This window comes from Gymnoscopelus microlampas (genome assembly GCF_963454915.1).
Source record: "Gymnoscopelus microlampas genome assembly, chromosome: 10".
Taxonomy (NCBI): domain Eukaryota; kingdom Metazoa; phylum Chordata; class Actinopteri; order Myctophiformes; family Myctophidae; genus Gymnoscopelus; species Gymnoscopelus microlampas.
In genome coordinates, this window is record NC_139947.1 from 30,090,073 (window position 1) to 30,220,670 (window position 130,598).

General features: G+C 40.9%; 2 protein-coding genes and 1 long non-coding RNA gene across 4 annotated transcripts in view; 2 read left to right on the plus strand and 1 right to left on the minus strand.

The window, feature by feature from the left end:
- Window positions 1–13,303, plus strand: part of acot7 (acyl-CoA thioesterase 7) — a 62,707-nt gene extending 49,404 nt beyond the window's left edge. For both annotated transcript variants that reach the window (XM_084070490.1, XM_084070489.1), the window contains exons 8-9: window positions 848–1,032; window positions 12,743–13,303. In XM_084070490.1, coding sequence (XP_083926616.1) covers window positions 848–1,032; window positions 12,743–12,859 — 302 coding nt within the window. In that variant the 3' untranslated portion in view covers window positions 12,860–13,303. The remainder of the gene's footprint in view (window positions 1–847; window positions 1,033–12,742) is intronic.
- Window positions 13,304–20,168: 6,865 nt separating this feature from the next.
- Window positions 20,169–73,223, plus strand: gpr153 (G protein-coupled receptor 153). Its single transcript, XM_084070278.1, has 6 exons — window positions 20,169–20,637; window positions 37,844–38,494; window positions 42,665–43,094; window positions 64,013–64,202; window positions 66,732–66,916; window positions 70,524–73,223. Exons 2-6 carry the CDS (start codon window positions 38,121–38,123, stop codon window positions 71,367–71,369), a joined length of 2,025 nt encoding a protein of 674 aa, XP_083926404.1. The 5' UTR covers window positions 20,169–20,637; window positions 37,844–38,120; the 3' UTR covers window positions 71,370–73,223.
- Window positions 73,224–91,298: 18,075 nt separating this feature from the next.
- On the minus strand, window positions 91,299–94,008 carry LOC311054005. The gene is made up of 3 exons (XR_014601706.1): window positions 93,512–94,008; window positions 92,170–92,396; window positions 91,299–91,948 (listed from the first exon to the last, which is right to left on the minus strand). It is a non-coding gene; the product is annotated as an uncharacterized lncRNA (long non-coding RNA).
- Window positions 94,009–130,598: the final 36,590 nt, after the last annotated feature.

A 130,598-nucleotide genomic window follows, 5' to 3' on the forward strand; every position in this document is an offset into this window, starting at 1 on the left:
ACATAGGTTATTATTTAGTACTTAAAGGATGTCATGCTGCATCTCTCGAGAGCTGTCAAAGATCGCTGGGATTGCGCCTTCTCTCCTCGTTTCTATGGCAACCAGGAAGTATAATGCAGTTTATGAACATCAAGGAGGAAATAGATCACCCTACTGTATCCAGTACTCCTAGTATGTTTTTCACCTTCAATGGATGCTTTACATATTAACCCATCTACCCAACTATTTAGAATTTTCAATGATTTCTAGGCATTGTGTCATACTGTCTTGAAATCAGTTTTTTTTTGTATTATGGCCAGTTGGTTGGTCATAGCTTAGCATTACCAGACTACAGTACATCACTGCAAGCTATTTCTTTTTTTCTTGCTTTTTTTTTTTTTGCTCTGGCATTTTCGCCTGGTTCCCAGGCTAGGTCAGTCGGTCGGTCTGTTAAAACGTTTGGAGAGCAAACTGAGAGTTGGTTGCGTCTTATCACAGATTACGTGCTTTCATTATAGTCAATGGTGCATAGAGCTGGGATTTATCTAAATTTGGAAACTTACTTGTTGCCTATTTACATTTTCCACCCTAGAGCCATGAGTAATTCCTAAAAGTAAGAATACCAGAATGCATTTTATCCTTCATGACTGGCAGAAGAGATGAAGTGCTACTACTTACATCTAGAACTAGGCGTTGATGAACTGAAATTCGCAAATGAAGAAAATCAAAGGCACTTTTTCTCTTTTGTTTGCTGAAAACTGATAGAAACGTTTTTTAACAACACACCAACAGGGACATGAAATGAAATATAATATAACAGCATTATAGCATAACATTAATTACATTTCTTCCTGTTTTCCCATTCCAGGCAGTGTGGTGACGGTAACAGGAAGGATGATGTTCAACAGTAACAAGTCCATGGAGATTGAAGTGTTTGTAGATGCTGCGTCAGTCATGGAACCCGACCATGGGAAATATCGCGCAGTCAGCGCGGTCTTCACCTATATTTCCTTAGACAAGCACCACAAGCCTCTACTGGTCCCTCCTCTGAAGGTAGGTTGCAACCAGGCCTTACTTTGTCAAAGCCCTGCTTTGTGGCATAGTTGCTGTTGGCCACAGGCTCCTCTTCTGCATTAAATATGCATTATTTAATGTGTGTGCATTAAATTTGCATATTTTCTGGGAATGGCAGCGGGAATGACCCCGCAAGCACCAAGCTCCTCTATATTACAGACTATATAATATAGAGGAGCACTTACTGTCTGCAGAATGGGATTACATTAAATGGGTATTGTTACAAAAATGCCAGTGTGAAAGATTATCAAATATGGTATGTTTTTAGTGTATGATAAGGCTATGCTTTTTTTTATTTTATGAACCCAAACCAGAAGAACTTTATAAAGCATTTAAAACATATATTGAAAGGCATGACAGGAACAGTGAGGAAACTAGAACCCAGGTTGAAAAACAAAAACAAGACTAGTCAAGTCTAGTTAAGCTGCGCACCTATGGCACTTACTGGCATAGGTGCAAAGTGATGGAGGCTTTAAGGGGAGCTTTAGTAAGTGTACATTTATAAAAAAAAAACACTATTACACATACCGCAAAATACCAGCAATTACTTTATGCCTGTTAAGGTTAGCCCCAGCCAACAGAACATTTATTGTATGGACGACTGCTCTGTGATTGGTTAGTTGTTAGGCCAACTGGCTGACCAATGCTGTAACTTCATCAGTCACCCAGCCAGTCAGTCATACATCGACATTGACTGGAGATGAACAGCTGTCTGCAATGGTCTAAGATGATTTTGACTCATCAGGAAGATTAGATCCGATCAGGCATTGGTAAAATCCAAAATGTTTCACCTGATCTTAAAAAAAGAGGTCTGAAAACTAGAAAGAAGAGTGGATACTAAACAGTGTGGCATTCACCTGTGATCCTAGAACAAAGACTCTATGTCCTCATGGCGTTATAAGTAACACAAGCATGAAATGGGAACTTTATAAAAATAAAGAGAGGCATGCTTGTCAGTTTGAATAAGGGGTGAAGTGTGGAAATGGGTTGGGGTGCAGTACTCTGCTGTGCTGTCATGTCACCAAGTTCTATGTTGGTCTGTTTCACTGTCAACACTGTAGACATGCGCGCTCAGGCACATGCACACACGCACACACACACGCACACACATGCATGCACACGCACCAGTTTGTCTCGCTCTTGCTCTCTCTCTCACACACGCACGCACGCACGCACACGCACGCACAAGCACTCTCACACACTCTCACACACACACTCTCACAAGTGTACATTCCCTCTCTCGCAGACACTGATGCACCTCAAGGATGCTACATAACACCTTACATCCGTGACAGGTTCATTAGGAAGCAGACACCCACACAAACTAGCCAACTCTGAAAATGTGCATCTCTGCTAACTGCCCCTTTGAAAAATATCAGTTCCTCCCGTTACCATTTCAGACAAACCCTTCACTCTCTGCCATTGTCTCTTTCTTTCTGGATTCATCACCTTCTTTTCGATTTCCATTACACAGTATGCACGCATGCATGTTGGCCTTTGTTTCTGTGGGAGTGAATTGGATTGATGATTCCAATCATTGTGAATTCTAGGTGACAAGAAAAGCCCAGAAGAAAAAGAGGAAAAAAAGGAACGCTCCTTGTGTTTTTTAATAATTCATTCTCAACTCTATAAATAGAAATCTAAATGGCAAGCTGGATGTCAGGGCTCTGCTGTAGCATGTCAGATAAACAAGAGAGAGAGAGAGAGAGAGAGAGAGAGAGAGAGAGGGAGAGAGAGAGAGAGAGTGTGTGTGTGTGTGTGTGTGTGTGTGTGTGTGTGTGTGTGTGTGCGCGCGTGCGCGTATGTATACACTTGAAAGGGATATATAGAGAGAAAAGATTTGGTACGATATAGTATATTGTGCAAGATAGAGATGAAATACCGTAAATAGTCAGTAATAGGACTTGTGTTGAGTTGAATGTTTGTTTCTAGTACAGCGCATGTACAGTATTTATTTAGTTGAGGTGTGTGTGTGTGTGTGTGTGTGTGTGTGTGTGTGTGTGTGTGTGTGTGTGTGTGTGTGTGTGTGTGTGTGTGTGTGTGTGCGTGCGTGCGTGCGTGCGTGCGTGCGTGCGTGCCTATATGAGCTTGCATGCATTGTGATTTCATTTATGTGTGGGAGGGAGAGAGGATGACTCCATCAAGGCTATTTCTGACTTTGACTATTTACGGAACGCTTGATTAAAGCTACATTCAGCGATACACTGTATATGTGTTTTCAATGAGAAATAATGCTATTGATCAATGGTGCATGTGCGAACTTTCCATGTTACTTTTTCCTCTATATATTTCTATGTTTGCTTCTTTCATTCTATATTGTCAAAACTGGCAGTAATTGTCTCACTTTGGCTACCGTAGTCTGTGTTGGGTGTGTTCTCCATTTTTAGAGAGATGTGTGATATGGGTAGGTTCCACATATCACACAATGTACAGTAGCTTTATGGCCTGAATGTAAACAAGCTACAGCCCATCCCCACATGAGAGCAAAGTTGACAGCCCCTTGGTGTATATATAACAGGTAGTGCCCAAACGATGGCAGATGTTTGGGTTCAATGCCGATCCCAATTTTGGAGAGTCCTAGCCCGATATTTTGTTAGGAGTGCAACATTTTCTAATTCATTTGAAAAACTTACATTTGATGAATGTTTCTATTTGAGAACATTTAACTTAATGAAACAAATGAATACAAATATGCATTTTTTGATGATTGATGATAATCCTTTTATTTATTAAGTATACTAGACCGGTGCGGACGGTTCTCGAGATACAGACATACATACGTACAGAGATTTTGCGCATTCATTGTAAGATATTAAACTTCACCATATGAAAATAATATTTAATTTTAGACAATGAACAAGCACAAATCCACAAACAGAATTTTATTTTATTTAACCACTTAAGCCCTGTTCAAAAAAAATATTTTAAGTAGTCATGTTACCATGCAATGTAATCATAGTTTGACTTCCAACTAGGAGTCGCGTCATGATTCAAGGAATCCTGGGGATTTCAAGACTTATAGACCAAAGAGGTTATGGTATAATGGCACCATGAGGCCGATTGGAAAAATTGAGGGTGGAGGTTCTTCCTTGGGCTACTGGGAGTGTGCGTGTAATGTTTCATGCAAAGCGTATGCTGCACTCAGAATTTGTGCCATTTTGTGCAAAATGTTCCCCTTAAAAGCCGTAGGCAAATGGAATCTGAAAAATCTGACTATCTTGATCACTTGAGTCCAGAGATAAAGGAGTTGTAGCAAAACATGTGTTTTGCAGAAAATGCAGAATGGGCATGGCCTGTACACATTACGGTAAATGGAAAAGAAACCCCTTTGTTTTTGCCTCTTGGGGCACCACCTCCTTTCTTGTGTACAAACAGGAACTCATTTTGGCTCCTCCACTTTCTTAGTCCACTTCCTCCTGGGTGCTTCTGTGTTTATTCCTATTATGAATGTCAAACATGGACGAAACTCAGCCGCCAAATACGGTTGCTGCTGATGGTTTGGCAGAATTCCTGGCTAAGGAGACACAAGTTTATCCAGATGCAAAGGAACCTACTGACAAAGTAGCAACGTCCATGTTCTGAACAAAGCTCTCCACACATTGTCATTCAAGGTGTGAATTTACAGTATATAAGGACACATCTTTCGGTACTGAACTATGGGCAATTTAAACAGCAAGAGCAGAATTTCTCCAGCCAAAAATAAAATAACACCCACACACATATTTTCAAGTGTAGTATTGGCTTGCAGTACCATGCATTATAAAATGATGAATATGAAAACTGTATGAACAAATGTCAACCAATCCCCTGTGTAATTTGTTTCTGGCCGATTGTGCTCTCATTCGGTGCTATATATAGCCTTATCAAAAGGACAGTGGCTGCTATTTTTTATTTCAGGTGCTTTATTGCCTTTCTCTTACTCTCACTCTCTCTCTCTCTCTCTCTCTCTCTCTCTCTCTCTCTCTCTCTCTCTCTCTCTCTCTCTCTCTCTCTCTCTCTCTCTCTCTCTCTCTCTCTCTCTCCCTCCCTCTCTGTGTCTGTCTGTCTGTCTCTCTCAACCTCGCTCGCTCGCTCTCTCATGAAACATCTGTGGTTGCTATTTTTAGACTTTTAGCTGTGCTCTGGGTTACTGTGTGTGTGTGCGTGTCTGTGTGCATGTGCATGTACTGAAGGAGAAATAGATGGGGGAAAAAATAGAAGAAAGAAAACAGTGGGATGTCCCTCCTCTCCACAGCATCATCCTTGGACAATATCAGACTGGGACACCATTGAAAAATGATGATGATGATGATGAGGATAATGATGAATCTAACCCCCCTTTAGCAATCACTGTGTTTGTGACATCTGTGGTATGTACAGTATACAGTAAGTGTTACGGTGCTATAGCGGACTTGTAATCAATTGTCTGGTGGTTTGAAATGAATCCATGGACTGGTCATTAAATGGGGGCAGGCAAATTAAATGAGATATGCTCAACTGTGCGGTTGCCACTGGTCGGAGATTGTGCTGATGAGAACACGTTTAAAGGAGAAGCAGGTTGTTGTCTTGGATAAATGAGGTTAGAGATTCTGTGGGCACTGACTCGGGTGGTGCAGGGGTAAAGCTCCTGCAGCGAATCTTTGTGCATTGTTGTATTTTTATGTATGTATGGATTTATATATAATCTCAGATCCACTGTCCCGCCGTTCAACCAAAACAAACTCCATATTTGTGAGAGACTGTTAATATGATGTCATCATTATGACGTCAGAGATCAACTAGGACGCCATGCTCTTGATTTTAGTCTATGGTGCATGCATTCATTTCAGATGAATAGTATAGACTGGAGGAACGATTATATAATTATATAATGTACACTGTGGAGGCGTTCCACTGTGCATACACACCATCCCATCACTCTCTTTTTCTCTCTCTACTTCTTCCTTATTTGTTCTCTCCATCCATTCTTTCTCTCTCTCTCTCTCTCTCTCGCTCTCTATCTCACTTGCTTCCCAACCCCCCTTCCCTCCTGCTCTCTCCCTCTCTCCTTCCCTGTGTCTCTCTATTCCTCCCATGCCTACTTTCCTCTCCCTCCTCATCTCATCCCTCAGTCCCTCTCTCCTTCTTCCCTCCTATAATAATCCCTCCATCCCACCCACTTTGTCTCAACATGTTCCCCTTCCTCCTTCTGTATGTATATATTCATACACCTCCTCCTCCACCACCACCTCCTCCTCCTCCTCCTCTTCCAGCTCTCTTTTCATCCTCCTACTTTTTTCTTTCAATTATTCCTCCCTCGTTCCTTCGCTTCTCGTTTCTCTACCCATTGATTCCTCTCCCTCTACTCCTCCCTCCATCCCTCCCCCTCTATCCATTCTTTTCAACTCTATCATTTAATCTTTCTTTCTTATATCTCCCTTTCTCAACCCTCCTCTCCGTCCATCCATCACTTTCTTTGTCCCTCTGTTCCTCTCTCCCTCTCTTAGCAGGCAGAGACTCAGCTGGCCTCCATTGACATGAAAACAAGCTAGGTTGTCATGGCGATTTATTTTTAGATATCTCCTCATTTACGACAATGAGCAACGGGTTAACTCGTGCCTTGGTGGCAGATATTTCTTCTTTCCCGCAAAAATCATACATTCTTTTAACCACTTTAACCCCAGCATCTATGTTCTGGGGGGAACATCGGCCAAAATCTACAAGCTCGCAACACATCGCGTTGAGACACGTTGTAAATTCCCCAAAGACTGTGAGATTTCTACATCAGCTGTCCAGTTTACCAATGTCCTAATTTAGTGTTTCTACAACGAGCTAACAACACGTTGTTGATGGGGTTAGAGTTAGCATATTTTCCGTCTACAAATCAAACTCTTTCAGAATGTTTGTGAATAATAATACATGTATGTTCAAAACAATCCTGTTTGGGCCTTTTGCATAAATGTATTTATTTGTCCCATGCTGCAGGTTCTCATTGCACCATGTGCCATTCATTGTGGATATTAAGACATACAGTAGTTGCTCATAATGTCCTAGATTGATAAACAGATTTGAATTACAGCCATGATTGGCTGAGTGCCAAGTTGATCTTATGAAGAGATACATTAGTTTGTTATTACAAGTCTGTTATATAAGCTACTGATTTCATAGACCAGTGCTTCTCAAACTTTTCATGCCAAGGACCCCCAAAATAACGTATTTGGCCACAGACCCCCATCTGAAAATATGGTGTGCCAGGGAACCCCAGAAGATACGATTTGTATAAAAAAGAATCTAAATTATTCAAAAATGACCACACATTTTCAAGACTTTTCAGAAATAGCAGATGTACAAGCTCATAGTGTGAGCTTGTATATCTGCTAATTCTGAATAGCCAAAGTATAAAATATAGTGGTTAGACATAGACTATCTCAATTTACTGAAGCATTATGACTTATGACATCATGCATGATTCCAACATGGAAATCCTCATTGATTGATTCTATCTGTAATTCAGCTGAAGCCTAGAGGGGCAACAAACTGTCACCAGAGCAGAAAGTATGAGTTTATTCCTCTCAAATCTTTTATTTAAGGGACAGTGATGGAAATACTTTGATAAGGTTTCAGAAGAGTATCAGATAAAAACACCTTTTAGTATTGTCTGAAATGTCATTATTGTAACAATTCAACACGTTATATGAGCTTGTAGATCAGCTATGTTCAGCATAGGACACCAGCATGCAACAAAGTATAAATCAGGTTTCACTCTCCAGTGAGGCCCCACACAGTCCCACAGATGGCTAGCCTATTATTTTTGTTGAGCTGGTTACTTTCTGCTTAGCGCTACTGTTGAGACATGACATTTGGCACCACCTCGTTTGCCCCATGCCCACTCTAATAACAGGCTGTGCTAACACAAAAGAACCCTGTTGACATTTTGCTGGCATCTTCTGAGCAAGTCCCCTGTACCAGTAATGTTGCCAGGCCAAGTTTGCACCATTTGTGTTTTTTCACTCAACCTCCATTGGTGTTTCTCCTGGTTACCAGGAATGACCAGCTGAAGCATAACGAAGCATTACGTTCTAAGTCTTGTCTTAGCTTTACATCTTATGAAGTTACCTGACTATTCTTATCCAGAGTTACCTAACCTCCATGATGCGCTCACTCCACCATAACCCTCCCTCCTCCCAAAATACTGTACTGAATGTGACTAGACATCAGGGTCGAGTTAAGGAACTTTCTCTTTTGAAGACACTCTCCTGAAGTCCACAGGATTCATCCGCATAAACAACTAATTTGTCCATTAAAAGTTGTGTGTCTTGTTGAAGTGTCCTTGAGCAAATATTGAACTGGAAAGGCATGCGCTAATGTCACCCGGGTGAAAATACATATATATATATATATTATATATATATATATATATATATATATATCCCGTCCCTGGCTTTCGGCCTGGCAGTGAATTTATGACAGTGCAGTCATAAAAGCCCAATGCAAATCTCTAATGAAGTCATCCTGACTAAAATGAGGCCACTTTGTGTCTGACACTTGGCTGTATCACAGAGATTTGTCAGCCTAATGTGCAGGGTTTCTCATTCAGTATTACTGACACAACCCCTGAGCTCTTAATTTATGACCTGAGCCAGAAACTCAATGAAATTATTTGAACTTTAGAAACTTTCAAATGGAGGAAAAGAAGACTATAAAACTACTTAGAAATTATAGCCGCACGGCAGAAATGTTTTCAAGTTCGCCAATGATTACTCAATCAAGCCCACACTTTCATAATATTGTGACATTGAAGAATTGACCAGTAAATCACCCTAAATCAAAGCTCCAGGTCAGGGTGCTCGGCTGGCACAGTGGTAAAAGTCCCTGCCCACCACCACGGAGGTTTTGGGTTCGAATCCACCGTTGTGCATCCGGTTTGTCGAGCGTCTACACAAACACAATTGGCTCGTGTTCAGGGGAGGGAAGGCGGGCAGGGAGGGTGGTATCGGTCATTGCACGTACTCCTACGGGCTGGGGCGGCACCCGTCAGCGGGGAGTGTTGGGCGGGAGGAGTAGGACAAAGGCTCTACGGCCTCCTGGTGGGGCTCCTCACTGGCAGGTGAATCAGTAGGATACAACAGCAATGACAACACAGAAATGTGTGTGGGGAGGAATCAATTGGCATAACGACTAAATTGGGGAGAAAAAGGGGTAAAAAATGATTGGCTACTCTTTAAAGAAAAAAGAAAGCTCCAGGTCAGGGACATGGGCTCACACTAATGTCTACTACCTTGTGTAAAATAACACACAATCTAATTTATGAGAGAAGACAAGAGAAAACTAATTCATGCAAAAATAGAAAGGTAGCCCTCAGCCCATGATACACAGGCTCTGAAAAAAGGAGGGCTATTTAAATATTTAAAAACTGTGAGCCATTTGTCTTTACCTATAAAAAATTGTATTGATCTAAATAGATCCATGTGTGTCAGTATTTCTCTCTCCGAACCAAATGTTGTTATTGGCTTTGTTATTGGCTTAACTTTTAGAGACATGCAAAGCACAGAATGAGGCTAATGTTGCTCATCCTGATTCCATCATTGACCTTCACTTAATAAGGTGTAAAAAAGGCTCCTGTCTAGTGGGGATTATAAAAAGTGATGGTAATGGAGAAATTCATGTTGCGTTTCATGCTGAGTACCTTTACGTCATCAGCACTTTATTCTCTGCATGAAACAGTAATGCTTTTTTTAGCATAAAATAGTAATGCTTGTTTTATAGTTGGCTGTCCACCTGTGTTGCACACCTAAGATAGCAGATCTAAAAGCTAACAACGCTACATACCGCTATGTGTTGTGAGATTGTAGATCGGCTATTTTTGGCGTGCGCCACCCGTGTGCAACTAAGTATAACTAAGGCCTTTGACACTGTGAAGTTGATCAACCTGCATAATTATAGTTATTAGGACAAGGCACACCAATTATACAGGGACACCAGAAGGATATTTTGAGCCTAGCACAAAATTGTCTGATTTAGTTATGCAAATATGTGTCTCATGAGCGTGTATTCACGTACTGTACACATGCACCCTTACACTAACTAAGCAGATGCCTGTATGAGGGCTTCCCACAGTCATGATGATTCTTTTATTCTGTGCAGTGCTTTTTCTGACAGTTTTGCTCCTCTTATATCCTGGAGTCTGGAGAGCAATGTTTGTTTACTAATACTTCTGAAGTTATAAAGGATCTTTGCTGTAAAGGAATTGTGTGTGCGGTAACTTGGTAGGAATGATCAGGAGGCTACCCTGAAGAGCTTCCCTGAGTTGAAAAGGTCAAATGACAAGGTCATGGACAAAATGACATAATTAGATGGTAGAAAGATTTAAAAGGTTTCTCAAACTCGGGGAGCCTCCACGGTGCCCTGAGTTTACTTGTTTCCTCCAAATGTGCAACTAAACAATAAAATCCTCAGTGTTCATTTATTAATTGTAACTCAGTGAGTGTACAAATGTAACCAAATGGACCCGTGATGGTCCATTTGGTTACATTTACACTTAAATTAACACATTTTACCGTGTATAAGAGATTTATGGCACAGCATAATTGTATACACACTACACAGTGTGATTTTACAATGTTTTCTATACCAGTAATACATCATCTTTGAAATTCATATCAGTGAATATTAATGATTTATTTTTGTGAGGTTTTGTCATCGTTGGCAACACTCTCCTCTTTTCCGAAAAGTTCAGGTCCCATCTGTTAGCTGTGAAGCCTGAATGGTAGGTGGCCATGAAATGTGCCAACCACCTGGTGTCCACTGTGTAATAATAATACATCCTGACAAGTCATTTAGTTGTGAGTACTAAAGTGCCATTTCTCTTAACCGCTTGAACCCTAGCATCCCTATTCCAGGCTTGTCATAATAATCGGACATTAAATGTGTGAAAATAGGCAAACATTCTGTGAAAATATCAGATCTACAAGCTCACAACACGCCACAAAGTGCTGCGTTGTGAGCTTGTAGATTGGCTATATTTGTGGAAAAGGGAGGCGACCAAAGTGGGGGACACTTGTCAACAACTTAAGTGGTTATGGCCTCAATCAGTGATACAAAATGTGAAACCTTAACAAATGTTTAGGTCCACCACCAAAAATGACAAAGATATCAGTGGATTGTCTCAGCACTTGATAGAAGGGCTTTAAACAATATGTGTTTGTTTGTTTACATTGATAATGTTTCTAAACATTGTAGTATTTAGATTTATGATGGTATAAGAAAGTTCTAAATAGAATATTTTACATCTACAGATCCTACAGTATGTAGATGTATCTCTGGCTATTTGTATTTTCTTTCATTATCTTTATTGTATTTATCCTCAATAGTGAGGAATAATTTAACTGCCTGCAATGTTGCTACACCCAGCTATATTAGTCATCCATGTGACAATAAACACCTTGAACTCTTGAACATGTGAATATAACCCTAAATTATAGACATATGCATGTCAAACGACAAACGAAAAACTACAACAATTTTCCCCTTGATAACAGATGTGTCCGATTGACTGTGATAGTAAAATGACATTATAAAATTAGAACTTATTTTTAGACACATGTTTTGTGGGTACTGGGTACACTGTGCAGAGATGCAGAGATGCATGAGCAGAAAAGCAGGCAGCGCCATAAAAGTAGGTGTTGTCATTGACATGGCAGTGGTTGTATTTAAGTCATGAGGTTGCCTGGAAGTCTGATTAAACTGTGCTGGCTAGCAAGTACGCCCTCCCATGGCTATGTGTCCGAACCCAGCTGAATGAGTCAGAGGGAGGAAGATGTGTGCTCCGAAATAGTGCATAATGTAGAAACATACCAAGTGTGTATGACTGCAGTCATTTAGTCAATTTGCAAGGGATAAGCACCAAGGTCAGAGATAAATGTGTAAGGTGCAAGCTGAGCGTTCACACGCTCGTGTGCGTGTGTGTTTGTGTGTGCGCGCCATAGACTGTATAAATGAGATGGACAAACCCCCTCCGCTGCTTTCTACAGACCGAAAATGAATCCTTTGCTGCAGACTGTGGCTCCGCCATCTTTCACTACGCGTCAGAATGAGTTCAGACCATTATTGGTTGGGTAACTTGTCAATCAAGAGCGGGGGGCGGGGAATGAATGCTATTGGTTGTGTAGCGTGTCAATCAAATCATCCCGCCCCTCCTAGAGAATAGCCTACTTTATCGTCAATTTTATAATAAATAGAACCATAATTTAGCAAAACGCATATCCTGATGATTGAAAGGAGACTTTAAACTAGCGACTGGAAGCATATAGAATTTATGACAATTTTTATTACAGTAAGAAAATCGAGTCTGAAAGTTGGTAAAAACCCATCGGCTTGCGTTAAAATAAATTCTTTCTGAACTCACAGGTCGGCACGGGTGAAACAGCGCCTCTCGCTGGACATTTACTAAACATCCGGGTTGGCCTCATAGTAAATATCTCAGCCTTGCCCCTTGGTGCGCGCGCATGCGAGTGAGGGAGAGAGAGAGAGTGAGAGAGAGAGAGAGAAACATACAAACAGGTGTATTCATCATGGGGAGTCTGTGTAAGTTTGTGCGTACGTGTGTGCGTGCGTGTAGACGCGTGTGTACAGTATACACACCTTTTGTACATGAATTGTGTGTGAGTGACACGTAATTGTCACTCACACACAATTCACACACGTCGTTTTGCCTGTTTTTTCCCCCCCTCAGGTTCAAGGAGAGGACGAGGAGAAGCGCTTCAAGGAGGGTGAAGCACGCTATCTCCAGAACAAGGCCAAAAGAGTGGCAGCTAAGGATGTTGAGCTCGCGGCTCAGCGGCATTGTTGAAGGCCTCCGACTGCAGTGAAACTATCCCACACAGCAAATGTCTTGTCTCCCGTCCCCCCCATCAGCACACTACTTGAACCATAGAACCGTAGCCTAACGCGTTCATGTAACATCTGACCATAGTGCTGAAATGGGTACAATCAGGAATGACTCATTCAGTATTAGGCATACTGTATAAGCATCGCTGATGGGGAATGCAAACTAGCGTATATCTACCCATAGTAACCGTACGCTTTCAGTCTGATGCATACCTAGGCCAGTAAGAATTTACTTCTTCCGATCTCTCTCTTGCACCATAATATATAATTACGGGTATCTCTAACTTTATGTACAGCAGCCTATTTCTAGAATGTATGATCAAGGTTCCCTCTAGTACTTGTGACATGTCATTACTGATAACAAGTGATGTAATAAAGCTGCTGTGCTGATGTAAGAAATATGAAATGGTTCATGTCATTAATTCTGATGAGACATGTCAGTGTAAGAAAATATTCACCCCCCCTTTAATTTATGTCCTGCACCACCTAGTGAAGATGTGCATGCTTTTGTTTATTTGTCTAGGCCTAGGGGTATGTTCATTTTATTCATTTAGCTTTGTTTAGTGGTCAAAGTCCTTTTATGTATTGACCATGGTTTGCCCTGAACACAGTCATACTTTTAGATCTGTGCCTACAAAATTATTGTCATGAGGTAAAAAATAATCCCATTGAAAAATATTTCCATATTTCCTTTACCCTCTCCCCCAAGCCTCCAGAATGGTTCTTGCCCTACTGTAGATGGTTAGGGTTTTGGTATGTTGTACAGGTAAGGTTTTGTACACAGATGACACTCTTATGGGCTTGTTTTTAAAGATGTGGTCTAATAACTTCCCTGTGGATCTCTTTCATGGTGTCATATTGATGACACCAGTCTTGCCCAGATGAGAGGTGGCCAGTGGATCTGAGAAAATGAATTCACAAAATGTGAAACATTCTCACACACAAAACATTATTCCCAATAGGCCTGCGTGAAAAGCATTACCTCCTTGTCCAACTGGCAGTGTGTACAAGACATTTGGTGCTGATCGGTTCAGTTGTTTGCGAGATTAGACACAGACAGGAACACTCTTCTAGACAGCTCACTCCCTAGGTGCCACACCATAAAAAGAGATGGAGCAGGGGAGAGGAAGAGGAAGAGAAAGAGAAAGTGAAGAATGGCAGGGAATAAGAAGAAAAACAGAAACACATAGACAGTAGTTGTTTACATCTTGCTGGTTATCATCATTATGCGCTATTGTCTCCATAGGTAAAATAATGTAGTCTGTAGCCAAATAGCCAAAACCCACAAGAATTCTACACTTAAGTTTCAGTAATGGGCTCCTACTGTAAGAGTGTTCTGCATTTATATAATAGAGTAGATATCTTTATTTTATCCAGAAGTTATTTTTATTTCATGAATGATGGTCTAAGTAAATGGAAGACAATGATTAAGTGATAAGCGAGTCAAAGGCGTTTTTCAGAGCCATGTCTGCTTGTTTTCCGACGATGTCATTGCATTGAACATGCCTTGGCAGAGGGTCTTTTCAGCACTGTCTTTCACAGAGAGAATCGGGGGGGCGGGGGGCTTGAGGGCTCTGACTCAACTTGCAACATCTCTCCCACGCCCTCGCTCCCTTCCATCCTCTCTCTCTCTTCCTCCTTTCCTCCTGCATTCTGTCGTCTCTCTCTTCACTCTCAACTCATCTGTCGTCACTCTCTGTCCATCTTCAGTTTCTTGCCATGTCACTTTCTTGTTTTGTCACAGTCACTAACTATCTGTTTGTCCGGCTCCCTCTTTTCGCAATGATTCTCTCTCCTCACTTGTTTCTCTTTTTGTGAATGAAATTGAAAAATTCTCACAGAAGCCTGATGAGAATTTTGTATGTTTTGCATGTTATGCATATGACGTGTGTGTGTGTGTGTGTGTGTGTGTGTGTGTCTGTGTGTGTGTGTGTGTGTGTGTGTGTGCGTGCGTGCGTGCGTGCGTGCGTGCGTGCGTGCGTGCGTGCGTGCGTGCGTTAAGTGAGTGAATGGATCCATTCAAGACAGCTGACAACCAACCTTTCCCCAGAGATGAGGTTACAGATGGCAGTCAGTTAGGAATCAATAAATGGCCATACCAGAACCTGAGAGACTGTGGTTGCTAAGTTAAAGGGGGTGTGATATGTTCTGTTAAAAAAAAGGTTTTGTTAAAAGGTTAAAGCTATATTCTGATGTAACCATTGCTATAGAATGTTTGTTCAGCAACAGTCTCCGCATCTCCAGTTTTTTTTTTTTTCAGGTTGGGATACACATTTTATCCAATCAGGAGAGAGACCTCATAATTATAGGGTACAGGATAAACAAGTGAAATTGGAAGTGATGAAACAAAAAAAATAAGCAGACAAAACTGGGACTGGAACACTATAAAATTGAATGTGATAAACGATCTTTGTGGCATTCTCTCTCCTGATTGGATAAAATTGTTATCCGACCTAAAAGTGTACATTTTCACCCCCACAACAACTAAAGAGCACTACTAAATTATTCTGATTCTTATTCTTATTATGAGTTATGAGTCTGGTTCGCCAGGTGAAGGTAAGCTGCAATCCATGCAACAGATGGTGAGGGCAAATCTAAGTGAAACTAAATAACAGCCAGTAAAGGCAAAAGACGGGTATTTATGTGGAAACTGAAAGCCATACAGGTCTAAACCAAAGCAAATGTTCTTTCCTCTGAATCCGTAACACCCACTTCTGTTTTTTCCTTCAACGGACAGCACTAGATTTATCATTGACTCTTGAAGGTTATTGTTTATCCTACAGTCCCCCTGGCAGCACAATATGTGTGCTTTTCATTTTCTCCATTGAAAATAAAGTAAGTCCCGAGTGGCACCATTGGGGGCTGTGTCTATTTTTATCCCCAGCAATGACCAGGCCTCTAGTGGGAGAAAGACGACAGGACGGAAGAAGGAAGGAGGCATGGAATCTTTCTTTGATGGACAAACGAATATAGTGTATCTTTCCTGTGGATCTCTGACATCCTGTTGATGACATCATTTTTATAACATCAGCATTTCCCAAATGGAGGGACAGCATTTTAATGTGAGATTATGAATTCACGAAATGTCAAATATATTTGGGGATTGACTTCCTTGGCCTACTGGCAGTGTGCACTACATTCTGTAATGGTTTGTGAGAATAGCTGCATGGATGGACACACACAAACATTTTGGGGACATACAGACAAACACTCTTCTAGACAGCTTGAGCTACCATGCCATAAAAATCCCTAATGTACATCGTCAGCACAAGCCATGCCTGACTGCCCCTGCACAGGAAAATCCAGAGTGTTAATTTAACCCCTATGGGTCCAATTTACACTTTTTAGATAAATGTACACTGGATTTTTATTGTGGGTGGACTATAGGAGTACTGCTTTCTGGACATTCACAGCACAGTTGCTTAAAGTCTTTGACCAGTTGAGCTGCTTGTTGCTATAGTAGTTTCTAGACATTATGGTAACCATGGTTACTTATGTCAAAGAATAGAATTGGAAAATAGAAGACATTCACAAATAGATTTCTCCCGACACGAGAGCTCAAATTAGTTTTATAAATTAGTGTTGGCCTTGTTTGTCCTGATTTGTATTTACTAGTGCTAGTTACTGTATCTTTAAAAAAAAAACTTTTGTTTATGAAGGGAGGAGGTCTGCATTGAATGGAAAGATTTGCGATGCCTAGTGTCTCCAGGAATTGTTCCTTAGCTTAACGGTTTTCTCATTTTTGATAACTATTTCCTCTAAACTACAGTGTATCATCTGAATGAATCCATGGTAATTGGAAACCTTAGCTGTGTCTTCATACTACGGTGTATCATCTGCATGCCAATCACTGCTGAATCCCATCAGTCTAGTCAACATTTCATTCATATGCCCATACGCTGCATTATTGCAGAAATTTAGCTAATCAAGAGTTATTATGCTGACCAACAGCCTACCACCTATCCACTGATAAACACTTGATAACTCTAATGAAACAATCACTGCACTGTCAATCTGGATACGAGAGTTTTCTAAATGCATAAATTGGGATTAAACAAATGCAAACCCCTCATCTGATTTCTCTCATGGCTTTGAGATATGAATTAGAGAGATGCTTGCAGCTTGCCGCCTGCTCACCATTGTAACCCAATTCGGAGCCACTGACAAGACTGTTTAGAAGATGAATGATCCTTGAGGGTAGGAGGAAAGCCATTAGGCCCTCTGAAGGGGGGATGAATGACCCAGCGAGGCGGCGGGACACAGCTCTGCTTTCATTACTAAGTGACTTGCGTGGCATTTGTGGCTTGTTGTGGACCCTTGTCAGTCATTTTCTGATGGTAGAAGAAGGCTACATTTCTAGGCAGGAGAGACGACAGCACAGAAACATAAACATTCAGTTTCTGTACTTATAAACACAGACTATATCTGTAGACTATAACTATATACCACCGCATTCAGACAGAGAGCAGATTAAGTGACTCATGTGAACAAATGCATTAAATAAAACACAACAGCTATGCCACCTCCTCTAATACCTCCACAAATCTCTTACCTTTTGCCAAAATATTGACTACTCATCGCTTCTCCACGACTCAAAACACAACTCAATATGTCTGTGTGGAAGCAGTCTTATCATTTTGCCTCTGTTCACTGGAACTCCCACGTTTTAGTTGTTCAGACGTTTTATTCCCACATTCGCTCCTCTTCTGTTATCTGGGCTTGGGGCCAACAGGGCTTTCCGTACAGAAAAGTGGGTGATGTACAGTATACCATGCTTTGTCTGGCCTGGAAACACCCTATTCTACACCACAGGGGACTCTGCTGGCAGCTGTAGTAAACGAGACTGTCACCGACTAGGAGGCCCCCTGGGCACAGTGGAGCACAAAGGCTTGTCTGCCCCTAGCAAGGTGACGATCCTTCCAGGAGAGAGGAAAATAGAGGCTTAAAAGCAGGACATTCAAACTGGTGAGCATGTTTAAGAAGAGGTGTGTGTGTGTGTGTGTGTGTGTGTGTGTGTGTGTGTGTGTGTGTGTGTGTGTGTGCGCGCGCGCACGCACGCGCCCTACCAGAGGAGCCAGTATGCCTTCTGCTGCGCTTTACTTCCAGGTCACCTGCCACCGCACAGGTTTTCACTAACTTGAGTCTTTAGAGCTGCAACATAATGATGAATAAAATGTCTTTGTTTTGTGGGTGACACCTGTGTGTCACCCACTTAATATTTAGATCAGAAAGCGAGATTTGTTTCCAGAGTCCGGTTTGGAAAATTGTCAGCAGGTAGTCTAAGTTCTCAATGGGTTAGATAGGCTACCCAAGAATGCATATCAAAGGGAAAAGGAGTAAGGTGTGCCAAACATGAGTCACGACCATTGACCAGAAGGGAAACTGTCAGTGTCCATGATGTGAGTGCTGCATTAATACTTTCTGTGATATATAACCAGCCTCAAGGTGGCCTAAAATGTAAATTGCCCATCTAAAGGTGAAAATATTGTATTTTATCTTATGCTCTCATATCTAAAACGATGTGTTTATCTCCTGTTCTCATGAAACATCCTGTTTTTCAGGACATCAGGGTAGTTTAATGAGTATGTTTGCAGGTTCAGAACCTTAAACTATTTGGATAATTCTGGTGACTATACAGCAACTAGGCCTACTAATTATGCACTCCTCCTTAATTGATTTAGTTGAGCCATAGGCATATGCCAACATAATAGGCCTGCTGCTGGTATGCCTAGTGCAGGGCAGGCTACTTGCTATGCATGAGAAAGCTAGCATTTAACATGCATGCTCAGCATCCATCCATCTTTGTAAAAAAAAGGGTGTTGTCTTGAGATGACGTGACTGGATCCTTAATGGTAACTACTACAATCACGTGTCACTCTCGCTGTGTGTGGGCTTATTAGTTTTCTTGCTGGGTACATAAGCCCCAAGGGACGATCAGCCTCTCTTGCAGAATCACTGAGGAAGAAGTCTTGGTCGGTTGGGACTTGGGAGTTACATAAGGAGATGAATAATGTCAATGAAAGGGGGGGCATTTGAAGTACCATGAATAACACGAGAAAACGTGACCACAGAATAATCGCAATTGATAAATATGAAAGAACATTCCTCACACGACTGCGGCGCGTTCTAGACTAGAGAGACTATGGGTCCGCAGCGTCCGCTGTGGTTTCACTGAATTAACATTATCTACCTATCTGTTCAGTGCTAATTGGAGACTGTCGCTCAAAAGTGCTGCACGTAAGCCTACTGCATTATCCATGAGCTGGTCCGTTATACATTATACTTCAGCATTTACGGCATAAAATGAATAGGCCAGTTTAATTAACTAGGTAAAATGTAACCTTTTAATGAGCAAGAAGACTATCATATGTGTATTTTATCGAGTCTGACTTTTACTTTCGTATCTACGATAGTCTTGGCTAGCAGCCCCCACTGCGTCCTGCACTTTCACCAGTAAAGCCCTGGTCCCCTTATTACGAACCTCTCACTCCGCTATAGCTGTATAGCGGAGTGAGAGTGAGAGGTTCGTAATGGGGCCAGTAAAGCCCGTACTTCTTCGTACATGTACAAATAAAAATATATACGGTGTTTACCCTGTTGCCCCAAATGTTAACTCACGCTTCGGAGTCTTTGTGCAATGTATTAGTCCATATTTTTTAAATAGATATGTGTTTTAATCCCGTCTGTGGCCGAACGCCATCCCCCCCCTTTTTACTTCCTGTTTACATTGAGTGTAATTCCAGTTTTCACTGGATGCGCCCCGTCACTACCGGCCATTGCGGCACAGGGAACTTCCGACAGAATCCGACACAGGCGGGATTAAAACACTTCTTTATTGAACAATATGGACTAATACATCGCACAAAGACTCCGAAGCGCGAGTTAACATTTGGGGCAACAGAGTAAGCACCTTGTATATATTTTTTTTACATGTACGGAGAAGTACGGTACGGGCTTTACTGGTGAAAGTGCAGGGCACACTGGGGGTGCTGGCCAAGACCATCGTAGATGAAAAATGAAAAATGTCAATCGATAAAATACATCTATGATAGTTTTGATCCAAGGCTAGGTGTATAACATGTATCAGGACAATTTGAAGTTCCAGTTTTTTTTTAAATAATGCAAATAAGTAGAAACTAGGAACATTTTCGCAATACCAAATGAAGACTTCGTTTGAATGATTCCTCGCTGCAGTAACAGTTAACTCCCACCACCAGAGAAACAAGTGGGCATGAGGAGCGTCTTCCAGTGGATGAGCACGAGTCGAGTGAGGATGTGTGCACGCGCAGCGCAGTCATGCCCCTCTCATTCGTCGCTGTCGCTCCGATCAGCCTCCGGGTCGGAAAATCCAGAAATCCCGCTCTAAAACTAATTTGATGAACGCTTTATTTATCTCTTTGTCGATATCTTGCGAGTGGCGTTTTTTTTTAATGGATCAAAGTGAAAGATTTACCCGAGCGCATCGAAATTAGCCACGCTTTACCCAACGAGACAAAGAGGAGATGGAAGTACCGCTCCAGCTGTGGTGATGATGTGGTGGTGTTCCAGGTCACTCCATTATGGTGATGTTTACACCGCTCACAAGTAACAACGCTATTCACTTTCGGAATGCACTGACTGGAGGAAGCGACTTTTGGGGACCACAACCGATGTGACGCACCGCAAATCAAATATATTTATTATATTTGGGAACAACAGAGCCACAATAACCACCAGATAGATGTGCACGTCTTTTGAAAGGTAAGGACTCGTTCAATTATTCAACAACCATTAAAGCCTGTTCTGAGTAAAGCAGTTAAATAAAATAATAACGTTTGGTTTCTCCCCACACTGGTGATGAAAACCCACGGTATACAGTACGTGTTGTCTATTCGATGTTTTTTTTTTCTTTTCTTTTTTTCAAAACAAAAGTGATTTTTGAGTCGTTGAATGAATAATGCACATGATGTCAACCTGTCACGCACATTCCACACAATTGGATGATTAGCCTACAGTAGGCTATAGTGATGAATACATACTTGGGCAAAAATTTATTAAAATATCCATGACACACTGAACTTACTCTAGGCTAATAGCCTACTCTAAGGAATTATCAATCGTAAAATCAGCTGATGTGATCTTTATTAGGCCTTTATAGAGACGACAGACGGGCAACGGTTTCCGCTTCATGGGCAAAGTGTAGCTAGAATATGAATTTGTAGACATAAGTAGCTGTTGGTTGCCAAGCTACTACCATTTCAGAGATGTAAATAAACAACTAATTGAGTGGATTTGAGTTGAGTTTGAACGGTTGTCTCTAGGCTATATAAGTAATTAAGACATTTTAACATGTATTAATATTGTTTTCATTTGGAAAATATTAGAGGACCTTCATGTGCAGTCAAATCATTCTGGACTTTGAAATGAGTATGTTAGACTCTAACATATCCTGAACTGATCCTCTAACAGTTAGAGGATCAGCCTCAGAACCAGGCCTGGTGGCCCAACTGTTACCTAATTGCTGTATAAGCTATGCAAGCCTTGCCATTGGGGCTCTATGTAAGCAACACATAATGAGGTAACATTTGGGTCAACCGTTTTGTAACATGAACAAAGTAAGTTAGTTGCTGAATATTCATTTGTGAGTTAGCCTATTTACAGTATTTAGGCAGCTCATCCCTGTGTACTGTAATACAGTAAATACTCATCCCTTATCTCATAATTCAAGTCACCAATTATTCTAGAGTTTAATAAAAGAGTGCATTATGTTAATTGTGAACTATATCTTTCAGTGTTACTTTAGGTGTGCCAGTGTCATAGAATGACCAGTAAAGATTGCTTTATAGATGTATAACAGTATCACTCGGTAGTCATTCTATCTGATAGTACTTTATCGATGTGTCCATTTGATACATGACACCAAGCTTGTTATCTTACACTGGAAAGTGAGTAGTTGTTTGTATTTTGAGGAGATTATACTGTACATAACAGACAAAGTTGCAGGTTAATGACTACATTCCATCCACAGAGAGCAATTCAGTTTAGATAAATTGAGATAAATAACATAGTGTATCAATAGTTATTGATACCCATGAGAAATTCGGTAGATCAAAATGTTTCCCAGAGTCAAAAACGCACTTTAAATGGTCATGATATAGTGTGACATTTTGGCTGTCATGTTTGGTCCAATTATACAGTTTTTACCTTGTGAACCATAGTCAAGTTTGAGGTCTTCAAGCTGAGTTGCACTTGCAGTCATTAAGTTGATACTCAATTTCGGCAGAGTTTAACACACTCTGAGCACAAAAAGTGGCCTCTGGCATGTGCCGTGGCATATGCCATTTTGCCGTGGCATAGGGGGTTCTGACCAACCCCCTATCCGATGGACTCGACACCGGGCATGACACTCCCTCTGGAAGGGCACCGGCATACTTGGAAACTATGCAAGTCGGGAACAAGGCAAGTTGGAAACGCGTGCCCCACCCGGTTATGCATTTCCCGTTGTACGCGTTGTCAGAGTACACGTTGCATCCGTCTGTCTGTCTGTGTCTCTTTTATGCCCACATATGGCGCCCGTATCAAGCATGCACAAAATGTCTAGTCAGGCCAGTCTATGATCGATTTGCAGTTCTATTGATGTTTTTTGGATATCCGCTGATCCGACCAACTTCCCACTTGGCGCATCATGCCCTTGTGTCGCACAGCGTGTTTGAAGTCGTCAGCATGCCCATATATGGGACCAGCGGTCGGATTGGCCGTTCTGGACTACCTCCATATATGCCTATATATGGACGTGCCGGCCGGTTCTGGACAACCGCCGATCCAACCGACTCAACACTGGGCACAGCACTCCCCTGGGTTGTCAGTGACGCAGAGGGTCTGAATCCCAAGTCAGCATGACTGGGGTTCTGTGGTTGGTCCGTGGTTGGTCTAAGGAGGTCTGTGGGTGGTCAGTTCATACTGTATATGTCACACTTTTATTTTCTTAGGGGGCAGTCCTTAACTTTTCAATAGCTGTGACCCAGACGTTAGATATGTATCTAATCATTTACTGTGACACTAGAGGCCTATAAGCTCAACATCTAAATGTGATTAGAAGTATTAAAGAAAAATTCATATAGTGTTATTCCGCCAACTTATACCCCTGTACTGCTATTTCAAAAGCTATATATGGCAGGAGATACTCAGTCCATGGATGGGAGAGCAGATGGTGCTGGCACTGGTGATTGGGGGAACAATGCGAGGCACTAATTCCTCTGGTTGATGTAATCTGTTATGAAAGACACGCTGTTCATTGAGTTGGATACTAATAAATCATAGTACCAGTAATATGGGCATTATGGATGCACAGGTATGATTTCGTTTCTGAGTCCGATACTGATATCTGATTATTTCTCATCCATATCAGCTGATGCAAATACAGACTGTTACAGGAATTGTAGCCTATATACAGGCACACAATTGGTTAAACCTTTCAGACATGTGTGTCTTGAGATAGGCCTAATCATTTAGTATAATTAGTTTAGGGGAGATAGACATACAGCATGTCACGACTTGGTTTAATACCATAAAACAAGTGTTGCTTCCAAAAAACATGGGTCATAAACAATCAGCTTCAAACATTGGCCATAAATATCGACTGTGCTATTTAAAGCACAAATCAGCTGAGGGGTTATAGATAATAATACTATGGCAGTGTGTGTGTTGAGGATCTTTATGGCATGACTGTAAAAAATAATAATAATCAGCTTTAGTGTAAAGGCAAATTATACACGTCAAGTGTCACTACATCTGTCGTTCGAAAACAAGTGATGTCAAAAGGACACAATTCACAATTCAGGAGATCTCAGACTGTGTCACACCCTGTAAGATTATTGGTTGGTATGACCAAGTGGATTTCATTGCAGTCCATTGCCATGGAAATGAGTACTCCCTTCTTCACAAAGTTTGTCAAAGTGCATCTCAACTGCATATCTGCAGCTGGCAGATACCTCAGATACTGTACATCTACATAAAATTGTAGTAGTTGCCAAATCCGCTTTTTGTCAACGTCAGATGTCACTTAGCTCAGTATAGGGCTCAAGCACAGACTTTATGTGGCACTAAACATGAATTATCATTAACTTGCCAGTGAAAAGTCATACACACCATGAAAGAGCATTAAATTAACAATTTGTTTTGTCAGACTAAAAACATCCCTGTCTACCAAAACAAACAGAGAAAACACCAAAATACAGCGAGAGGGCAGTGTGTTTCTGCAGGTTAACACCACCACACTACTCCAGTGGCGTCTGACTGCTGGTATAGAGGGAAATGATAGGTACAAAATGTATGTTGTTTTGTCATGTAATCACAGGGCAAAGTTACATGCCGTCAAGTTGATGTGTCGAGATATCCCAGATATCTCTTGGGCATGAATGAGGAGACATTACAGGAGGAACATTCTGACCAGCAACAGCCACAACGGGTGGTCCACCTCTTGTTTCCATTTGATGTTTCGGTGAGCGGAGCGTTTTGCTTCCCCGTTTCCTTCATCGCATCATTAATGCTGCTCCTGTAGATGCTCGCTTTCTCTCACTTTGCGCACGAGCAGATCTGTTTCCTCGGCAGAAAATCGTTCGCATCTCCTCCAACTAGCTGAATCCATCATTGAACTAACAACGTGCCATGATGCAGGGGCATATAGCTACTCTGATTGGTCTAATTTATGTTATGCCCAAAACACACGCATGACCAATTCAGAGATTAAATACAACCCATTTGCACCTTGGGCCTTAGTTTGCGACCAGATTGTTAATTTCCCAAATCATAATTCAATATAGAGATGTCGAATAAAACGTCTGAAAGCAGGGTAAATGTCATGAAGTCAACATTAGAGGCTTTTATCCTTAGACAAACTATCAATACTTATCTGCATCCACGCACGCAACACATCCCCAAATAGTAGACGACGTTTTAAGATTTGTTCTGTTTGGAAAACTAGGTCAACAATTAAGCTCCTCAGCAGCACTGCTGAGAGAAACACACACACACACACACACACACACACACACACACACACACGCACACACGCACACACGCACACACGCACACACGCACACACACACACACACACACACACACACACACACACACACACACACACACACACAGAGAGAGAGAGAGCGAGAGAGCAAAAGAGAGAGAGAGAGAGAGAGAGAGAGAGAGAGAGAGAAAGACAAATAAATCAAGAATGAAAATAAAACATTTCGATCAGTTCCTACTTGCCATCAGACCCTGGTGTCTAACAGGTGGGCTGTGGCTGTGGGACATCATCGGTGGTAAATTCAAATAACATTACACCCTTTTGTTTTAATTGATGCAATGCAAGAACAATGGCTTCTATTTCAGTGTGCTAATTTTCCAGAAAGAGAAACGTTATTCCACAGTTCCACTCCTATGCCCAGGGTGAGTGTTATATATAGGAGTAGCGAGAGGGTCGGTCCCTGAACAACCATCAGAGACAGACCATCCTCGCTACTTCTACTCGTCTGTGAGCACTCATCCTGGGCATAGAAGTGGAACTGTGGAATAATGTCCTTAACCCATTTAGACCTGAGGCCAATTCTAAAAACGCCTTCTAAAACCTAAACATTGTTTTCTGAAAACGTTCAAATTCTTACTAAAAATCAAAAATCAAAAATGATGTTACTATATTATAGCAACAACTAATGAGACACAGAGGTGGCATTCGGATTGAAAGGTATAACAACGTACAGGTAGCAACAGGTCTCAATGGGTAGGACGACTTCACCCATTTTCATCTTCATTTAATTGGTCCTCGCGCTTTTTTTCAAACAAGATTTCAAATTTTTAATTAAGACTTTTATTAACGCGAGAACTATGTCTTCCATTATAGCATGCAAAATGTCCGGTAATAGAAAGCCTGCAGTTTCTATTAGCTTGGATTCCCCATCAATGATGTCACTGGTAGTTCCAGTTTCTGAACTGTCCCTCCTCTGAGACACAAACCAAGTAGAATTTTTTCTTACCATATTATGATGAACATTAGTGAGGATTGAGGACCAATTATATGAAGATAGGTAGAAAATGGGTGAAGCCGTCCTTTAACTAATGACGTATTACACTTGGTTAAGTCATAGTTACTTTACCATTAGTTAATGGTGAGGACCAGGACAGGAATTAACGATTTCATGAGTTCATGATAAATTATGATGAATTAATGTAGGAGTTAATTAAGTGTTAATTACATGTATGAAACTGTCCACCATGACAGTCATGGAGCCCAGAGTTCCTGGTTTTTGATTTTTTGACATTGACAACTCTCACATGTACATAAACGGTCAGGTTTCAAATATAAAGTGCTTACCCAAGTGCCACGGATGTTACTACTAGGCGATCCGTACCGCGATAAGTACCCGTATCTCCCATATTGTTCAATAAAAAGCATTTTTAATCCGAGCGACGGAGATATTTTCCTTGTTAGTCGCCATCTTTTTTCCATTTCCCCCAACCGCACAACAGTGGCCTCTATCGGTTGTCGCGTGCATGACCAAAGGTCTTTTAGTGCAGAACATTTCAGAGTGCAATACGCCACCCAACCAATATAGGGCGGCGCTGTGGCGCAGTATATAGTAAGTTGAGATCATCATTGGGTGAAATGCAGGAAAAGAAGGAAAACAGGCTACTGCCAACAGGAACTAAAGCTGAACACATTACACTAATTCTCAGATCTCTTCAACAGCTTCCAGTGAGTCATATAATTGATTTTACAATACCGTTGCTCATCTTTAAGTCACTCAGTGGTTTAGGGCCAGGATACATGACAGACTTGCTTTTAAATTATGAACACTCAAGAAGTCTCAGGTGACAGGTCATCTGGGACTGGTCTTCTGTTACCCTAGTTAGAACAAAACATGGTGAGATAGTGTTTAGTTATGCCTCATATAGTTCTAGACTATATGACTTATATGAACAAACTTAATCAACAATTGTTTCTTCTGATGCAAAATGATGACCTTTATGTCTGCTATGGCTCTATTTGAATCATTTTATGTCCCCCTGCCGTGTGTGAGTGCGTTCAATCACAAAATGATTCGCACGCACGCACACACGTACGCACGCACGCACGCACACGCACACACACACACACACACACACACACACACACACACACACACACACACACACACACACACACACACACACACACTGTGGCCGACAATCATCTGTAGCTTTTGCAGTGTGTCCTGTGCCATTGCTGGTAATTGGCCATTAGTGGGGTCCGATCTCCTGACTGTAATCAGCAGCAGAGATCATCAGACAGGGAGGTGTTTAGCTGTTCACCCTGAGCAAATCAGAGATCTGCTACTTGTATCAGATTGATGGCAGGAGATGTAGTACAGCATTGAACATTTACTTGTATGTTTTCCCTTCTGTTCTGTAGTAAATGTGTGCATGCAACAGAAATGAGCTCCAATCTCCTATTTGGAAAATACTGGCCAACAGTTTACATGATGCAGATAGATAAGGTAGACAATCAGACAGTTGCCTATTAATTGATAAGGTAGATAGACATATCAATATGGTAGATGGATAGGCAGACAGACATTCAGATATGTCATTCAGTTTGACCTTTGTTTTAGGGGGTTTGTCATTTACTTGTCCGAGGACTTCACAGATTAATTTGTGATTAGGTCACCCTTTCAAATCCCTGGACCAGTGAGGAAAATGTGGTTAAATGAAAAACGCTGTTACTGTATCTCTTTAACAACTGCTTCTGGAACTGCTAACCACTGATTAGCCTACCCAAGTAAAAGTGCTCAGTAGCCACCAGCAGAAGACTGTGGCTGTACCAGACAGGCATTGCCAACAAGTTGTGAACATTTAACTGTGGTTGAGTTTTGTTTTTGTCAACAGTTACTGGAGTGTGAAAACACAGAGGCCAACTGGGTGCTCAAAGGATATAAAGTAGTCTGAAAAGTATATTGAAGGTGCTTCTAGGATCAGCAGGAATGCAAGCTTAAAAAGAAGAGGCGATTCGAGCACTCCAGTTACTGGAGTGTACTGTACACTCTTCTCAAAAGTTCAACAAATTACACTAGGCTTTTACAATGCAGCTGACATTGCTGGCAAACACGTTTGTTTATACTATAATTTGTTTATACTATAATCAGACAAATGACCTATTCAACAAGAGTGATTTGACAGATACTGCATTATGTTCATAACTCAAACATGCATGCTGTGCCAAGAAATCTGATGAGTAGAGTAAAAGATTTTACTCATCAGAGATAATTTGCAAGTCGCAAAATTCCATACCTGAATTTGAATATGAATAGTTTGTAGGATATTCGTAGTGAGTTTTTGGCGAAACTTCTCAATTGATCATGAGAAAGCAAGTGTCAGATTTGGTTGTATTATGTGTTGTATGACAATAGAATGTCTTGTAGGTTTATCAAACAGGCATGACTGACTGGATCTTAGGGGAAAATTCAGCCCTGTTTAATACCACTAGACATCACTTAGAAAGCTCTTATTGCTTTTTTCCGTAGCATTGTCTTTGCTAGGGCTTAACTTCATCTCTTTAGTTTACACCTTGTCTTCCTGAGCTCGGCTCTTCCTGCATTACCAAGACAAATGAGACAAGCAGTCCCATTCAGCTTGCGTAGATATATTGTCTTGTCATTCTGGAACATATTATTATAGCATTCAGCACCACAGCAGCAGACTTTTCTCTCTCGCACCCAGCCAGGGTCTCTCTCGCACCCAGCCAGAGAGCACTTGTATATATAATGATACTATCCAAAAGTGTCCAATTGTGTTTGGCCTGCTCATGTGATTCTGTCATACATTTTTATAGAGACACTGACAGATTAGATTAGATTAGATCAGAGGGCTGCTGGTGCAATGAAACTCCACCACATACAATCTTTTAATAATAATAATAATAATAATAATAATAAAGTATTGCTATTATTTTAACCACCTTAACCCTGGCATCCCTATTTTGGGAATGTCATTATAGGCAAGAAGCTAAAAATGTTAAAAGAATTTCATAAGTTTCCAAGAAAGCAAAAATAGCAGATTTACAAACTCACAAGCACAACGTGTCGCATTGCAATGCGTGAACTTGTAGACTGTCTATTTTCTCTTTTCTTTGTACAACAAAGACAGGTTGAAAGACAGGTCTGTGGAGAAGGGGCCACAAAGAGTAAACAGATCTGTGCTGATTTCCCCACTTTAAATGACTTGAGTTTGTGCTGGCAAGCCCTGGGGACAGTGATACTGATTCCAGCCAGCCCTCTATGGTTAGAGAGAAAGTGCCTGTCCATCAAGACTAAAGAGCCTTCTCCCCAGTACAGAGTTCACCTTAAACAAAATGTCACTTTGACTTCACACACTGAAAGGCCATTTATTTGGAATTGTTGCTTTGGGCTGGAACATTTCCCCCTGTCATTACTTCTGACACCCATGACACAATTCTCCTTTCTCATGATGCTTATTCTCAATAGTAAGATCTTTTGGATCAGAAATGGTCTGTTCTATATCTGGGCATCGTTGGAGTACAATGCCATTTTTCAATTTTTGGTCGAGACCTAAGTTGTTCCTGTTCCTATATTATTGCATTGAGTTTGTCTATAACCATAGAGGAATCAAATAAGATAGTTTTTGATGGTAAATCTGTGATGTTAAGTTTCAAACACCGGTTTCGATGTCACACATTATAAGCACCCTCAGAAAGTGCTGCTGACATTTCGCTTTTTGGATGAGAATGTCTCTGCTGTTAAAGGACTAAAATACTTTTTCAGGGAACAATTTAATCTTACCATGGACGCATCTGAGAAAGGTGTTTACACCAGTGAAAATACAGATGGTCACTGTGTCATAACTCATAACCATATAATCATACCATACAGAATCGGCTAATGCAACAAATTGACTTGCAAAACAGAATTAGAGAATATAATACAATTTGATGAGCATGGCTGACCTCAAAATACAAATGGGCCTAGTAGAACACCTTGGAACACCTTGGCAGTAGCACCATCTGCCCCCGCCCCCACCCCACCTTTTTCTGTAAATATACCTTTTGCTGCTACTGGAGATTTTGGCATATTGAGGGGGTCACTATAGTGCGCACCTCCAAAACCACTTTCGCTTCTTCCCATACACCACAAATGCGAACAGTTGCACCATCTGACGTACAAACTCGTATTTCCCCCGCAGCTTCCTCGTGTCCTGACGGCTGATCTTTTCTAGTAATATAATTGGCATGACTTGACTTTTGGCAAAAGAGCACTGTAGTTCAAACAGGGTTTCAGCATTCTCTTAACAACCATAGCTTCAACCAGTGGTTGCCCAAACCATCTGTTTAGTGATAAAAAGAGGACACATACTGTAAGTGTACTTGTCTTTGGGTAAAATAACATATCGGCCCATCTAGATTGAGGGCAGAAAGTGCTCTCATAAACAGGAGTTCCTTGTTTGCATGGAACTGGATGTAGACATTACTAGACAACAGTGAAAATGATGTCTGTAACATTAAGAAATTATAAATGATATTATTCATACTAAAGCAAATAATGAGGATGACATTTTGTGAGTTCAGTATGACTTAACTGTGCCGACAGCAGGATGTACTTTATGACTGATAAACAGATGAGCACTTGATCAGTGAGCAACATGCCTGTAAGCGGCCAGCTCTATCCTGAAGCTGCCCGTTATCTTGGGTACTTTAACTTATCTCATGTACAAATGCAGAGCAGGGCAGTATAGCCTTCCGTGCCTAGTACTGTATATTGTTCACTAACTGTTGAAAGTAGAATCTAGAAATAAAATGATACTGCTAATGCATATGCAGCACTTTAGTGCACTCTGATGCTAATGTTTTTCCTTGATGTGGTTTGATGAGGTAGTGCCCCATGACACTGGCTCACACTCTTGAACGAATCTCAGCCTGGCACACACATAGAGTTATAATATATCTAGAGGACGGACTGCTATTCATTTCAATGAAAGTTGCTCACCAGGGTTTGAAGCACTGAAAAAAACGCTCTGCTTCGGCATTTTTCTTGATTTGAGTTGAGGAAGACTTGAGCACTGAGCAGGCGCACTAGGGTTTCCAACGGTAGGAATATGCGCGGTGGCGTTTTAAATGCGAAAGTATTGCAATCCCAGATTTGACCACCAGGCGACTGTAGCTTCACTGTTTTACCATGGTTCTGGGGGCTTGGGCACACACCCCACTGAATGAATCTCATGGAGCAGTAGTATGCATAAACAGGATGAGATAGTGGAATAGTCTGAATATTGCAGATGGTGATAACCTTCCTGTCATCAACTCTTTTTTGACTCAATTTGACTGGCCTATTGAAGAAATTACATGAAAGACTAAATCTTGACTCCTATTTCTTGTGTACTCAGCCGTTTATTCTTATTGTTATTAGTGCTAGACCAAGTTACATTTGCATTACTCTGAACATTGAAATACAGATTATTTTTTATAAAAAAAACACAGGGGGGGTATAATCTGAACTAGAGAGGTATTACTTAATACGGTATTACTAAAATAATTATGATGTTTTTGTGAACTTATAGATTGTGATTTAACAGATTTTGCTAATATTAAAGTAACCAACAAATTGTATTAGGGGATTGGATAAACAGTATTTCTGAAGATTATTTGATATTTCACGGTACCAAGTATTGTAACAATGCTGAGAGTGGATTTTTTTTTGTTTAACGCAAGTATTGTGACCTTGCAAGAATGAATGGTCGGCATTTTGAGAAAATACCACTCATTTGTCTTTTCCAAACCCTCTGCCTCAAGCTGTCGGACGGGACAGTGTGTGCCTGTCGCCTGTCAGCATCCTGGAATAACCCTGTTAACCCTTGTTGCAATTTCTTCTCGTATTTAATTGAAAGCTTTCATAGTCCCTCAGGTGCTGCCTGAGTCACAACCACTCAGAAGGGCTGAACTGTTACCTTCAGCAACAGAGGTCATGTTTTCACTCTTGTTTGACTGTCTTTTTGTGAACAAATTATATTTACAAAAAATATTTGTTATTTGATCTTTGCTGGAGAAGTCACTTGTCACAAGGAAGAAATTATTACTTTTTGGTGGTAATGGACGGATGTATGATTTTCCCCCCCCCACACTTTTTATGTCAAGTGAAGTCACCACAGCATAGGGGGAGGTTCAGCAGAAAGGTCTTTCAAAGCGGCATCTTATCTTATAGCTTCAGTAGGCTAGTGCCTTTTCCCATAGACACCAAGATATAGGCTACTACTTAAATCATGCAATAGGATATGGTCCTGTGTCCTTAAATGTTGAAGTGTCAGCTTTATAAACAAAACGTTTTGTATATATTTTTTCTGTAAAATGTATTATTGAAATTCATTTGATGCATACTGTATGTGCAGCCTCAGGGGCGGGATGGTGTGGGGCTCAGTGCACGGTGGTTCTTCCAGTTCAGCCTGCCTTGCCACTTGAGCTGCGCTGATTGGTCTGCTGCCATATACACCCTGGGGTAAATACAGCTGTAGCACGAAACATCCTACATAGTTCTGGTCAACAGTTTAATCACCATTCCAAATGCTCATGATATGTACTGTATGCTACATTGCAGTGGCGTTCCCAGGAATTACGTTTAGGGCAGGCGAGAGGGGGGGACTCGGGGAAAAATCGCGGGCGAAACAAGTTAACAACAACACTACACTGACTACAAAACTGAAAAACGCTAATACCCATGAAGACAATTGCATCACTATAGGCGAGGTTCGCTCTGCTGAATTGATAGTGTATTGGCTGTCTGGCGGGCTAATAGTTTTCTGTTTGGATTTTTTTTCACTGCCTGTTTCTCAGTCAGTTTTACTTTATTTTCTAGGGGAGGCGAGATTTTAGTTTGGCAGGCGGCCGTCTGCCCTGCCTCTATGATGGGTACGCCACTGCTACATTATACCTTTGCTTAACATTGCCTCCCCCAGTTGTGAAAGAGACTAGAGCATGGGTGTTCAACAGAGGGTCTGGGACCCGTAGGGGGTCCTCAGAGTTACTACAGTGGGTCGCCTAATCTTAGTGTGATATGAGCTTTTATTTTAAATTTTACATTAACCACTTGAACCCTAGCATCCCTATTCTGGGGGTGGGCATTTTGCAGAATATAGCCAATCTACAAGCTCACAACACATCGCAGAGCGTTGCGAGCAGGGCCAGTGTTGTAGTGCTGATTTTAAAGCTGGGCATACGCTATTTTAATGACGTCACGTGCACGAATATGTGCACGCACGTGCGCGCATGGCGCACAATCGCAAATGCGCACAGGCACTCCTGCCAGGCCATTTTTTGTTTGATGTTAGATTCATTTTAGTTAGGTTTTACGAGTTTGTTAGAAATATAAAATGTTTTGTTTAGTTTTTATTTTCTTAGGCTTTGTAACCTATACAAAGGCAGGATAATAGAGTATAATGTATGTTAACAGTGAAAAAACTAAAACGACAATAGTACATGCAATTCATTGAGGTGTACTGTGTGTGTATCAACTGTGTGTGTATTAATTGCTGCGACTTGGGGTCAGCTTAGATCTTGTCATATAATAGTATCATATCCATTAGAAAGTTCTGGCAGAAAACATGTATGTATTTAGTAAAAACTTTTCCAGGAGATTCACACGGACAAAATTCTCTCTAGCCAACAGGATGTTTGGGGGGCCATAGCTAGAGGAACAAAAGGTCCCATTTTCTATTATTATTATTATTATGAAATTACCAGCAGAATGAAATACTCACTAAGCATCCTTAAATGAGCACATATGTTATGCGTTGCACCTGCACCGTTGGTCCAGGGTGAATGTAATCACACCAATGCAGTACATAATGTATATGGAATATCAGCCATTCGAGGGTTATGCTGGCCCCTGCACATCGCTCTGGCTATTGATTATTGTCAAATATTTATTTGAAAGCTCAGAGGCAGGTAGAAGTGGGAGTTGGAAGCAGGACTGTACAGATCTTAGAAATAATTAATGCATTATATGGCACTTTTATGACGCTCTGCACAGGCGCAGTGAGAAAAAAGCACAGACTCTGGGGAATCGACACGTACTGTAAGTCTGCTTCAACTGTGCAAGAGATGATGGCACGTGACCAAAATGATCAGAAATTCATCAGAACGTCTTACTGCTGGTCGGGACCAGTAAATCGCAACACTGTAAGCCTGAAGGAGCTGAAGTTCCATGATCCCTCTCTAAAAATGTGTCGTTGTGTAGTGTAACGACACAAATCGTACAGTGTATGCCCAGCTTAATAATGACAAATCTTAGTCTACTGTATACACAACATGGCATACCGTATATGTTTGGTTTAAGTAGACATGCACTTATGCATGCACTTATGCTATTCATATTTATCACATTCATAAGAAATGTCGCATTCTTTAAAAGACACCGACAACAAGAACATTCTAAACCAGCCACAATTAGAAAATAAACGTCGACTTTTGAGGCCCAAACCAGTGAACAAGAAGTAATGGAAAAAGAACGTACTTTTGATTTTGTAAAGATAATCTCTAAACTACAACCGCAGCAGTCACTCTGCTGATGTCATGAGTCTGTTCTCCATTCCAGGAGTTCCAGTTCATCGCCCACTCAGATCTAGCTATCAGAGCGGGTCATTGGCTCCCTCAGACAGCCATTTATTATACTTTTGATCAAGTGTCATGATCTCACCTAGTTTTAGGCTGCAGACCTAGAGCACAGGCCTCGCCAGTTCCACGACCCAGACCGAAATTACCATATTAAGCTGAATTAAGCTTCTAAGTCAAAACCATCTATTCTTCTGTATAGTACAACAAAAATGGTTTCTCTTAACATTTTGATTCTGATGACAACAGAAGCAGTGCCCTGTGAGGCACGCCTGAGCGATGTGCAAGCTGAGCGAGAGCCCGCCCGTACTGAGCGGTGCGATGGCCATGCGTATGTTGTCGACTCAGCGCTGCACAAGTTGCATACTGATGAGATGCAAATCAGTTAATCTATTTCAAAATTGTACAGAAGTAGACTGTGAAAGTAAATGAGACTACTTTTGTATCTAGAAATCCTATTATAATCCCACTATAAAATGGGGACGGACAACTGTCGGTGCTTCTGTCAGTCTGTCAGTCCTCAACCATATTGGAAGAAAGGCCCCTTGGGCTTTTTGTGTTATCCTTTTTGCATAACCTTTGACTGTACTTTTGATTTGTACTTTGAATCAGAATCATCTTTATTGTCACACCACAGGTTTACAGAAGTAAAAAAGTGTGTGAAATTCGTTTTCGTGCATAGTTCCCATTGTATCCTTATTTCCATCGAAAAAAAAGAAAGGGAAGAAGAAGGAGGGGGGGGGGGGGGAGATCAAACAAGAGAACAAAAAAAACAAAACAAGTTATCTACACATTTACACATGGTGGTACCTGAGATAAGAAGGTGTGTGAGCATAGCAGCAGACGTATACTGTGCATGATATACTTATGGACGTTAGTTAAGATGCTAGAATGAGGGGAGTGAGTCATGGAGCAGTACCAGTGTTAATTGATCGGCACGTGTTTCCAATTGTGTGCTGTGCTCTTTATAGTAGCATGCTGGCCTATCCTCAGGGCTATACACACACACACGATGTCAGAGAGAACGCCAGCGGATAGCTCAGTCCTGGCTCATAAGCAGCAGACCCAGCAAGGCTGGGCTATATACTTGGCGCACCAATATGATAATTTTGTGTTCATGTACGTGTTTATAGTCAGTAAAGCGTAGAAGATTGAATTGCGACACGGTCTCATCAATTGTGTCAGCAAGAACCCACAGTTTCACTCAGTGTGCTACAGTGACATAACCAATCGGTGGATGGGGACATTTATACAGTGGCAAAATGCTAATGAACAGCTTAAATGTATGTGGCTGTTCACATGCATCTTTTTCCTTAGAGAGTTGGTTAAATCGATCTGAAATTGCACATCGGCACTGACCATTGGCATATGCAGAGAGTGATGAATCAGATTTCTACAGGCTATGGGATTTGTAGTCATGGTGGCGGTCCCAAATCTGCATGTACAGTAGTTGGGGTGCATGCATCCATGAAAATGGAGTAGTGTTGACATGTAACATTATTTCTGCTCATGAATATTGTAAACTAGAGCCCGACCAGTATATTTATTCTGTTTGGCCCATATATCGGCCATTATTTGACTTTTTTCTTATGACATCGGTATCGGCAATTATGTAGCCGATGTGTCCCGATTTTTTACCTTCAAAATTAGCCGATCTACAATCTCACAATACAGCAGCATGATGCGAAGCGTTGTGAGCTTGTAGATAAGCTATTTATGAATTAAGTTTATATGTCCCAAATCTATGGGGGGCTTTTTTTCAAATTGATATCAAGATTTTGTACCTTTTTCTTACAAAATATGTACCTTTTTTTTACAAAATAATTAACAAACTTAAACTCTATCCACTCTATCCATTGGGAAATTAATCAATATTGAGCAGTTGCTTGGCCTATGCCTAAAACATTATCAGTAACTATTTTCTTGTAACACAGACGTCAGGGTCAGCAGGGTCGTGAAACTACCAGGGCTGTACTTATAATATTGCCTGGGCTCCAGGTCTGCAGCCTCCCCTTTACTCTCACCTCCATCTCTTGCAGTCAGATTACATCTGAAATACACTCTGGAGACCCTTCCCCCCAGACACAATCAAGCATTGGAGCATATTTATATCTAAAGCTGGTGTTATTGCACTAGCGGGACTCCTCTTGAATTGTAGCTTTGGTACCGTGGGAGGGATGAGAGAGACAGATGAGCGAGTGGAATAATGTGGCTCTTGTGATTTTCACTATCCCTCCTGGGGGTCAGTCATCTATGGACGAGCCCACAGACAGGAAATAGATGTGACATCATGGACCAGCTGCGCCAAGCATTTTACGCTCTACATATTCTCCAGCCTGAGCTGTGTAGAAAATAGCCCATAAAAGTATATCCTGAGTGTATAATAGTATAGATAATGTATATCCTGAGTGTAACGATTTATTTTCCGAGGGCTGCTTACACCATTTTTTTGATTAGATGTCATTTTGTTTTATAAATCTTTTAATGTGGTCAGTATAAACGGTTAAATACTGCATTTGAGGTCCAGCTTGATTTGACTGCTCTCCTATTTTAAATAATGTAACCAACTAGAAGTTCGGGCCGCTATGCGGCCCGAACGTCTAGCGTGACGCGTCGTTCACTTTGCAGTGCCACCTTACAGGCACCTCACAGTGTGAGAGAGAGTTTTGTGCTCTCCTAAATCCACGGCAGGCTTTGAAAGTACCCACTTCAGAAAGAGGTGACGTGCATCACCTCTCCAATGACCAAAACCCACTATGGAAGCCGTCGAACTGGTGCGATCTGACGGCATCCTAGAATTTATAGGTAGGATGTGATGTCATGCGTGATGTCATGCTGTCGTGAGATTACGTCACACTGGCGTTGTGTCCATATTCGGAGTGATGCAACGTACATACAACGTACATACTGACGTACATACTGACAACCGACATGGCGCAGGATTCAAATTGTATATATATAGATAGCATTGCACAGCAGCATGTCAATTTTTTTTTAATTACTCACATTTCCACTTTTCAGTGTTTTTATTGGTAGTTTATTTAGAGTAGAAAACAAAATACATAACATCACTTTCTCAACATACTGCAAGGACTGAATTACATAGCTCTCAGCAGCAATCTCTCTTAACATCTTAGGACTGATGGCTTTCAGTAGCAGTAACAGTTTATCTTTGGCATATTTCACTGTGGTGGTGTATAGTTGAATCGGGTTGACTAATGTAATTCTTCCATCCTTGCTTCTCACACCCCTCCCCTCTGTTTCTGGTCTCTGTGAATCCCTTCTCTCTGTCCCCTCCCCTTCCTTTCTCTCTCTTCCCAACAGTAACTGAAGTGGCTCGGCTCTACTGCTGCCGTGCGGCATTCCTACCAATGCTGTTTCCCTGCTGTGCCCGACCCATGGAGGAAAATCCCCACCCACCCAGATAGGATGCCTGCTCTGCCTGACTCCCTGCACCCCCTCCTGCCCACCACCACCACCACCACCACCACCACCACCACCTCAGCAGCCGCCACCTTCTCCTCCTCCTCATATCTGCCCACTCTCGCTGACAGCTCCGTCCACCTCTGGCCGCCTGGGCTCCGCCCCGTCCCGCTCCGCCATGGTGGATGAGCGTCCGGCCATGAAGGATGAGGTCCTTACGGCCAACACGATGGCTTGGCTGGTCTGCTCGTGCGTGTCCATCCTGGCCAACGCCTGGGGCATCTTGAGTGTCAGTGCCAAGCAGAAGAAGTGGAAGCCCCTGGAGTTCCTTATCTGCACGCTGGCGGGCACGCACATCCTCAACATGGCCATCCCCATCACCATGTTCTGCGTCATCACCCTGCGACGCCAGCACTCCACCTACGAGTGGAACGAGGGCTTGTGCAAGGTGTTCGTCTCCACCTTCTACACGCTGACGCTGGTCACGTGCTTCTCCGTCACCTCGCTGTCCTACCACCGCATGTGGATGGTGCGCTGGCCCGTGAATTACAGGTAAAAGGGCATGCTATTCTATGTCTTGCTCGTCAGTTGTCAGACCTTGCACACAGTGGAGTGCTTATGCAGTCTTGTTTAGGTCAAAAGCGGTTGTGTTTTCCGTGTGTCTAGTTTGTTGAACATTCAAACAAAAAATAACGCACATCCTCCGTTTCTTGGTGCTGAGCCAAACGGCAAAAACAGAATCATGAATTCAGCAAACTGATTTATGTCGCTGCAGTGCCCACATTCAGCACATACTGTAGTTGTCGACTCTACCGGACAAAGCTTTGACAGGGACTTAGTGTAGAATTGGTAATGCAAAGATTCTTGAGAAATAGATAAATTAATTAATTAATTAAATGTTCATGTTGGGTTCATTCTATAATATTGACTCTATTCAACCTACTATTGGCCAAACCATGATATCAGCAAGTCCCTAACTGTTATTTGTGGTAACACAATGTTCTGGTCACCAAGCCCAGAACAATGATATGTAGATGAATACATTTCTAGAGCAGAAACCATGGCAAATCGCAACCCAAAGCAATTTTTATTTTGCAGAAACCAAACAAGCCAGTTGAAGAGTGGCTTAATGGCACTGGTTACAAAATTCACTGTCTTCCTCCTCCGCTGAAGAATCAAGGCTGAATGTGTTTCCTACGGTCTGACCCACAGACATCCACATGAAAGTCATGACCACTTTTTCTGCCTCCACGACACACCATTAAAAAATACCTGCTACGCTGCTAGCATTCTTAAAGGACGACTTCAGCCATTTTCAACCGGTCTTCATATAATTGGTCCTCACTAATGCTCATGATAATATGGCACCGTTTTTGTCTATTCAGTCTGTGTCTCAGAGGAGGGCTGTGGACAGTTCAGAAATCCGTCTACCAGTGACATCATCGATGGGGAATCCAAGCTAATAGAAACTACAGGGTTTCTATTCCTGGAAGGTTAGCATGCTATAATGAAAGCCATTGTCGAAATAAATAGTTTAAACATCGAAGAGAAAAAAAACGTCTTAACGATGATGTCACTGGTAGACTGGTTTCTGAAGTGTCCACAGCCCTCCTATGAGACACAGAGTAGAAAAAAATGACACAATTTTAATAGGAGCATTAGTGAGGATGTATTATTTGAAGATAGGTTGAAAATGAATGAATATGAATCTCTTTTTAACCAACCAATAAGGTGCAACATAAATAAATATCTGTATTCATCTTTCATATCAACTATTCCACGTTTCCACACAATCGTGGTCTCCTCTACTTTATGTGACACTAACATGTACAGAGAACGTAAATTATGAATTCCACTCTTGTGCCTCAGCATCTGTTCTCATTATCCAGTGCTCTCAATCTCGTTAAGACCCTTTCCCCACTGCATTGCTCTCTTATTGATAATATATTCAGCTCTCAGTGATGTAAGCATCCCCCTTACACGCACCCCAGACACATTCGGGAAAGACTGGCATTATTACTCACAGCATGACGCCTACGTCTTTTCCCACAAAGGCAGGTGCAGAGGTCATTGCTTCTCACTCTTTGGATGACTTCCATTGTGTTCAGCCATGTAACCTAAAGTGTTATTTGTTAGATATTTTTTGAGTGCCTGGTATGGTGGAAGACCACTTCCCTTCTGAGTCACACATGGCCTTGCTGTCCTGATTGAATCCTGCTTAAAGATTTCATCCGGTCCTTCTCATTTCCCACTCAGCTTTCCTACTCCTTGTCTAAAGAAAAACTCAGAAATATTAGATTTAGAGAATATTAGAATTTACAGAATTTGTGTGCATGTGTATATATATCTAAAATGCACTCTACCGTAGCCATTAATTCAGTGCTACAAAATATTTGGAGACAGTCAGTATCAAGGCCAGTGATTCTACAGAGGAGGGGGCTGAAGACATTAGGTGACTGATAGCATGTGTTCTGGTTCTCTTGAGGGAGACAGGCTCGTTCGGCCTGCCAAAATCGCTCCAGGACATCTGACACTGAACATGGAACTTGGGTCACCTCAACACAAATGAAGAATCGTAGAGGATCTAGTTAACTAAACTAAACCACAAATGTCTGCCAGCACATCCCTTGACATCGCACCTAGTTTTTCATATAGGTCAGCACAAGTAGATGCCAAATAGATAGAATTGGCCATTAGATTCAAAGAGTTTTTGTAATGTTGCCATGTGGGCCTACCTATTGGATATTCTATAAGTGTTCTTCATTTGTGTATGTATTATGATTGATTGTTTTTATTCTAACTCGCACCATGCGTTTTTTGGCGAACCATCACAAAGTTTTTTCAGTGCAGAGTCGCAGACATTGTGAAAAACCATTGTGCCACACCAGCCAAGGGCGTAAACACATTGCAAATTGCTTGGCTGTAATAATTAATTTGGAGGTGAGAGGAAATAGAAAATCCCTATGCACTGAAATAGACATAGATGAGGACCATGAAAAGCAATCTTTCACCATCAGTAAACCATTGATTCCCTGCCTTTTCAACCCCAGTTTATTGGAATAATTAAACTTTTTCGGGGAATGTGCCAAAAGGGTTTATTGATTTCACCATGAACTTTTTGTCAAATTTTTCATGTTCAAGTCTCCCAATTTTATGCCATTTTAGAGTACTACAGACATCAATACTTTCTGGTATGAGTGGGATGGTGATAAGGACACCACTTAACCACGTTGGTCTGGACCTTGTAGTAAAGTCATGGGTTAGATTAGAATCTGGCTATTGATCTATGTGTGTATGTCACCTCGCTCCCCCATCATCCCTTTTCTCTATCTTTTCTTTTCATGTATATCTTTCCACTGTGCTTTGTAGTGAAGCCGGCTTGGAAAGATCTTTAAAGAGTATTGTGATTTCATAATGGGTTCTTGTATATGCACGGGCGGCCTTAAGGATCTGGGGGCCCGTTTCAAGAGCTAATGTGGGGCTGCCGTCGGGGAATAGGTGAAAAGAAATTGTTGCGGAATGACGTTGCTTTGCGAACTAAATGAGTTAGGCTATATGCACTTCCACCATGGACAGCTATAGATTGCAAACAGCTTAAACAATTTACTCACATTAAATTAACAAAAGTAATATTGTTTCGCCATTGTCAGCAATCTCTTTATTTTTTCCGTTCACTCATCATGCGTTGAACTCAGCATGCAGCTCCGACATTATTTGGTTCTCATGTAGGGTGTAATTATGGCCACGGAAGGCAAGGTTTCATTCTACAAGACGACAGACTACCTAGCGTATTATCTTTGAATATTTGCATCGTAGCCTTAACCTGACTCCGCCAGATGGGGGCGGTATTGACTTCACAATGTGACTCAAGCTTCTTCCATCTGGCGGAGTCAGGTTATGTAGCCTACCATCCATGGCATTGTTCTCAAGCACTTTTTCATCTTGTGCCAGCTATCCAAGTTGGCACGGTGCACACTTGACACCAGTCTGCGTTACATGAGTCACTTTCTTTCGAAATAAGCAGGTGATTCATTTAGATGAGCCCTGATTTAATCTGATCGTTAATGTCCACGGTCCACCTTTATGAATAACGAGCCTCTTCAGGAAACTTTTGATTTTGCTATTTTGTCTCATCTGTTTAAAAAAAATAGGTAGCTGATATATTGCACTTTTACCTTAGCGGTAGGTATACTCTTGGTTGCTTGTTTTTGCAGAAAATGCACTTGAGACTTCTGGTAATTAGTAGTTTTCGTTCCCTACCTATGTTGAATGCACTTATTGTAAGTCGCTTTGGGTAAAAGCGTCTGCTAAATGACTGTAATGTAATGTAGCGAGCATCACCCTCTCGTTTAAAAGTGTCTGTGGCATATTTTAACTCGTGTTGATACAATTTGTTTTGACTGTTCAATACCGCACTCCCGGGCTGAGGGCGGGGCCCGTTTCAATTGAAACGGTTGAAACATAGCTAAGGCCGCTACTGCGTGTATATGTTTAGCTCTCACACACATGTTCTGCTCAACCACATGTGCAGCAAAAGACTCATCAATGTGGCATTGGAGGATCTTATAGCTGGTGTAGAATCATCTTTTCAATTACAATGGGAATAAAATGTAAGGCCCCTTTCATCTGGTTGCTATACACTGTGAAGTTTATTTTAATTTGGTTGGATTGAGTTTAGTTTTATTCATTTAAATTGAATGTCTGCCTGCCTCTTGTTTCCAGGCTGAGTAACACCAAGAAGCAAGCGGTGCACACGGTTATGGGCATCTGGATGGTGTCCTTCATTCTGTCCACGCTGCCCGCTGTGGGCTGGCACGACACCATCGACCGCTTCTACACCTCAGACTGCCGTTTCATTGTCACGGAAATCGGCCTGGGCTTCGGCGTGTGCTTCCTGCTGCTGATTGGTGGCAGTGTGGCTATGGGTGTCATTTGCATTGGCATTGCCCTCTTCCAAACCTTCGCCATCCAGGCGGGCCACAACGCCAACAAGAACAAGTTCAATGTGCCCACCATCGTGGTAGAGGATGCCCAAGGGAAGCGCCGGTCGTCCATCGATGGGTCGGAGCCACTCAAGACCTCACTGCAGATAACTTACCTGATCAGTGGCATTGTGTTCATCTATGACTTTCTGACCGGCTTCCCCATCCTGGTGAGTTCACTGTATGAGATACACTGCCATATTACAAGGTGACTGAAACTCACTAGCTCTAGTGGCCTACATTAGAGAGAGCGCGCATGCATGCGCGCGCGCGCACACACACACACACACACACACACACACACACACACACACACACACACACACACACACACACACACACACACACACACACACACACACACACACACACACACACACACACACACACCTAAAGTCATAGAGCTATGTATATAGTAATCAACAGTCCTATTGAAAGCTATTGAAAGCGTCACTGGTATGCCCAGGTTTAAACAGAATGTCGTAGGATTATGATTGTAGTCAAGCATGACAAACTACTGTTGTCTGGTAGTGGAGTCTTTCTCGCTCCATGTCTTGTTCTGACCTTTGTTTACTTACACCACTTGGAATTGGCTGGTCTACGGCACCAAACTTAATTTTTCATGCTCTGTGTGTGTGTGTGTGTGTGTGTGTGTGTGTGTGTGTGTGTGTGTGTGTGTGTGTGTGTGTGTGTGTGTGTGTGTGTGTGTGTGTGTGTGTGTGTGTGTGTGTGTGTGTGTGTGTGCACGCGCGCGCGTGCATCTTGCTTTGCCCTTTGTTTGCTTATATCACTTGTATTGGCTGGTCTACATCACTTCACTTCATTTTTCATGCTGTGTGTGTGTGTGTGTGGGTGTGTGTGCGCACACGCTCGCACGTTTGCATGTGTGTGTGTGCCTGCTGGTATGTGTGAGAGAGTGTGTCACAATCACACATATACTGTAGTGCAGGAACAAATGAGCCATTCACACTTAACTTTATATACAGTATACATATATATTCTATACTTTAATTGAAGCCAGGCCCCAGCCAGCCCGTATGTGTGCGGACTACAAACTCATAGCACAGTAGTTGTCCAATTGTCTTCGAACTTACCACAAAAATCGCTCATGGCTCTGGCATAACAACCATTTACTTTTACACCTTTACAGTTGTCTCCAGTCTCCACTTTTCTCCCACATTTAGCCCTGTAGGCGGCGCACGTGCGCAAACAGGTTTTCATTTAGCCACCGAGGCAATAAACTCACGCCTTCTACTGCGCATGCGCTGGACTTGCACGGCGCACAGAACAAACACCACTCAGCCATAGTAGCTGCACAAAGTCGGCACACTACCTCCTCTCTTCTACTGTTACTAGGGTTACATGCGAGCCATTGTGTGTGTGTGCGAGCCTACAATATGGAAGTTGTTATTGGCTACCATTCCCACCGAGCCCAAAGCAGCCGTGGGATATAAAACATATGACGAATTTGTCAAAAGCACGCTGCGCGTGTCGCGTGTTACACTGCATTTGGTTATCGAATTCTGTTTATGTCCGTTGCGTCCTGCCATCACTGCAATGATGGCGGGTCACAGAATCGGACGTCTAACACATGCGATGTAACAGAGTACCATGTCCGCGGCCATGACAAAATAAAGTATACTGGACTGCATTTTCTTGCTATAACAGGACCTGGGCATACAAAATAAAAGAGATGAAAAGATGTAGCTGCCTGGATATAATGGAAAACCTTTTTTTTCCATCAGCTCAGAGTTACAGCTGACTACTGCAATCCATGCGCAGGGTCTTTAACCAACTTGCCATTGAGTGTGACTGCCTAAACAAATGGACTTTGAATACATTATAAAGGAATATGACTTAACTACGTGCACGCCTTTGTGGAGCTCGCTGTGTGTGTGTGTGTGTGTGTGTGGGTGTGTGTGTGTGTGTGTGTGTGTGTGTGTGTGTGTGTGTGTGTGTGTGTGTGTGGGTGTGGGTGGGTGGGTGGGTGGGGGTGTGTGTGTGTGCATGCATGCGTGACTGCATTGTGCACATGTAGCCTACATTTGTTTTACAAACAAGGAGCCAAATACATACAATTATTCTTCTTTATTAATTACTGTACATTTATTTCAACATGTATTTCTTTTTTTTACAAAAACTCTCTCATACATTGAAGACTTCAGTATGATATCTCTCCCTGTCCCTCTCAAAAGATCATACCAGTAGATTCAGTAGCCATTTTGATGACCTCCTCACCGCTCCCTGTGGTTCAGGTTCTAGAGAGGTGAGTGAGGGTAAACTAAAGGGTCCTTGAGTCAGCACACCACAGAGCATGCTCAGTGTGAACCCATGTAGAAATGAGGTGGAAAGTGAAACCTACTTCCCCACAGAAGGTCCCATAGTGCTGCTTTATTATTTAAATTAACTTTAATGTTTCAGCTCATCTGAGGCCATAAGTAGGTCATACAACGTGTGTGTGTGTGTGTGTGTGTGTGTGTGTGTGTGTGTGTGTGTGTGTGTGTGTGTGTGTGTGTGTGTGTGTGTGTGTGTGTGTGTGTGTGTGTGTGTGTGTGTGTGTGTGTGTGTGTGTGTGTGTGTGTGTGTGTGTGTGTGTGTGTGTGTGTGTGTGTGTGTGTGTGTGTGTGTGTGTGTGTGTGTGTGTGTGTGTGTGTGCGTGCGCGCGCTAGACTTCTGCCCTAGCTCTCTTATACCCAGGGGAGTACAGAATGCACGCACACACACACACGCAAGTTTGTCAGGATTTGGGGACACTTTTGCTTACTGTACTTTCTCTCTCTTGGCCATGATGATGGAAATATTCTCAATAGAACAGTCAAGGCATGGCAAGGATCCAAATACTCCATTATCAAACCACTATCATTGCTACGCACACCACAGTCGATAGCAACTTGATTTCAAACATTGTATGATTGATTTGATGCAGATGACTTTGTATAAAAAACACTTTGGTTAGACCTACATGATTATTTTTGACTAATATACTAGATGTTGTAATTTTGTATTACGTAGATGCACTGTGGCTAGACAGGAGGGTGTGGAGGGCAGCGATTCAGGAATCCCGAGTTGGTGTTGTCTAGACGCCTAGACCGCACTCTCGCATCGCATTGTTTTAATTATGATTATTAGACTTAATAATTTGGTGAACAAAATTATAATATTATTCTCCAATATTTTGCTAGCTGATGCATCATATACAGTATGAGCATCGTCGAGGGTGTGTGCAAAGATGTGAATATGGAGCGTGGGATTTGCGATTCTATCGATATTTTTTGGAGATCTGCTGAACCGACCAACTTCCCACTTGTCGCATTATTCCCCCGGATCCTCGCCGATAGATTTAGCGCATTTATTGTAGGATAGAAATGAATGTATAGAAAGAAGGACGTTTCTTTTCATAGCTTCCATGTTAAACAGAGAAGAGGAAGTAATCAATCCATGGTGTTCTCTGTGACACCTTTGTTCAATAAGAAGATGCATTCATGCATGGTATCTATAGCAGTGAGTTTCATCGGGTACCCGAGCAGAGTACGTGAAGTAGGGCACATATGACCTATCTATGCTTTTATGTTCCGCAACTGAGAGGAGGAGGAGATAAATAATACCAATCGTCTTGCCTGGCTGGTTTCAAACTTCCAGAAGCTCATGGCTGTTGAGGAGACCAGAGAATGACCTACCGTATTCTAAATTTCCCAACAGAATGGCAAATAATCACCAACAGCCAGAGTCCAATTTTAGCAGGGACTTTGATCTAATAAAGAGGTAGCAGACACTGCCCATCTCTCCCAGGTGCCTTTTAGCTCTAGGACCAACTTTGCTCCATGGCCTCAGAATGAGACAATATGTCTGATGCTAATGTAACTTCAGGGAATCCAGGGTGGGCAAAGGCTGGTGTGAATCCTCCTCTTCCCAGAAGAACATCAAGCTTTTGATGTGAATAATCACTGGGGTTTAAGCAAGTTCCATGCTGTATTTGGCTTTGCTGGTTCTGCCATCAGGCTCTCATCCACTTTTCCAGCGATTCATGCAGATTCGGTATTAGAGAGTGAGTATGTCGGTATTAGAGAGGGAGTATGTGTGTAATTGCTTTCTCATCATTTTGAATAAGTTGGGAAGATTACCGTTTTTATACTTTTTTGTTTTCTTTCTTCTAAATATTCATCACAATGGTCTCTGAAGCCAAAGCTAAGTATACTAAATATGATTCACTTAAAGTAAGATGAATAGAAATCCAGACTTGTTGTAAGTGCTGTCCACACTAGCTCATTATATTCAAAGAGCCACGTTTTCTACAGCATTTAATGTTCTGATACTCTGAAAACGAGTCTAGTTGTTTTTCAGGTTTCATACTACACAAATAAATGTACTTTGCATAATAAATTAATGTCTGTACTGTTACTTTAAGAGGTCACGGTTGGTATTATGTCATTGCGGATTGTAATGTTTTTTGTTGTTGTTGTTTTGCCGTTAAAGACCTGCTCTGACATTATCTCACCACTGACTGATTACCAGCAAAGTAATATCCTTTGAGCTCAATACTCAATTAACAGGCCAGTAAAACATGATTGATCCCACCATGAGCTGGAATAGATAATAGCGTTATGCCGTATTGGCTCACAGCGCAAATCAGTTTTGGTGCCAGATGGTTGATTTGCGTTTGTGCTTCATACAGAGATTCAGTGAAACCCATCATTAATTCTGCCTTGATATACAGTACTGTACAGGGGAATTATTTAACCAAGATTAGTTTGCAAAACCATGATTAGTAGTCTTCAGGGGATCACAGCTGCTGGAGGTTAGTCAGATTAAGAAAAGAAACAAAATTAATTGTCATTTGTTAAGCTTGTTGCTAGAGAAATCAAGAGAGACTGTCAAAAAGTCCTTAATGACAATACCCTTCTCTCTGGATACTTTTGCCTTTGTTATGTGAGGGGCTGGTGCTGTTGTGGTGGCTCTGTGCATGTGACTCGAGGCAGAGCTGCAGTTTGTAAGGTTTGTCAACATCATCAACCCTGCCCTGTCTGTATTAAGATGAATGTGTTTCTACCTGCTCGGAAAGGTCTGTCCTCATTCCACTTTGCCCTGGATTCATTTATTAACTTGCTTAAAGTAAGATTGAAAGTTCAGAGCTAGCGAAACATGGAGAGAAGAAAACTGAAAGTAAGAGGCAAGGTGAAGACATAGAAGACAGAAATGGTGTTGATGTGAGTGAAGGAGTTGCATGATTGTGTCAATTCCTGCTGAATCAATAAGAGAGAGCAGATTCTTCACTATGACCTATTGATTTATTTCCCCTGGCTGTAGGTTTCTGAAAGTTTGTTTTACGCTCCTCACTGTGTTGACCTTGATTCAAAAGCCTGCTAGCATTATGCCTTAACAAGTAGCCGGATTGTTGGAACTCTTATTCTATATGAAGTCTTACAGTATATGAATCTCTACCTGTGCCATATGCTCTTATCTGTGTGGATGAATCATGCACACTGACACGTAGGATACACATACTGTACGTGCAGATGCCCACATACAAATATTCCTATACATATTAAACAGTCAAAATAGACAGAAGCATACAGTTAGTGGTTGGTTGGTACTAATAACGCTCTCACACATGAGCACACGCACGTGTACACACGTGTGTACATACACGTACACGTACACGTACACACACACACACACACACACACACACACACACACACACACACACACACACACACACACACACACACACACACACACACACACACACACACACACACACACACACACACACACACACAATATAAGACGTAGGTGGCTACAGGTCCATTTATACGCTGTGAGTTAAATTAATGGTTGCTGTAGTTGGAAGTGGCTCTGTGCCAACTGAATACTTAAAAATAAAACAATTTGTTTTACAAGAGTTAGTGTACTGTTATGCACCGTAGCATACCACAGAGGATTTTGCTCCAAAGTTGATCAAAGAGGTAATCGAGAAGAGTTTTGGGCGTTCCTTGTAGCACACGCCAACCTTTTTCATCTTGAAAATTGAAATATGAGTGTGAGAGAGAGAGAGAGTATAGTGCAGTAGAGATGAAAGCCCATCACATTTCCAGTGCTGTGACTACAGAAACAGTTCTACTCTTTTTGATGGCCTGGTGTAATGAGCTATTTAAATGCATGGCCAGCAACAACATACCGGTACATACACAGAGCTGGCACGTACGCTCGCACATACTCACACTCACACACACGCACACGCACACACGCACGCACTCACGCACACACACACACACACACACACACACACACACACACACACACACACACACACACACACACACACACACACACACACACACACACACACACACACACACACACACACACACACACACACGCGTATTAACATGTATTAACTTACAACTACTGGGATGTACACTAGTATCATACTATCATAGTCTGAGGCCTGCTTAGGTTAACTGCTGTAAAGGTTTCACTGTATATTGCTCATTATATTCACTGTAGTCTGACTGTACATATTTATGCTTATCCCCACTGTATAGCTAGCTACTTGTCAAAGTACACATAAGATTTGATTTGATTTGATTTTATTCGATAATTTCTGGTACAAATTACAGTACAGTATATATATCAGGATATCACAAAAAGTCCAAGGACTTATTTCCGTTGAGGTCCCACATAAATGATTACATCATGGTTTCTAACTATCAACACATTTGTCATTTTACCTTAACTAAAATAAAATCATTGCAACAAGCACTCAACAACAGACATTCTTCCATAACCAATAAAATAAATAATTAGAACATTACATTTATCACATCCAATACCAGTCATACAACAAACAACAAAAGACCAATGCTGACCAACAGGGGTCCCTGGCTCTAATTTAACTTGCCCATCAGCCAATGTTTCAACGTCTTTTTAAAACTGTTTAGTGACTGTGCAAATTTTATTTCGTGTGGGACTTTTATTCCACTCCTCCGCCCCTGTGTATTGGAATGAGCTTTTTCCTACCTTTTTTTTTAATTTTGGTGGTTTAAGATCTGCTACACTGGCCCTTGTATTCACACTATGGTAATCACTAACGCTCTGAAAATAACTTTTTTAATAATTTGGACATTGGTCTTTTAAAATGTTATAGACCATTATAAGTCTTAGTTGTTTTATTCTGTCTTCTACGGGGAGCCAATTTAATTCTTTAAACTGGTTTTGGCCAATGTGGCTTCTTGGGGAGAGATAAAGGACTACCCTCATTAATTTATTTTGTGCCGTCTGTAGTTTGTCTTTTGTTTTTTTAGATATGCCACTGTACCATGTTAGGCAGGTGTAATCAAAATGGCATTGGACTAATGCTGATGCCAGTGTCCTCATGGTGGATTTATCAAGGAATTTAGCTATCCTAGCTAGGAACTTAGTCCTTGCATGGATCTTTCCAATAACTGAAAGAGCCATTGACTCACCACTTATACTCTGTTCCAATATACAGCCCAGATAGGTAACTGAAGTTTTCTCCTGTAATTGTACTCCGTTACATCCGACTGAAAAGTTGGACACCTCCCTTAACTTGTGCTTTGATGCAAAGATGATACATTCCGATTTACCTAAGTGCAGGGATAACTTGTTATCACTTAACCATCTGTTTACTTTTTTTTTAACTTGTTTTCAAGCGAGAGACTGACTGCTTCTAGGCACTCTCCTGTCACCAGTAATGCGGAATCATCAGCATACAAAAATAAAGGACATGAGCATGCTGCCTCCATGTCGTTAATGTACAACAAAAATAATAAAGGACCTATTATGCTTCCTTGAGGAACTCCGCAGGTGAGTTTTTTTTGGCTCGGAGAGCAAACCCCCTGTTTCGACCATCTGAAATCTATCTGAAAGATAAGACTGTATCAATGACAGCGCCTCCCTTTTAAAACCTATGGCCTTTAATTTATATAATAAAATCTGGTGATTCACTGTGTCAAAGGCCTTCTGGAGGTCAAGCATGGCCATTCCACAGTACCTGCCTCCGTCAACTTCCTTTTTGATCAGGTCGGTCAGGTATAATAGACAGGACTCAGTAGAGTGCGACTGTCTAAATCCCGACTGTAAATCATAAAAAATATTAAGCTGGTTAACATAACTTAAAATTTGCTCATGAATAACTCTTTCAAATATTTTACTAAGAATGCTTAAAATAGATACTGGCCTGTAATTACTTACTTCATCCCTCCTGCCTTTTTTATATAGGGCATTGACTCTAGCCTTTTTAAAGTCGTGTGGCACCTTTGCTTGGGAGATTGAGAGATTTATAATGTGTGTTACATATGGAGCTATCACCTCTGCTGCATCCTGCAAATATTTTAAGCCAGTGGCTTTATCAGTATTTAGTCCTCTAAGTATCTTTAAAATTGATTCCTCTGATATTTGTGAAAAAGAGAACTGTTCTTTCCCAATCCCTTTGGCCTCATAATAATTATTGACTTGTGATTCACCATATTCACCAGTACTGACAGGAAGTTTCTGGACTAAGTCATTTGCAATAGTGGTGAAAAACTCATTAAAGTTCTCTGCAACACTAGCCTTATCAAAGGTTAAGGACCCATTTACCATAAGACCTATCTTATCATTTTTTGTTTTGGGCGTTCCTGTGGTCCCTAATGACTTCAGGGTTGCCCAAAGCTTTTTAGAGTCACTTTTATGTTCATCAATTTTATTCTTAAAAAAATGTCTCTTGGCTTCATCTACCATTCTTTGTACTTTATTTCTAAGATTTTTATATTTACTATATAGATCTGTTACCTTGGTTCTCTTAAAGTCCTTCAATACTTTATCTCTTAAGTAGATAGTATCTAAAATGGTTTTATTTATCCATGGCTCTGTTCTTTGTTTTATTCTAACCTTCTTAATTGGAGCGATTTTATCTAAAACATTAAGAAATGTACTCTGAAAGTGCGACCCTGCAAAGTCGGCATCGGTGCTCATGAGGATACGAGACCAGTCTGTTCTCTTGAGCATTTCTATGAAGCTATCTTTATTATACTTGCTGCGTGATCTACACGTAATGGTTTTGTGGCTGTTTATGGTGGACCTCCTTATTTTCCTTGTACAGAAGGTAATAAAATGGTCACTTATTCCATATACAATTACACCACTTTGAGAAATGTTGCTTTTATCAGAAACCATTATTAAATCTAATACAGTCTGACTATGCTCTGTGATTCTTGTGGGTTCTGTTATCAACTGGACCAGGCCATTTGTTTTTAAAAATTGTACCAGTGCATTATAATGCTGCCCTTTTACATTTAAAATGTCAACATTTATGTCTCCCATTAATATTAATTCCTTACTTAAAATATCCAGGTTGTTGGCCAATACATTTTCCAAGGATTCAATAAAATTTCTCTGCTCCGGGGGTCTATATAGTGCCCCAATTAAAATAGGCTTGCTTTTGATAGGAAGGATAACTAGCCAAACTGCTTCAATGTTATCAACATTTAATTCTGTTCTAACATTAAAATTTAAATCAGACCTTACATATATACATACACCACCCCCCTGTCTATTTCTGTCCCTGCGGATAATTACATAATTATCTATTTCTACTTCAGTGTCACTAATAGAAGGATCTAACCATGTTTCTGTGAAGCATAGAATACTAATCTTCCCTTTGTTTGCAAGAACACGTATTTGACTCATCTTCGGATATAAACTACGAACATTTAGGTGCAGACAGTGAAGGCCTTTACATGAAAACACCAGTGTCTCTTCCCCCTCTGTGTCCCGGTTGAAAGAGGGACTAGCTAAGGTGTCGTGGGGTAGGGGAACAGGAGACACTGGGGCAGGGGGACAGACAGGGGCTGAGACAAGGAGGGACAGGGGATGTGATACCAAAATAGGGGTAGAGGGGTCACTATTGGGTCCTGTCCTCCTGGCCCATCATGAGCTATTTAGCTGGGATTTTATGTTAAATGCAAGTAAACTAATCCCCTTGTTATTTAGATGGAGGTTGTCTGGCTTGTACAGGTCTCTTCTGGTCCAGAAGGAGTCGAAGTTGCTTATGAAACCATGACCCGTTGCTGGACAAAAACTAGTGAGCCAACAGTGCAAAGCATAGAGGCGGCTGAAATTTTCACTATTTTTTCTAAGTGTGGGAATTGGGCCAGAAAATATTCCGTTTTTTTCCCAAGCTCTCAATTGTTGCTAATAATAATTCTATGTCATGGTGAAGTTTGGTAGATTGTCTGAGCCTAATATCGTTGGTTCCGGCGTGAATGATGATGGTGTGAGCAGTTGGGTGGTGGTTGATGAGAGATGGAATAAGTTCAAGCAGGTCCATAACTTTTGCACCGGATAAACAATAAGTTATTCCATTTGGGAGCTCTAAAAACCTTACCAATGAGTCTCCTATCAGTAGGAACTGAGGTTCCTTACAGCCTCCGTTGTACACGGCCAGTTTAGCCGGTGCACCGCTGAGACGGACCGGGTTGACTGTGGCACCATCCGTCATAACAGACAAAGTTGGAGCAGAGGCAGGCGAAGGACTCGCGCTATGCTGGGCAGGTGAAACTTCAGTTTCGCTGGTTGCTGACTTGGAGGGTGTGGATGCCGGTGGATGGAACCTGGGGCGTTTGCTATCGGGTGAAGCGGGGATGGAGGTCGTTGAGGCTAAAAAGGAGTTTCCTGAAGTATCTGAGTCAGGAATTGGACGCTTCCCGGCGCGTTGCGCTGATGGCATGCTATCCGCTACTTCAGCTAGCTCGGTGAGTGGCCCGAAGGAGTTGGTGAGAGGCAGGACATCGGCCGAGACGCCTGGATCAAAAAGTGGAAGGGGGGCCCGTCTACGACCTCTCTTAACAACTGTGGTCCAAGCTTCAACAGCGTTTGGGATCGAGGCCGCGCCGTCAGCGTGGACGTCCAGGTCGGAGGGTCCCAGGGCAGCTAGGCGGTCGCTGAGCTGCAGGCGTCGGCGCTGGAGATCATTCATCAGACTCTCAATGTTTTGGAGTTCAGCCTTCAAACTCGCTAGCTCCGCTGCAGCCATGGTAGGTTCAGGCTTTCCAGTGGAAGATCCACGGCTAAGGATAGCAGCCATGGTTGTCTCAGTCTCTCTAGTGGATAAACCACGACTGAGAAGGGAGTCCAGAGGTAGCAGGGCCGACCTAGTCGCCAGGTTAAAGACGAGCCTTGCTAGGCCGGCAGCAGTTAACTTTAGACTCCGTAATCTGTGATCTTGGTTTTGATTGATTGATGTACTTTATTTAGTAAGACATGAGAACAGTACATGACAGTACATAACAGTACATGGAAGTACAAATTCGCAATACAAGGTCTACTAAACTGGATAGCTCAGTTAAGCACGTAGCTTGTTTAAGATGAGATCCCCACGCACACAAATCATGATGACATATAAGAGACAGACAGATATACACACTACTATACAGAATGTCATACAATCAGTTTACAGGTTACTGGTATGAAGGGTGAAAAATATGTACAAAAAAAGAAAGAGAGAGGGGGGGGGGTAGGTTAGGTTAGGACATGGGGTAGGTTAGGACTTGGACAGGGGCCATTTTTGAATTGCAGCCTCCTGAAGGTGTATCTTTAGGGCATTTTTGAAAGTGAGTAGGGTTTTACACTCCTTTACTCCTTTTGGTAGGGCATTCCACATTTTAGATGAATAGCATGAGAAAGAGTTCATTCCCTTTGTTGTGCCAAATCTGGGTTGAACATGGTTTGTGGAGCTGCCTCTGGTGTTATGATCATGGACTTGATTAACATTTTGGAAGTATTTTGACAAATACAGGGGGATCCCAATGTTGTGGTGTATCTTGAAGACCAGGCCCATAGCAAGTTGCTGTACTCTGTCCTCAACCCTAAGCCATCCAATCCTAGCAAAATGGGCATGGGTTAGATGGGTTTTGTAATTGAGGCCAAGAAGTAGCCTTACAAGTTTGTTTTGGGATGTTTGGAGCCTTGTTTTTAGGGCCTTGGAGGTGTTGTGATACCATGAAGTGCATGCATAATCATAATGACCTTGTATGAGGGCCCCTACAAGAATCTTCAGAGTATTCTTACTGACTTTACGAACAAGCCTCCACATCCTCCGTGTTATTTTGTGGACCTTTTTGATCGTCTTTTCAGCGTTTTTGTCACCTGAGAGGTTTGCCTCCAAGATGGAACCCAGGTAGGTAATTTCCTCCTTTCTTGTGATAACATTTTCACCCACTTTGATCGTGAAACTCTCAGCCTTTCTAAGGTTAGGGTTGGACCCAAAGAGGATGGATTCAGTTTTACCCAGGTGTAATGAGAGTTTGTTGTCGGAGAGCCAGATGCAGATCTTGTTGAGTTCAGTGCTGAGAGTTTTCTCAACCTGCAGCCTGTCCCTGTCCGAGACCAGCAGAGCCGAGTCATCTGCGAACAGGAACAGTTTGCAGTCGCAAGCTGAAGACATATCATTCACATATATCAGGAACAGTAGTGGTCCTAGTATGCTTCCTTGAGGAACACCACAAGTCACTGGGAGGGGAGGGGACTGGGTGCCGTTTACTTCCACCACTTGCTCCCTCCCTTCCAGGTAGGATCTCATCCATTTCACCGACGTGTCATCAAAGCCTATTGCTTTGAGCTTATTGATCATAATTGGGTGATTAACGGTGTCAAAAGCCTTCTGGAGGTCCAGCATGACCATGCCGCAATATTTGCCCTTGTCGACATCTTGTTTGATAGAGTCGTTCAAATAGAGAAGGCATGTGTCAGTGGAGTGGTTTGTTCTGAAACCAGATTGGAATTCGTAAATTAGATTTTTTTCGGCAAGGTACTTATCAACCTGTTCGAGACTATTTTTTCCATGACTTTCGAGATGGAGCTAAGAATAGAAATAGGGCGGTAGTTGCCAGGGTCTAATTGGTTTCCTTTTTTGTACAGAGGGGTCACTCTTGCTTTTTTGAAGTCGTTAGGGACCCGTCCCTGTATGATGGAGAGGTTTATTATGTGGGTAATGATTGGAGCAATGGAGGTGGCTGAGTCTTTTAGAAATTTAGCGGGGATGTTGTCGGGACCTGTGGCTCTGTGTTGTTGGAGTGCACTCTGCAATCTGTTGACACAGGGGAGAGTTTAAAATCATCTTTGCGTACACCCTGTTTATCGTAAAATGAATCAACATACTCTCCACCATGACTCCCAGAGTGAGGGGGTAGTTTTTCAACTAACTCTGAGGCCACGGTCGTGAAGAATATGTTGAGGATTTTACTCACTTCCCGTTTGGATGAAATGAGAGTGTCATTCACCTTGAGGTTTATGTTTGTAAACCTGGTTTTCAATTTCTTGCTGCAGCCTAGTAGGTTGTTGAATAGCTTCCAGAGCTCACGTGGTTTGTTTTGATTTCCCTCAATTTTGCCATCGAGGTAGCTTTTTTATGCTAACAACAGCATGCCATTAACCTTGTTTCTTAGCATGTTTTTCTCTTTTTTGAGTTTCGCTACGTGGGATTCGAGACCTTTGTTGAAGCTTTTGGCAAGTTTGATCCTACTTTTATGATAGTCAGAACACTTTTTGTCTCTGACTTTCATGGTAGTAAGGATATCCGAATTCATCCATGGAACCGAGCGGGTTTTGACCCTGATGGTTTTCATGGGAGCCACACTGTCCAAAATTTGAATGAATTTGGTTTTGAAACCAAGCCAAGATTCATCTACCTGTGTGCTGTTTAGTACGTCGGACCAATCCTGTTTATCTAGTCTGTGATCCAAGTCCTCACTCTTGTAGTTTTTGAGGTCTCTGATCGTGACTGTTTGGTGGTAACCGGTCTTAGGTTTACGTTTCTTTCTGGTGCAGAAGATCATGTTATGATCAGATATGCCACAGGTAGAAACACCACTATTGAGGATTTTGTCCTTGTCCGTTGTTAGAATGAGATCTATGATAGTTTGAGTGGAAACACACAGCCTTGTGGGCTGAGTGATCAGCTGGTGGAGTGAGTGCCGATTACAAAACCCCCTGAATGACTTAAACACTGACGCTTCCTTACGGAGCATGTCAGTGTTAAAGTCACCAAGAAGTACTGTCTCCTCATTGTCCACTTTAGCTAAACATTCATCAAGTCTATCATAGAAATCAGTCTGGTTAGGAGGTCTGTATATGGTACCGACTAGCACTTGGTAGAGTGGAGCAACAGGAGTCTTTTAAACAGGTAGGTGCCCTGAATTAAAAGTTTTAAAATATGTAGTACTAGAGTTTCGGGGGGCTACGCCCCCCTCAACCCCAGCCGCGCACGGGGCCCAGGCGTGTGTATATAGGGGGACCCAAATCGCCGGAGTGAAACTGTGGAAAAGTTGTTTTTAAAAAGGAAAAAATTTGAAGAAATAATATTTCTTATGTTTCAGGGGGTCCACAGGGGGTCCGCGGACCCCCTGATGGTCCACTGACCCCCTGTGGAGTGTTGGGACGCGCGGGGACACCCCTGGAACATTGCGGACCATTTCGGTGTTTTTTTTTTTTTCATGAAGGTGGTTGCTTGTTTCTGGCGCAGGCTGTGCAAACCTGGCAACCCAGCGCATGCTGCCGCACGTTTAAGTGGCGTAGCGTCATGAGGGTCAGTGGGGCCGTGGCTCGGTCAGTGAAGACCCTGTAGTGCGGATGATATGTGGCATAGAGGGGCAGATTGTAAATCCACAGAGGAGACATCCGTGGGCTACCATTGGTTCAGCGATGTGTGCGGTCGCCCTGCGGCCCCTCCTCCTCCACCAATGTGCAGTATTGAGAGCCCTGACGTCACAACAATTGGAGCGATGGGCACTGCACTGTGGTTGGTTAGGGTACACCTAGGGCCCAGGTAGAACCCAGTTAAAGCCTGCATGGGCAAACCCAGTTAGGACCCGCCTTGGTCCCACATAAACATGGCTAGTTGGGGCCCACCTAAGGGCCAGGTAGAAGCTACTTATAGCCTGCATGGGCATCGCAGTTGGGACTGAAGTGGATGCCGCTGACATTGCTGACATGGGGTCCATATGGTTTAGCCCACCTTGAAACCATATGGGAACTACGCTGGCATGCTGGCTGTAATGCAAACGCTGCATCATACCTGCAGTGTGTAGTTTGATGTTGTGTGTGTAGCAGATATACCTGCAGTGTGTAGATCAATGTCCATAGGAAAGTCAATGCCCAGCAGTGTTTTTTTTCCCCAGCAGAGTTTCTAGTGTCTCTGTGTCTCTCTGGAAGAGGTTGCACATGAACTCTGCAGCCGCACTGAGGCGCTCCAACACAAACACTCAGACATTAAGCTGCTTCACACAACAAACATCAGCACCACGCTGCTGTTTGTCCAAAAGACACAATATCTGCTCTCCCACCGACGTCATGTGTTCATTTATCGACAGCCGTACAGACTCCTTTTGACACATTTTACGTCGTTTATCCAGCTCTCACTGACTCTCCACATCGGGCTGTTATTTTGCTGCGATCAAGTCAACGATGTGAGAGATTAGCTATCACAGACGGACGGACAGGGGGTGAAACATAGTCTTGCGCCATGCCTTTCGGCCTGGCGGAGACAATAAAAAACCGAAAGTAAAGGAAATGGCCATTTCTGCAACAGAAGTAGTCAATAAACTATGCTATGAAAACATGGGCCACATTGGCAAAGAATGTAAGAAAGAGGCAATCATGTAGAAAATAGCCGATCTCCAAGCTTACAAAGCCTCTGAACGTGAGGCGTTTCGAGCTTGTAGATCGGCTATTTTCACAATATTTACTTGTGGAACGGAGTCAAACAGAATGGGGGGGTCCCAGATCAAGTACGTGTATTTGGGGGGGGGGGGGGGGGGGGGGGGGGGGGGCGGCGTGAAAGGGTTGATAAACACTGCTGTAATCGGAGCGAAATTATCTGAAATTACTACATGACCATAATGCAGGCTAACATGCGTTGCACGGGGCGGTCCTGCCATTACGTTAGTTACTGTAGTTGCTGTGGAGCTACATAGTTCTCCAGAAGACACACACAAACATACACCATCTACAATGGACGAACTGAGCAGCAATATAGACATTCACCACACGAACGTGCATTGTTGACAAAGTGATTGCACAGCCGCTGCAGGCATGACAACCAGGTTAGCGTTAGCGACATGGCAGCTATCACAGCGCCCTGTCCGTCGTGCTGCAACTGCCTGTGATGGCTACAGCAGTAACAGCAAGCTGTCTGCGATGCCATTGTCTGGAGACTGCTCTTAGCGTGACACGACCAATGAGAGTGAGCGCTGTAGTTGTTGCTAAGATACGGTGGCGTCTCTGCCCCATAGCTTGTAGATCTCTCACACATGATTGGCGTAGGCTGCGTTGCCAGGTCTGACTTTGGGTCTAAGCAATGGTCGGCTGATTTTTGCGCGCCTTTGGGCTCGTTTGCATTGTGCGCACGGCAGCGCTTGTTTAGCGTACGTCAGCGCGACGTGGCAACGGACGTGGCAACGTGAAAGGTGATTGGCTGGTGAAAAGAAACACCCGACGTTACACCAGAAATGGTGCCTGGAGAAAATGGTGACCAAAAAAAAAGTTTGGAAAAAAAGGAAAAAATCCCCGCAGCGGCTGCGTGCTGTTGTGGTGATGAGGTCGTGCGCACGGTAAACGGTACGAAGCTGCCTCCCCTTCCGTTTTGTCCGACATTTGGTGAGAAGAATTAATTATGTTGCGCGGTGGAAAAGGTGTATTGAGCAGTGAGATGTCCCCTACGCGAGGCGTAAATTCAGCGCGGCCGGCGTGGCGAGTCAGTTGGCGACATGTGGTCTGGCGGTGCGTTGTTTAGTCGATAACAGAGCTGTGGGGTGTGGACACCGAGGGTGCGGAAGTTGGTCGCCATTTATATAGTTAGATATAGGCTCAGTATGTTGAAAACTCACTCCTGTCTCTCTCCTGAGAGGTGTCGACACATGAGTATAGTATAGTATAGTATATATATTCACATTCATCTACGATAGATGTATGCTTATGTTACTGGTGATAGATTGTACATGACACTTATGCCTATAGTTCAATACATTAAGCTAACCCGGTCAGTCCAAGTGCAGATGGTCAGGTCAGACTTTAATCTAATATTTATATATTTTTTAGCTGTATCTCTCTACTCTTACCTGTATCTGTCCTGTGTTTCATGCCTACTGCGGTGCTGCTATGACAGTTGAATTTTCCCCCAGGGATTACTCAAAAGGTGTTCCCCAATAAGTAGGTTCTTTCTCCCACCTAATACTGACATAGTTAAACATTTACTACAACCAGATTCCATATTGCAATGCAAAGTAGCTAGACTTTAACACTTAGAAAAGGACTGTGATTGATTTGCAGAGAAAAAGGATACCCCCATTAAGTAAACATTAAAAAGAAAAAATAATTTAGTAGTGTGGCAAAATGTCACCTGCTGTTTGAGTGACTGACACAATGTTATATAGCACATGTTTAATGTGCTATTCTAAGTAGAGATTTATCATACCAGTTGTCCAGAAGAGGGTAATTTGTCCATTTGAAACGTAAGTTGTTTTAGCCACGATGAAGACCTGTGGTTGAAACCAGTTAGTTATCGTGGATGTGCTACCAAAATAAAGGTATTTTTAGCGGAGATTATAGCAGTAATCATTCATTCTTGCAGTGACATTGGTTGGTATAAGAGGTTTCGGGTAACAGCTGATAAAAGAAAATCTATATCCAATGCAGACATACAGTATGAACTTCATCAAGTCACTCACAGATGTATGTCAATATGTGGTTGTCACAAGGGGATATGGAGGAAGGTGACCTCCAAGATGATGACTCGGATTTGATCAGCGTCATGCTGTTGACCCAGTGTGAACAAGCTATAACACATAAGCCCTGTAGGATATTCTGCAGCATTAGAAATTAAGAGAGAGGAGATGATATAGCCCACTTTAAATATCAGATAATAATCTCTGTTGAATTCCTGTGGTCGTGTTTATAATAGCTCTGACAGTTGACGTTTAAAGGGCAACTTTAACAGCGTTGAAGCGTTGTTGTGTTGTAATATTTGCTGGTGGAGATGGGGGGCAAGCTCTCAACTCATAGAACACACTGGGTGTGTTTTATGGCAGATTGTTAAGTCCTCCTCACAACAGAACAGGCGGGAATCTTCCGGTCTGAAAATGTAAGCCAGTGGGAAGTGTCTTACACCTGCTTTCTATCTAATGGCCAGTAAGACTCTACTGGCTGCAAAAAGAGTTCTGGTTCTATGTAAGTAAATGGGAAAATGACCCTGCTTATCACTTTCCCTATTACTTAAGTAAACATCTTCCTAATGAGTTTTATGTTTTCAATCGGTTGTTTCAATGTGTTCTTCAATACATAGTAGCAGCATGTTCATTTATTAGATTATGTTCCCATTTAGAGTCAAAAAGACGATAAACGAGTATATGCATTGGGGAGTGGCTACATTGTGATTGACAGGTCGCTACCATATCTACCACAGCGATAAGGATAGAGTCAGGTGGAGCAAAGCACCCTTTTCTCCAAATATGGCTGCCTGGTGGCTCAGACTACATACAGTAGCTGCAAAGTTGTGGGTTTGATCCTGGTCAGAGTTGTGTTTCATGTATTCCCTCCTCCCTACCTTAGTGAAGGTTTAGAGAGATATGTGGGACATTAGGGCATTTAGAGTAAGGCTTGATGTATAGGTTGCATGCTGGTGTTGCGTTCCGAAAATAGCCGTTCTACAAGTTCGCAGTGCGTTTTATTATTATTCATTTATTAAACGATGCACTTTTATGTGGAAGGGGTGTACAACATGCCATTTGTTATTCCAGATTGTTCAAAAGTAATTGATACCTGCTTTAAGAGTTCTTTTTTTTTATCATAACGGCCATTACCAGTAGTTTTAACTTTATTTTTATTTCATTACTATGAAATTGTATATTGTTGTTCTGTTGTATTATTGTGTTAGCACAGTATGTGTGGAACATTTTGCTGCTTGTACCTGTATGAGTGAGTGACAAATAAACCCATCGTGATTCTTGATTCTCTGGGATATACAATTGCTTGGCTGGTACACACTGCAAGACCTTAAAGTGGTCGGGGGGTCATCTGATCGTTAAGCATAACACACTGCAGGAGTTTATTTCTTGAAATCGGCTGTCATAATATCGTTGTGGTCTTCACAACACGATTGATCCCCGACAAGGGCTGACACACTGTAGGATAGTTCACTAGGATGCTATCTCCAGAGTCAGACCCAATACATACATTTGTGTTTATTCCAATTCATTTTAATCGACGTATCCCGTGATATGCCTCTCTCCCTCTCCCTCTCCCCCCGGGCCCTCTCTCTCTCCCCCCCCCCCTCTCTCTCTCGCTCGCTCGTCAAGAGCGCAGAAGCGGTCAGTGCCATGTCTGCTTATTATAAGCGACTTTGGGATTGTTTTTCTGTAAAGTTGCTTGAAAGTGTAGTTGTTTTTTTGGCCTTGTTTCCTAATGTTGTTTGAACCAGTTGTTCTCAAACATTTTCATGGCAAGGACCCCCCAAATTAATAATAATAATTAATTGTCCACAGAGGCTCAGACCTCCCCCTTCTGAAAACATGTTGTGCCATAGACCTCCATTCAAGATCTGTGTGGATTTTGTAAATATCCCCCCCCCCCCCCCCAAAAAAAATGTCTTCTTTAAAAATAGCCTATCTACAACGTGAGCTTGTAGATCGTCTATTTTCAAGTATCCAATGTATTTGTATATAGGCTTAAAGTGCTCATAGTCGCTTTTGTTGGGCTTGTTTTCACAAACCTGGCTGCTTATTTCTCTCGCAAAATCTGGCAACACAGACAACGACACACACACACACACACACACACACACACACACACACACACACACACACACACACACACACACACACACACACACACACACAGAGAGAGAGAGCGCTCGCTCTCTGTCTCTCTCTCTCTCTCTCCCCCCCTCTCTCTCTCTGTACAATTCCTCTAAAATAAACAGCCCACCAGGCTCGCTCACTTTCTCATTTTGTTTTATAATGTTAACTTATTAGAGGACTGGACGGTAATATTGCGGTAGGGACTGTTTGTTGTGGTCAGGTCCAGCGACGCTCCCCACTGTGGCTGTAATGTGCTATCATTGGCTGTAGCGTGCATCTCCTCGCAAGGTGCTCGCAGCCCCGTTCATAGTGTATGATATCGTCTGTTGTCCTGTCCCAGACAGAGATGAATATCTAACAATTTAGATATCTGAAAACGGTCGGAAAGCCGTCGCAGAGCGGAGAATCGGGAGGTTTTGTCGGCGAGAGCCAAAAAATGTCGGCGACAGCAATATCGGACCTAATGTCTTGCAGTGTGTACCAGCCCTAAAATATCTCACAGTGAAAACTTCCCTCCTGCTGTCCCCACTGTCATTTGTTTAGATATGAATACTTCTCAGGAAGTTTCCGTTCATTATTAGTCATCATTATAAGAATAAATGGATTCATTTAAATGTTGTCTCTGGCAATACTGATAAGTGATAACATATTGTGCCAATTATAAATTGTGTTGCTAGATTGATTACTTCGGCTTAGATAACAGCATAGCCCTTGGGAAGCAGAGCCATTGTTAGCAAAGTCTGAACACTTGTAATTGCCAAATCTCAGGCAGTAGCTTTAAAGCTGCAATCTGAATCTTTAACCAATCTATATGGTAGAGTATGTTATTGTTAATACAATACTAGTACAACTGCAGTGGTTTACTTGAAGGTGGTCTACCTACTCTTTCATATAACCTGGTGTTGGCTAGGACACTGCTGGTTCACTAGCAGCCCTGCCTGACACTTATAAGTCCAATATCTCCCCTATCCAAGGGCGGATTCCCCCTTGTTGAGCAACTGAGGGTAAAGTCAGAAAGCACCAGCTCTGACCTCATCTAAAATGTAGCACAGTCCCCCAGCACAGTATTTCCCTTTGACTCGATTATCCATCTTCCCTCTTTCACTCCATCCGCTCTTTTCTGCCTCTTTCTAATATGGTGGCACGTCAAGCAGAGGTGTGAAATACACACAGAGAAAAAGTGCTACACAAATATTTAATGACTACCATCACCCCCACCCCTCTTTTGCCCTTCTCCAGGTGGTGAGCTTTGCCAGCCTGAAGTACGATCGCTCCTACAACTGGATGGTGCTCTGCGTGCTGTGGTGCTCCATCATCCAGTCCATCCTCCTGCCGATGTTCCTGTGGGCGTGCGACCGCTACCGGGCGGATGTCCGCATGGTGTGGGAGAAATGCGTGGCCATCATGTCCAACGACGACATAGATGAGGGTAAAGTCCAGCTGAAGCTTTGACGCACAACATTTTCGCTGACCAAATATAACAGATTTTCACGATGCTAATTTAAAAATCTGTTATTTGTGGCGAGTGACAACTTTGTGCAGCGAAGTATAGGGTTAAGCCTCTGATGAATGTTTACCTGCAGTGTCCCCTCCTACTCCTCCTGTCCAGCCTTGCATGGAACTGTGGCTCGTGATTCCTTTTCCCTAAGACAGTTCAATTTGTGGATTATTGGGTATGGCTATCTCCTTAATTGAGAGAAGTGAGAGCGAGAGAGGGAGTGGAGAATGTCCTGCCTTCTTTGAGGACATGAGGATTTACAGCTCCATTAAGTATCTATTAGCAAAGAAGGGTATAGTCTTTGTGATAGTAAGTCTTCCCGGCATGAATTTATATTTTGGTATTATGTTCAATGATTCCAAACTTACCCTACAACATATAGAAAACAATATAATTTGGTGTACTACTGTAGAAAGTTGAACAAACATAATTCCCAGAGTGCACAAAAAAACCACTTCATTAGTAGACAGGTGGAGCAAGTTACAGGCTACGCTTCTGAATCACAGATTAGAGCTCTGCTCTCTGAGCTTCTTGCCTTGGGAGGGGGAGAGTTGCTCATGTTGTGGGAGGTGACCTCCGAGTATTCACTGGACTGTCTTAGGCTACTGGAATTACATGGAGTTTAATTGTCTAGCATTCTCTTGGCAAGATACGGTACTCTTCATTATTCCCTTGGGGGCATTTGGGGAAATTGTTACCTCTCTGTCCAGGGATTGGCTGTACAGAGGAGAATGAAGCTAGCAGCAGCTAGAGTTAGGCAAAAACTGTATGATATGGGGATTTAAGGCTGTGGTCCAAAGCCTAGTTTTTAGACTGATGTTTAGGATAGAAATCAGAACATATCGCTTTTTCGAAACAGTTGTATTGTTTACATTATGTTGTTAGTGCAGTTTTGGGTTTTGGATGAAGTGGTCAAATGTTATCATGTGACCTATAATGTGACCTTTTTCTTCAGGAGATGAAACTGAAGTAAGAAGTGTCTGTTAATAAAAGTCATAATAAGTCATACATTAGAATATACTGTATTTATACCCTATTCTGTCCTAGTGGTGTGCACATTTCCAAATGCTTTGCTGTACAATGCTGATATAATAAAAACAAAAAAGGGGGAAATAAGAAACTGCTTTGGATGATATCACTGGAAAAAGGACACTTTCTAGCAAGCCTTTTTCTACTTTCTTTTCTTTTATCTTTTTAAAAATCTTTATTTTCTTTAAACTGTTTTCCCCCACTTCATTGTGTTCAAACTGGGACATCTTTCTCTAGAATGGCATGGATGGCGAGGGTGCTAAAATAAATGAGGAAGACTTTAAAACCCAAGGTGGACAATTTAACTTAAGCTGGAAAGCACTTTCTAGTAATCATGATGGTCATATTTCCCTCTAGTCACAAGGGGACATTCAGGGTTTTCAGGTCATACAGTATAACATGAAAATATACTGTATGTATAGTCCCAAAATGTAGCTCTTTAATCAAAGAAGTGAGGGGGAAAAACATTTCCAAGGGGTCCAGAATGAAAAAATTACTCAAAGAATCACAGACACTTCAACATAGTTTGGTCCAACAATTAGGTCACATGATAATCATTAGGGGTGTTATGGACTGGAATAATTTGGAATAGTAGACAACTGGCATTTGCCATCACACCAATTGTTGATTAATTCATGTAAATCAATGGATATTGTATTTTAACTGCTATTCTTTTTCTCTAATGCTACTGTTTAAACTCAACCCCAGATCCTGTCCCTCCTGTTTGTTTTAACATGCCAAACCTGTTGACCCCCTCCCTCTGAACGCTTGCTCCCTGCTACTGTACCTGCTCCTTGTTTAGCCGGCAGCATATAAAACAACATAGGGCAGCTGACATTCTGTGTGATAATTAACACTGCCAGTTCTCTGTTTCTTTCCAGAGGGCTTTCCATGTATAACCCAGCACAGTTGTATGTATCAGGGTTGTTTCTTTCTTTTTATTTCCAAAGACACCTACTTGCATGCCAAGCTGCCTGTGCAATTGCCACTGTCATGCTCCATTCCTTTATGGCAAACAACTATGCTTTAAAATCGGCATTTTACACCCACCTCCAATTGACTTATTATATGAAAGCAATTGTTTTGGAAAGTAAATATGACCAGTGAGTGTATTTGTAATAATAATTAACCTTTACATTACTTTATATGATTTAATACTTATTGTCAGGGTTTCGTAAACCAGAACCATCTATTTTGGCAATTTTTCCAATCTGAATATCCAGATTCCTAGTGACAACCCCCTTTTTTAATTCCTAAAGTCTCACCAAAAATTACTGATTGGGCCCATTAATGTAAAAAGAAATATCAAACAGAGAACAATCAATTGAACTTGTCTCTCTTATCTACTCGTCTGTCTGTCTGTCTTGTCTTGTGTTATTTTGAGTCCGTTGCTCTCTAATCCTGACGCGTATGCTTTTCTGCACTTTGCAGAAAACAGCCAAGACGGAGGAATTCATGCCGACTTAATATATGACAGACCATATGACTATAGCTCGCCGCCTGAAATCATGACGGTAGACCGTATTGCCAAGTACGAATTCTCAACCTTAGAAAGGGGGGTTCCGCAAGGTTATCCATTGAGGGAACTACAGGAAGATAGAATGCAGTATTTGCAGGTATATTTCTATTGATTTCTTTCATTTTTTTCATGGTCGATTGATCTATTAATATTTTTTGTCCAGTGACACTACATTGCTAATGTGCATGATGAAAAGGGCCTCTGTGGACCTATTACAGTAATATCTGGTCTTGCTTGATATTTTCAAGAATCATTTGACGTTTTGTGATGTTTTGACGTGAGTCTAAAATATACTCTGGCTGACTAATGTTTGGCAAATATGACCATCAGTAGATCTACCAACATATTAAATGTGCTTTATTCATTCAACCAGCATTTACTTGCCATGGACGATCAACATTATTGGCAACCTATTTATTCAAAGAGGGTAAGAGATTAGTAACTGACGTACCTTCTACTTTCAGGGACCCTTCGACTTTTCACGGAAAGCGACACAAAAGTCTGCTCATGTTCTGAACTAAAGCATTGGGTCCATTGGATCCAGTCAGTTGCAGAGCTGTGAAATGCTTCTCTTTAGCTTGCATTGACCCAACAGCTTGTTTCCAACATGCAATCTTCTAGGGTGATTCCTAAAGCCTCTTTGTTAATTTGAAAGTACTACAAACACTGCAAACTATTCCTCAAAACACAGCAGTGAATGGCATGTTTTTAAAGACTCGCTGCCATCTCTTTGCACTAAAGAGAAACTACTATCACTTACTTGGACTTGCCCTGGAAGACTGGATGCGGAGATGTGACTTTAGGGTTAAGCCACACATCACTTGACTTATACTCGTCCCCTGAAAAACATCTTACCACTGTGTCATCTTTGTCACAGACCCAAACCCAAATTGAGTTTCAGTTTCCCTACAGTTTGAATACTTTTACTTTTACTAGAATAATGTGCAATACAATAGCCTACAGTTACAGAAGGTATTGCATATATACTGTATACATATATTTCTGTGTATTGATATACTGTAGGTCTAGATATTATTGAATTATAATATCTTATTCTAAGGATAGGTTTATGTAGGTTGTCTTTGTTAAAGACTACAGGATATTAAACTAAACCAATTATTTTAATTGATTTGATAGAGCAAGATAAGCTTCCAGTCATACAACACTGCAATTGCTGTGATGTTTGTCAGCAGGAACAATCCAACCTCTGTGTAGGATCCCAACCCATGTGACCTTTTAAGAAGCCTTGAAACAGAGATGTATACAGTAGCAGTCACAGTATCGTGTGAGGCCATCACTTCATTCACCATGCCTCGTCAACCATGCAAATCACCATAATACTATTATTGTAATATGTGTGTACATCTTCATTGCATAGTTGTAACAGTAAAACAAATGTGACTTTTTTTATTTTTGGTAATGGGATGGTTGTCTGAACTATGATCCAATTACATATGCCACCAATGCATGGTGTTAAAATCCTCAGACTGTGAATCATCAAATCACTTACAGTAAACATGAAGTAACGCCTCCATTTAAGAATTGCTGTGGCACTTCTCAAGTGGCTTGATTGCAGAATAATGAAGCCTCATATCAATTGAGTTATTGTTACTGCTTCTCTACCATCTTCCTGCCCGCATCTGAAATCATTCTAATGCTTTTGCTGCCCTCTGCTGTTCAGCCCTTGCACTCACCTTGCTACTGTATCGTCTGCTGTCCTTTTTGTTTGTTTGTTGCATTCACCGAAAGCCACCACAGGGAGGCAGTCTGATATTAGTCTTGTGCTTCTTGACTCCACCTTGACAAATTCTACATTTCTTATATAGTGCTCAGAACAATGTGGAATGTGAGTATATCAATTTGGGGATTATATAAACATATAGCCAATTAGATTTACCAATTAGATTGATGATATAATATTTTATAGAGAATAAGCAAATGGGACAACAACAAAAAAAGAAAAAGATTAGGCAACCAAACAAAATCAGCTGTGTAATCATTAAAAAACAGCACTCAACAACTTGGTTATCAGACTTAATTCTGCTACATGTAGGATTTAAAAAAATATGTATATATAATTTTATTGGTCCATTACAATTCGACCACTGCTAACATTGTAGCCCCATGTTACATGCTTTGCCTTAGGAGCAACGCATGTTTCTGCTTACTGCATATTTAGATAACTTAGGTAATGGCCTACACACTGCCTGACATTTGAAATGGTCGGCGAGTGAACAGATCGTTAAGCATTTCTCATTGCACGAGTTTCTCTCTTGAAATCGGGCTAAATATATCGTTGTGATTCTCGCACGATTGATTGGTCGGCGACAGGGGTTCACTGATTGCAAGGTATTTCACCACGATGTGATCTCGACCCAAATACATACATTTGTTTTTATTCCAAACGTCTCACGAAAACGTGAAAGGCTCCCGTGATATATGCGCGAGACAGGACGCTAATGATTGACCTTAAATAATTCTCAATTTCTCTGTATTTTTCTCTCTCTCCCTCTCTGAAACAAACGTTTCAAAAGTCAACCAGGGTGCAATTCAGATCAGAAGCAGTGTTGCCGTGTCCGCTTATTATAAGCGAGTTGCTTGTAAAAAATATTGGTGGTTGCGTTTCTTTTTAGCTTATTTCCAAAGTGTAGTTGCTTATTTGGCTTTATTTCTTAATGTTTTTTTCTTTGAAAATAGCTGCGACGCGTTGTGAACATGAGCACTTGAGGTTTAAAGTGCTCATGCAGCCTATAGTCGCTTTTGTTGGGCTTGTTTTCATAGACCTGGTTGCTTTTTTCTCTCGCAAAACCTGGCAATACTGTTCAGAGATACATACGTGCGTCACACACACACACACTCACACACACACACACACACACACACACACACACACACACAGCTCTCTTTCTGTCTGCAAGCCCTATTCCTCTCTAATATTAAACAGCCCCATCGTCGAGCAGGCTCGCTCACTCTATCAATCTGTTTCATCATGTTTAACTTAATACAAGACTGGACTGTCTGGACGGTAATATTGCGGTTCTATGCGGGAGGACTAGCCACGGTGCGTGGCTATAATGTGCTCTCCTTGGCTGTAGCGTGGGCCGATAGACCCAAATATCAATAATAATAATAACAAGTTTGAATTATGAAAGTTGTCGGGAACACCTCGCCGACTGTACTTTATCGGGGTGTTTCTTCTCGGAGTACCTTACACACTGCGCGATCAACACCTCGCCGAGGAACGCCCAATCTTGACTCATATCGGTGGTTTTGTCGGCGATCACCAAAAAAGCTCCCCGACAGACAAATCGTGTCAAATATCGTACAGTGTGTAGGGGTCTTAACTCAACACACTGCTAGAGGAAGAGGCCTTCAGTGGAAACCTGAAATCTCAGGAAAAAATTACACAAATGATTGCACAAAGTGAGTCATTGGGGCTATAGTTTGTTGATGTGAAATATTACATTTTCCGGCTAAACTTACATGCTATCACTGATGATTTGGCAGCAACATAGCAATGAAGGAATCCTACACGTAGTAACCTGATTATTCATTTGAATTAGATGTTAGATATTGCAGTGCCACATTGCAGACAAACCTTTTTCATTGGTGTAGTAGAATTAGTGCATGAATGTCAATATAAAAATATGAAAAAGTAGCCTAACCCATAGACTGAAGGTATTGGTTCTGTGTGTTGCGAGCAGGTGCCCCCTACAAGAAGATACTCCCACGACGAAACCGACATGTGGACCAACGACCAGATCCCCTCCTACCTTCACCGCTGGGGCTCTACAGAGGACATGATGCCGACGGCCCACTACAGCTCCAGCTTTCCGCGCCACGAGAGACGGAGGAACAGCCTGGTCTCCTACCACGAGGAGAGCCAGCTGCACCACCACCACCACCACCACCCGCATCGCAAGCGTCGGCGCTCCGAGGATAGTGTGCACCACTCCCTCCGCCACCTGCCCCGTGTGGTCTGTGGTGGCTACGAAGAAGAGCTGCGATGCTTCAGCCGTGACGAGGTGATAAACTTTATAGACGAAACGCCACTGCCCAGCCCCAGGAAAAGCCCACGCCGTGCCTCCGCCATCTCTCTCATCCCCAATGTTTACGAACAGCACAACGTGCTCCTGCCACACTTCCTGCTCACAGACTTTGAGTGTGAGCCACAGGCGCTCCGTCGCCTCTCGGAGCACAAGAGGAGCGGAAGCCGAGGCAGTTCTCCCAACAGTTCGCCCAGACCGGACAGGCCATACACCGGGGAGCAGAGTCCCAGGGATTGTGGCTCTAATGGCTGCCGGGAGGGGAAACAGAAAGGTGAGCCGGCTTCCCCTGGGCAAAGCCAGACTGGAGGGTACTCGATTCACAGGCCCAACTCCAGGACAGGCCTTGGAGTCAAGGTTGGGGCTGTGGCAGACTGGGGCCACCAAAAGCACCTGAACAAGGCAGAGAGCAAAGGAAGCACAAATAGTTTTGTGAGCACACCTTCGCCGTCGTCTTCGGGATACATAACATTTCACTCAGATTCTGTAGGCTCCACCTCTTAAAACAAAAGTTATTACCTATTCATATAGCTGTTATTATTGAAGTTATTATCATTACAATTACCACTGGAATATTAGTGTTTGTGGTAATATGAGATACTGGATTATTTGGCCTTTTTAACTTTGCCATTAATTTATTTTAGTATATACCACTCGAAAGGGACCAACCTTCCTATAACATACAATATCAAAGGCCTTGGAAGATTTTGCATTTATTGAAGCGGCCTGACATTTAAGTAGCCTAAGGTTGGCAAAATAATCATGCAGGATCCTGGGATTCCATCATCAACTATCCAGCAAGAACATTTCTTTCCAGCACCAACACAAATAACTGATTTGTTTTTTCAACTGAGTGAACATTCCCACACCTTCTTTTTGCCGTTTGATGTTATTCCCTATCAAATGTTCAAAGATTTTGAAGGGAAGGTTGGTAAATGTGTGGCGGGGGGTAGGGGGGAGGTGTGACACCAATTCAGAGATTCATATTGTAAGAGGTGTTTTTCTCCAATGGGTGCGTGTTTTGTTGTATGAACACTTTTTTTAAAAGAACAATCTCTGACCACAGGTATAGAAGGCTAACACTGCCCTTGTTCCTCTTTGGGATATTTCTATGTTTCATTTTATTTTATTTTTTACAAAAGGACAATGGCCATTTAACTTTTTTTGTGGCAGACAGTAAGAAATGTGAGGGAGATAGCATAGGGACAGTAGCACAGAAGCACATTGATGGAATTTAATGCACGTGACACAAGTGGGTTCAGAGACAGGAGTCTTAAACACTGGACATGGTTAAAGAAGAAGAAGAAGAATTTTTACTTTGATCACAATATTTCATATGAAATAGAACGTGTATTATCAATATTAATCACAACACCTGAAATATTTAGGAACACAAAACGTGTACAAACATCTTGTGTATAAACAGGAGGGTATAGCTGAACACTAATTCCCCAATGCTTAAAACATTATATTAGCTTTATGACAAATTCCGATTCCACATGAAGAGCCTTAAACTCTGCAGAGCAAAGTCAGTGTTATTATTATTATTTAAATGTATTAGTTTTGGTGTCCTCTTTTTGCTTAACAAGACTTTGATTTGACCATTCCTACCCGGTTCTTATACACAATTGTCATTGAAATACGTTTAGAAGTCATCACCAGCCATATACTGACACACAAAGTTTGTCATACATTAACCGCATGAACCCTAGCATTCTGAGCATTCATGTCTTAATAGGTGGACATTCTGAGAAAATAGGGTAACATTCACAGAAAATAGCACATCTACAAGCTCACAACACGGCGCATTGTGATGCATTTATTTTCTACAATGACAGTTTTTGGTGTAGAGGGAAAAGGAGGGGAACAAGTATAGATTAGACCCCAGGGGGACCCCCGTCAACAGAGTATAGGGTTTAAGTGGTTAAGTTACAGTGGCAGCTGTGCCCACGATCATCTTGCATCACCCTGTATTACTGTACACTTTAGGGCTGCACAATAATAGCCAAAATGATATTCCAGTTTTTATCACTAGATATTGTGATCACAATTATTAAACACTGTCTTGCAGTTTTTGCAAGACAAGTTATTTTATCAACAGAAAACAGACAAAGAGCAACCACACAAAACAGCAGGCAAGCATTCTGTTTGAAATTAGAACGGACAATATTGCCAGTATATCAGAATTCAATAATTAAAGTTTATCTGCAGTCATGCAGTCCTGTCAACATCAGCTCTGCTAAGTTGAACAGACACCATGGAATTTTGTTTTATTGGAAATACAGTGATGGGTTTAGTTTTACATTTCAATGAGCTTATTATGTAGCATCAAACGCCCCTGTACAATGAGTCCCTTTTAGTTAAAGGGATATTTCACTTTCAAAAAAACTTTTGGTCATTTTATGGTCTACTCAGGCTTTTGTGAGCCCCCCAGACCGTTTTTAAGTTGCTTGATTCAGTATTTAGATATTTGATATTCATTTTATCAGCCACGCCCCCTTCCCATACAAACCCATTATAACTTCAAACTCCATTTTTAACCCGTTTAACCATCAAAAACACCCGTCCTTGGTTCTGGTGACTCACCCTGCCCTCCTAATGCGTGAGAGGGCCGTGTTTTTTTGATAACTTTTTTCATTTATTTTTAATATTTCTTTTTGGAAAATGAAAAAATTAAATACAAAAAAGAATTATTAAAAATAAATGAAAAAAGTTATAAAAAAAACACGGCCCTCTCACGCATTAGGAGGGTAGGGTGAGTCACCAGAACCAAGGACGGGTGTTTTTGATGGTTAAACGGGTTAAAAATGGAGTTTGAAGTTATAATGGGTTTGTATAGGAAGGGGGCGTGGCTGATAAAATGAATATCAAATATCTAAATACTGAATCAAGCAACTTAAAAACAGTCTGGGGGGTTCACAAAAGCCTGACTAGACCATAAAATGACCAAAAGTTTTTTTGAAAGTGAAATATCCCTTTAAGGACACTTAAAAAAATGTTATATATTTTTATACATTTCCTCATACATCCTGAAGACATGTAACAGTCTTGCGCAACTTTGTTTGGTTTTAGAGTAATTGTGTTTTGTGTTAATTAATCCACTGACTGACACCATCCAGGGGATGACGAAAAGTTGTGTTGATTAAAACCTTCAGGAATGATGTTGATTAAAAATAAGTATGACTCAAAGCCTCATGAAGGGATATTGTTGGGGGAAAATATAGTTTATTATTTTATATAGATTAGTCAGTGCACAGGAATTCATGTTGAAACAAAATAGTACCTATCTCTAAATGTCTAGTGGTCATTACAGAAATATTCTGAGAGAAACAATTACGGCTATAACTTATACTGTGGTGAATTATCAGTGAAATATCCCTTTATGGCCGGTTTTGAAAAGCCCTGCCTTCCTGTCTCCCCACCCTCATCAAACACTGCCAATGGACAGCAATCAAAGAAAGAAGTTAACTTGGAATACAGAAAATGCTGATGTGGATCAAGGCTTACCAGTCTTCCTCACGTTTTCTAATTTTTATTTTTTATCAACAAACCGCATGTGACAATTTGATAACCATGACATGCATATTACTTTTCCATACACAAATTAAAAAATACTGGCCATTAGTTGGCCCCTGTCTGAGACGTAACATTTTATCATGAATGTATTTGCACAAGTTAAGTGTGAGTTTGCAAAGAAATTATTTATCGAGAGTGATGATATATGACATGAAAAGTATCAAGTTAACCTTTTGATAGCCTTATGTTGAGGAAAAAAAGATTTGCTATTATTATCCCAGTTTATGAAGTTTCTCGCGTTTGGCGTATATACTTCTGAACATATCCTTTTGCCATGCATTAAAAGTCTACTTTCTGTTTAGGTTTTCATGTAAGCTACTGTATGGTGCACCTCTGCTCACACTTGCTGCAACCTATTCAGTTGGGTGGGTAGGCCTAATGTAGGCATACACATATACACCTAGGTAGCTACACCTTTCTTTAAGACGAATTTACATTCCCTGAATTTTGCCAAGTTAAAGAGCTTTGAGTTCTGACTTCTGCTTAATATCAGAATCTAATTTTGTAACATATTCAAACATGTATGACTGTCCAAATGATGAACAATGTTAAATGTTAGCTTTTCTTTTTTCTTTTCTTTTTCAGATGATGGATTTGTTAAAAGTATGAACAAGTTACTTATTTAAAATTAAATTCACCTGGGAAGACATTTCATTTGTTTGGAGTTTCTGAAATCATCAGTGAGCTCAGCTGACATTGAACTAGCCTTGGATGAAGACTGCATAGATTCTTTTATGGATTCCGACATTTGTGTAGAGTAGACCTATCTGTCGTCTGTCATCGTGACCTCCCGTTCTCTTGTTATACCCAATTGAAAAAAAAGTACACAGGAGCCGAGATACATGATTTTAAAGTAATAGGTTAACCTATTAAGTGAATGGAGCAGTAAATCTTCGGATGACGTTATCTTGGGTTCTGGCGTTTTTCCCCAAAAATTATGCAGATCTCCGTCAATGGCGGTAAACGGGTGGATTTTAAATGACGGCGATGTCCGTCAATGGCAGGGAATGTGAGTGTAGACTCTTCTCCATAACATCCAATTTTGATAGAACCAGGTACTGAATGTGCACATGAAGGAGCCAACCATTTTTTGTTTACCCCATTTCCTGTTTTTATGTTTTTTTAATGATATGCCCATGCTGCTGCTGGTGTCAATGTCAACAATAGGGCTTAGCTTAGGCTACTGTGGATGGAGTAAGCCAGGACGGGCCCCCATGATTGCTTCCCGCAGCTGGTTGAAGGCAGTAGTGAGAATGCAGTTTTGACTAAGAGAAAAGTGATTTGGGATATCTAAAACAAATATTACAGATAGGAGCGTGGTTCGATTAAATGTTGAAACGGCTTGCCATAGTACTGCACTTGTCGCACAAAAAGGTCTGTCTGCCCTTTGTGTGTCAGGTGGTGGAGTGGGCAGACCGGCCAGTCTTTTACAGTGACCAACTCCACTGACCATGGGACCAAGGAATGCTCTCTACGGTTGCAGCAGGTGGAACTTCCACGGTGAAGGGCCTCAAATACCTTCAGGTTGGGTCAGAGCTCCCTTGAAGTCAAGTCTGTGGACAAGGAGGTCATCAAGGCAAACAACACAGCGTTTGCGAGGGATATTGGCCAAGACTCTCTTCATCAAGTGCTCGTAGGTGACTGCCGTGCTCTGGCCCTGCCCATTCTGCTAGGGTATATAGCTTGAGGAACCGAATAGAACAGGGCGCCACTTCTCCATTGAACTATGTCACGGTCTGTCCGCTACTTCTAAATTAGATGCAGCCGCCCTGTTCTATTCTGTCACCCTATTACTTTGAATGGTGTGCTTGTTCTATATAGTGACGTGGACCAGACATAGGCCTACAGTTGAAAATATATCCCCACATACCCATTATAGGTATGTGATGGGTAACCCATAGCTTTATTTATTTATTCACAAAGACAATAGCATCTGCACTTTAACTTAATACATAGATCTACATTACTGTGAACAAGTATTGGGATTTCTGGAGTATAGTTGGCGGAAAATATGGCAGTGCTTGCATGCTGGCAATCCTCCACCAGTTGGTAGCCATTCTGTGAACTTTCGAAGTTCCTCGTTGTTTTCCACTAATTATTTTAGTTACTTTGTTCCTTTGCACTCCTTTGCTGTCTCCTCAGCTGTGAATTATTAGTATACCACACCATTATTCACAGCAACTGTGTTGGCCAACCATGTTTGACACCTTGAGCTCCTTTGGGTCACTCACTCACAGTGACAATTCAGCAGGCAGTGGCGCTTTAACCTGACTCCCTAATCACTCAGCCATAGGTCTGATAAGGCAAATAAAGTCTTAGTATGTGTTCAATGTGATTATCTCTTAATTATAACATTCACAGGCCTATGTTGTGGAAAGCTGTGAAATTACTGTAACAGTTATTGACTATATGTAAATTGAATAAATATATTTGAAAGATTGTCATATATTATGACAGAAAAGGGAAGATTAAAGATTAAGGACCTGATATGTTCAGATCTACACTGGACCAAATACGTTTGTCCATTGTAACAAAATAGGAATTATAATTTATTTAATATTGAGAAAAACTAAAATACAACAAGCCCAATTTCTTCCATATACGCAGTCTTTATACTCACCAATAGGGCTGGCAAAGTTCGCTTGGGTGGGGGAGTGATTTGGGGGGCGTGGCCAAGATTCACCATGTTGGTAAAAGCAAAGCAAAGCAAAGTAAGTTGGGTCACTACCAGTCTACAGACCCATCCAACAGGGTACATTACTATAGCTTGTACACACAGTGGCACATACAAAGAATTACATCAACAATGTTAAAAGCCAACTGCAAAAACAAACTTTCAAATGTATAAAATGTATAATAATTTGAAAATAGCAGATCTACAAGATCATAATGCTTGTAGATCGGCTATTTTCAAATGGCCGAAATGTATGGGCTGAAGTGGTTACTGTATGTTTTGTAATAATAATAAAAATCTACAAAGTAACCACTGTAAGTCAACGCGTCTTTTATTTGAAAACAAGGTACATTTACAGGTTACTATGTGTATAAAAAAGGAACCTCATCAACCTCAAAGAGGAGTAAAATGGTCTCTGCCCATCCATATTATAATGTGATCATTAACAGGTGAGGCAACTGGTGACCTGAGCCATCATCATCAGGATTCGGATATATTTGCACTGAATGAAAGCACTGCATAATGATAGAATGGCCTATGCATTTAGCCATGTGAAAGAATGCGGTTCTATTTGCATATAATCATTTTATGTAGAAAGACTATGTATTTTATTTGAAAACATGTACAGGTTACTATGTACATAAAAATGGAACAGATAACGTATCTACAGAGCTTAACCTCATGTTTGCTTTTACTATGCAGAAGGGTAGGCTCCTATTAAAAATAGTTTCAGAACCACACTGGTGCACAAGTTAGTCAGATCACAGCACGCTCAGACAACTTTGTCAAGGATTGTCATGTCCTCGCCCACTCCTGGTTTATGCTAGCCTGATTATCAGCCTGTTTGGAACCAGGCTAGGTGTATGCATCAGAGTGATGGGTACAATCCGTGTACGTAGCGTTCAGTTGATTTTCAAAATAAAATCCCAAAATCAAAAATCGGAAATTGTCCGTTCAGTTTATATCCGTTCTTAAGTCCCAAAATCGACAATAAGAAATTGGCTTCATCTCATGAATGGAAAACGGAAATTGACCCGTTTTTTAACTTTATTTTTTTGTTAAACACAATTTTTGCCAAGATATCAAGTATTACTTTAATTCCTTTTCTACGCCAAGTTCAAAAAACAAAAAAGCCATATCCGTTTTTCATTCTAAAGCAAACAAACAAAAAAGGCCTCTTTTTCCATGTTTACTCTACAAACCCAGAAACACTAAAACGACACCAAAGCGGTCCCTTTTTTAGTTTTTGCCCATTCCTTTTGTCATTCTTTGAGGTGCAACTGAAGAAGGAATACGGTGTTGCTTTTCGCTTTTTCCATGTTGAGAACTCGGATCCAAAACGGAAGTGGCGTCATTTCACCGTTCTGCCTTACAGAATTAATAAACGCTAAATCAAGTCAAAACTGCCCGCTTTTTCATGTTTGTCTTTTGCATTCTATCATTATGTATTTTGGGACTAAAGAAGTAAATTGGCGTCATAGAGTTTTCTTTTTCAGTTTCACAATACGAAAAACCCAAATGGATTATTTTATTTTGATTTATTATTTATTTCCTTCTCAGTAAAAAGAGAGTAAATTGGCTTCATGGTGTTTTCCTTTTCAGTTTCACAATACGAAAAGCCCAAATGGATTATTTTATTTTTATTTATTATTTATTTCCTTCTCAGTAAAAAAAGAGACAGTTCACAACGTCACGGGAGAGGTGGGGAGGAGGCGGGCATGGAGTGGGCGGGGTGAGGTTTGGGGTTTATGGACACAGTTTATGGAGGTGGAGGATTTGGGGGGTGTGGGGGGGGGGCACAGGCACAGCTTACATGCATTTTCTTTTTTTATTCTTTTTTTTCCCTCACTTTCCCCAATAATTGTGTTAAATTGAGCATAAAGTTTCATGACTTTAAACAGTAGGTGATTAGCGTGGTGGTTAGGCAGTCAGAGCTGACAAGTGTCGGTGTTGCACCCCGAACATATCTGCGCTGTGTGAGCTTGTGGATCTGCAAAGCGATCCTGATGAATTATGCTTAATAATGACATTGTACTGATTGTAGCCTTCGTCTGGCAGAAGGGGGTAATAATAATGAGAATAAAAGTAAAATCCTTCAAATTATTGAATGATTTAATTATAATGAGGTAGGCTCTGTCTGGCTCTGCTACATGGTCAGTCCATAATTACTATTCACAAATGGAAAGGGTGAAAACAGCTCGTTTACAGCTTCTTATACCACCCAATAGCTTACATTTTGATTCATTCTCTGTGGCTGCAGTTACATGGACATCATGTATTCATTCAGAATGAATGAACTCTACAATTCCGTAAACACACAACTAGTAACCCCCCAACGCCAGGCCCTGGTGTAGCGGTCCGGACACGCTCCAAAGCTCCAGCATATTGCGCATTCGAGTCCCGATCCCGACGCCCTTTGCTGCATGTCACTACCAATCTCTCCCCATTTTATGTCAAACTACTATCCTATCAATAAAGGGCCAAAAATGTATCTTTAAAAAAAAGTAAACCCCAAACGCCAAAAAAACAAAATGATATCGCTTCTGTATTGCATTTTTTAATATTTAAGACGTTATTGTAAAACGCGTTCATTCTAGCGTTTGTGAACGGCGCTCTCTCACAAATGCAAAATATAAGGTGCTTGCCCCAAATGTTAACTAGGTGTCCGAAGTATTTGTGCAATGTATTAGTCCACGTTTTTCAATAAAGAAGTGTTTTAATCCCGTCTGTGGCCAAACGCCATTTCCCCCCTCGTTTACTTTCTGTTTACATTGAGTGTAATTCCGGCTTTCACCGGATGCGCCCCGTCACTACCACCCATTGGGAACTTCCGACAGAATCGGACACAGACACAGCTTGTTGTCAGCTGTCTTATCTGTCTTATTAACAACATGACAACAGTCAACAGGTGAAATGAAAACCTGTGTCATCCAGCAAAGGCTGCCAATTTACAATGACACGTTGGAATGCGTTAATTTCTCGCGTTTGATATGGTTGGCCACTGTTCCATAAATTAGTGCCAACATTTCATGCACCATAGATTTCCTCAGTTAGGCTACAACTATTCCCTACGTTTGGTCTTTTGATTAATTAAACCTTTATGGTGAATCTAGTTGATATTAAGGCTTAGTTAAATGGGCATATGAGCAGCAACACTGGCCTTGCATTAGGCGTCCAACACCGTATAACGCACATGAAAAGTAACCATTACAATTTATAAAGGAGACTCTTTTTTTTATTATTTTACACATTAAACACATGAAAACTAGACAACTTTTCAACATATAAAAAAATAATGGTAATTTATTTTGCCCAACAGAAGTTGCCACGCCAAAACATTACGACGACAAAAATAAAGAAATAAATTAAATAAAGAAAAAATAATCAACATTATGGCCACTCCGGTTGGGTCTCAGAAGTGTGTGAGTGATAAACGTAAATTATATAATTAATATGGCCTGTAATTATCTAATGCTGCCAGAGAGAACCACAATGTTCTCTATTTCTCGCAAAAGTTTAGAAAGACATGTGTCCATGGCACGTCAGTGCGCCCCAGCCATGGTTTTTGATTGATAGCATATAATAGAAGGCATGGGCATTTTAGCATTTTTGGTTGTGCATGTTATAGTGCCCTTGATATCAAAACGTTTCCCCGTTAGTGGTGCGTAAAAGTGTGGCTTTTCGGTTCAATTACATTATGCGCATTGGCATTTTAGGGATGAGATCTGATTTGACAACTGTTTGTCTTATATTAGGAGGATGTTTGTAGACAACTCTGGGCATGTCCTTGAAAGTAGTGGCCAATTTTGGGTCGCTATAGGATACCAATGTTCGTTTATTGTGCTTTCAAACTCCTTACCAAGGGCTGAATATTGTACAATGCATAAGGGAGCGTTACTTGGGGAGGCGTCCCGTTTGGACTGTAGGGTAGCCTAATACAGGAACATTAACTAGAGAGTTCACAGAATAAATACAAATTTGAATTAGAGCAATCGCTTGAGAAATGACATGGGGTCGGGGAACTGAGGCAAGAGGAGACATCATAACATACACCGGACCCGACATTGGTATCATAGGCCTACTGTAGGCATAGGCCTGTAGCTTTGTATTGCCTTGAAATAAAAGATTATTTGACAGACATGGCTATAGCCTACATGTTACTAATTATTTGGAATGTTATATTATTGCAACCGCTGCAATATTGATTGTAATGGATTCATAAAATGCAATGGAGAGGGAAAGGGCGCGTACAGTGCACCATGCGTAATGGAGCGAGGGAGGGCGTGTTATGACATATAACAACGGTATAACAACGGTTATAACAACGGACTAATGTTAAAGTCCGTTGTTACTCACGCCATAATCCTCTCAGGAGCATTGCATGTAAAATCCAAGACACACAGTCAATATAGTCTAATAGGCTGCTTTTAAATCTACAATAAAATGACAACGGATTGTCCCCTCTCCTGCTTGTCCTTCCGTGATCAACCATTAAGCACAGTCAGCTGGCTGGTGTCAATTATCTTTCTATACTCAATGACAGCTGATGGAGGAGACTCAGGAGAGTAGACCTCAAAACAATAAAATAACCAAATGAAATAAAAATCCTAGGCTAAATTTCGTATACCGGGCAATTATATCAATGAGAGAGCGAGAACGAGAGAGAGAGAGAAACGGAGCGAACGGAACCATTCAACACCATACAGGTTCGGTTTAGCTCAGGATAGACAATTCATATTTAGCCTATAGCCCTTTGATAGGCTATAGGCTACATGAGAGAACATTAAATGACAACTCGATAGAGGACCCCAACTGCGATGCTGACGGCCCCAACGGAGGTCTCACCCTCCGTTTTTAAAAAGAATCCCTGCAAGGACGACAGACCCTGCATTCAACCCGTGTGTGCACCGTGCGCTATTAGGCTAGGCCTACTCTGCGCAGAAAGAGGGTTCTCGTCACAGTGAATGAGTTACAGCATGTTTCAAAGCATTTTCATAATAGGCCTAATACAAGAAAAACGTGACATTCGGCATAATGAATAGCCCAATAGGCCTACTTTCTACTTTAAGTATATTTTGATGCCAATACTTTTGCCATAAATGAGCGTGCCTTGTTTCATAGACTGTACGTGTTGCTCTCTCTCCATTTATTATTATAATGACCATGAGCGGTCCGGTGTTTATGTATTATTATTTATTATCATAATGACCATGTGCGAATGCGCGACGACTTCATCGTAGCCTACCTACAAGAGAAATGTGACAAGTATTGTAGGCTAGTTTTACCGTGTCTGGTACCAATACAAAAAAATAAACTGGTCTGAATTAATCCTATTTCACCGTGATGATGGGGAGAGCGCAGAGAGAAAGTCACGTGACTGCCTCCACCTCGTATTGAAGTTAATGGGGGGGGGGGGTGTATTCTCCTATGCACGGAGTTTCAGAGTTCTAGTCATCTATGCACGGAATTGCCGTTTGTCAATCCGTGCTATTTCACCGTGTTTGGGGGGCGATCCGGTTGCGAGGATTGCCTCCTCCCATGCCCATCAGGGGAAGCTCTGCCCCAGGTAGTGGAGCCGGGCGGCCCCTGGTACATGCCCGGGCGTAGGCGACAACCAATTTGCGCATGTCAAAAGTTATATTGCGAATGAATGCTTTGGGTCATGTAACCGAGGAATCCTTTTATTCAGGTCCCATGTAAACAGGTGAGTGGAACTGTGGAACAGACTCCTCTATGATGAATGAATACATGATGTCCATGTAACCGCAGCCACAGAGAATTAATCAAAATGTAAGCTATTGGGTGGTATAATAAACTGTAAACGAGCTGTTTTCCCACTTGTCAGCTCTGACTGCCTAACCTACGCTAATCACCTAGCCTACTGTTTAAAGACATGAAACTTTATGCTCAATTTAACACAATTATTGGGGAAAGTGAGAAAAAAATAAATAAAGAAAGAAAATACACGTAAGCTGTGCCCCCACCCCCCCCCCCGACCTCCCAAATCCTCCACCTCCATAAACCCCAAACCTCACCCCACTCCATACCCTCATGCCCGCCTCCGCCCCGCCTCTCCGGTGACGTCTGTCTTTTTTTTTTACCGAGAACAAGGACATAAATAATAAATAAAAATAAAATAATCCATTTGGGCTTTTCGTATTGTGAAACTGAAAAGGAAAACACTATGACGCCAATTTACTCTGTTTTTACTGAGAAGGAAATAAATAATAAATCAAAATAAAATAATCCATTTGGGTTTTTCGAATTGTGAAACTGAAAAGGAAAACACTATGACGCTAATTTACTTCTTTAGTCCCAAAATAGCCTACATAATGATAGAATGCAAAAGACAAAAATGAAAAAGCGGGCAGTTTTGACTTGATTTAGCGTTTATTAATTCTGTAAGGCAGAACGGTGAAATGACGCCACTTCCGTTTTGGATCCGAGTTCTCAACATGAAAAAAGCGAAAAGCAACACCTTATTCCTTCTTCAGTTGCACCTCAAAGAATGACAAAAGGAATGGGCAAAAACAAAAAAAGGGACCGCTTTGGTGTCGTTTTAGTGTTTCTGGGTTTGTAGAGTAAACATGGAAAAAGAGGCCTTTTTTGTTTGTTTGCTTTAGAATGAAAAACGGATATGGCTTTTTTGTTTTTTGAACTTGGCGTAGAAAAGGAATTATCCATAGGCCCCCTGACCCCGTATCTTGCGTTCAGTCTATTATTCAATGTGAAATCCAGAATCAAAAATCGAAAATTGGCTTGATTTTCAATTCTAGCCTTTCATCTACATGAATGGAAAACGGAAAATTACCTGTTTTTTAATTATCGATCATTCATATGCATTATTATACAAAGTTACGGATAGGGAGGGGGCGGAGCCGAGTCTCCACCCCCTCGCTACGCGCCATCTTGGTGAGGTCGTAACGTCACGCTTTGATATCGCCGCAAAGCAATCTTCCAATCACTCTGCTGCTCCGTCCAGCTCCATTCATATTATCTCGGTGTTCAGACCCACGCTCACTGGTAAGTTGATGAAATTACTTTATTTATTTTTTGCAACACTGGCCAGGCAAGGCAGAGGGACGACAGCTGCAGCGTTATAAAGAGAAACAATAGTTTTATTTTATGTAAATCGGCTTTAGTGCTTATCTTAAGAAATATAGCCCATAGAGGAGAATAGTAGACCAGGGGTCTTCAATGTTTTCCAGGCCAAGGACCTCTTAAGAGATGAAGCAGGGACCCCCTCACTGCATATTGTATAAAATTGTGTTGCACGTTAAACATCTTCATATATTTCATAGACAGCTTCATAGACTTGTTTGACAGCACTAATGTGTTGGATTCATGTTAAGTTGTGCATTGTGAGCTTGTAGATCTGCTATTTTCTGCTAATGTTCCCCTCAGAATAGGGATGCTAGGGTTGAAGTGGTTAATGTAACGCAAAGATTTGGGCCCCTCTGTAGTAACACTGAGGATCCCCTAGGGATCCCGGACCCCCTCTTGAAGACCCCTGGTCATGGCCTGTTCCCCAACTGCAACTGCTTCTCAATAGTCTAAGACTATTGAGAATGTTTTTTGTAACCAGTGATGGTTACAAAAAATACTCGTTTTCAGTTTGCTTTGTTTTGTTACATATACCTAGTCTAGCAGCCAGGATGATTATGCTCAACCTGTAATGTACATTTTTGTGAGTAGTGAGAACATTTAATCAAATATGAAGACAGAGAAGTTTGGTTCATGTGTGCACTACTGCAGTTCTTACTATTGACAGTAATGTGTTTAGTATGATAATTGTAAAGAAAATAAAGCTGTATTATGTTATTAGTGAGGTAGAGGCGCTTCATTGTGACCAGCACTCAACAATACACACCTGAAAGGCAGATATTTGTGAGGGGCTTGTATATGTGAGCTTACAGTATGTTTGCATTATTATTTGATTTTCTGTACAATGATACTGTGTTTATTTTACATTATCGAACCTTTCTTTGTTTTCCAGTACGACCGAGGACTCAAACTCTGGCTGCCTGCCTCTCCAAGACCCCATCTACTGCTGAGAGGAAGGAGTTTGTGCTGGAGTTTTACTAAGACTGGTTGAGGCAGATATTCCCCTTGAGAAAGCTCCCACACTGGCTGCAAAGCAGGGAGGATCCCTTCCAGCTCTGTCCCACTTCCGCTCAGACTACCTGCTAGAGCTGTTACCTCAGTATGTGGAGGATATCAAGAGTGCGGTGGAGTGAAAGGCCATCTATGTTTTATTAGATGAGACAACAGATGCCTGTGGTCGCTGTGTCCTCGGAATTCTTCTGCAACCCGTTGGCGAGCCATCTCTGACATCAGATATTGTGTTCCTTGAGAGAGTCAACTTCAACACTGTGTCACAGGCAGTCATCTCTTGCCTCAACAGCTACAACATCAACCTCAGTGACGTGTGGGCTTTTGTCACAGACTCAGCAAGCTACATGAAGAAAGCCTTCAACATCATTCTTCATGGCCTGTTCCCCAACTCCAGACACATCACATGTCTGGCACATCTCCTCAACAGGAGACATCCAACCCTTCTGCTGCCACTATCCATGGTCAACTTGACAACCTCTACATGTTTGAATACGGCTGCAGTGCAGGGGCTGAAGACTGGCATCCTGGGACCAAAGAGCAGCTGGGGGAGCTGGATGAGAATGAGCATGATGCCTACTCTCAGCTCTTCCAGAAGACCATGGCTAACTGCTCTGCAAAGCTGCAGGCTGTGATGGAGAGACACCCCAGCATGGATCTCTTCAAAGCCCTCCCAGTGTTTTACCAAGCAATTGGCTGGTCTAAGAAAGAACATTCAGGACTATGTCCAGGTGGCCCCTGCCCTTACCCTTGTGTCAGCTGAGGAATGACATCGTTACGTCCACATGGACTAGAGTGATGCTGAGTATGTCAGTCCTGTGGAGTGGTGGGCTGCCAGGGAGGACAGAATGCCCACTCTTGCCCCACTAGCATCATTGTACCTCCATCACCCCGCTACCTCAGTGGATGTTGAGTCTTTTCTCACATTACACTATGCTGCTTACACAGTACCGACGGAGCCTGACTGAACACAACATTACAATGATGCTTATTGCCAAATTCAACTGTCGGCAGAATAACCCCCACTGACTGACTGAAAGCCAGAGGCTGGCTATCTGGCTGGCTGGCTGACTGACTGCCTGACTGAAAGCCACAGACTGACTGACTGACTGACTCAGAATGCCTGGCTGAAAGCCTCAGGCTGACTGACTGACTGACTGACTGACTGACTGACTGACTGACTGACTCACTCACGCTTTAATGGTTGTTAAATGTTGCCTTGTCTTGTATAGAATGTTAAAGTTGTTCTTTTCAAATGCATAGACTTGCAGAAAAAAACAATCATCTGTTTTTCAATGATTATTTAATGTTCCGGAAGTGCTTTGTATCCTCTCTTGAACAAGCACTATATCTGTTGTATGTATTTGTTCCAAATTTATTTATTGAACAAATTAATTAATGTATGTTTAACGATTATGTAAAATGTTCTTTTTTCCCCTCCTTTTAATTAAAAAAAAGAAAATCCAGCATCCATATTCTGGGGATAACATTAGCCAAAAATAGCAGATCTACAAGCTCACAACGTGTCACAATGCGGCGCGATGTGAGCTTGTAGATCGGCTATTTTTATGAGAGAGAATTTGTGTAAAGGAAAGTACAGTTGCAACTCAGGTCTATTTGTCTTAGAATAGAGAGTGTAAGTAGTTAAAGTAAACTGTTCCTTTCCAATGTACAGACTTGCATACATACAGAAAAAACAAACATCTGTGGTTTAATTATAAATTCTTTTTATTTAAATTGTTCTAAAAAAATATCAGTTCTCGCATTTGCACTATACTTATTTATGTATTTATTACATTATTTAGAGAATGAATTTATGTATGTTCATGTTGGACCCATTGGTAAATTATTGTTTTCTTAGATTAATGTTTAATCTACCTGTTCCCAATGCATTTCAGTGGCAAATTTACATTTTATTGCACATTTGTTATTTGAATTGAATATGTACTAAAGAATGTTCATGAAGGAGTGAATTAGTATTGAATAAAAAATGACAAAATCAAAGGTTTGACTAATGGATCTTACTTTGTGGTACTTTAAGATTTATTTAGCATGTTTAGGGTTGTTATTCTTGCTCCAAACACATTGATTATAGTACTGGATAACTGTCTAAAACCTTAAAAAGTCACCCCGCAGAATCCCACAGATTTTCCTCCTGAATCACCACTGAAAAACAGAAAAAAAACTGCAGATTCCGTTTGGGTTTACTGATCAGATCTTCAGGAGTCAGCAGGTGGCGTGTCCACAGCGAACAGTGGCTGAGAGAATGCGATAATGGTGTCATTTTTCAGTACAGTGTAATATATATATGTATAGTTATACATTGAGTACTGTTACGGCCCTATGTGGCCTCATATTGTGTTTTTAACCCTCTGAGTGTTTTCAGTGCCCTACTTGGTAATGGAGGGTGGAGTAGAGATTGGAGGAGTGGCGTGGTGTCTGGAGACACACCTGGGCCTCATTCCTCATCATCATCATAACCTTTATTTCAGCTCGGAGTACAGTTGAGGGGCAGGCCCTCATTTTCAATGTAGCCGAGAAACAGAACACAGTAATCAACAACAGGAATAGACATTCACATACAGCAACATAAGATGCATGAATCAGAATACAGAAATCACTAAAAAAAAACTAAAATACTCAAAGAACTAGAACAGATCTACCTAAATTAAATTAAATAAAGCAGTTACAATCCTGAACAAAATTGTTGGAAGTCATTTCCCTGAAATGACCTAAAGATGGAAGTGATTTGATTTTCAAGGGCCTCTGGAGCTCATTCCAGGCAGATGGAGCACTGACAGAAAATGCTGTCTTGCCTAACTCTGTCTGTGCAAAAAGAACCTTGAGTGTCAGGAGATCAGTTGAGCGGGTCTGGTATGTAATAGGGTTCTGATCCAACATAGAACAAATATAAGGGGGCAGCATTCCTGAGATGGCTTTAGAAATAAATACATACTGTACCAGTGCTTATCACGCCTCTCAGATAGAGAGGATAAGCCTGCGTTCCCATAGAGTGTACAATGATGGGTACCATAGCTGTCACCAGTGACCCATCTTAGGGCAGAATGGTACACAGTGTCGAGGCGCTTTAAAATTGATGGAGTAGCAGTTCTATAGATAATGTCTCCATACTAATTGTTTTCCTACTGGATGCAGGAAAGCAAGATTTATTTCTATAGAGACAAGGTTTTCAATGTGAAATTTAAAACACAATTTCTCATCTAGCCAGATGCCAAGGTAATTGTATTCCGTGGCCCTTTCTATTGTAGCACCACTTGAAGAGGTTATGACTATATTACTAAGGTTGGTGGTTTTAGCCCTAGTGAACAGCATGAATTTAGTTTTGCTTGCATTTAAAACCAGTCTAAGCTCAACCAGGGCAACCTGAAGAGCATTAAAAGCAAGCTGCAGCTTCCTCAATCAGCCCAGACAGCATAAAAGCCTGGGAGAAGCTCCTCATCAGCCTTTTTACCATCCGTCACCTCCATGTGCTGAACCCTTTCTGTTAGTTAGCTGGTGTTTGCTACTGTAGGTCTATAGGCTGTGTGCCATACCTTTTTCCTGCTTAGTGCGTAAGTAGGTAACTTTATTTACTTAGTGTTTAAAGTATAGACTATTCTTAGATAGGAAACGTAATCATATTCCAAACCTTTTTCCTGAGTATAATAGAGAAGGGAAGCTTGTAGGGATGTGCCGCCATTTATTTTGTTCCCCCTTTTGACCCTGTTTTGTTTAGTTAGGGAGCCTATACTGTAACTTTGTTTTGGTGGAGTTTAGGTTGTTTTCTTTTCAGGTAGGGTTGGGGTATTTTGGCTTTGGCCACCCTGAAGTTTGTTGCTTTCCCTGATCTGCTTAATTATCCATTGTAAACTTAAGGTTGATCCTAATATTAATGTACACTTTTTCGTTACCTGTGTATGTGTTACTCCTTAGCCTCTAGACACCTTATAAGGTCGTAACAAGTACACAGTAGCTAGGCACACATCTGTTTCTGGATCGCTGGAAGAGGAATCGGGTATAGGAAGGGTACAGGATATTCACACCAACTGGGTTTAAATGGTTGAGAATGCGATAATCATGATTTATGTGTCATGCCATGAGTATTACAGTATAATAGTACATGATGTATTCTAAATTATATAACGAACAAATAAAGGGTTGGAATTAAAGAGCTAAGATACAGTATTATGAACAGTATAAACTGGTAGAAATGTGTTAATATGTATTGTTGGCCTATACTGTTTGGACTAGTATGGATGGTGCCATAGTGAAATATAAATGCCAAGACATACAGTAGGCTAGGACGCCTGAAGGTACAATATTAATAATGTACACATTCTAGACAGCAATATCTATAGTGTTAATGTCTTTGTTTGTACAACATATACCCAGTGGTGGAAAAAGTACTCAAATGTTTTACTTAGTAAAAGTAAAAGTATCAATACTGCAATGTAGAAATACTCTGTTACAAGTAAAGGTCCGCAATTCAAAAGTATAAAAGTATTGGCATCAAAATGTACTTCAAATACCAAAAGTAAAAGTACTGGAATGTCCCATTTCAAGTTTTCAAATGTATAAACATCTTTTGAAAATAGCAGATCTACAAGCTCACAATGCGTCACATCGGAAGCATTGTAAGCTTGTAGATCGGCTATTTTCAAATGGCCAAAATGTATATAGGGCTGAAGTGGTTAATGTATGTTCAGTAATAATAATCAAAATCTACAAAGTACTAGTAACTAAAGTTTTCAAATAATTGTAGTGGAGTAAAAGTACACTATTTACCTCTGAGATGTAGTGGAGTAGAAGTAAAAGTATTGGAAATTGGAAATACTCAAGTAAAGTACAAATACCTCAAAAGTGCACTTAATTACAGTACTTGAGTACTTGTACTTAGTTACTTTCCATCAATTCAAGTCTCGATGGGGTGACTAATCCATAGAAAAGGTCATTTTGGGGGTGAAATATCCCAAACACACAAAGTGAATGTTACAGATTAACAGCTGTAGGTATATGTACACACTGTATACCTCCGACTGTACAATACATAACATTTACAGTACACCAGTTTAGTGTTCATACTGTTCTGTATATGTCACATTCATACCTACGCTTACAGTTCATTCTATTTATATATTATACCAGGGGTCTTCAAGGTGTTTCAGACGAAGGACCCCATAGCTGAGAGATGATCAGAGATCCCCACTACATATTGTATACAATTGTGTGGCAGATTCAAACTTTTCATAGATTTCATATAGCTTCATAGGTTTGACAGCACTATATTGGATCCATGTTCATTTGTATTTTCAGACATTTAATCACTTAAACCATAAACTTGACCTTTCACTTGGTCTGCCCCCCCCCCCCCATCTACACCAAACCTCATTGCCTATAAATAGCAGATCTACAAGCTTGTAGATCGGCTATTTTCCCTAAAGTTCCCTCCAGAATACACAAAGATTAGGCGGCCCCCTGTAACTCTGAGGATCCCTAGGGGTCCCTGACCCCCTGTTGAAGAGCCCTGTATTATACATACACTAATTGTTCTCAACGTGGGGTTCAGGGACCCCCCAGGGGTCCTTAATATATACGTAGCATCAACATCTGTTTTAAGCACCTCCCTGTACATTGGCTATTTGAAATATAACCAAACTCCATGCTCCTCGTCTGAGTCGTCTCAATGTGATGTGTTGTGAGCTTGTAGATCGGCTATTTTCAGAAGAATTTGAATGTTTTTGAAACATTTTACAACACAAACATAGTATGGGGGTCCCTGGGACAAAATATTTTCAGATGGGGCTAATACATATTAATTTGGGGGTCCTTGACATGGAAAAGTATGAGAACCATTGCATTGATTATAGTGATAACACATGATTCTCTTGTTCTCAGCCACTTTCTCAGTAAGAAGAATCTCCTGCAGTTTCTTCCTCCTTGGACATGACACACTGTAACTCAGCTGTAGATGCGAAACTGCATTTTTTTGTCTCAGTAGTGCTTGTACTCTGTGCAGTGACAATAAAGTTGAAACTAAATCTAATCTAAACATCACTCATAAAAACAACTGCTTAATTTAAGCCAAGTAGGACATTTATCAATAGTAGGCTACAGATTACAGAATATGCAAGGCAAATAATGGCATTCAATAAAACATTTTATTCACAATTTAAGTGCAAGCTCTTGAAGTCATCTCTTTTAAGAGCTTGAATCCTCTTCACGAGGCTACTACTGCACAAAGATTAGTACATTTTTCGTTTTGGTGAAGCACATTAAAATAGTAGATATGTAGAGATATACAGTATGTATGTATAGAGAGTTCACAATATAGTAGTATAATATAGCATATAGTAAAGTATAATATTAGTTTAGATTAATATAGCTGTTTTTCCCCCTTTTGTAAAGGCTAGTGTGACTAATCATGCCATGACAGATCCTACACTATCTGCAATGTTGAATCCTCTGCCAACCAGTACAGTACACAGTCTCCAGGAAAATCTGATGGACGCTGGTGGTGACGCTGATCAAACTGCTGGGCTTTTGAGCAGTAGGCACGGCTCTGTTGGTGGCCAGCGTCATGCTGCCTTGCCTGGAGTGACTCTTCTTGTAGCGAGGGTCCTGCTGCTACACGCTGTGTTGGGAGCTGCCTGGAGTGCAGATGGTCTTAATTAGACTCCTTGGAGGTGTTTCAGGTTATTACTTGCAGATGGGTCAAAAACACCTGAGAATAAAATAAACAGGGAATATTACTGTGATAGCACAGACCGGTAGGATATCATTTAACTTTTAGATCATTTTCTTCTGCTTAAATAAGAGAACACTCCATGCTTCAATCAAATAATACATAAAGCATTGTCATTATCTAGTTAAAATGCTGTGGTTTCACTGACCCTGGTTCTAATGAATTAGAACAATATGCTCAATTTAAAATACACAACTCACGTTACCACGCTTTGACTCAGTCGCTGAAGTGGGCCACAAGCACCTAGAGTAAGGTTCTACTGTGTCTTTCCTCTGGACTCTTGCAGCGCAGCACCTACACGGGACCAGACCTCACACAGTCCAGACTTGCAGTCACAGTGTGCGTCAAGCACCGCCCCAGTGTGCTGTGCTCTGGGGCCATGATCCAGGGAGAGGTTGGCTTCTCCCTCGGTTGCTGAGTGCAGCACCTGAGAATAGAGTAAACAGTGATATTACTGTGATAGAACAGACCGCTAGGGTATTATTGTCTTCAGCTTACATAGGACAACACTGCATGCGTGCAACAAAAAAATCAAATAATATCTAAAGCAGAGGTCTTCAACAGGGGGTCCGGGACCCCTAGGGGGTCCTCAGAGTTACTACAGGGGGTCCGCCAAATCTTTGTGTGATTTTTACATAAACCACTTCAACCAAGTATCCCTATTCTGAGAGGAACTTTAGCCAAAGGCGTTGTGCGTTTGTAGATCTGCTATTTTCGGCAAAGTGGTTTAGTATAGCGGGGAAAAAGAGCAGGCTAAGTACAGAGTGAAAGGTCAGGTATAAGTGTTGTTTAAGTGCATGATTAAATGTTTGGAAATACACATTAACATGAATCCAACATGATAGTGCTGTGGAACAAGTCTATGAAGCTGCCTATGAAATCTATGAAAAAATAAATATTCTATACAATATAATGGGGGTCCCTGCTTTATCTCGCTCTCAGCCAAGGGGTCCTTGGCCTGAAAACGTTGAAGACCCCTGATCGTAATTGTAATTATATCTAGTTAGAATGCTGTGGTGTTACCGACCCTGGTTGTGGTACATTTTGACCCAGTCTTGTAAGACCCTGCTTGTAAGACCAGCCACTGACTGTATGAAAAGTGCTGGGTAACCAGGCTAGTACTTTTTACTTGTGTTTTTCCCCCTATGAAACTCTCAAAGAACAAAGCTTGACTATCTGCATGCCAGCCACAATGGACAGACTCGACTTTCATGAATTATTTTGGGTCATTAATAAGGCCCATATTTGGGCTTTGTTTACGTCTGACTTCTTTTGGGCACACAGTAGCTTAGTCCAGCGTTAGAGTTCTCTCTAAGTTAGAGAGAACTCACTAACGCCAGGGCTAAAAAAGCTTAGCCTTGGATCAAGACTATATATTAGTTGTATTTGATCAAGTCTGACTCAGATCAAATAAATCTACGATAGTCTTGATCCAAGGCTAACAGTAGCCACGCTAACACACAGACTTGCACAGCACTTCTACAGTTCACCAACATTACCTGTCAAACGATAAAACAAAATAATAAAAACAAACTTACTTACCCTTGCACAAATAAGATTGAGCCTCAAGGCTGTTGTAGGCCATCAACTGGTCCATAGTGTAGTAGGCACTGCGTGTAAACACTAAATAATAATCATACAATATCCGGATAATGTATGGCCCGGCGGATAAAGATCCTTATTGACACTAAACTCACTCATAACAAGCTTATACGGATCGATACCGATAAATGTAATCTTCTCCTCGTATTGTTTCCTCTTAATCTGCGTAAAATGTTCTAGCAGTGACTAGCTAAAGTAGCTGCTATGTGTTTGTTTACAGTGTTACACTTAGCCGGAGCTAACACGGTGCTGCTGGACCGAACCGGACCTCACCAAGATGGCGCGTAGGGAGGGGGTGGAGTCTCGGCTCCGCCCCCTCCCTATCCGTAACTTTGTATAATAATGCATATGAATGATCGATAATTAAAAAACAGGTAATTTTCCGTTTTCCATTCATGTAGATGAAAGGCTAAAATTGAAAATCAAGCCAATTTTCGATTTTTGATTTTTGATTTCACATTGAATAATAGACTGAACGCAAGATACGGGCTTGTAAAGTAATACTTGATATCTTGGCAAAAATTGTGTTTAACAAAAAAAATAAATTAAAAAACGGGTCAATTTCCGTTTTCCATTCATGAGATGAAGCCAATTTCTTATTTTCGATTTTGGGACTTAAGAACGGATATAAACTGAACGGACAATTTCCGATTTTCGATTTTGGGATTTGAGAACGGATATCAATTGAACGCTACGTACACGGATTGGGTACCCTACCATTTAATATATGGTACTTGTTGCGTATATAGTGCCTATAACCCTCTCTACATGGACCCTGAGGTGTGCTATCTTGCGTGTTTCTTCCACGTCTTTATCTGTCATCTGGGCTGTCACTGTCAGACAACCAAGCCATGCATCCCCATCGTCTCTTTGTTACGTCAGGAGACCTGGCTGGCTTCAATTTTGGGAATGCGGTGAAAAGTTAGTCCGTTGTCCATTTTAGCCCCTTTATTCTCAACTCGTCGATGGTGAGAAGCAGTGGAACAGTTTTCATACAACAACTCATTCCCATTTTGGCAAAACACTGCTGAAAGAGCACCAACCAGCAGGCTACTATTAGCGAACCTCCGAGTGAAGGGAGCTGTCTAGTGTCGACCCCACCGACCGGGGGCGGGGCTAGCCGCAGCCGGCAGAGTGACACCAGCCTTGCCTGCCCAATTGTAGGCTTGCTTATTTCTATTGCAGGTTGAAGTTAGTGGACTACTGCAATGGTGTACAGTATACACGAGTGGATGATTATATTTGAAAGATTAGTTCAAGACAAGTAGCCTACACAAGTTGGATGATCACTTTAATGTTATGTTGTTGGGATAATTTTATGTCATATCTTTCCTTGTGGCTGAAACCTAAAATTGCAAATGGTTAACTGGTAGTAATACTAGACCTCAAATATTGCCTCTCTTATCGACTTTAACACACGCAGATCTATGCAGTGAATACTAGGGCAGTAAATACAACTCACTCAACAGACTTTCACAGCAGAGTGGCGCAGCGGAAGCGTGCTGGGCCCATAACCCAGAGGTCGATGGATCGAAACCATCCTCTGCTATATTTAAATTTTCTTATTGCAATGAACAGAAGAAGGGCTTCCCAGACTGCGTGCTTAAAGTTGCATACGTCGTATTTAGTTATTGTTTTATTGTAATTTATTCATGTTCTTTGTTAGGCTTATATAATCACACGTACTGACGTTGGCCAGGGTGGTAATCTTAGATTTATTGAATTTAGAGGGGGTGGGGGGGATTCTACCGTTTCGTAATTCATTGTCAATAATCCATCCTATCAGCGTTTTGCGACGACGTCGTATTGACGTTGTAAAATTCAACAGATATCTCTTTACCCACTGGGCACACACAATACAACGCCCATACGCCGTGCATACGCCGTCCATACGACGTCCGAAACGACGTCGACACACGTCTGACTCGGACGTCGTATGGACGGCGTTTGGGCGTTGTTGTATTGTGTGCCCAGTAGAGACGTCTGTTGAAAAGACACGTCTTTGTGCTTGAAAACTTGAATTATGGATTTTTTTATTGCATTTTAAGTTTTAGATGGCTTTTCCCAACCCCGTAGCCTAAGTGAACGGTGAACACCAGTGATATTGTAAGTTCATTAAGTGGAATTCATAATTGTCAATTATTGTTTCCCCCCTTCCTAGTATAAATGTACGCAAGTTTTCGATTCATCACGCACAAACCTTCCCCACCAACATAGAAAGAATGCTATCAGTAATTTATCTACATAATGTGTAGCACGATCAACAAGCTTGTAGATCAGCTATTTTCAAATATGTATAATATATAATAATTTCATAATGTATAATAATTTCAAATTATGTGTTTATCTGTAGTTGGCGGTCGTTATCTGTAGCTAGCTGCACGGTTTAACTGCTTTAGTAAATCTGAGACTTCTTGGACCATGTCTTTCACTCATCTCTCCATCGCAGCTCTCTCAGGAGAACCTGTTCCCCTGCCAGGCAAGGATAACTTTTATTACTGTGTGTAAAAGTGACAGATCATGCTCATTGTCTGATGTGACTTTACTGTTGAAATGTAAGTCAGTGTGAATGCTAATGTGCACTTCATTATCATCATCAATGTATGATTATTTGTCTAATTGTTTGTTTTTAATGTCACCTTTTCTTCAATGAAGCACTGCCAACTACATCACATGGCCTGTTCCTTGGAGGAGTTGATGCAAAAAGGAGTTTAGCTTGTTAGTATATATAGTATAGTATAAGACAGGGGTCTTCAACAGGGGTCCGAGTTACTACAGGGGGTCCGCCAAATCTTCGTGTGATATGATTTTTTTTTACCTTAACCACTTGAACCCTAGCATCCCTTTTCTGAGGTGAACTTTAGCCAAAAATAGCAGATCTACAAACTCACATTGTGAACTTGTAGATCGGCTATTTTTGGCAAAGAAATAGGTGTAGAGGGAAAAAAGAGCAGACCAAGTAAACAATAAAGTTTGATCTGAAACACAGATCTTTACAGCACAGCTATTTATTTTTATATTTAATTCTTGTGACAATCCTGGGGGTTGTCAGGGTAACTGGTGTGGTTGTCATGGTTACTAACCATGTGTCATGTGTTTCAGAATGATTGGAGGGCGGAGTGTGTCATCAGTGGCGATCTGGCCCACCTGGATTGTCCTCTATAAAGTTGGTGGCTGGACTTCACTTTTGTCCTCTCTCTCACCATGAAGCTCACTGGAAGCACTCCAGCCTTTTGGATTTTGGTTGTTATAGCCCAGGCGTTTCGGGCCATATTTTGATGGAATCGTGCACTTTACGATAAAAGCATGAAATTTGGCACACAGTTAGAGCATGCCATAAGGAACATTTTTGGCTATAGGGCCATCGCAGATTTTTCCTGTGGTAACCATGGCAGCCATTTTCCAAAATGGCCACCACCTGCTGTTATTTTACCAATAACTCAGGTTCTAGACCACCTAGGATCTTGATTCTGGTGACTAATCCTACATTTTCAAGGATGGGGAATGCAGTGGTACTATTTAGATTTGTCCTGTGGTAACCATGGCAGCCATTTTCCAAAATGGCCGCCACCTGCTGTCGTTTTACCAATAACTCACGTGCTAGACCACCTAGGATCTTCATTATGGTGACTAATCCTACATTTTCAAGGATGAGGAATACAGTGGTACTATTTACAACATGCTACTACCTAACTACATATATCTGGCATTCAGTTAATTAAATAATAGTAAACCCATCAAAATATGTAATGGTGTAGTACAGTACATGTTTTCAAACTGACACATGAGTCAAGAATGTTTCTTTTATTAGTAGTAGTATTGCATAATTATTTTCAATGGACTATAAGACACAACAAAGACAGAGTACTCATGAGTCATAGCCTAATGGCATATAGACCAATTATTTGTTTACCAACATTGAGACTGGACGCACAGGTGATTGTTTCACGCAATCAATTCTCAACCTCTTATTTTGGGGTGCGCTGGTTTCAGCACACCCCAACCCCCTCTGGTGTGTTGGCTAGTGAGGCGCGTCCTAGCGAGACCTGATAGAATGGGTTTCATTGCGCGCATACTGGTTCCGCGCAGACTGGTTCTTATCAGTGTGACGTCGTCTGTTAAGGGGTCTATTCAATAAAGCCAGATAATCTACACAATGTTAGTTGCACAGTCCACCACAGTAGCAAAGGGCAGTACACTGAAGTGCTGCCTTAACACATCTGCATTGTCCACTGCATCCCTTTTTGCAACCACAGCGGAGGAGTTCCCGACAGGCCAGGCTCGCTTCTGTGTGGTCCAGTGCACTTCCCATCCTCCTGTCAAAATTAGAATCAGCTTTATTGTCAGATCACGGGTTTACAAGTGTAAAGAAGTGGATTAAATTATTTGTATTCACCTGTCTCCTTCCTCTTCCACCCCCATTCACCTGGGGATGGGAGTTCAGGGGCTGCAACCATCACCTGTCCCCAGCAGTGGCCAGCTTGGTAGGCTGCCCTCTTTGTATGTTGAATCAGTGCAGCTCATGTTGGGGGGAGTCCATCAATTGTTCTACCCTTCTGGGTGAATAGCTGCTTCCGTGCCTGATTCACTGATGCCTGGCCGCTTGTGCGGTCATAGAGCAATACCCCAAATCGCTCCAGAGGCTCCATCCAGTCATCTATTTTGTCTGGGGTAGCAGCTAAGGAACTTTTCCCAGTTCCAAAAGCAACCCACAGCTCAGTCAAGTGGAGGTGTTGGGCTGACGTTACTGCCAGGACCAGCACATCCGTGTCTACTGTGCGTATTGTCACCTTGCTATACCCTTCCTTCATAGCATCTTCTAGGTGTAATATGACACGAGTATCAGCCTTCTCATGTACTGTAGTTAGTTAGGTAGTTACTAGCATGTTGTGAATAGTACCACTGTATTCCTCATCCTTGAAAATGTAGGATTAGTCACCAGAATCAAGATCCTAGGTGGTCTAGCACCTGAGTTATTGGTAAAATGACAGCAGGTGGTGGCCATGTTGAAAAATGGCTGTCATAGTTACCACAGGACAATTCTAAATAGTAACAGTGTATTCCTCATACTTGAAAATGTAGGATTAGTCACCAGAATCAAGATCCTAGGTGGTCTAGCACCTGAGTTATTGGTAAAATAACAGCAGATGGAGGCCATTTTGGAAAATGGCTGCCATGGTTACCACAGGACAAATCTGCGATGGCCCTATAGCCAAAAATGTTCCTTATGGCATGCTCTAACTGTGTGCCAAATTTCATGCTTTTATCGTAAAGTGCACGATTCCATCAAAATATGGCCTGAAACGCCTGGACTATTAAAGGACAAGACCACTTTGGTAGAGGTTTGGGTTGTGTAGTTAGTTACCTTGCCATGATGTAACTCCAAAGGTGAACAAGAAATCTAAATTGCGCCATTGAATAGAAATTGATCATTCAAAGTATGCCTACATTGTACGGTAAAACAGCTCTCAAAGTCACGCTTTTTGCACATAAACGAACACAAAGCGATTCAGTCAATATAGAACATCACAAAACCCAGTACTGTTAAAAAAAAAAAAAAAAAGACAACTTCCTGCTGATTTTACTATTTGAAGATCCGAATCCTGGTCTGTGGATCCAGTCCGGGTTTTCTTTTTAATAAAAATGGCAAAATCAACAGGATGTTAGCCTTATTTCAAAAACAAACGGTACTGGGTTTGGTGATATTTTATATTGTCTAAATCAACTTTATTTGCGTTCGTTTGTGCTAAAAGTGACTTTGAGAGCTGTTTCAGCATGCAATGTATTTCAATGAGCATATTTTGAATTATCAATGGAGCAATTATTTTAGATTTCTTGCCCACCTTTGGAGATGCATCATGGCAAGGCAACTACACAACCCAAACGTCTACCAAGTGGTCTTTCCCTTTAAGCACCTTTAACCACCCCAGTATCCGTATTGTGGTGGGGATAGCTTTAGCAGAAAATAGCCGATCGACAAGCTCACTACGACACGTTGTGAGCTTGTCGATCGGGCATTTTCAGCCAAAGCTTTCCCCACAATAACACAAAACAGAAAATACACTAGTATTGAGCCCTGAGGGACACCGGTTACCCATATGGGGTTAAGTTAGTTTTAATAAAATCATTTAAACGTTCTTTGTTTGTGTGAGTTTCCTCCTTTTGTTACAAACTCAGGCGTTTGCAACACTGTTGGTTGGTTGTTGCAATAAATACATTTGGATTCAATTTACGTAATTCGTTATCCCTGAGTCACTAGAATACCTCAAAACGAAGTATGGAGCTCGGCCTATAATTGATCATTGATTTGATTGATATGCTGCATGCCATGAGTGCAAAGTGGTATTTTCTTAAACTTAATTCAGCTAATCAAAGAGGATCTGTGGTCATAATACAGCACTGTTTGAGGAACTATAGTTGAACACTTTACAGACATATTTTTTAATGTCCAGTCCAAAGTGAGAACAATGTAGCCTACTTGATTTAACACCAAAACTGCTATAGTTTTGATCATCTGAAACTAAGGAATTTATAAATGACAAAAAGGGTATGAATTTTTATGACATTACGAAACATCTCTCTGTTTGCTGTCAATGAAGGTGTAAATCTGGGTTCAGACTCAGTCAGAGTAAACGTTTTCTAACGGATGGTTTTAAACAACCTAAATCTCAGTTGTGTCATAATGAACCCTTTCCCTTATCATCAGAGGGTGTATCTAGTAGATTCAGTCATTCTGTCAGGGGTAGTTACTTACTTAATCCTCTTCGTGCTGGATAGCACATAAGGTCTTCACCAATGAACGCCAATGCTGTCTGTCTACTGCCCAGTGCTGCACTTGGCCCCAGGTCCATCCAAGTTCTTTCATCTCTTTCTCCACAGATCTTCTCCAGGTCTCTTTGGGTCGGCCTCTTTTTCTCTTCCCTGGTGGTGTCCATCTCATGGCTACCCTTGGGATGGCACTTGGGTCCATTCTGCACACGTGACCTATCCACATCCATCTTTTGAGCTTGATGACACTTGACAGTGGGGTCAAGCCTGTGCTCCGGTAAAGGTTTTCATTGGAGACGGTCATGGGCCAGAATATCCTTAGTATTCGTCTGAGGCATCTTGTCTGAAACACGTCCAGCTTGTGACAAATGGCCTGTGTCACTTTCCATGACTCTGCCCCATACAGTAGGACCCCAGGGACATTACTCTTGAAAATCCTCAGCTTGGTTTTTGTGCTGATCTGTCAGGGGTAGAGGTGCTTTAAATTGCCTGAAACGTACTCCTAACAGGTTTTTGGGGGTCAATTTTTTTTTCGTTTCGGTAGTGACACCATTGTGTCACTACCGAAACGGAAAAAAAATTACTAAGTCCAGAGCTCGATGAATGTTAGGGACCAAAAAAAAAGTCACTACCAATCAACTTTAAATTGCCTGAAACGTACTCCTAACAGGTTTTTGGGGGACCTTTTTTTTTTTCGTTTCGGTAGTGACACCATTGTGTCACTACCGAAACGGAAAAAAAATGACTAAGTCCAGAGCTCGATGAATGTTAGGGACCAAAAAAAAAGTCACTACCAATCAACTTTAAATTGCCTGAAACGTACTCCTAACAGGTTTTTGGGGGAACATTTTTTTTCGTTTCGGTAGTGACACCATTGTGTCACTACCGAAACGAAAAAAAAATGACTAAGTCCAGAGCTCGATGAATGTTAGGGACCAAAAAAAAAGTCACTACCAATCAACTTTAAATTGCCTGAAACGTACTCCTAACAGGTTTTTGGGGGAACTTTTTTTTTCTTTTCGTTTCGGTAGTGTCACTACAGAAACGGAAAAAAATGTACTAAGTCCAGATCTCGATGAATGTTAGGGACCAAAAAAAAAGTCACTACCAATCAACTTTAAATTGCCTGAAACGTACTCCTAACAGGTTTTTGGGGGAACAATTTTTTTTTCGTTTCGGTATAGTGTCTCTACCGAAACGGACTTTTTTTTTGGTCCCTAACATTCATCGAGCTCTGGACTTAGTCATTTTTTTTCCGTTTCGGTAGTGACACAATGGTGTCACTACCGAAACGAAAAAAAATGTTCCCCCAAAAACCTGTTAGGAGTACGTTTCAGGCAATTTAAAGTTGATTGGTAGTGACTTTTTTTTTGGTCCCTAACATTCATCGAGCTCTGGACTTAGTAATTTTTTTTCCGTTTCTGTAGTGACACAATGGTGTCACTACCGAAACGAAAAAAAAAATGTTCCCCCAAAAACCTGTTAGGAGTACGTTTCAGGCAATTTAAAGTTGATTGGTAGTGACTTTTTTTTTGGTCCCTAACATTCATCGAGCTCTGGACTTAGTAATTTTTTTCCCGTTTCGGTAGTGACACAATGGTGTCACTACCGAAACGGAAAAAAAATTGACCCCCAAAAACCTGTTAGGAGTACGTTTCAGGCAATTTAAAGCACCTCTACCCCTGACAGAATGACTGAATCTACTAGATACACCCTCTGATGATAAGGGAAAGGGTTCTTTATGACACAACTGAGATTTAGGTTGTTTAAAACCATCCGTTAGAAAACGTTTACTCTGACTGAGTCTGAACCCAGATTTACACCTTCATTGACAGCAAACAGAGAGATGTTTCGTAATGTCATAAAAATTCATACCCTTTTTGTCATTTATAAATTCCTTAGTTTCAGATGATCAAAACTATAGCAGTTTTGGTGTTAAATCAAGTAGGCTACATTGTTCTCACTTTGGACTGGACATTAAAAAATATGTCTTTTTCCGTTTCGGTAGTGACACTACCGAAACGAAAAGAAAAAAAAAATCCCCCCAAAAACCTGTTAGGAGTACGTTTCAGGCAATTTAAAGTTGAAAAATTACTAAGTCCAGAGCTCGATGAATGTTAGGGACCAAAAAAAAAATTGCCTGAAACGTACTCCTAACAGGTTTTTGGGGGTCAATTTTTTTTTCGTTTCGGTAGTGACACCATTGTGTCACTACCGAAATGGAAAAAAAATTACTAAGTCCAGAGCTCGATGAATGTTAGGGACCAAAAAAAAAGTCACTACCAATCAACTTTAAATTGCCTGAAACGTACTCCTAACAGGTTTTTGGGGGACCTTTTTTTTTTCCGTTTCGGTAGTGACACCATTGTGTCACTACCGAAACGGAAAAAAAATGACTAAGTCCAGAGCTCGATGAATGTTAGGGACCAAAAAAAAAGTCACTACCAATCAACTTTAAATTGCCTGAAACGTACTCCTAACAGGTTTTTGGGGGAACATTTTTTTTCGTTTCGGTAGTGACACCATTGTGTCACTACCGAAACGAAAAAAAAATGACTAAGTCCAGAGCTCGATGAATGTTAGGGACCAAAAAAAAAGTCACTACCAATCAACTTTAAATTGCCTGAAACGTACTCCTAACAGGTTTTTGGGGGAACTTTTTTTTTTTTTCGTTTCGGTAGTGTCACTACAGAAACGGAAAAAAATGTACTAAGTCCAGATCTCGATGAATGTTAGGGACCAAAAAAAAAGACACTACCAATCAACTTTAAATTGCCTGAAACGTACTCCTAACAGGTTTTTGGGGGAACAATTTTTTTTTCGTTTCGGTATAGTGTCACTACCGAAACGGACTTTTTTTTTGGTCCCTAACATTCATCGAGCTCTGGACTTAGTCATTTTTTTTTCCGTTTCGGTAGTGACACGATGGTGTCACTACCGAAACGAAAAAAAATGTTCCCCCAAAAACCTGTTAGGAGTACGTTTCAGGCAATTTAAAGTTGATTGGTAGTGACTTTTTTTTGGGTCCCTAACATTCATCGAGCTCTGGACTTAGTAATTTTTTTTCCGTTTCTGTAGTGACACAATGGTGTCACTACCGAAACGAAAAAAAAAATGTTCCCCCAAAAACCTGTTAGGAGTACGTTTCAGGCAATTTAAAGTTGATTGGTAGTGACTTTTTTTTTGGTCCCTAACATTCATCGAGCTCTGGACTTAGTAATTTTTTTCCCGTTTCGGTAGTGACACAATGGTGTCACTACCGAAACGGAAAAAAAATTGACCCCCAAAAACCTGTTAGGAGTACGTTTCAGGCAATTTAAAGCACCTCTACCCCTGACAGAATGACTGAATCTACTAGATACACCCTCTGATGATAAGGGAAAGGGTTCTTTATGACACAACTGAGATTTAGGTTGTTTAAAACCATCCGTTAGAAAACGTTTACTCTGACTGAGTCTGAACCCAGATTTACACCTTCATTGACAGCAAACAGAGAGATGTTTCGTAATGTCATAAAAATTCATACCCTTTTTGTCATTTATAAATTCCTTAGTTTCAGATGATCAAAACTATAGCAGTTTTGGTGTTAAATCAAGTAGGCTACATTGTTCTCACTTTGGACTGGACATTAAAAAATATGTCTTTTTCCGTTTCGGTAGTGACACTACCGAAACGAAAAGAAAAAAAAAATCCCCCCAAAAACCTGTTAGGAGTACGTTTCAGGCAATTTAAAGTTGAAAAATTACTAAGTCCAGAGCTCGATGAATGTTAGGGACCAAAAAAAAAATTGCCTGAAACGTACTCCTAACAGGTTTTTGGGGGTCAATTTTTTTTTCGTTTCGGTAGTGACACCATTGTGTCACTACCGAAACGGAAAAAAAATTACTAAGTCCAGAGCTCGATGAATGTTAGGGACCAAAAAAAAAGTCACTACCAATCAACTTTAAATTGCCTGAAACGTACTCCTAACAGGTTTTTGGGGGACCTTTTTTTTTTCCGTTTCGGTAGTGACACCATTGTGTCACTACCGAAACGGAAAAAAAATGACTAAGTCCAGAGCTCGATGAATGTTAGGGACCAAAAAAAAAGTCACTACCAATCAACTTTAAATTGCCTGAAACGTACTCCTAACAGGTTTTTGGGGGAACATTTTTTTTCGTTTCGGTAGTGACACCATTGTGTCACTACCGAAACGAAAAAAAAATGACTAAGTCCAGAGCTCGATGAATGTTAGGGACCAAAAAAAAAGTCACTACCAATCAACTTTAAATTGCCTGAAACGTACTCCTAACAGGTTTTTGGGGGAACTTTTTTTTTTTTTTCGTTTCGGTAGTGTCACTACAGAAACGGAAAAAAATGTACTAAGTCCAGATCTCGATGAATGTTAGGGACCAAAAAAAAAGACACTACCAATCAACTTTAAATTGCCTGAAACGTACTCCTAACAGGTTTTTGGGGGAACATTTTTTTTTTCGTTTCGGTATAGTGTCACTACCGAAACGGACTTTTTTTTTGGTCCCTAACATTCATCGAGCTCTGGACTTAGTCATTTTTTTTCCGTTTCGGTAGTGACACGATGGTGTCACTACCGAAACGAAAAAAAATGTTCCCCCAAAAACCTGTTAGGAGTACGTTTCAGGCAATTTAAAGTTGATTGGTAGTGACTTTTTTTTGGGTCCCTAACATTCATCGAGCTCTGGACTTAGTAATTTTTTTTCCGTTTCTGTAGTGACACAATGGTGTCACTACCGAAACGAAAAAAAAAAAGTTCCCCCAAAAACCTGTTAGGAGTACGTTTCAGGCAATTTAAAGTTGATTGGTAGTGACTTTTTTTTTGGTCCCTAACATTCATCGAGCTCTGGACTTAGTAATTTTTTTCCCGTTTCGGTAGTGACACAATGGTGTCACTACCGAAACGGAAAAAAAATTGACCCCCAAAAACCTGTTAGGAGTACGTTTCAGGCAATTTAAAGCACCTCTACCCCTGACAGAATGACTGAATCTACTAGATACACCCTCTGATGATAAGGGAAAGGGTTCTTTATGACACAACTGAGATTTAGGTTGTTTAAAACCATCCGTTAGAAAACGTTTACTCTGACTGAGTCTGAACCCAGATTTACACCTTCATTGACAGCAAACAGAGAGATGTTTCGTAATGTCATAAAAATTCATACCCTTTTTGTCATTTATAAATTCCTTAGTTTCAGATGATCAAAACTATAGCAGTTTTGGTGTTAAATCAAGTAGGCTACATTGTTCTCACTTTGGACTGGACATTAAAAAATATGTCTTTTTCCGTTTCGGTAGTGACACTACCGAAACGAAAAGAAAAAAAAAATCCCCCCAAAAACCTGTTAGGAGTACGTTTCAGGCAATTTAAAGTTGAAAAATGACTAAGTCCAGAGCTCGATGAATGTTAGGGACCAAAAAAAAAGTCACTACCAATCAACTTTAAATTGCCTGAAACGTACTCCTAACAGGTTTTTGGGGGAACATTTTTTTTCGTTTCAGTAGTGACACCATTGTGTCACTACCGAAACGGGAAAAAAATTACTAAGTCCAGAGCTCGATGAATGTTAGGGACCAAAAAAAAAGTCACTACCAATCAACTTTAAATTGCCTGAAACGTACTCCTAACAGGTTTTTGGGGGAACATTTTTTTTCGTTTCAGTAGTGACACCATTGTGTCACTACCGAAACGGGAAAAAAATTACTAAGTCCAGAGCTCGATGAATGTTAGGGACCAAAAAAAAAGTCACTACCAATCAACTTTAAATTGCCTGAAACGTACTCCTAACAGGTTTTTGGGGGAACATTTTTTTTTTTTTCGTTTCGGTAGTGACACCATTGTGTCACTACCGAAACCGAAAAAGAATTACTATGTCCAGAGCTCGATGAATGTTAGGGACCAAAAAAAAAGTCACTACCAAACAACTTTAAATTGCCTGAAACGTACTCCTAACAGGTTTTTGGGGGAACTTTTTTTTTTTTCGTTTCGGTAGTGACACCATTGTGTCACTACCGAAACGGAAAAAAAATGACTAAGTCCAGAGCTCGATGAATGTTAGGGACCAAAAAAAAAGTCACTACCAATCAACTTTAAATTGCCTGAAACGTACTCCTAACAGGTTTTTGGGGGAACAATTTTTTTTTCTCGTTTCGGTAGTGACACCATTGTGTCACTACAGAAACGGAAAAAAAATTACTAAGTCCAGAGCTCGATGAATGTTAGGGACCAAAAAAAAAGTCACTACCAATCAACTTTAAATTGCCTGAAACGTACTCCTAACAGGTTTTTGGGGGAACAATTTTTTTTTCTCGTTTCGGTAGTGACACCATTGTGTCACTACCGAAACGGAAAAAAAATTACTAAGTCCAGAGCTCGATGAATGTTAGGGACCAAAAAAAAAGTCACTACCAATCAACTTTAAATTGCCTGAAACGTACTCCTAACAGGTTTTTGGGGGAAGATTTTTTTTTTCGTTTCGGTAGTGACACCATTGTGTCACTACCGAAACGGAAAAAAAATTACTAAGTCCAGAGCTCGATGAATGTTAGGGACCAAAAAAAAAGTCACTACCAATCAACTTTAAATTGCCTGAAACGTACTCCTAACAGGTTTTTGGGGGAACTTTTTTTTTCCGTTTCGGTAGTGACACCATTGTGTCACTACCGAAACGGAAAAAAGAAAAAAAATGACTAAGTCCAGAGCTCGATGAATGTTAGGGACCAAAAAAAAAGTCACTACCAATCAACTTTAAATTGCCTGAAACGTACTCCTAACAGGTTTTTGGGGGAACATTTTTTTTTCCGTTTCGGTAGTGACACCATTGTGTCACTACCGAAACGGAAACAAAATGACTAAGTCCAGAGCTCGATGAATGTTAGGGACCAAAAAAAAAGTCACTACCAATCAACTTTAAACTGCCTGAAACGTGCTCCTAACAGGTTTTTGGGGGGACGATTTTGGCCTCCACACTTAGTGATTTTTTCGGATTTAACTTTCGTTTCGGTAAAATACATTTTACCGAAACGAAAATTACCAATCAAATCTAAATTGCCTGAAACGTACTCCTAACAGGTTTTTGGGGGGACGATTTTGGCCTCCACACTCAGTGATTTCTTCGGATTTAACTTTCGTTTCGGTAAAATAAATTTTACCGAAACGAAAATTACCAATCAACTCTAAATTGCCTGAAACGTACTCCTAACAGGTTTTTGGGGGGACGATTTTGGCCTCCACACTTAGTGATTTTTTCGGATTTAACTTTCGTTTCGGTAGTGACAAACTTTCGTTTCGGTAGTGACCCAATGGTGAAAAAATAAATTTACTAAGTCCAGAGCTCGATGAATGTTAGGGACCAAAAAAAGTCGTACTACAAAGTACTACCAATCAACTCTAAATTGCCTGAAACGTACTCCTAACAGGTTTTTGGGGGGACGATTTTGGCCTCCACACTTAGTGATTTTTTCGGATTTAACTTTCGTTTCGGTAAAATAAATTTTACCGTTCGGTGAAATAGATTTTACCGAAACGAAAATTACCAATCAACTCTAAATTGCCTGAAACGTACTCCTAACAGGTTTTTGGGGGGACGATTTTGGCCTCCACACTTAGTGATTTTTTCGGATTTAACTTTCGTTTCGGTAAAATAAATTTTACCGAAACGAAAATTACCAATCAAATCTAAATTGCCTGAAACGTACTCCTAATAGGTTTTTTGGGGGACGATTTTGGCCTCCACACTTAGTGATTTTTTTGGATTTAACTTTCGTTTCGGTAGTGACAAACTTTCGTTTCGGTAGTGACACAATGGTGATTTTTTTTTTTACTAAGTCCAGAGCTCGATGAATTTTAGGGACCAAAAAAAAAAGTCACTACAAAGTACTACCAATCAACTCTAAATTGCCTGAAACGTACTACTAAGAGGTTTTTGGGGGGACGATTTTGTCCTCCACACTTAGTGATTTTTTCGGATTTAACTTTCGTTTCGGTAGTGACAAACTTTCGTTCCGGTAGTGACACAATGGTGAAGAAAAAAAATGTACTAAGTCCAGAGCTCGATGAATGTTAGCGACCAAAAATGTCACTACAAAGTACTACCAATCAACTCTAAATTGCCTGAAACGTACTCCTAACAGGTTTTTGGGGGGACGATTTTGGCCTCCACACTACACTAGTGATTTTTTCGGATTTAACTTTCGTTCCGGTAGTGACAAACTTTCGTTTCGGTAGTGAGGACCCCCAGACCCCCCACTAGCCACGCCCCCCAACCAATCTCCTGGATTCTGACAGTCCAATGTTGGCAGCCCTGCTCATAACAATGAATTGGCACATCTAATGACGAGTTACCAAGAATGATAACTAATGATGTGAGCAGGATGAATGATGACGTTCTGTAAACACATGGTGGTAGCCTATACAGTGTAGCCTATACAATGTAGAGATATGCTTTGCATCTAAATTCTAAAAGGATAAGTATTTCCCTCCCATCTGAATGTTTCATGTCTCTGTGGCTCAAGAGATGTGTCACTGTTTATGAATCAAAGATGTTAATGTTCAAAGCTCCTAAAGAACATTTTCACTGTCCATCCAAATTCTAAAAGGTGGGTTAAGTATTACGTCCTCCCATGCATTTTCCATGCCAGCGTAGCTCAAGAGATGATTCCAGGGTTTATAAACGTTAAAAATGTAGTATTCAAAGCTCCCACAGAACATTTTCATTGTATGTCTAAATTCTACTATTATGTTCTCAGTTGCATCTTTCATGCCACCATGGCTCAAGAGAAAACTCTGGGGTTTATAAACCGAAGGTTTAAGGTTTGAAACTCCTGGAGCACATTTTCACGGTCCATCTAAATTCTAAAAGGTGGTTTAAGTATTACGTTCTCATTTGTAGTGTCCATACCTGTGTGGCTCAAGAGATAAATGCAGGGTCTGAAAGCAGAAGGTTTAAGGATCAAACCTCCTGAAGAACATTTTCACTGTCCATCTAAATTCTAAAAGGTGGGTTAAGTATGACGTTCCCAATTGCACTGTCCACACCTGTGTGGCTCAAGAGATAGATGCAGGGTCTGAAAGCAGAAGGTTTAAGGATCAAACCTCCTGAAGAACATTTTCACTGTCCATCTAAATTCTAAAAGGTGGGTTAAGTATGACGTTCCCAATTGTAGTGTCCATACCTGTGTGGCGCAAGAGATAAATGCAGGGTCTGAAAGCAGAAGGTTTAAGGATCAAACCTTCCGAAGAACATTTTCACTGTCCATCTAAATTCTAAAAGGATGGTTAAGTATGACGTTCCCAATTTTAATGTCCATACCTGTGTGGCTCAAGAGATAAATGCAGGGTCTGAAAGCAGAAGGTTTAAGGATCAAACCTCCTGAAGAACATTTTCACTGTCCATCTAAATTCTAAAAGGTGGGTTAAGTATGACGTTCCCAATTGTAGTGTCCATACCTGTGTGGCGCAAGAGATAAATGCAGGGTCTGAAAGCAGAAGGTTTAAGGATCAAACCTTCTGAAGAACATTTTCACTGTCCATCTAAAGGTGGGTTAAGTATGACGTTCCCAATTGTAGCATCCATGCCAGCGTGGCTTAAAAGATAAATACGTGGTTCCTAAATCCAGGATTCCTGGTTCAAATCTCACTCAAAACAACTCAAAACAACTTAAACAACTACTAAATAAAAACTGAAAGGGTAAAACAACTAAAATGAAACTGTGGTCAATACAAACTGGTGATGGAAAAAAAACACTAAACAACAAAAAAAAACACTAAACAATACAAAAAATACCTCAATCAAATTAATGTGAAAACACTGAGTTCACAAAATAAAAATAAAAAAGACCTTGCATAATATGTACATTTCTTAAGCTCCTCCCCCTGGGGGTGGGGCTCCCTCCATGCTCCTCCCTCTCCTACCGGATTCTTAAGCTCCTCCCCCTGGAGGTGGGCTCCCTCCATGCTCCTCCCTCTCCTACCGGAGCTAAAAGAGGGCGTGAGGAGGGAAGCGGGCTTCATCCATGCTTCTCGCCTTAAAAAGACCGAAAATTGAGATCTTCCCTGACCAAGATTCAAACCCACGACCATCCACTTGTGAAGCCTATGCTTTTCTCTTGCACCACCAAGCCTTTCACATAAGTTAGGATTTTGAGGTTAGATTTAAAGTTAAAGCAAGAGGTGACAGGTCAAAAGACAAAAATCCACAGCAAACACCTCTACCCCTGACAAAATGACTGAATCTACTAGATACACCCTCTGATGATAAGGGAAAGGGTTCATTATGACACAACTGAGATTTAGGTTGTTTAAAACCATCCGTTAGAAAACGTTTACTCTGACTGAGTCTGAACCCAGATTTACACCTTCATTGACAGCAAACAGAGAGATGTTTCGTAATGTCATAAAAATTCATACCCTTTTTGTCATTTATAAATTCCTTAGTTTCAGATGATCAAAACTATAGCAGTTTTGGTGTTAAATCAAGTAGGCTACATTGTTCTCACTTTGGACTGGACATTAAAAAATATGTCTGTAAAGTGTTCAACTATAGTTCCTCAAACAGTGCTGTATTATGACCACAGATCCTCTTTGATTAGCTGAATTAAGTTTAAGAAAATACCACTTTGCACTCATGGCATGCAGCATATCAATCAAATCAATGATCAATTATAGGCCGAGCTCCATACTTCGTTTTGAGGTATTCTAGTGACTCAGGGATAACGAATTACGTAAATTGAATCCAACCACTTAAATGTAATGTATTTATTGCAACAACCAACCAACAGTGTTGCAAACGGCTGAGTTTGTAACAAAAGGAGGAAACTCACACAAACAAAGAACGTTTAAATTATTTTATTAAAACTAACTTAACCCCATATGGGTAACCGGTGTCCCTCAGGGCTCAATACTAGTGTATTTTCTGTTTTGTGTTATTGTGGGGAAAGCTTTGGCTGAAAATACCCGATCGACAAGCTCACAACGTGTCGTAGTGAGCTTGTCGATCGGCTATTTTCTGCTAAAGCTATCCCCACCACAATACGGATACTGGGGTGGTTAACAGTGCTTAAAGGGAAAGACCACTTGGTAGACGTTTGGGTTGTGTAGTTACCTTGCCATGATGCATCTCCAAAGGTGGGCAAGAAATCTAAAATAATTGCTCCATTGATAATTCAAAATATGCTCATTGAAATACATTGCATGCTGAAACAGCTCTCAAAGTCACTTTTAGCACAAACGAACGCAAATAAAGTTGATTTAGACAATATAAAATATCACCAAACCCAGTACCGTTTGTTTTTGAAATGAGGCTAACATCCTGTTGATTTTGCCATTTTTATTAAAAAGAAAACCCGGACTGGATCCACAGACCAGGATTCGGATCTTCAAATAGTCAAATCAGCAGGAAGTTGTCTTTTTTTTTTCTTTTTTAAACAGTACTGGGTTTGGTGATGTTCTATATTGACTGAATCGCTTTGTGTTCGTTTATGTGCAAAAAGCGTGACTTTGAGAGCTGTTTTACCGTACAATGTAGGCATACTTTGAATGATCAATTTCTATTCAATGGCGCAATTTAGATTTCTTGTTCACCTTTGGAGTTACATCATGGCAAGGTAACTAACTACACAACCCAAACCTCTACCAAAGTGGTCTTGTCCTTTAACAACCAAAAGGCTGGAGTGCTTCCAGTGAGCTTCATGGTGAGAGAGGACAAGAGTGAAGTCCAGCCACCAATTTTATAGAGGACAATCCAGGTGGGCCAGATCACCACTGATGACACACTCCGCCCTCCAATCATTCTGAAACACATGACACATGGTTAGTAATGACAACCTTCCATCCGCCTCCATTCTAAATCTCTGAACTTTTAAAGGAGTACAATTCTAAAACTATGCAACATTTCAAAGATTCCTTTTCAGGCAAACATGTCCAGAGTAAGATGAACATTTTAAAGTATGAATGAGGTTACTAGGCGTAAGTATGTAGTTGTAAGCCTGCCTTTAAATGTCCATTGCCGCATCGACAATGAATGGGGCGCTTAAAGTTAAATATCTCCAAAACTACAAATGATTTCAAAAGAAAAAATCTCAAGCATGCATGTCCACAGTAAGGTGGAATTTTTGAACTGTGAATGGAGTTTCTAGGTGAAAGTGTTTTTTTGAGGTCCCAAATTCGTCCATCGACCTCCATTCTAAATCTCTGAACTTTTAAAGGAGTACAATTCTAAAACTATTAAACATTTCAAAGATTCCTTTTCATGCAAACATGTCCAGAGTAAGACGAACATTTTAAAGTATGAATGAGGTTACTAGGCGTAAGTATGTAGTTGTAAGCCTGCCTTTAAATGTCCATTGCCGCATCGAAAATGAATGGGGCGCTTAAAGTTAAATATCTCCAAAACTACAAATGATTTCATAAGAAAAAATCTCAAGCATGCATGTCCACAGTAAGGTGGAATTTTTGAACTGTGAATGGAGTTTCTAGGTGAAAGTGTTTTTTTGAGGTCCCAAATTCGTCCATCGACCTCCATTCTAAATCTCTGAACTTTTAAAGGAGTACAATTCTAAAACTATTAAACATTTCAAAGATTCCTTTTCAGGCAAACATGTCCAGAGTAAGACGAACATTTTAAAGTATGAATGAGGTTACTAGGCATAAGTATGTAGTTGTAAGCCTGCCTTTAAATGTCCATTGCCGCATCGACAATGAATGGGGCGCTTAAAGTTAAATATCTCCAAAACTACAAATGATTTCATAAGAAAAAATCTCAAGCATGCATGTCCACAGTAAGGTGGAATTTTTGAACTGTGAATGGAGTTTCTAGGTGAACGTGTTTTTTTGAGGTCCCTATACCCTAACCCTTACCTTCCATCCGCCTCCATTCTAAATCTCTGAACTTTTAAAGGAGTACAATTCTAAAACTATGCAACATTTCAAAGATTCCTTTTCAGGCAAACATGTCCAGAGTAAGACGAACATTTTAAAGTATGAATGAGGTTACTAGGCATAAGTATGTAGTTGTAAGCCTGCCTTTAAATGTCCATTGCCGCATCGACAATGAATGGGGCGCTTAAAGTTAAATATCTCCAAAACTACAAATGATTTCAAAAGAAAAAATCTCAAGCATGCATGTCCACAGTAAGGTGGAATTTTTGAACTGTGAATGGAGTTTCTAGGTGAACGTGTTTTTTTGAGGTCCCTATACCCTAACCCTAACCTTCCATCCGCCTCCATTCTAAATCTCTGAACTTTTAAAGGAGTACAATTCTAAAACTATGCAACATTTCAAAGATTCCTTTTCAGGCAAACATGTCCAGAGTAAGACGAACATTTTAAAGTATGAATGAGGTTACTAGGCATAAGTATGTAGTTGTAAGCCTGCCTTTAAATGTCCATTGCCGCATCGACAATGAATGGGGCGCTTAAAGTTAAATATCTCCAAAACTACAAATGATTTCAAAAGAAAAAATCTCAAGCATGCATGTCCACAGTAAGGTGGAATTTTTGAACTGTGAATGGAGTTTCTAGGTGAAAGTGTTTTTTTGAGGTCCCAAATTCGTCCATCGACCTCCATTCTAAATCTCTGAACTTTTAAAGGAGTACAATTCTAAAACTATTAAACATTTCAAAGATTCCTTTTCAGGCAAACATGTCCAGAGTAAGACGAACATTTTAAAGTATGAATGAGTTTACTAGGCATAAGTATGTAGTTGTAAGCCTGCCTTTAAATGTCCATTGCCGCATCGACAATGAATGGGGCGCTTAAAGTTAAATATCTCCAAAACTACAAATGATTTCATAAGAAAAAATCTCAAGCATGCATGTCCACAGTAAGGTGGAATTTTTGAACTGTGAATGGAGTTTCTAGGTGAACGTGTTTTTTTGAGGTCCCTATACCCTAACCCTTACCTTCCATCCGCCTCCATTCTAAATCTCTGAACTTTTAAAGGAGTACAATTCTAAAACTATGCAACATTTCAAAGATTCCTTTTCAGGCAAACATGTCCAGAGTAAGATGAACATTTTAAAGTATGAATGAGGTTACTAGGCGTAAGTATGTAGTTGTAAGCCTGCCTTTAAATGTCCATTGCCGCATCGACAATGAATGGGGCGCTTAAAGTTAAATATCTCCAAAACTACAAATGATTTCAAAAGAAAAAATCTCAAGCATGCATGTCCACAGTAAGGTGGAATTTTTGAACTGTGAATGGAGTTTCTAGGTGAAAGTGTTTTTTTGAGGTCCCAAATTCGTCCATCGACCTCCATTCTAAATCTCTGAACTTTTAAAGGAGTACAATTCTAAAACTATTAAACATTTCAAAGATTCCTTTTCAGGCAAACATGTCCAGAGTAAGACGAACATTTTAAAGTATGAATGAGGTTACTAGGCGTTATTATGTAGTTGTAAGCCTGCCTTTAAATGTCCATTGCCGCATCGAAAATGAATGGGGCGCTTAAAGTTAAATGTCTCCAAAACTACAAATGATTTCATAAGAAAAAATCTCAAGCATGCATGTCCACAGTAAGGTGGAATTTTTGAACTGTGAATGGAGTTTCTAGGTGAACGTGTTTTTTTGAGGTCCCTATACCCTAACCCTAACCTTCCATCCGCCTCCATTCTAAATCTCTGAACTTTTAAAGGAGTACAATTCTAAAACTATGCAACATTTCAAAGATTCCTTTTCAGGCAAACATGTCCAGAGTAAGATGAACATTTTAAAGTATGAATGAGGTTACTAGGCGTAAGTATGTAGTTGTAAGCCTGCCTTTAAATGTCCATTGCCGCATCGACAATGAATGGGGCGCTTAAAGTTAAATATCTCCAAAACTACAAATGATTTCAAAAGAAAAAATCTCAAGCATGCATGTCCACAGTAAGGTGGATTTTTTGAACTGTGAATGGAGTTTCTAGGTGAAAGTGTTTTTTTGAGGTCCCAAATTCGTCCATCGACCTCCATTCTAAATCTCTGAACTTTTAAAGGAGTACATTTCTAAAACTATTAAACATTTCAAAGATTCCTTTTCAGGCAAACATGTCCAGAGTAAGACGAACATTTTAAAGTATGAATGAGGTTACTAGGCGTAAGTATGTAGTTGTAAGCCTGCCTTTAAATGTCCATTGCCGCATCGACAATGAATGGGGCGCTTAAAGTTAAATATCTCCAAAACTACAAATGATTTCATAAGAAAAAATCTCAAGCATGCATATCCACAGTAAGGTGGAATTTTTGAACTGTGAATGGAGTTTCTAGGTGAACGTGTTTTTTTGAGGTCCCTATACCCTAACCCTTACCTTCCATCCGCCTCCATTCTAAATCTCTGAACTTTTAAAGGAGTACAATTCTAAAACTATGCAACATTTCAAAGATTCCTTTTCAGGCAAACATGTCCAGAGTAAGACGAACATTTTAAAGTATGAATGAGGTTACTAGGCGTAAGTATGTAGTTGTAAGCCTGCCTTACACACCAGTTACCCTGACAACCCCCAGGATTGTCACAAGAATTAAATATAAAAATAAATAGCTGTGCTGTAAACAATTTAGGCTGACAAGAACAAAGTATTATGGCATTGAATAGCTTTCAACAGGACTGTATGGCATTTTGTTTAAACTAAAGTATTGTATGACTTCATTTTTTATGACACAGTTGATTTCTTATACCAGGGGTCTTGAACCTTTTCAGGCCAAGGACCCCTTAGCTGAGACAGAGATGAAGCAGGGACCCCCTCTACATATTGTATAAAATTGTGTTTCAGATTAAACTTTATTGTTTGGGTTAGGGTTAGCTCTTTTTTCCCTCTACACCTATTTCTTTGCCAAAAATAGCCGATCTACAAGTTCACAATGTGAGTTTGTAGATCTGCTATTTTTGGCTAAAGTTCACCTCAGAAAAGGGATGCTAGGGTTCAAGTGGTAAAGGTAAAAAAAAATCATATCACACGAAGATTTGGCGGATCCCCTGTAGTAACTCTGAGGACCCCCTAGGGGTCCCGGACCCCTGTTGAAGACCCCTGTCTTATACTATACTATACTAACAAGCTAAACTCCTTTTTGCATCAACTCCTCCAAGGAACAGGCCATGTGATGTAGTTGGCAGTGCTTCATTGAAGAAAAGGTGACATTAAAAACAAACAATTAGACAAATAATCATACATTGATGATGATAATGAAGTGCACATTAGCATTCACACTGACTTACATTTCAACAGTAAAGTCACATCAGACAATGAGCATGATCTGTCACTTTTACACACAGTAATAAAAGTTATCCTTGCCTGGGCTTACCTCTGTGCTGGAGGAGGCTGACGACAGGGGAACAGGTTCTCCTGAGAGAAATGAGCTGCGATGGAGAGATGAGTGAAAGACATGGTCCAAGGAGTCTCAGATTTGATTTGTTGAAAATAGCTGATCAACAAGCTTGTAGATCAGCTATTTTCAAATATGTATATAGTATATAATAATTTCATAATGTATAATAATTTCAAATATGTGTTTATCTGTAGTTGGCGGTCGTTATCTGTAGCTATAGCTGCACGGTTTAACTGCTTTAGTGTCAAAGTGTCTCTAAACCATACACACAAAAGAATTGTTCACCCAAAATGTACTTATTTTTTTTATCAATTACACACTCCATGAAGCCTTGAAGTCATGGAGATGTTTTAGTTTTTGATACATTCCTGAGCACAGACTCAGACATATTGGTTGGATCGGCGGTGCCACATAGGTGAGGGTAGCGTAGCGGCCAGAACCTGAGTCTAAGTAGAACATAATCACGATTCAAAGAACCACTTTTAGCACTATATATTTAGCACCATTTTTGTTTAGTGTGACTGATAGAGCTGTTATTTTTCCTTATCAACCATATGTATAGATACTTATGCATGGCAGAAACATCACATCAGTATGTATATAAGTACCGGTAACTTTCATCAAAGGCGACAAGAAAAAACCAGACTCAGGACACAGGCAGCCATTGGATGTAATGAAAGTCTATTATTCAGAGAGAGAGAGTAATGGAAGGTTACAGTATCAGCAGGTTCACGCATCATCGGTCGTCGCCTCTCTCTGCCGTTAAACAGAGAAAGCCCTGGACTTTAACAGCGTCCAGTAACATAAACATATGACATCATTGAAGATACATCGAGCGTCCAGCCGTCAGAGGTGTCCTCCTACTATTGGTGGATAGTGATGATTACGTCGTCGTCAGATGAGGATGATGATGGTAGATGATGAAGATGATGAAGATGGTGTGACAGTTTATCTTTGAACAACAGCGTCCACATGTCTCGGACAACATGTTGGCCTCGGGTCTGACCTGTCACTGATCAGTGATGACTTCAGTGGCGCTGAAGGAATTGTTAGCGCAGAGGAGAACATCGAGATACAGTGTTCTTAAAACAAAGATAACCACAGAGAGGCCTGTAACTGTTTGACCTCGCATAGACAGAGACAGGAGAAAATAGGAGACATGACAGAATTAGGCCAATATGAGCAGCTATTATATTAATTTGACATTTAAAGCAGGTATATGACACTAGACAAATTATGATCAATCAAAATAACTCCATCAAGCCTACATCTTATCATGATTTGGATAGGGTCAAAGGGCAAGCTGATCAAGTCTTGTACCTTGTGACATTATTCAAACCAAATCAGACACAGACAAACCTTACAGTGACTAGGTAAGGACACAGAGATTTCAAATGACTTAGGGGCAAAAATAAATGGTTAGTTATTCAGATAACATACACATTTTTACTTCTTCAAAAGGACTGTATAATTTATTCAGATATTAATTCAAAATTGTACTTCAAAAGGACTGTATATAATGGTTATTTTATTCAATTAGAAAGCAAAACAGGGTTATATTTCATGAGATTCACCACACGACAAGTTTTCCCCTTGCAATTTGCAAATAACTTTATTATAATTCAAAAAAAAAAATCTCAGCTAATGTACTGTCCCAAACAAACCTTTTCAAAATATGTTTAGATTTGATCAATTTTCAGCACAGTTAATGACATTGGCAGCTTAGCCTGAGAGTGAGAGAAAACTAACCAGTCTGACAAGTTTTCAAATAATCTGACAAGAGACCTACGTCACTTTGTCAAAGACGATTCTGGACACGTTCAGAAAAAGAAAAAGTTACCCTCCTCGTTGTGAAGCTGCGGTCCAGTGCTTTATTTAACAAGTTGACCTGTAGGTCCAAGTATTTGAAAAATGGAACGGTACACTCCTGATACCTGTATTTATTACATCATTTTACACTTTATTTAGGGAAAAACTCACGTGGAATGGTCTTAAAACTCAAGAAATACTTCCCAATTGCATCATGAAGGCATGGGGGCATCAAACATCTATCCAAGACATTAGTTGAAATCTGTAAGATAGATGGAAATCAAATTTACTGTTTGGCATGAGACCTACAGTTGACTATAGTATGAAACAGAGTTTAAAACAGTTTGGAATAAAATTAAAGTTTTAGCCCTGTATGTCACAATTAGCAGATATTGTGACATTATTGTTGTCCAGGAATTGGATTAATGGAGTGGCTTACATTCTCGTTCTAAAATGAAACAAAGACAAACAAAGCACATTAAACATTGAAATCAAATCATATTTAAATCAAGTATTCATCAAACTCCCCTCTATTTGACACCCATATATCTGTAATATAGTGTGTGTCAGAGGATGAATTTGTTGATGAGAAAGAAAAAAAATCAAACTGAAAATCAAAAGAAAAAAATGAAAAAAAAATAAATTTTTTTTTTTTTTTTTAAAGTTTATAATTAAAATATTTAAAATTAAAATATAACAATGAAAAATAAGGAATAAACATCTTTGTTCTGAAGAGTATATTAGAGTTAGGTAAAGTACACCAAAATAGATGGAAATTAAATTTTTTCCAAAAAGAGCAGATCTACCAGCTCAAAAAAATCTTAAGTTAAAATGATAAAATATTTTCAAAACTTTTTAAAATAATTCAAAATGACTTTATAATAAACTTAATATTATAGTTAATTTTTTCCAATATTGATATTAGAACATATTGAGTCTTATTAGGGTTAATTTAACTGAGATGGGTTGAATGAAGTTGAACTCAATGGAGGAGGTCGTTGCCAAGCAACGTGGCAGTTAGGATTACTAACACTTCCTGTAAGGAATTATGGGTAATATAGTTTTAGAGACCAGAGTGGCAAACTAATTTTAACTGACTGGAAAATGACTGAAATTTGGACTAAAATTGTTAGAGAACGAGCGAGACAGACAAACGCGCATTCAAACATTCACGCATGCCTGCATAGCTGAATCGCTCACACACATAGAAAAGATAAGAGAGATAGAAACTTTCACTTTACGCTCTCTCACTCCCTCGCACTCACACACCGTAGAAGACAGACACACTGGCGGACCCACAGAGAGAGAGAGAGATAGAGAGACCAAAAAACAATCGTTCATTAATACCGAACCTAGATATGGTAGCGATAAACTAAATTTGGAATGAGAAATATTTTACTGACTGGGTTCAGTATAGGCTACTTATTAGTTTAAATTATATTAAAAATATTTAAAACTTAGAATTTAAGGCAAAATATATTCACTGGTTCAAAGGAATATAAAATGTATTATTAAGGCATTTAAAACTTATTGTTTAAAGCTCAACATATTAAATGGATGGATGATTTAACCTACAGTGGTCAAAATAAAATCGGTCTATGTTCAATATATATAATATATAAAGTATAATCGTGTAGGCCCCCCCCACCCGTCAAACAAAGCCCTCAGTGGAGTATCGGACGAATTGGTAGCACGTGTAGGCCCCTACCCGTCACTCATAGTGGAGTATCGGACGAATTGGTAGAACAAGCCCCTACCCGCCCCCCAGGGATGGGTTAGGAGGTGGGGGACACAAATCTATTAATATATCTAGAACATGAAACACTTTGACTGACAAACCTGAAATAGTATATATTCATGTAGGCACCACACAGACAACCCCCTCCCACCTAGTGTAAAACTATTATTAGATAAATCTAATCGAACCGAACACCAATGACGTGATAAAGTGGTAATTCGAGGTACAAAAAAATTAATCCATATGTTTATATATATGGTCACGAATACATCGAAACACCCAAGTTTGGATTGTGGGTTATTTCTAGATGCATTTACATAAATATATATATAAATAAAGACAAATAACTGTAAGTAACAGCTGATAGCCAAACATCAGTGTAAAAAAACGTTGAGGATGGATGTGTCTGGTGGTGATCAATATATACAATGGACAAGCCAGAAAATAAAACAACATAAATAAAGACCACTGTATTCTAAATAAGAGGATAATTTATGAGACATTAAGGGAATGTCCTCCCAGGTGATAAAACATTTTTACTTGACTGACTCCCTGGTAGCGGAGCTGTGTTAAACAGTAATTTAAAAACAGGCTGATAATTTATGAGACAAATCGTTCGGTAAAGACAATAAAATAAAATAAAAGGTATACTCATCAGATCAAGGTTCACAGGGAGAAGTTACGTGGAGATCCCAATCACTGGACCATGGTAAAATAAAATAAAAAGATATACATACCGAATCAATGGTTCGGGGATCCTGACTCCGATGGCTGGACCATGTGGAATTTGAGACATGTGGAGAGTCAAAGGGCAAGTCCAAAGGTCCAGCGATCGCGTCCAGGTCCAAAACAAAATAAATAAAATAAAAAATGTGATACTGTTCAAAGATAACCTTCATCTGAATAGAAGTGATACATCGTTACACCCAAGGCTGGTTCGTTTGATACGTATTAAAACAGGGGAAGCCAGGGGAAGAGAGTCTGACCGTACAGTTCCGGTCAATAGCTCAGTTCCCCTCGTCCACCCTGTTTCAACCATATCCGGCATCGATTTGGACCAATTGATAGAGCTGTTATTTTTCCTTATCAACCATATGTATAGATACTTATGCATGGCAGAAACATCACATCAGTATGTATATAAGTACCGGTAACTTTCATCAAAGGCGACAAGAAAAAACCAGACTCAGGACACAGGCAGCCATTGGATGTAATGAAAGTCTATTATTCAGAGAGAGAGAGTAATGGAAGGTTACAGTATCAGCAGGTTCACGCATCATCGGTCGTCGCCTCTCTCTGCCTTAAACAGAGAAAGCCCTGGACTTTAACAGCGTCCAGTAACATAAACATATGACATCATTGAAGATACATCGAGCGTCCAGCCGTCAGAGGTGTCCTCCTACTATTGGTGGATAGTGATGATTACGTCGTCGTCAGATGAGGATGATGATGGTAGATGATGAAGATGATGAAGATGGTGTGACAGTTTATCTTTGAACAACAGCGTCCACATGTCTCGGACAACATGTTGGCCTCGGGTCTGACCTGTCACTGGTCAGTGATGACTTCAGTGGCGCTGAAGGAATTGTTAGCGCAGAGGAGAACATCGAGATACAGTGTTCTTAAAACAAAGATAACCACAGAGAGGCCTGTAACTGTTTGACCTCGCATAGACAGAGACAGGAGAAAATAGGAGACATGACAGAATTAGGCCAATATGAGCAGCTATTATATTAATTTGACATTTAAAGCAGGTATATGACACTAGACAAATTATGATCAATCAAAATAACTCCATCAGTGACATATAATCTACAGCCTGTAGATCATGTGTTTACATGTAGACTACAGGTAAACGCATTTGAACATGAAGTTGATTGAATTTTATTGAAATTGATGATTGTATTTTGAGTAGATGTCATTTCCAGAATTCTGGTGGATTTTGGGAGTTTGACACTTTTATCAGCCTTTACTTATAGGATCCATTAAAAAGTTAAAAGTAGCAATAAAAGAGCCATATTTAATAATAACCACTAATTACTTACGCCTACGGAATATTTGTTACATTGGTTGTCTCGGTGCTGTAACGTTATCCTTGCAATCCCCATTAGCCTATTGGTTGTTTGTAATGAGTTAAGCTTAGCCTATTGTACCGTTTCACTCACTTGGATAAGAGCTTCAGAGTAGCCAAGCCTATAAGCTATTAGACCTACCTAAAATGTTAAAAGTTAGACAACAGAATGTGCTCATTTTGCCGCAGGTGTCCATGACAATCCCTAACGCAACAACCCATGAAAGCTTTGTCTGCATAAACTGGAGCAATCGAGACTTTGTCCCGAGTCACCCGCAGCCAGCAACTCCCGACACGGTTCTTTATCACGGCTAAAAGGTAATTCCATGGTGTGTTGGAGGTCTGCTTGGCAGCAGCCTGTGTGACCCACGCCCTATACTCCTATTGTAACAACTTTACGCCTAATTATGAGACCCTTTCGACGAGCCACACACCACTATAATGTGGCCTATCCCATGAACTGGAGAATATAGCGGTAGCCTATACCAGTGGTTCTCAAACTTTTTCATGTCAAGGACCCCCAAAATGATATGTATTTGGCCACGGACCCCCCATCTAAAAATATTTTGTTCCAGGGACCCCCAGAAGCAAAGATTTGAGTTACAAATGTTTGCTTTAAAAATATATATATTCAAAGATTTTCACACATTTTCACGATTTTTCAAAAATAGCAGATCTATTATGAGCTTGTATATCTGCTATTTTTGAATAGCCAAAGTATAAAAGGTCATAATTATTCTGATGCTATGTTTACACATTTTGCTGGGTACCCCCTGGAACCCCCTCAAGTACCCCTGGGGGTCCCCGGACCCCACTTTGAGAACCAAGGGCCTATACTTCCTAAATCACACAGGAGATAATTAATTGGTGTAGCCTACACATTTGGACGTGCAGGCTACATAAACAGATAGGCTGCAGCCTGCAGGCCTGATATTAGCTTCACGCATAGCGATGGCAAATGGTGGTTCTTTATTTCATCTGTGCAACCATGCTGTCAGTGATGGTAAAAAAATATACTCCTTTTTTTTTTTTTTTTTACTTAAGTAAAAGTATCAATACTGCCATGCAGACATACAAAAACACTAAAAGTCCCGTAATTAAAATGTACTTGAGTAAGACAAAGTACAAAAGTATTAAAATATACTTAACTAAAAGTGAAAGTACTCATTATAGCAGATCTACAAGCTCACAATGCGTGGCATCGTGAGGCATTGTGAGCTTGTAGATCGGCTATTTTCAAATAGCCAAAGTTTAAATAGGAATGAAGTGGTAAATGTTTATTTTGTAATAATAATCCAAATCTACAAAGTAGTAATTAAAGTGTTCAAATAATTATAGTGAGTAAAAAGTACAATATTGCCTCTGAGATGTGGTGGAGAGGTAAAAGTAGGCCTACTGAAAATTGGACATAGGCTACGTCATAATTGTAAAGTACTTGAGTAAATGTACTTAGTTACTTTCCACCACTGCATGCTGTCAACAGAGAGCGACTGTGTTGCTCTCACAGAATGCGATGAAAAGAGCAGCAAGCACTTGATCTGTTTCTGTCGACCGCAGTTCATCCACGTCTGTTCTCTTAAGAGCGCTTGACTGGCTCCAGTCTAATGCAAATAGCATATTATCTCTCTCCCTTCGGTTCTCAGCTCTAATATGCGTCGCTATTATAGTGCAAACAAAACTAGGGTACTTAAACAATACCGAGAAGAGTTCATAGAAATTCTTTTAAAAAAAAGTTGAAGGGCATTCAATGTGGAAATCACGTGGGCTTTCTTTAATGGATAAAACAAACTTGGGACGCATCAAAAGATCAGCTTTTAAACTCTGTGGGCTTTAGCCTATAGGCCTATGTGAGGTTATTGAGATGACCCAGCTATAGCAAGTGGAATAACAAACCTTTAGTAAAACAGGAGACTCGCGTACTTCATTCTAAATGGTTCAAAACGTGATGTTCTGGGTTTTTATTTATTTATTTGTTGGCTACTGCTCAAGAGGCAACCATACTCCTTTGGGGAACCAGTGCCTTTTTAACGTCCACGGTGAGCAACCAACCTGTGAAAGAGCGGTGGGCGTTTCAGTGATTATCCTCGCTGCAAGGTGCCATCCTCTTAAGCACTGGTAGCCTACTATGCCCAGCCTACTACTTAAGAAAGGATTGGAGATACACTTTATGACACCACTGCCTCGTAAGAGCATCGTAACACAAGAAAGCAGCGGAAGAAAGGTGAAGTTGGTTGCTCTGAATAAAAACTAATATCCACAACATAAGTCCTATAAGTGGGAAAAGTTGTGATCATTTCATTTTGTCTCAGTTCCAGGCAGCTAAGACAGCTTCAACAATAACGATTGTATCTTACAGTTTTATAGGCTATTCCTTTTTTATGATTAGATTTTGGCTTGAGGCCTACGTTATGTTTAAATTATTCCATATTCTCTGGAAGCTATGATTATTTGCGGCGCCCAGAGTCATCAGACAACCCCTGTAGCCTAGAGCTATAGTTACTTATTGGCAGAAAATTGCTGGGCTGTCCAACAAGCATCTAATTTGCTGGCCACTGTTTCGGTACTTATGTGTAAAACCGGAGATGAATGGAAGGAATGGCACGTCATGGGCAGAGCTTGAGGCAGCTGTCAACCCCAATCAACGTATATCTTTGCCTTGTCTGAACAAAGGAAAGGAAATGCCATAAAACTTGATATGCTAACATAAATGTCCTATTGTCATACAGAGTTAAGGAGCATGGCTGTCAATATGCTGGCTGTCTTCATGAGCCAAAAGCTTTATAATGGTGGAAAACTTGTATAGTCCTGTTTCCAGAAAAAAAAATCGACATGATGCAGATGCCCATTGCCTATAAGGTACCATGTAGTAGCCTGACGGCTTTACAGCCTTGAGCCAGGGGTAGGCCTACACAAACGCTCGTATAATCTGAATGGCTTTAAATTATGAAACATGGCAAACTAAACTATATATATGGCTATATAAAACTATACACCAAGTATACCGTATATGAGTGCATGGAGATTTCTGGCTTGGTTGTTCCTCAAAGTGTCAGGGCACGATGCCCTTGGTGGCAATATACTGTGTGTGTGTGTGTGTGTGTGTGTGTGTGTGTGTGTGTGTGTGTGTGTGTGTGTGTGTGTGTGTGTGTGTGTGTGTGTGTGTGTGTGTGTGTGTGTGTGTGTGTGTGTGTGTGTGTGTGTGTGTGTGTGTGTGTGTGTGTGTGTGTGTGTGTGTGTGTACACACATACGCTTTTTTAAATTCTGTCTACTTCTCAACCCAAATAGCATTCCCAAGTGGCATAATTTTTTATCCCTTTACAAAAACAGTGGAATTTTAAAGCATATGCCAACAACACGTCAAACTCTTTCGTTTGGTAATTTTATTAATATAAGAAAAATAAAACATCTGTAAAAACATAATAACTCATTTTCATAGTTGTACACAGTGCATATTGACAATTTCACTTTCACTAAAAAATATTTAATAAGTTTAGCCATGAATTTTATTTTTGCTGTCGGTCACCAAGGGCGCCAAACGTTCTGCTGTGTAATAACATCGTCTTTCTTTAACTGGTTAACAGCGTGACTCTTAATATCGTTGTAACACACATTGGAACAAATCTTTTCTTGTGCAGTGTTGGGTCGCGTCACGTGTTGTTTGGGTGCTGTGGCGAGGACTGATTCGGGTCCAGAAGACATCTCTTTCCCTTTAATATCAATCAGTAGAGATTGAGACGATGCTGCAGCTGCACTGAAGTGGGGTTTGGGTGCACGAGAACACCGAGTTAGTGGGGTATCTGTGGGTGCTTTGTTCGCTATGGGTTCGGTTAGTGATGGGAGCAGTCGCTGCATCACCGGTTCTTGTGCGTCTCTGTTGTGTGAGCCGCTGTCCGTGGTGCTGGATGTGTCGCCCGGCCTCTGAGCGCAGCGCAGGTTGTTGGCGAGATGAGTGAGCATCCAACGGTCGTTTCCATTGTGGTTGTCCGCCATCAGTAAGTATTGGTTGACGCTTGTCAGGCAACTGCGGAATCCTGCTTGGTATTCTGAAAATTCCGAAGCTGTGGTGGTAGCATTGCCTACAAAGAAAAGAAAGAAATGAATGAATAAATAGCATGGTAAAGTTGCGCGTAAAACATGTAGGCCTATTACATTGCGCGTAAAGGCCATTTTCCGTAGCAGCAGTATGCGATCTTATATTTTGTATTTAACTATATAGGCCTATTGCCAAAGCTATGCCAAAAGTGAGGTTACAACTTACAGCTCTGAATTTTTTGGAGGTTCCTCAGATGTTTCACAGTTAGCTCCAAGATGTCTGCTTTCTCCAACTTGCGCTTTCGAATCTGAAATAAGACAACACGTTAGCTTTAGACAATCTATCATAAATTAGTCCAAATGAAGGAAAAACATTCATGACATTTCTTACATTATTTGCATTATTGAAATTCCTTACATTATTGCTGTAATAGTTTTCCAGAAGAGATTTCAACTGATCCAGACACTGGTTTATACGGGCTCTTCGTTTTTTCTCCATGAGTGGCTTGGATACCTATCAACAGAACAGAACAGAAGAGAAGAAAAGAAACACTTAACACAACGAACTTAAGCTTTACTTGGCAATGCTACCAAGTTATTTATTTATTTATTTATTTATTTATTTATTATAAATATAATATATTGTTGCTACCTTATTTCCAGCGACGGTTTTGGTCTTGACTATGGTATCTGCTGTTGCCACCATTGTTAGTTGTAGTTTAGTCCTGTTTTCCTCGTCAAGTCAATCTCTTTCCTTCTCCAGCACACGAGTAGAGGGACTGCGCCTCGCGCCTGTATTTATATGCAACACCCACTTAACATCTCAATGCCAATGTGTCCTGTCTATCACTGGTGCCTCCCTCCTTTGTCAGCCGAAACTAATCATCCAAAGGCACACGCACTCTTAGCTGTTTGGGTTGTGCAGCTTGAATAAATGTAATGGCAAACATGTTATACATCTCAAATTAATATAACGATTTGCCATTTTAAATGGTATCACTCTATTGAAAAAGGCCTAAAATATTATTATTTTTCCTCTCAGGGCTGTCCATAAGAAATGTATAGGCATATACCCTGGCCCTGCCAATGTAGGCCAGGGTTTGCGGGGTGGTGGGGTACAAGGCTTATCATGTTTGTTTAATTTGGATCAAATACAATAAATGTGGACTACTGAAAAAACTCAAGAAAACAGTGCCTAGATGCACTTTAATGGAATACAACCCACCAACGTGTGGGGCAAAATTCTTAAAGAGAGGCGTACAAATCAAAAACATAATAGGCAATCGTAATGCAACGGTGGTTAGCCTACTAACTGGCGTTACTCGTTTTATAATTGAGTTTCACGCCAAAAGTTCGAGCGCAGCACCGTGGTAATTCCCTTCATGTCCTCACAACGTTTCAATTTTCTGGTAGCCTGAGGTGGCCTAATGTGGGGAACTGTCACCTGTTACACCAAATCACCACACAATAACTTTACTGTATAGCTAGACTGTGCAACAAAGCTACGCTTTACGCATAAATAAACTCTAAACATAAACAAAGCCAGCTTGGATGTGGAAAAACTGCCGCCACTTTTGTATTCTTCAGCTATTGTGCGTCAGCCGTTTTGTCTCATACCAGGCGCGGTGAGGCACCGAGGAGAATCGCTGAGCCGCCCCCTGTCCTTGGCTCTTCGCCCCCCAATTCTCCACACTGCATCCTCAAAAGGCACAAGGCTTGGGAAAGTCATGCCAACTGAAAAAATGTAGGCCTCGGCTATATGAACTATAGCTGCTGCCGTCTAGGCATCATATGCGCGCACATAGGCTAATGAGCAATCCATGACAAAACTAATAGGAACATTACTGTTCAACTTCATATACAGAAGGCCCCATAGGCCTAAGCCTTTCTTAAATAATGTATTTTTGTTTGAATTCGCGGGCTAACCGGCTTAGTAGCCTGGAGATATAACTATTTGCGGTGATAATGATGAAATAACTTTTTTTGTATAGACCACGCGACTGTGAAAAGCTTCCAACTTTCAAAGTTTCCCAGATCTATACAGTTTGATTCCACTCACAATGCACAGTGTTTGGATGACAATTGAGGGTCCGGTTGAAGAGAGGAGATGGGTTTGTTGCAATGGTCAACAGTCTGGGGGCCGCCCATGAAAAGGCACCATTGATTCTTTCTCTTCCATTTTATGGCCACACAGTAAGTGTGGAGACTGGGCATAAAACTCTAAAATAGGAAATAGCCTATACATGATCTGTTGTTGTTCAGAAATCTGCCGCAAATTACAGCGACTCAGAATTAGGCAGTTCAATTTAAAATAAATCATTAATGAATTAACTTCAAATAAAGGTAGGATATTACACACTCGCTTTGTTTTATATACAGGGTTTAGGCCTATTTATGTTCAGTTCTACAACATGCAAGTCGAATAGGCTACTAAAGTTCCAGAGTTCAACCCAATCGCCCTTTGATAATTTAAACGGAAGATGAGCCAGAGCCATAAAGACTAGTCTCGTGCTTGTAACAAAAGGATCATTCAAATGCAATTAAAGCGCATGCCATGCCATGCTAATTGCGTAAAATGTACCGAAAAATTGCTTGCCACAATTATGGTTGCTATACTCTGAAATGCTATAGGCTAATACAGCGTTTAATCAGTATGAAATTCGACCACAGTTTCGGGTCTGAAGTGAGTTTATTCGCTTCTTTTGTCCTCTGAACACTGCATTATATGCTTTTTCACGCTTGGCTTTAACACAAGACCTTGGCTGATTTCAGCTGGGAATCGTGGTAGCCTATATCACACCACACGCTTGGCCAAAGAGGAGGGATTTCACCGTTGATTACTCGGTATAATTTCAATTAGACCTGGTTGACTGGTTGGAGGGACAATCCGAAATTAAAACGGCAAGGCAGCAGCACATCTCTCTGGAATGGTGCTTGGTGCTTTAAAATGTTCCTTCCGAATTCCACTTCAACGACGGGCCATCACCTATCCATAAGAAAGGCGCAACGAGACACTTGTATCCCAATTGAACATGATGATCCATCTCCCTGCACCTTCACTTTTCAGCCCCGGGTCATTCATTAACCATGATGGGCCATTGTCATGGATGCCCGCGGCGAGGACCTGACAAAGCTGTGGTAATAATTGGAGCATTGGGGGACTTGTTAACAACAATTAGTGGGCAATTATGCAATTACCTGCAATAAACTATTTTCCTCCCGGTGGAAACTGGTAGACATTACCAAGCCAATGGTTACATTACCAGAGCAATTAAGCAATTACCTGCAATAAACTATTTCCAGGACCACAATGGAAACAAGCCCTGAAGGCTTTTAGAGTTATATTTTTAGCATTATTGTATAACTGTACATCTGTACTTGTTGCAAACTGTTAATAAAGTATTCAATCGATTCCCTCCCGATGGAAAACTGGTAGCCGTTTAGCCAATGGTTACATTATAAGTGTTTAACCTGTGTACCATTTTAAATGGTTAAAATGTCAAATCGCTATATTAATTTTAGATGAGAGAAACACCCAGGGTACACTAGGTGTTCTATGCCTACTTTTTTTTTTTTAGATAGGTAGACTATACTTGCTCTCTGAAATAACCGAAATGCCTCTAGAGTCAAATCGGAACTGAGATGTGAGATAGATCCGTCCTTAAGCGTAGCAAATCAGTGCGCCGCCCTCTATTCAGAGGCACCTAACGCATAGATGGCGTGACCAAAGCGTTTATTGCAATGTCTGAAAAGGAGCAGGTAGCCTACATGAACAGGTGTTTAAAGAAAAATAACTTCAAATTATGGAAAATATTTCTTAAAAATGCCACGCGACCGACCTGTGCGGACGAAGGTCTGATCAAACAAACATCAAACAGAAACCATCATGAATTTCTATAGACTGCTAAGGTTATTTAAGACTTCTTACTTTGGTTTAGCCACACAATGGCTGGTGTTTGCCTATGTGTGCCGGGGTTACCGTCTGAAAGGACTAGAGGTGCACATTAACATCGCTTAGGGTTTTCTCAAGGGCCGAAATGAACTGACTGGAAAGTAACTTTATAACTCGCTGGAGGATGAAGCCTTTGTCGAGATCTCAACTGAAAGACACAGGGCCTAACAAAAGAGGACCTCTATTGTTTAACACCAAAGCGCATGGGTATTGATGCGCCTTGAATTGCAAAACATCTGCCATTTACTCTAACCCACTTCAAACAGATTTGAATGAGAATAAAGTCGCGGGGTTTAGATACACTGTCTTTGCTCTTTGCACACAACTGGGAAAGTAAACGTTTAC

Bases quoted from the DNA above. Each gene is read 5' to 3' on its own strand.
- gpr153 (XM_084070278.1), top strand. From the start codon at position 38,121: ATGGTGGATGAGCGTCCGGCCATGAAGGATGAGGTCCTTACGGCCAAC. The intron at 38,495-42,664 runs GTAAAAGGGCAT...TCTTGTTTCCAG, and splicing joins CGCTGGCCCGTGAATTACAG to GCTGAGTAACACCAAGAAGC. The intron at 66,917-70,523 runs GTATATTTCTAT...TGTTGCGAGCAG, and splicing joins ATAGAATGCAGTATTTGCAG to GTGCCCCCTACAAGAAGATA.